Raw genomic sequence first — 144,179 nt, 5'->3', positions numbered from 1 at the left:
GTTGCTCCCAGGCAAAAGGAGAGGAAAAGAGTGAAAATCAGCAATTCATTTATTCAGGATTGGCAAAAGTGAGTGAGAGGAGTCCCACCTTAGTAGGTGAAGGTGAGGGTGTGAGGGTGGGAAGCTAGGGTGAGACCCTGATGCAACAAAAGAGAGATTATGAGAGAAAAGCAGGTACAGAAGCTATAAGGGTGGATCCAGCCATTGCTAGTGAGTCAATGATTGTGGATGATGCTGAAAAGGAAAGACAATTTCAACAACATTACAAAGCTATAAAAGATAACATTTCCTTGGACGCTGACACTTTTACTCACCCTGTGTCAGCCTATCAACTGTTGGCTGCTCAGGGCAATGTGGAGGCAGAACAGACTTTGAACTTAGTACACACTTCAGAATCTCTTCAAAGAGATAAAGCTGCTGTCAATAGGATGCCTTCTCAAGCTGGTGAGCCATCTGAAGAATTTGAAGTAAATTCTAATGATGATGACTTTGTTTCTTTGGATGGAAGCATGAACTTAGGGTGAGATGAAGGCCCAAGTTATGTTCCAAATTTACCTGAATGGGCATGGACAAAGGAATCTACACCAGGACAATTTGGTGTATCTTTAGTTAAGTAGGTTATGGCTATTCAAAAGGCCCTTCAGGAAACTTCAGATGCTTGTACCAAGGCTGTTCTTCAAGCTCACCTATACTCTCTACATCTCATGAAGATACAGCAATTAAGACAGAATCTGAGTGTGGATGAACTCAAAAAGGATATAGCTGACTTGAAGACCTACAATTTTGAGAAGCTGGATTCAGTCATGCCATATGGTACCATGCATGATCTATGACTGAGACTGAGGAGAGAATCAGATTCTGAAAAGAAGCTGGCAAAGCTGGAAGATAGAGTTCAAGTTATTGAGAATTCAGTCGCTACGCTTCTTCAAAATCAACATACTCAGACAAATCTTCTCATGCAACTGGCTAAAGCTCAAGGCCTAACTCCTCAACTTGCTGATAACAAAAAGGGGGAGAGAGAACCAATTGAGGGGAGATACTTCAAGTTCAAATCAGCAAAGTAATTGTACCTTCAATTATTGTCTCCAAGCCACCAGTTGCAGATGGTATAGATCTAATTAAAGCAGCAGTAGCAAATTTGAAAGTTGCTGAGAAAGGAAAGTTGAGTTTGATCAACTGGGATAAGATTGATGAGGAGATACAGAAAAAGTTTGAATTTGTCAAGGAGCCAGTTAAGTCAGCCATCCATCACTCTCAACTCAAGCAAATCAGTGTGAATGAGATGAGTATGAATTATCTGGAAAGAGGACAATCTTCATGCATCAAGTCTACAAAGGGTGAAATAATTCTTAAACCAAGGGCAAACTATCCAAAATCATCTTTGAAGAACCCCTTGGACACTGTGTTTGAGACACCCAAGCCTGATGAGAAGAAGCTTATGTCAAGATCAATTATCTTCTATAAAGATCCAGCTGATTCAGCTTCAAAAAGGAGAATTGCTAAGATATTCAGAAATAGAAAGGAAATTTGTGTGGTAGCTGGACATCCACAATTTGCTCAAGCAAAGAGAGAAGAAAAAGCCAGATTAAAGCAGGAAAAGAAGCAAGCTGCTCTAGATGCAAAGAAGACTAAACAAAAGAAAGAGCATATTGCTATCTTGGCCAAGCTACAGGCTGTGAATTCATCTCAACAAATTCCCTCTCAACCATCTGAAGCTGCTGAATCAAAGAAGAAAATTGAAGAACAGAAGAAATCTCCAAGAAAGAAAGAATTGGCTAGAAGAACAAAAAGGAAACTGGATATTATCGACAAAGGATTGGAAGATCAATTTCCTAAGGTACCCACACCAGCTACAACTCAAGCATCAAAGTCCTCTATGGTATTTGAAGATATAAGGGTGGTGGATCCCTATAGGAATATTCATGGTGAACCTATTGTGCCCAAGGATGAGCCAATAGAGTGGGATAAAATACCTGACTTTAGTTTACCAATCCTTAGCAAGCCAAAAAGAACAAAGTCAAGGGCAGTCAAGAAAGTGAAGCTGTCACCACTCAAATCCAAATCAGTAGTTAAAGCTCAACCAAAAGTCAACAAGGGAGACTACTTGTACTTATGTGACATCAAAGAATTTTCAGATCTAAACCTCTATCTGGATGAACTGGAGGAAGTGATGGGAATTGATGCATACAGGAACCTACCTGAAAGGTTAGTGTTCAAGTAAAAAGGAGGAAAGGAGATTATGTGGCCTCTTCACAGGATTATTCAAGAAAGCCAAGTTGTACTGATTAAAGTTTATTCATCCTTCAAGAAGAACTTTGGGTTCAATGTAACTGCAAGAAGACTAGTATTGAAGAAGATTGAAGAACAAAGGAGTATTAGAGCTAAAGATGCACTCCCAAAAACTCTAATCATCCCATACACAGGAGAAGAGTGCATCTAAGGCCCTACTGGTTGATGGAGTTCCTAGATGACAAAGGTGTGAGAAGATTCTTTAGGTTAGAAGACCAATTGAGTATCTCTAGCAATGAGACTCTCTTGGAAATGTAAGAAAAGCTAGATCTCTCAGAATCTGATGAACTGGAATTCCAGAGGCAACTCCAAAATCAGATTGATGAAAACAACAGAAAGCTTGGAAGAAGATCCAGACCTTCAAGAAACTAGAAAAATCTGCTCAGGCTAGAGGAGCATCTTGAAAATGACTGTGAGCCAAACCTTGTACATTTTTATTATTTGAAGCACTTTCAGTATTATCTGCTTATCTTTAAAGCTGTATATTAAGATGTTTTGTTATCATCAAGTATCTCTTAATTTATGGCTACAATTCCAGTAGACATAAATTGGGGGAGATTATTGTGCATATGTTGTCTACTTGATGATTTCATAAACAAAACATCTAAGTAGATTTTACTTAGTGAAATAATGTAGCACTCGATGGATAAGAATTATAGTCCCGACGGATAACTCATTATAGTCCCGACGGATGTTAACTTATTATCCATCGAGTGAGTAGCTTATGTAATAATAAGTCTGTAGCACAGTTCTGTATACATCTTTGTATAGATTCTGTAGTAGCCTATAAGTCATGTTGACTTTAACTAGATATGCAGAATAGGTTGATTAATTGTATATAAATGATGTCTTGTAATTTTGCATAAGTGAAATAAAGTCAAGTGCCAAAATAGCTACCGACGGATGATTAACAAAGCCATCGATGGATGCTCAAATGACTATCAATGGATGTTTAATATAGCAGTCAACGGATGATCAATGAAGCCATCAACAGATGTTCAGAAAGTCGACGGATGATCATATATCCAACGGATATTCATAAAGTCCAACGGATGATCATATAAAGAATTCAAACAACAGTTGAACAGTGAAAGCTGAGCACAGCCATCGAGATGTATACAAATCTACTGTGGAAGCCCATTAACTAGGTAATAGAGGACGAAAAGTAGTAAAGCTTAAGACTGATAGTTCTTATATTTATTTAGTCTTTTTGACTTTATAATCTTGGTAATATAAAAACCAAGAACGTAGCAAATAAAAAGATGAACTGAGATACAAAAAGAGAGAAATCTTTGTAAGCAAAATCTTTAGCATTTCCCTCTATTCTCAGTAGTTCGATTTGTAAGCAGTTGTGAGCATTCTTGCACACAGAGTCCTCTCGATATATAATATATATCTCTGGTGGAATTGTTTAAATCCACCAGAAAATTTTTAAAGACTCTTGTTTTTAATTACTTATGTTTTGATTCAATTAAGTTTCTATTCCGTATTGTGCTAATCAAAACACTTATATCTATATTCGAGTTGAACATTTTTATTTCTAGAAAAAGGTTTAAGAATTCCATTCAACCCCCCTTCTGTAATTCTTGCTATATTGTTAAGGGACTAACACTCCACCTTGACCATGACCTCCACCCATTCCAGAGTTTCCCGGGTCATTACCATCATCCTTTTTCTTCAATGTCTTTACAGATTTGCATTTGGACTTAATTACCTTCTCCCCCTTTTTGGCATCAGCAGGTAAAAGAAGAGAGACAAGCAATTCCACTGAGGATTGAATCTCATTGAGTTGATCTTGCTGAGAAGCTTGATTTTTCAAAGTTTCATCAATCTGAGACTGTTGCTTCTCTTGGGTTTTCTCAATATAGGAAATTTTGTCGAAGGTAGGTTTGAAAAACATCTTCTTGTCCAGCTTTGCAACTGTATCTTGCTGATTCAAGGATTCTTGAATCTTGTCCACCTTGGCCTGAGTTACAGATTGTTGACCTTGAAGGTGCCTTGTACTAAGTACAGTAACTCTTAGATGTGTCTTGAAATCATCATTGACTAGCATCTCATCAGCTTTTTCCAAGTGCTGAGCAAGAATCTTTTCAGAAGGAACAAAACTGACTGAGTTCCATTCTTTAGTCCACTCATATCCTCTAGGAGTTTCAATCCAAGGGACTGGTGCTTCCCCTATAACAAACTTCTTGACTATCGCAACTTTTGAAGGAGCTTGTAGAGGTGCATGTCCAGAAGGACCAGCTGTATCAGCATTTGTATTTTTAGCAGCATTACCAGTATCATCAACATTTGCAGCATCAGTACTTACAGAGTCAACATCTTCAGCATCCTCTGATAAAAGAATAGTATGAGAGGCTATGGAGGCTTCAACATCATCCTCTAAGTGCTGATCTCCAACTATGTTCTGATCAACAGCCATATTCTGATGCTCACTTAAAATCTGATCTTCAGCATCTAGATGCAGAGAAGGTGTTGTAGGCAATTCTGGATTAAAATCAGCATCAGGAATTGGTGTTGTTGGTGGAGTGACTTGAGTTGGTGGAGCTTCTAGATTCAAAACCTCAGGCACTTCCAAGTTATGTATGTCAATTTCATCACTTGGTCCCTGGGTATCATCATGAACTGGAGATTGATGAGTTGTGTGAAGGTCTGGATCAGCACTAGGAGAATTGTGAGCTTCAACAGGGTCTTGTGAGATCAGAGATTCCTAACCCCATTCCTTAGCTGCTGCTTCCATTCCTTTACCAGAATCTTCAAGCCTTTTTGTCAATATTTTGAATCTTTTAGCTTTTAAGGAGACTTTAGGAGCTGTATCATCAGAATTACGCTTTCTAAGCCTTTTTAAGGGCCTAGAACTCCCAATATCAACATCCTTCTGAGAAGAGACCTTTTCAGCTTCTCTAACAACAGGTTCTGATACAGGAACATATTCATCAGCATCTGATTCATCTCGCAGAATGAATCTCCTTCTCTTCTGTTATGTCTGAGGTACTTTCTTAGTCCTCTTAGGTTTGGAAGAGGAAGGCTGCACTGTAGGTTCTGAAGTTTGAGGTGGAGAAGTTTGAGGTGATTGAGTAGAGGTGGTAGGTGTTGATGGATGAGGTGTAGACGGTTGGGCATCAGGATATAGTGCAGTGTATTTAACGGGATCATAGGTTATTAAGGCTTGTTTGACAGGTAAAGGAATTAAGAGAGGTCTTAACACAGCCTTCTTATTATCAGTATATAATAAGTCAGTAAAAGCTCTTTTAGCTATTTTGAATGATGAAATTAATTCACAAGCATTTCGGGGCTTATTATCACAACAGAAACTATAGATAAGCTGATAGAATCTAGAAAAATAAATAGTAGATCTATCTTCATTCATTCTGTCCCCAATAAAACCTAAGATAGCACTTGCATAGTCAAAATCAGTTTGATTTATGAGAGCATACCCGATTTGTTGGCTGAATATGGGAATTGCATCAAAATTGGAACATTTGTTTGCAAAAGCCTTGGTTATGCAATCAAAGAAGAAACTCCATTCCCTCCTTATGAAAGATCTCTTCAACTGGCCCAACTTTGCCAATGTCCTCTCATATCCCAGATTGGCCATCATGTTTTGAAGAACTGGATCTTCAATAGTAGAATAAACACAGTTCTCAGGTAGCTGCAGTGCTTGTCGAACCGTAGACAATGTCAGAACATACTCATCCTCCCCTGATAAAAAAATAATACTTGGGGACCCTTGAGCACCACCATCACCATATACACCGCTTCTCCAAAACTCCAGGACTTGATTACCAGAGACTGCTTCGGGTTCGGTCAGAGCATACCCAATATCAGAACTAGCAAGAATGTCCTGAATGAAGTGAAGTTCAGATGGGGCTTCTGACTTGCTAAGAATAGCAGAGAAGTTATTAGGAACAAACGTAGCTCCATCAAAAATTATGTCCTTGGGTGCCATGAGAAATTCGTGAGAAAGAAAATTGCCTGTAAGGTGTTTGAGAAAATGTCTGATTGAAAAATCGTCAGTAGATGAGAGAGAATAAAAGTAAAAAAGAGAGCGATAAAATGTGAAAGTAAATAAAATATTTTACAATCTTTTCTTTCTTTTACTTATACACGGTAGAAAAAGTAACCAGTGAGACACCTGTCAGACATGCAGCAATAAACGATAATTAATGGGCACGGGTATTCAATAATAATTACTTATCACATGCAGTTTTTCAAGAAAAAACTATTCCACTTACCAAGTAATCCCATTAATCAAGAAAGTTCAGTTTTATTTTAAAATTTAAAACTGTTCCCACTTAAGAAATTATTATTACTGGTTTACCAATATTCTGTAAAAATATGACCAATGAGAGAATGACCAGAAATAAACCAAGTAAATAAATTCTGCCACGTCAGAATCAGAACTTGATTTGTATCAGAGCTAAAAAGGTCATCAGAATATGGTTAATATCAGGATTCATAATATTATCAGAATATGAAATGACTCAGAGACAAAATCTTGCAAAAATATAAAATTTCATTAATATATTGAGCAAATACATTTCATGAAATTTAAATTACATGCTTAAAATTACAAGATTGTCCTAAGCTACAAATCCTAACATCAACAGCTTTAGTCCTAAGCTAAGAAGCCAGACAAAGCTGACGGTGAAGAAAAACAGATAGATAAAAATTATTTCTTCTTCCTACTATCAACAAAAAGAATAGCAAGACGAATGATCCGTTCTTGCTGTCGGAGAGCTTCTCTCCTTTCCTCTTCCAGATGCTCAAGATGGCGAAGATAGTCCATGTAGAAGAATAAGAGGTCTGTGAGAACCTCTTGGGGAACTGAGTCCCAGATATCATCAGGAATGGCAGTGACATGCCACTCCTGCCTCCACTCAGTACAGCTCAACTCGATAGTGGAAGTGTCATAGTTCAGAACTAAGTTGAAACGAACCATGATTTGATGAGAAAAAAAATGAGTTTGAGAGAAAATGAGAAATGTGTTGGCTGGAATGAGGTGTTGGTTTATATAACCAATAGAATACCAAGAGACGCAAGGAAAATTGAATAGTTACAGGTAGAAATAATTCTACCTCGTCTCCCTAGGCTGATGAGAATAGTAATAGTCATTGGAAGCTTAAAAACAAGATTTAATGCGCACACGAAACAAGTAAAAATTACTGTGCATAGACGAGTACTACTAACCCAAATTATGTTGACTATTAATATCTCACCCAAACATATTCTGATTTTAAATAAGACTGTTTCATATTTTAACCACAAATAAGTCAAGTAAAGAATCATGATTTAATATCAGAACTTAGACTTATATCAGAACTTAACATTCATCAGAACATGATTCCTTAACTCGAAAGGTGAATGCCTATTTCTGTAATTCTTCACACAAATTCTGATTTCGTCTCTTCAGAACTTAATCATCAGAACTTTCATCATACTTGTCCTCAGAATTTATGCAACTTACACTTAACCTGTTCATCTGAAACAACATTTATCACCACAGTAAATTTCATCATTCATATGGAGTGTATGTGTGTGCAGTAAGCTAAATATCATATAAAGATTAAAGTCTGATTCACTTCAGTACATCTTAGAAATAAGGCATAACTGAGAACTTTGCTCAAAATCTGTCATGATTCTGAAGTCTACTTTAGAATGAGTTCATGCATGAATCCACCTCGACTGTTTTGTGCTCATTTTGTGCATCTTTTGAAATTTCATTTTATAGTGGCTTCTCAGTGTAAGTGAGTCACGACTGCTTATCATAATTTATGCTATAATCAGAGTATTTCTCCAGTAATCATAGAGTTTAAAAAGTCACCAAGAAAATATTTATTTTTCTTTTCTGATGCATATTACTTAATACCAGCAATGCACTTGGGTCTTCCCTTCCACATTTTTACTCTAGATCTCAAAGGAGTACCTGATTTTTATTTCTTTTTCTTTTCCTTTTCTTTTGATAAGTGAGGCTTATCAGCACTTAGTACATTCACCAGATTTACTAACATCAGAACTTAACAGATAAGAAGCATTATTCTAGTTTTTGACTTAGTAATAAGATAGACAAAGTAAACTTAACTAAGCTCAATATCAGAATTTGCTTGTGTTAAAAGATTTCCACATAAATAATTACTTCAAACATGGGATCTTTAGTTTATTAAACACTACTAGGTCAGTATCTAGCATGGTTATCCTCATTGGATTGAATAGTCACAGAAACATTCATCTCACTATCAGAGTTTAGAAATTCACATCAGACAACAATCAGTACTTAAGTAATTTTCAATTAAGCACAAAGATAGTAATATCTATAAATACTGATCATAAAGTCTGATGAAACAGAATCATAAACTAAGTAGACTTAGAGAAAGAACCTGAAACCATTCCAAGTTCATTTACCAATCTTGTATAAGTAGCTTCACACAGTGGTTTTGTGAAGATATCTGCTAGTTGTTGATCTGTTGGAACAAAGTGCAATTCCACTGTACCTTCATCCACATGTTCCGTTATGAACTGGTACCTAATGCTGATGTGTTTTGTCATTGAGTGTTGAACTGGATTACCTGTCATAGCAATAGCACTTTGATTATCACAGTAAATAGGGATTTTAAAATATGTTAACCCATAATCTAGTAACTGATTATTCATCCAAAGAATTTGTGCACAACAGCTTCCTGCAGCAATGTACTCTGCTTCTGCAGTTGATGTGGAAATTGACTTTTGTTTCTTGCTAAACCAAGAAACTAATCTGCCTCCAAGAAATTGGCAGCTTCCACTTGTGCTTTTCCTGTCAATTTTGCATCCTGCAAAATCTGCATCTGAGTAACCTATTAGTTTAAAATTGGATTCTCTGGGATACCACAATCCCAGATCAGCTGTTCCCTTAAGATACTTGAAAATTCTTTTCACAGCTGTTAAGCGAGGTTCTCTTGGATTTGCTTGAAATCTTGTATAAAGACATGTAGCATACATGATATCAGGTCTACTAGCAGTTAGATAGAGTAGTGAGCCAATCATACCGCTGTAATCAGTAATATCTACTGATATACCAGTATCCTTATCCAATTTTGTTGCAGTGGCCATAGGAGTGGATGCACTTGAACAATCTGGCATTCCAAATTTCTTCAGCAAATTTCTGGTGTACTTGGATTGACTAAAAAAATTGCCTTCTTCATTCTGCTTGACTTGAAGGCCCAAAAAATAGCTAAGTTCCCCCATCATACTCATTTAATATCTTGACTACATCAGTTTGGCAATCTTCTTGCAAAGTCTGTCATTTGTAGAACCAAAAATGATATCATCAACATATATCTGCACCAAAAGTAAGTCCTTTCCATGGTTAAGGTAGAACAGTGTTTTGTCAATAGTTCCTCTGTTAAATCCACTTTCCAGAAGAAACTGATCTAAAGTCTCATACCATGCTCTTGGAGCATGCTTAAGGCCATAAAGTGCTTTATCAAGCCTGTAGACATGATTTGGAAATTTGAAATCTATAAAGCCTGGAGGTTGTTCAACATATACTTCCTCTTCCAATTCTCCATTGAGAAAAGCACTTTTTATATCCATTTGAAAGACTGTAAATTTTTTGTGAGCAGCATAAGCCAAAAATATCCTTATGGCTTCCAATCTAGCAACTGGTGCAAATGTTTTATCATAATCAATTCCCTCCTGTTGTGAAAATCCTTTTGCAACCAGCCTTGCTTTATTCCTTTTAATTATGCCATCACTATCAGTTTTATTTCTGAACACCCACTTTGTACCAACAACAGATCTGTTCTTTGGTCTTGGCACAAGGGTCCAGACTTTATTTCTTTCAACTTTATTTAACACTTCCTGCAATGCTTGTACCCAATCAGCATCTTGAAGAGCTTCTTCCACTTTCTTTGGTTCAGTCTGAGAAAGAAAAGAATTATAGAGACATTCACTTGAAGTAGCTGTTCTATTTCTGACACCTGCGTCAGGATTTCCAATTATTAAATCAGGTGTATGTGATTCAGTCCACTTCCTTGCAGATGGAAGATTTTCTCTAGAACCGGATGCTCCCCCATGATCCATGTTGTCTTCGTCAACATTTTCTGATGCTCCCCCTGAAATTATGCTCTCTGAGTTGGATCCTTCAGAAATTGAGTTTCCAGAATTATCAGAACTTGGTTCATCAGAACTTGATGAATTAGAATTTGAAGAGCCAGTTGTAGGTTCTGATGCTTCTTGAGATGTGGTTGTATCTTCAGTATGCTCCCCCCTGCACAGGTGCATCTTCCTTTGGCGTAGTCACCACAGTTTCAATAACATCAGAGTTTGATCCATCAGAGTTTGCGGTATCAGGATTTAGACTGTCAGGATTTTCAGTATCAGAATTTAAGTGTTCGTTTTCAAATCTCAGCTGATCATGAACATTGAAATTTTCAAGTCCAGTAATCTTCTTGTCATCAAAGGAGACATTGATAGATTCCATAACCCTTATTCTTAAATTGTAGACTCTGAAGGCTTTTGTGGAAAGTGGATACCCAACAAAAATTCCTTCATCAGCTTTTAAATCAAATTTGGATACCCAACAAAACACTTGCATCCAAATACATGAAAATACTTCAGATTTGGCTTCTTTTTCTTCACCATCTCATATGGTGTCTTTCCATGTTTGTTAATGAGTGTTGCATTTTGAGTAAAACAAGCAGTCTGCACAGCTTCAGCCCAAAAATAGGTTGGTAGCTTTGCTTCATCAAGCATAGTTCTTGCAGCTTCAATAAGAGTTCTATTCTGTCTTTCAACAACACCATTTTGTTATGGAGTTCCAGGAGCAGAAAATTCCTACTTTATTCCATGGTCTTTGCAGAACTCTTCCATGATCAAATTCTTGAACTCAGTGCCATTATCACTTCTTATGATCTTCACAGAATCTTTGACCAATTTATCCAGTTGCTTGACATGATCAATCAAGATAGATGCATTTTCACTTTTTGTGTGCAAGAAATACACCCATGTGTATCTAGTGAACTCATCCACTATGACCATAGCATATTTCTTCTTTGTAATAGACATGACATTCACTGGACCAAATAGATCTACATGTAGTAGGTGATAAGGCTCAAGAATTGATGATTCAGTCTTGCTCTTGAATGAAGATTTTCTTTGCTTAGCCTTCTGACATGAATCACAGAGGCCATCAGGAGCAAATACTGATTTTGGTAGTCCTCTCACAAGATCTTTCTTGACTAGTTCATTTATATTGTTGAAATTTAAATGAGAGAGTTTCTTGTGCCAATTCCAGCTTTCTTCAATTGATGCTCTACTTAATAGACAGATTGCAGAACCATCGGTACTTGTTGAAAGCTTGGCTTCATAAATGTTACCATGCCTGTATCCTTTCAGAATAACTTTTCCTGTAGATTTGCTTACAACTTCATAGTGTTCTTCAAAGAAATCCACATGATAACCTCTGTCACAGATTTGACTAACACTCAACAGATTATGTTTAAGTCTTGAGACCAGAGCTACTTCTTTAATGATGACATTCCCAAGATTGATATTGCCATATCCCAGTGTTTTTCCAATGTTGCCATCTCCATAAGAAACACTTGGGCCAGCTTTCTCCACAAAGTCTGATAGCAGGGCTTTATTTCCAGTCATATGTCCTGAGCATCCATTGTCCAGAACTAGGATGTTTTTCCTGCTGCCCTGCAATCACAAAGACCACTAATGATTAGTTTTAAGGACCCATACTAGCTTGGATCCTTTGGCCTTATTAAGTTTGTTAACATTTGCAGCGGATTTAGCATCAGAGTTTATGTTAACATTTTTCTTATCAGCATCTACACTATCAGACTTTGTATCAGAACTTACACTAGAAGGAACAATGCTAACTTTCTTTAAAGAAGGTTTTATTTGATAATAATCATAGTACAAACTATGATATTCCTTACAAGTATAAATGGAATGCCATAAACTACCACAATGAAAACAAGGATTTTATGGCCTATATCTAACAAACTGACTCTTAACTCCTGACTTTGAAGGTAAGGAGTTTATGTTCTTATTCTTCCTGCAAAAAGAAGCCAGATGGTTAGAACTTCCACAGTTATGACATGTTTTTCTAGGAGCATTAGGAACGGGCTTATAATCATTGCTTTTATTCACACTTTCCTTTCCATTCCTATTTTTACTAGGTGACTTTACCTTGTTTACAGTCTTAACATCTTTCAGCTTATGCTTAAGCTGCTTCTTTGTCATTAAGCCTATGTTTACTTCAGTTGGCTTTTCCTGTTTTAGTTTGTCAGAAGTTAATTCCTCTTTAACTTCTGATTTCTCAGTTTCAGACTTTACAACTACAAACTTAACAGGTTTTACCTTTGGCTTTTGTTTAACAACTATAGGCTTAATTTCTACAGTTCTTTTATCATTCTTGTCATCTCCATAACCTAAGCCCTCTTTCCAGTTTCCACTACTTAACAAATTCTGAGTTGTTCTGCCAGAGTTAGTCCAAGTCCTGATAATCTCTCTTTCCTTTTCTAACTCAGTTTTTAGAGATTCATTCATTTTAAGTACTTCATCCCTAAAATAGAAAGCATCATCTCTATCTTTCTGAGTTTAATGGAACATGACTAACTCTTTTTCTAAATAATCATTCCTCTTTTTACAGGCAAGATTTTCAGAAATTAATCTTTAACATGTTAAAGTTTGATCTCTATAACTAATGAACATGGTTTTAAGATATCTTCTTAACTCATTAATGTCATCAATATGAAAGGCATAAGTAGTTTGAGGTACCCTTAACTCAGCAGCTTCAGAACTGCTATCAACATTTACCATCAAGGCATAGTTCACCTCACTTTCAGAATCTGAAGTGTCTCTCCAGCTTTTCTTCTTTATGACAAGAGCCTTGCCTTTGTCACTCTTCACTTTCTTGCAATCAGGAGATATGTGGCCTTTCTCACCACAGTTGTAGCATTTGACATTTGTGTAATCTCCTATGTCAGACTTCCCTCCTTTGCCTTCAGATTTTCTGAAACTCTTCTTATCAGAACTTGCACCTTTCCTGGAAAACTTCTTTCCCTTCCTGAACTTTCTGTATGCAATCCTTGTGATTCCTTTCACCATAAGAGCACAAAGCTTCATCATCTCTTCACCAGCATCCATCTCAGGCAAGTTTTCAGTTTCTGAGTCATCATCACTATAAGAACTTGATGACTCAGTATCAGACTTTGTGATGAGCACTTTTCCCTTGCCTTTCCTTGAGGTAGCTGCTTTGGGGGATTCTTCCTCAGCCTTAAGAGCAACTGTCCTTGACTTTCCTCCTTTCCTCTTGCTTCTTTGTTCCATCTCAAGTTCATGAGTCTTGAGCATCCCATAAATTTCATCAAGAGCTGTTTCTTCAAGATTATAGTTGTCTGTTATAATTGTGGCCATCAAATCCCAACTTTCCGGAAGAGCTAACAGAAATTTAAGGTTTGAATCTTCAAGATCATACTCCTTATCAACTAGTGACAAATCATTCAAGAGTTTGACAAATCTGTCATATAAATTAGTCAATGACTCATTAGGCTTTGAGTCAAAGTGTTCATACTCTTGAGTGAGTATAGTCTTCCTGTTCTTCTTAATCGAATCAGTTCCCTGGCATCTTGTCTCCAAGGCATCCCATATCTCCTTTGCAGTCTTGCAGTTAATTACCCTGTTTGACATTACATTATCAATGGCACTATGCAGCAAGTGTCGTACCTTAGCATCCTTAGCGATTGATGCGATATCTTCAGCAGTGTAATCACTCTTCTCCTTTGGTACAGATTTTGCTGCTTCACCTGCAACTACAACGGTAAGTTTGGTTGGCTTGTGAGGTCCTTCATTGATTCTGTCAAGATATTCTGGATCTGTAGCTTCCAAAAACATAGTCATCCTCACCTTCATTATGGGATATTCAGATGGTTTCAGTATGGGAACTCTAATAGCCTCATATCGACTATGGATTTGAGTCTTTGGAGGTTCTTCAGTTTTGGTGGGCTTGGTTGGAGTTTCTGCTTCAGACATGATTGTTTTTGGATCTTAAATTATTTGTGTGTTAACAGATAGGTTCTGATACCACTTGTTAGGTCACACACACTGTAGAAGGGGGGTTGAATACAGTGTATAGCACAATCAAATCGAATTCAAAGAACACAAGTAACAGAAAACAAACTTTATTAAACTCTGTTACAATGTAGAACTGTCCTCTCTCAGTGATGAGCAAAATATCACGAGAGCTGCTAGGGTTACAATGAATATTATTCTCGATAATGATAACACATATAGTGTAAACCCTATGTCTGTGTTTATATATTACGCAGTTACAAGATAATCGCTAATTGATATGGAATATAATTCTGCTTCCTAAAATATATCAATCAGATATCTTTTCTTCCAAGTATTCTATTCTTCATAGAATTCCTTCTTCATGCATATCTCTTCTTGCATTTGTCTTGATCTTCTTTCTTTTCAATCGGTCGCCTTCCTTATCTGAAAGTTTCCTTTAAGTCCTGATATTATCTCTTGATAAATATCTTCTGAACCTTAAGTACTGATAACTTAAGTTCTGTCTTCAGTATAAGTGTTAATATTCAGTTAAGTACTTATTTGTCCTGTTAAAGTAAGATCTGAAAACTAAACACAAATCATATTAGAATGACATTATCAAATATATCTAACATGCTCTTATTCAGTTTGCTTAACAAACTGGAGAATCTCTGTGTGAGGATTAGGATCGATATAAGGAGATGCTAAGGAAGTGCCCACACCATGGCATGCCTGATTGGATGATTATAATCTGTTTCTACAATGGATTGGGTGCTACTTCTAGACCTATGCTCGATGCAGCATCAGGAGGAGCTTTGTGGGCTAAGAGCTATAATGAAGCTTATGAATTGATTGAACTGATGGCTGCTAATGAATACCAGAATCCTTCCGAGAGACTGACTCAGGGAAAAGTAGCAGGAATTCTGGAGATGGATGCAGCAATTGCTATAGCTGCCCAACTTAAGGCTTTGACGATGAAGGTAGACACTTTGGCTAATTATGGAGTTAATCAAATCACTAGTGTCTGTGAGCTTTGTGTTGGTGCCCATGAGACTGATCGGTGTGCTATTTATAGTGAATAAGCTCAGTTCGTGAGCAACTTTCAGCGATCGCAACAACCTGTGTCAGGCACCTATCATCCTAACAACCGCAATCATCCTAATTTCAGATGGAACAACATTCAGAATACGGTTCAACATCCTTATCAGCAGTACCCAGCAAAGCAGTACAACCCCCTTGGTTTTCAACAACCGCAATATGCACCAAGACAGCAACTTCAGTAGCAACAAGCTAATGAAAAATCTGAATTAGAGGAGTTGAAGCTTATGTGCAAAAGCCAAGCTATTTCTATCAAGACCTTGGAAAATCAAATTGGAGAAATTGCTGATGCCTTGCTAAATCATCAACCTGGTATACTACTTAGTGACACTGAAGTACCAGGAAAGAGGAAAGCTAAGTAGCAAGTGAAGGCAATCACTTTGAGGTCTGGGAAGGTTGCAAATCCCGGCCAAACTCAAGTTTGGAATGAGGTAGCTGGGGATGAAGAAGAAGTGGAGCAGCAGGAAGCAGAAGTGGAACCAAGGAAGAATACTGTTGAGCTCACTCCTCCTGAGGGTAATACAGGGGAGAAATAGATCTATCCTCCACCGCCTTTTCCTAAGCGGCTGCCAAAGAAAAAGCTGGATAAGCAATTTGAGAAGTTTCTGGAGGTGTTCAAGAAAATTCATATCAACATACCCTTCGCTGAGGCTCTTGAGCAGATGCCTAGTTACGCAAAGTTTATGAAAGGTATTCTCTCTCGAAAAGTGAAGCTAGATGATTTAGAGATCATCCCTCTCACGAAGGAATGCAGTGATGTGCTGCAACAGAAGTTGCCTCCAAAGCTATAAGATCCAGGAAGCTTCACTATTCCGTGTACTATTGGAAAAGTGTCTTTCGACAGATGCTTATGTGACTTGGGAGCTAGCATCAATCTGATGCCCTTGTCAACCTTCAAGTAGTTGGACTTGCCTGATCCAAAACCGACTTATATGACTTTGTAGTTTGTAACACCCCCAAATTCGGGGTTAAGAATCTGGGTCGTCACATATCCATCCAATCCTTTGTCACATGTGTTAATCCCAATGATCCAACAAAACCACATCATAGACCCCAATCCTTCACATATACAAGTTATAATCTATACATAACCAATAACATCTGTTATTACACATCAAATACACTTTCCAGGATCTCACACTATTACTCATAACCTCTACATAAAGTTATGAATATTTCTAAGTCGAACAGGATCCTATCTGCATACTCTGGTCCACCTGAGCAAAGCTGCAAAGAGTTTGTGGGCAATCTACATATTCTCCACACAATTGCCTTCTCTCCAGCATACTGGCTATCTGTGGTGATATAATATAAAAGCAAGAGTGAGCACCATGGCTCATCAAGGTACATATATATTTATATGTATACATATATATATATATAACAATAAATGTACTTCATATTTTTCAAAGATTTCTGAAAACATATATGCTTGTCAAACTTGTAATATTCTCAAAATCAACTGTAACATTATATCCACTTTATACTTGTATCCATCTCTTTTTCAAACTTCAAGATTTTACTCGAACCAGAATTATAAATTGGATTTGATATTCACATCATGTATCTCATGATTTAAAACTCAGCCTTATCGGCCTTCTGTTGTAGATTGCACAATAATTTTCCTAAATGGAAGAAAGGGACTATACTGGAATAAACCACGTACCGGTGATCAGCCGAGTACGAAATTTTCTCTACTAGTAGAAGGAATACAAACCTAGCCACCTTTGGGCTTATCAAGACACTACACAGTGGTTTCCCATTGCCATGCAAGTCTGAAAGTCAATGGTCATATAAACCATATAACCGTACACTGCGCCACTCTGCGCCTGGTCACTGCCCTATACCTCTCTGTACCGGGCAAGCCACATTCCAGTCCCAAAACAATGCTAACTTTTGTTTTAAAAATCCTTTCTGATGGAATAGATCGCTTAGAGTTGATCTTTAATCAGATGCTTTGTTTTTCAACTTTTAATTCAATTGATCATTGGGAGTTGTCGGAGTTTTGACTTGAAATTATTTTAAAATCCCTAACTATAGTAAGGTGATACATATATTGACTTCTTGTTTTTCACTGAGCGAAGAAGCAAAAATCTTATGCTTCTAGACCAAGTTTCCCAAGGTTTTGATAAGTTTCAATTGATTGATCCCTTCATTGAGGTTTGAATAATTTAGAAAGTACCTTCGGGAACTACGTCTATTTTTAAATAATTTTTAGAAGTTCGGAAAAATATTTTTATTAAATATTTAGAGTATCAGAATATTTTTAGATAAGGTTTAATTAATTAATAAACCTTAAATAAATAGTTAAGACATGATTTAATACCCTATAAATACCTTTTAATAGTTAAATACTTTTTAAGTAAAGTGAAATGATTTATAATCTATTCAATGTATTTTTAAATACTTTCTGGATATTTAATAATCCTTTAAATATTATTTTACATAATAAATAATCAAATAAGGATATCCCTTAAATGAATATTCAAATACTTATTAAAGATATTGATTCAAATTAAATCTCAAACGTTCGCTCGATATATCTCACGCGAACTTACTTTGTTAATAAAATCGAAATATCTCAAATCTGGCTAATCCCCGAATTTAATTATTATTAAAAATATCTCCGACTCCCACTATAATGTATTATCTCCGAAATAAATTCCAACTTCTCATACTTGTATGAAATGAAATTATATTATAGGCGTATTGAAATCATGGACAAGCATATATCATTCGTTTATTTAAAACTGTAAAGCATGGCATCATAATCACAACAGTAATTAAAGCATGGATGTCATAAGATAAGATTTCGAAAACTTGCCTAATATCCAAGCTCTACCTTGATGTATCCCTCTCGGTCCTGGAACCTCTACCAAGACATAATATAACCTCGGTTAGTCGGGTTAACCAATGATCGACTTATTCTAAGTAGACTCACTCTACCTGATCTTAACTCTCTCGGGTTTATTTAACTTACGACATCTCACACCTCGTTACAGTCCATTTAAAATCTCGTTCGGCATACCTATGTGTTCTTCTTACAATCCTTAACAACTATCGTGTTTTGATCATCTCCAAATTATATTATTAATTTGGCCAAAACGGGCGGTCAAAGTAGTACTTCCATAGTTGACTTTTCACTGAATTACTATTACGCGACTTGCACGCTAGCATTTTTAATAAATCGAAAAAATTAAGATTTAAATGCGAAACCACCTCAAGGAATTCTTGAGTGTTTTTATAATTATCACAAAAGTTTCGATATGAAAATATGAATTTAAATAGGTAAAATCATTTCCAAAGTTCGGTCGACTATGGAGTTATACTATTCGCGCTAGTTTTACTAAAACGCTCATAACACACAAACCGTTAAATCAATCGACACGCCGTCTTTGCGTGCACGATCTAGATAACTTCTACTTTTTAATGAAAAACAAACTCTGTCCTTTTAAGAAAACAAATTTACCAGATTTAATCAAAACAGGGCAGTAGCTAGGCAGTGGCCACGCGTCGTGTAGCATTACCACGACTTTGGTTCCAACATTTTTATAAAATTGAAAAATTAATATTTTAATGAAATTCTTTTTGGGTCTTCTTACTTACTGTAATATCCAGTTACCATGATTTTTCCATAGTCAAATTATAATTTGTAGGGTTCCAAAATCATCACACAACTCCACAATCCGTAACTGTGTTCTCACAGAAATGCTTTTCACTAAATCGGCCATAACTCCTAAACCGTAAATCGCCTCGTTGTAATAACCCCAATTTTTGGGAAATTTTGAAACCCTTATGAATAGTGTTTTTGCTGAATGAGAAAACTTTTCATGCCACACTATGTAGGGGTTCTGATATGGATATTCTGAGATTTTATTAGTACTTTATATGGGATATAAGTGTATGTAAAGATCGTCAGAATCCAAATCCGAACACTTTGATTTTTCCCGGAAATCCAATAGATACGGAAAGAATTGAGTATAAGGTAGCAGGATAAAAAGGATTTAAATTAAAGGATTATAATAGAGGATCATAAAAAGGAATATAATGTATTGAGAAAGGTTAAGGGAACCTAAGTAATAAGATCCCGGGTATGATCCTTCAAATGATAAACGAAAACGAAAGTTAAGCGAACCGTATAACAGATCGGCGGTCATTAGGAAAACAATTAGGAAGTTAATCAAAGGGATTAGAGAGAGTGATGTCACCCAACCAATGAGAAGAGGACAAGGAGGGAAAGATGACATCACCACATGACATGGGCATGACATGGGAAGGAAGGAGATGTGGTGGCTTTCTAACCACAAAAAATCAAGGGCAACAAGGTAATTAACTAAATCAAACAACAAAAATCAACCAACCAAAAGCAAAACAAGGCAAAACACAAAAATCTCTCTTCTTCTTCTTCATACTCTCGGCTTCTTTTCTTAGAAATTGAAGATCCAAGCTCCACCACTTACTATTTAGCAAGGTAATTATCTAAGCTTCCCCATGGATAGTTACATACTTCCTATAAGTTTAAGCTTCTAATTCCAAGCCAATCTTTTTCTATAAATCATGGAAGAAGATGGTGAATAGTGTTTTTCAAGAAATAAAATTTGTGTTCTTGAAGTTTTGTTTAGATTAAGCTTGGATAAGGACTTTAAGGGTGACTCCAAGCCATTCTCTTGATTCTCCACTCTTCAAGGAAGGTATATCATCTCCAAACCCTAGATTCCTATGTATTATAAGATGATTTTGATTAGTAGGGTGATATTGTAGCTTGATGTTTGTGAGTTAGAGTTTGGGATTGAAATGGTATTGAATCGGATTGGTAAATCTTGTTGTTTTGGTTAAAAGAATGTAGTATAGTTAAATTCAAGCTTAGGCATAAGTATGAATGTTAAAATTGAATTGGTTGGGGTTGTTATGATGTGATAAGGATGGATGTTGGTTGTATGTTGGATTTGAGGTTGAATTGGATTGGTTTTGAATGGTTTTAAATTGGGAAATCGCGTAAACATAGCCGTCGTAACGTCCGATTTTCTTTAGACTGTTTTTGTGCATAACATTAGGACCCGAGAACCCCCTGCTAGATTATGAACATTGCCATTTCTAGATAGCTCGTGTTACGAGCTTCGTTTTGATATGTAGTTCGTTCGATTCCGATGCACGGTTTAGGAGAAACGGCCGTTTCAAGTAACGGCGTTTCGTGAACGAAACTTTTCCCCTCGCCTTACTTTGAAACATAGGTTAAAGACCAAAAAGGGTTAATTAATGTATGAAACATTATGGTAAGTGTGTTAGGCAGTTGGTAAGACACTCGCGAAGGAATCTGTAACACCCCCAAATCCGGGGTCGGGGATCCGGGTTGTCACGAGTTCCATTTCCCTTAATAACACCCACTCTTAATAATTACTCAACTACTCTGTACTGTGACCCCACAATAAACACACACACCATACGTTATAGTCTCAGAGATGAACATCCAAAAATGACCACAAGTCTTTTTATTCCATAATTATCTGCCAATACACCTTAAAAGGTTTTCTGAAAAAATTTATATTTCTTTGCCATTATTACAATTCATAATTATACATAAATCTGGTACATTAGAAGTTGAAAGCCTAGCCTATTGGTAGTTCCTACCTCAGCTACGGCGGCATCAATGCTTCTAGAAAACTGCGGAACGTCTCCTAATCGCTTGCGAATCGGGAGCTTGGTCCTGTTCATCCTTTCTATCTGTTGTTGTATGATGAAAGAAGAAAGCAAGGGTGAGCAGCAAGCCCACCAAAATAATATGTATAATGATTAATAGTATATGAGCCTTCTCTTAGTACTCATGAAAGTCTTGGTCAAAAGAAATGAACCAAGTTGATATCTTAATGCGATGAAGTCGCAAAATATTCAGTATATATATATATACATATATACTTTTCAAAATCTTGGAAGTCCTCTTCCATGCATAATATACACAAAGTCCCAGTGTATAACTGTATAAAAAAAATATCGTTGCAAGGTGATCTCATATATCTAACCTTGTCTCAACGTTTTTCTGAAAATCTTTGTCATACATAAGACAATTATTAATTAGATATAAGTTTAAAAGATGAAGTTACCAAATACTCCAATATACTTATATCTTTTCCAAATACTACTTGAACTACCACTGTTCAAGTTATAATTAATTTCAAAAGTTCATCACATAGATGAGACTATAAGACAAGATTAAATCTTTAAAATATTATCAAAATAAAATGAAGTTACGAGATACTTCATTTGATGTAAACATTATTTTGAAAATTTGACCCTGCCAACACCCAACAATCGCCCAACCGTAGCCTTTCTATCGAAGTGCTCTGGGTAGTGTTGCAGAAATTATCCAATTGGATGATGAACTCATTACGGGAGTTTGCCGCGCCAGGAAGACCACTTACGATGATCAGTCGTAGTAGTACAACCCCACCATTTTCTACATGTAGAGGAGAACCTGTTGGATTTACTTGTCAACCGAACACTGAACTCCTAAGGAATGGACCGCCTTAGCGGAACTTCCAGGCCATTTGGGCCAATATAATAAGGCTGGGTCGGCGCTACTCGGCCACTTACGCCACTCCTAGTTCAGATGAAATCCATGACTCTGAAACGTAAAGCTCGTCCCCACTTTCCCCAAGTAGAAACTTGTTGATACGGCTCCACCAAGAAGTCGTATCTATTTGGAAAGGAGAACTCACCGATATTTCCCAGGCGATGCCTGTTAATGGATTAACTTATTCCAAGAATTTTACTTCCCGAGTGTTGGGTAAGTAATCAATTCATTTATCAAAACAGCAACCTCGTTGCGAATATAAAACACACCACAGAGCCGGATCCCTCAGGTTTTGAGCGAGTATTTAAATCCCCTTAAAAGGAAGATCTTAAATATAAAAATGAGTTTTGGGATCCGCTCTATCTTTTAAAAATCATTTTGAAGACTCGAAAACACTTTATAGAGTGTTTGGAGTAAAGCTGATTTAATGAAGTAAATCAGTCCCCAGAATATTTAGAAAATAACTGAATATTATTATTTAAATAATATTCCCATAAAGAATAATCTTTATAAAATAATTGAAGTAGAAGTATTAAAACTTATACTTGAAATTAATAGCAAATAATCAAAGATATACTTATACGAAAGTAATATCTTTATTTGAATAATCAAAAGTAAGTTTGATTATCGACACCTTATTCTTTAATACAATAAAGAATATTATTAAGTAATAAGCGGAGTCATAATACCTCGAATGAATACTATAAATAATATTCATAAAATAAAGGAGTCATACATCCTCAAATGAATATCCAAGTAATATTCAATAATAATATAAACTGAGTCATAAGCCCTCGAATGAATACTCAAATTAATATTCAATTAAGTAAAATAAAGGTATCGAATAAACCTTATTCGATCCATAGTTTTAAAAACTATATCCATATATATATAAATATATATATATATATATATAAAAAAAATCACCATTTTTCCATAAGTTATTGCCTCAGTCTTTAGAGGTTAATCACTGTCATGACTGACTCTCAATCATAATTAGAACATCTTTTATCTTAAGTCCTAATTGCCCTGAATAATTTCGACCATTACTGGTTCGATCCATACTTTCTCGTGGTTTAACACGTGCCCCACTTGGCAACACTATAATTACGTCATATTTCCTTTATCCATATTTCTATTCTTGAGAATTTTGAATATTACCTTTCTCCTTGTAAAACCTCTAAGGTTATCCTTGAATCGTTCCTCCTGTATTCCCTAGATACAGGGCATATCAAAATACCATATACTAATACTAGAATCATTGTCTATATACTTTTGAAAAAAAAAATCTCCACTGATTCTTTAAAGGTTGTTATTACCTTAATCCTTACCAATTCATACTGTCAAATTTTATACTATCCCTATTAAGGGTGAAATTCCAACCTTTATGTATTCCCCTATGATTCATTTTAAGTTACCGATGTTCTATCCTTAATTCCACCTTTGAAAAGGTACATGCATCCATCCATGGATAAACCAAGTCATATATCCTTGATAGATTATCTTCTTCATCATTCCCACCTCGATAGTCTATACCTAACTTCATAATAGCATCCTTATTCAAATTGAGGTCAATCCATATGGCCTCCAAAAGATAACAATGGTCATCCGCTTTTCTTTCCTGATTTGGTAATGATAACATGGATGTTCTGGAAGATATTGGTCATGTTCAACATGAACTTCTTCTTAATAATTCCTTATTTACTTTTGTTGTTTATCTCAACAGTCACCTCAATGTTGGGATATCTTTCATACCTGGCGTCTCCCTTTCTGGGTATCATGCCACCGGTCTTACACTTCACATTCTTGAAGGTCACTTCCTTCATCCAATTTTTCCTAATTTCTTACTTCCTTGTCTCCTCAGTCTATCCGCGTCTCATTATTTATCCTTTGAACTATTTCAAGGTTTCCTCGAATCCTCCCAACTTAAAGGGGATAAAATGTACATAACTCGTATGCCTTCAACCATCAACTTTAACTCATGGTGAATCACCCTCATCCTGACGATTACATACTTTTCTATGTCTATTGCTACGAGTCTTTAGGGTTTCCTCATACCCAACTCCCTTATCATACCTCAAACTCTATTGCCTTTATATTCCTTTCCACTTCAGTTTCTTTTTATTTTCCTTTCTCTTATCATTATTTCATGAACTAACACAACATAAGTATTGATTTCAAACATCCCGTCATTCTGGATTCGTGCCCTTAGAACGAATCTTGACAACTTTTACAACTTAGATTCATAATTTATCATACTCGTCTGCCTTTGTTCTAGCTCCAAAGCTTTTACACTATCTCCTTATCTTTGGGAATTACTTTCCCGAAAACAATTGACTGAACTTAAATCAGTTTATTCTAACCTCTGGCTCCGTGCCTTTCTTGGTCTTTCATCAGCGGGTGGCCTCTCTCTTAGGAGGGTAAGTGACAAAAACAGTCCTTTGTGGTTCGTTAATCATTTAGAATCTCAAATGATTCCTCTATTTCCTTTAGCCAGGCTCTTGCCTCGGCTGGGTCAGCTTGTTCCATGGAACTCTGAGAGCTTAGCGACTTAAAGGTCCTGAAAGAATTTCTCACCGCGCTGTCTCCTCAGGGTGGTGGTTGGGGATAATAGTCTAAGTTCTTTTTAGACAGGTCCATGAATTGCCGTATAGGAGTACCGTCTCGGGTCTCCTTTCTCGACTTTCTGTTTCCTTAGTATGAAATGTTTCATCCTACTCCCCATAATTGGGGTCATCTTTTAATTTAAAATCCTCATTTTCCACTCCATTATGTCATGGGTTCCTTCTATCTTGATGGCGACCTCCCTGACTATCACATTCAGGGTTCACTCTAAATCTTATTCCTCAAACTATGGCTCTCATCTAAGTTCTCATCCTTACGCTCTTGAACTTTCGGAACCCAAATTCTATAGGAATACCTCATTATTCCCTTATCATCTTTCTCGATATTAATCTTTTATCTAATTGTTGGCTCCCTGCCTTCATTCATAACTTTTTCTGGCACAATATGATCTTTTCCAATAATTCGGGCTGTATTGCAATCTCAAACAGCTTTTCGGTACCGGCTCCGGTTACCTTCACTTCTATTTCCATTTTCTCAAAATCTCTTATAAACTCTCCAAAAGACATTATCATCTTGAGTCTCTCCCTTTTACTAAGGGCGTCAGCCACCATATTGGCTTTCCCCGAATGATAAAGAATCTCCCAATCATTATTCTTGATTAGCTCTAACTGCCTCCTCTGGCATATGTTGAGCTCTTTCTACGTGAAAATGTACTAGAGCACTTATGGCTTAGGTAATTCTCGCACTTCTCTCCATACAAGTAGTGCCTTCAATCTTTAGGGTAAAACTATTGCCACGAGCCTAAGCTCATGAGCGGGGATATCGAATTTCATATTACCTTAATTGTCTTGACATGTACGCGATTACCTTGCTGTGCTATATAAGAAGCACCCTAATTCCTTATGCGAAGCGTCACTTACAAATCACAAAATCTCCTTTTTCCCTCCGGCAACGCCAACATAGGGGCCGTCACCAACCTTTGCTTCAGTTCTTAAAAGCTGTTCTCGCATTTCTCTGCCTATTCGAACTTCTCAGTTTTATGAGTAAGCCGCGTTAAAGGGGCTACTATCTTTACAAACTTGAACGAACCTCTGGTAGTGACCGACCAATCCTACCTCTAGTAGTCGACCTAACCATGGTCATCAATTCATCAGTGGTCCTTTATCCAATCTTGTCAGGATCCTCCATGGGATCCTCCTCAACAACTTTCCCTTCTAGGACAACCTCTTCAACCGCTACATCCTCAATATCAACATCATCCGGTCCTGCGTTAGGATGCTCTATCGGATCCATAATCTGATCTCCAATGAGTAATAAAACATCATCGCGTTATCGCTCCTCAACCTCAGGGTTCGGAGTCCCGCTACTATATACGATAACGAACTACGCTTCTATCGCTATATTTATAAGGGTTCCCATAAGGGTTTTAACTGTCAGTACTACGTTAGGTAGTCCGACTATGAACTTGGCAAGAGTTCTTATTATCTTAGTGAACTTATTATCTTAACGTCCCATCATCTCTGAGGTTTATAACGCTTAGCTCTGATACCATTTCTGTAACACCCCCAAATCCGGGGTCGGGGATCCGGGTTGTCACGAGTTCCATTTCCCTTAATAACACCCACTCTTAATAATTACTCAACTACTCTGTACTGTGACCCTACAATAAACACACACACCATACGTTATAGTCTCAGAGATGAACATCCAAAAATGACCACAAGTCTTTTTATTCCACAATTATCTGCCAATACACCTTAAAAGGTTTTCTGAAAAAATTTACATTTCTTTGCCATTATTACAATTCATAATTATACATAAATCTGGTACATTAGAAGTTGAAAGCCTAGCCTATTGGTAGTTCCTACCTCAGCTACGGCGGCATCAATGCTTCTAGAAAACTGCGGAACGTCTCCTAATCGCTTGCAAATCGGGAGCTTGGTCCTGTTCATCCTTTCTATCTGTTGTTGTGTGATGAAAGAAGAAAGCAAGGGTGAGCAGCAAGCCCACCAAAATAATATGTATAATGATTAATAGTATATGAGCCTTCTCTTAGTACTCATGAAAGTCTTGGTCAAAAGAAATGAACCAAGTTGATATCTTAATGCGATGAAGTCGCAAAATATTCAGTATATATATATATATATACATATATACTTTTCAAAATCTTGGAAGTCCTCTTCCATGCATAATATACACAAAGTCCCAGTGTATAACTGTATAAAAAAAAATATCGTTGCAAGGTGATCTCATATATCTAACCTTGTCTCAACGTTTTTCTGAAAATCTTTGTCATACATAAGACAATTATTAATTAGATATAAGTTTAAAAGATGAAGTTACCAAATACTCCAATATACTTATATCTTTTCCAAATACTACTTGAACTACCACTGTTCAAGTTATAATTAATTTCAAAAGTTCATCACATAGATGAGACTATAAGACAAGATTAAATCTTTAAAATATTATCAAAATAAAATGAAGTTACGAGATACTTCATTTGATGTAAACATCATTTTGAAAACTTGACCCTGCCAATACCCAACAATCGCCCAATCGTAGCCTTTCTATCGAAGTGCTCTGGGTAGTGTTGCAGAAATTATCCAATTGGATGATGAACTCATTACGGGAGTTTGCCGCGCCAGGAAGACCACTTACGATGATCAGTCGTAGTAGTACAACCCCACCATTTTCTACATGTAGAGGAGAACCTGTCGGATTTACTTGTCAACCGAACACTGAACTCCTAAGGAATGGACCGCCTTAGCGGAACTTCCAGGCCATTTGGGCCAATATAATAAGGCTGGGCCGGCGCTACTCGGCCACTTACGCCACTCCTAGTTCAGATGAAATCCATGACTCTGAAACGTAAAGCTTGTCCCCACTTTGCCCAAGTAGAAACTTGTTGATACGGCTCCACCAAGAAGTCGTATCTATTTGGAAAGGAGAACTCACCGATATTTCCCAGGCGATGCCTGTTAATGGATTAACTTGTTCCAAGAATTTTACTTCCCGAGTGTTGGGTAAGTAATCAATTCATTTATCAAAACAGCAACCTCGTTGCGAATATAAAACACACCACAGAGCCGGATCCCTCAGGTTTTGAGCGAGTATTTAAATCCCCTTAAAAGGAAGATCTTAAATATAAAAATGAGTTTTGGGATCCGCTCTATCTTTTAAAAATCATTTTGAAGACTCGAAAACACTTTATAGAGTGTTTGGAGTAAAGCTGATTTAATGAAGTAAATCAGTCCCCAGAATATTTAGAAAATAACTGAATATTATTATTTAAATAATATTCCCATAAAGAATAATCTTTATAAAATAATTGAAGTAGAAGTATTAAAACTTATACTTGAAATTAATAGCAAATAATCAAAGATATACTTATACGAAAGTAATATCTTTATTTGAATAATCAAAAGTAAGTTTGATTATCGACACCTTATTCTTTAATACAATAAAGAATATTATTAAGTAATAAGCGGAGTCATAATACCTCGAATGAATACTATAAATAATATTCATAAAATAAAGGAGTCATACATCCTCAAATGAATATCCAAGTAATATTCAATAATAATATAAACTGAGTCATAAGCCCTCGAATGAATACTCAAATTAATATTCAATTAAGTAAAATAAAGGTATCGAATAAACCTTATTCGATCCATAGTTTTAAAAACTATATCCATATATATATAAATATATATATATATATAATATACTCGGGAACATCGACTCCCGGTTTAGAAATATGTTCACCTTTTATCCCCTATACTAAGGGTATACGCAACTACTTGCTTATTTCTAGCATAGGTATTATGCAACTATAAGCATTGAAATCAACAGATAGATAACCAGATTACAAAACAGACATGCATATATACCATATCAGCATGCTCCAATATATCGCAAAATTTGCTAATAACAATCATGCACTATCACAAGATAATGCATATACATATATTTACATCACAACAACAGTATATCGGGTAGAAAACTTGCCTGAGCGACTGGGGGGTTACGAAGGGCTCGGGACGAGTCTGGTAACCTATAAACAACAAGTAAGTTGGAATTAAACCAAAGTCACTTGTAAATCTATACTCTAACCAACTCAGACTCTAACGCTCGTTTTGCGCTTACTGATTCTCTTAAGTCACTTGAGTACCCTCGGCTCCACCATTTTTAATAATTTAACCTTTACGAGTTTTAAGGCGATTCCTTCGCGAGTGTCTTACCAACTGCCTAACACTCTTACCATAATTGTTTCATACATTAATTAACCCTTTTTGGTCTTTAACCTATGTTTCAAAGTAAGGCGAGGGGAAAAGTTTCGTTCGCGAAACGCCGTTACTTGAAACGGTCGTTTCTCCTAAACCATGCATCGGAATCGAACGAACTACATATCAAAACGAAGCTCGTAATATGAACTATCTAAACATGGCAATGGTCAAAATCTAGCAGGGGGTTCTCGGGTCCTAATGTTATGCACAAAAACAGTCTAAAGAAAATCGGACGTTACGACGGCTATGTTTACGCGATTTCCCAAATTTAAACCAATTCCAACAACCACAATTTCAACTCCAATTCACAACCCAATCAAACCTCCATCTAAACTACATTACAACAGTCCCAAATCAACTCAATATTACCAATTTATTCATCTCAACCAAGTCAAAAAAATGTGACCAAGAACTTCAAATCTAACAAGCATCACTCCTAACTCCAAAATCAACAAAACCACTTACTAAACAAAGCTCTATCATGAGTACACACTCATTACACTAACCCATCATCTAACATTATGAAATCCAAACCAACAAAACTTAATACTAAGGGTTTGAGAAGTTATACCTTCCTTGGAGAGTGGAGAATCAAGAGAATGGCTTGGAATCACCTTTAAAGTCCTTATCCAAGCTTAATCTAAACAAAACTTCAAGAACACAAATTTTAGTTCTTGAAAACACTATTCACCATCTTCTTTCATGATTTATAGAAAAAGATTGGCTTGGAATTAGAAGCTTAAACTTATAGGAAGTATGTAACTATCCATGGGGAAGCTTAGATAATTACCTTGCTAAATAGTAAGTGGAGGAGCTTGGACTTTCATTTTTAAGAAAAGCACCCGAGAGCATGAAGAAGAAGAAGAGAGATTTTTGTGTTTTGGCTTGATTTGCTTTTGGTTGGTTGATTTTTGTTGTTTGTTTTAGTGAATTACCTAGTTGCCCTTGGTTTTGTGTGGTTAAAAAGTCACCACACCTCCTTCCTTCCCATGTCATGCTTGTGTCACCTTGCACATGTCATAATGCTCCCACTTGTCCACACCTTGTGGTTTGATGATGTCACAATCCCTGGCTTCTTGTACAAGCTTGTCTCTTGGTCACTTATTTGTTTTACGGTTCGCTTATCTTTCGTTCTCGTTTATCGTTTGAGGGATCATACCTGGGATCTTATTACTTAGGTTCCCTTAACCTTTCTCAATATATTGTATTCCTTCTATGATCCTCTCTTATAATCCTTTAATTTAAATCCTTTTTATCCTGTTACCTTTTTCTCAATTCTTTCCGTATCTAGTGGATTTCCGGGAAAAATCAAAGTGTTCGGAATTGGATTCTGACGATCTTTACATACACTTATATACCATATAGAGTACTAATAATATCCCATAAGATCAATAACAGAACCCCTACATAGCGCGGCATGAAAAGTTTTCTCGTTCAGCAAAAACACTATTCATAAGGGTTTCAAAATTTCTCAAAAATTGGGGTTATTACAGAATCGCTTTAAAACTCGTAAAGGTTAAATTATTAAAAATGGTGGAGCCGAGGGTACTCGAGTGACTTAAGCGAGTCAGTAAGCGCAAAACAAGCGTTAGAGTCTAAGTTAGTTAAAGTATAGATTTACAAGTGAATTTGGTTTAATTCCAACTTACTTGTTGCTTATAGGTTACCAGACTCGTCCAGAGCCATTCGTAACCCCCAAGTCGCTCAGGCAAGTTTTCTATCCGTTATAACTGTTGTTGTGATGTATTGGTGTATATGCATGATCTTGCGTTAAATGCATATTTGTTATAGCAAATTCTTGCGATATATTGTAGCATGTTATATGGTATATATGCATGCCTGTTTCGTATTCTGGCTATATATATCTGTTGATTCAGTTGATAATACCTATGCTAGAGGATAGCGGTAATTTGCATATACCCTTAGTATAGGGACCCAAAGGTGAAAATATTTTCTAAAACCGGGAGTCGAGGATCCCGAGTAGATTTTGTATATATGGATATATATATATACTTATATATATATATATATGGTCATAGTTTTCAAAACTATTAATCGAATAAGGTTTATTCGATAACTTTAACCTTATTTTATTATTGAATATTATTTTGAATATTATTCGAAGGCTTATGACTCCTTTATATTAAATGAATATTATTTTGAATATTCATTCGAGGGCTTATGACTCTTTTATATTATTTATTGAATATTATTTGAATATTCATTCGAGGGCTTATGACTCCTTTATATTAAATGAATATTAATTTGAATATTCATTCGAGGGCTTATGACTCAGTTTATATTATTTAATGAATATTATTTGAATATTCATTTGAGGATCTATGACTCCGATTATTTGCTGAGTTATATTCTTTATTTTATTAAAGAATAAGGTGTCAATAATCAAACTTATTTTCGATTATTCAAATAGAGATAGTACTTTCATATAAGTATATCTTTGGTTATTTAATACTCGTTTCAAGTATAAGTTTTAATACTTCTACTTCAATTATTTTTATAAAGATTATTCTTTATGGGAATATTATTTAAATAATAATATTCAGACATTTTCTAAATATTCTGGGGACTGATTTACTTCATTAAATCAGCTTTACTCCAAACACTCTTTAAAGTGTTTTCGAGTCTTCAAAATGATTTTTAAAAGTTAGAGCGGATCCCAAAACTCATTTTTATATTTAAGATCTTCCATTTTAAGGGGACTTGAATACTCGCTCAAAAATCTAAGGGATCCGGCTCTATGGTGTATTTTATATTCGCAACAAGGTTGCAGTTTTGGTTAATAAATTGATTACTTACCCAAGGTTCGGGAAGTAAGTCCATCTATTGAGTCGGCATAAGCAACATGGGCTCAGTGGGCGTCCATGATAGTGTAAGTGGCTCAGTGGGAGTCCATCAAATGCATAAATGGCTGAGTGGCAGTCCAGCATAAGGTCCTATTGCGACCAGGGTGATGACCAGTGGGGAATTCGTCCATCTACTAGTAGAAAAGGTTACTTATGGGTATCTTTGCCTGATCAGCAAGATATCTGGTTTATGCCAAAATTCTTTTCCTTTCCAAATTTATTGGATATTGCAAGTCTGTTCATACTTTACATGACAGAGGTTTTCAGGAAATGTATGGGAGATATATATGAATATATATATATATATATCAGAACTTAATGAAGTATATCATAACTTCATTTCCTTTAATAATATTTCAAAGATTTAATCTATTCAAATCTTGTCTTGTAGTCTCATCTATGTGATGAACTTTTGAACCTGATTATAACTTGAACGGTGGTAGTTCAAGTAGTATTGGGAAAGTTATAAGTATATTGGGGTATCTTGTAACTTCGTCTTTTAAACTTATATCTAATTAATAATTGTCTTATGAATGACAAAGATTTTCAGAAAAATGTTGAGACAAGGTTAGATATATGAGATCACCTTGCAACGATATTTTTATACAGTTATACACTGGGACTTTGTGTATATTATGCATGGAAGAGGACTTCCAATATTTTGAAAAGTATATATGTATATATATATACTGAATATTTTGCGACTTAATCGCATTAAGATATCAACTTGGTTCATTTCTTTTGACCAAGACTTTCATGAGTATTATGAGTAGGCTCATATATTGTTAATCATTATACATATTATTTTGGTGGGCTTGCTGCTCACCCTTGCTTTCTTCTTTCATCACACAACATCAGATAGATAAGATGAACAGGACCAAGCTCCCGATTCGCAAGCGATTAGGAGACGTTCCGCAGTTTTCTAGAAGCGTTGATGCCGCCATGGCTGAGGTAGGAGCTACCAATAGGCTAGGCTTTCAACTTTTGATGTACCAGATTTATGTATATTTATGAATTGTAATAATGGCAAAGAAAATGTAAATTTATTCAGAAAACCTTTTAAGGTGTATGGACAGATAATTGTGGAATAAAATGACTTGTGGTTATTTTTGGATGTTCATCTCTGAGACTATAATGTGTGGTGTGTGTTTATTATGGGGTCACAGTACAGAGTAGTTGAGTAATTATTAAGATTGGGTGTTATTAAGGGAAATGGAACTCGTGACAACCCGGATCCCCGACCCCGGATTTGGGGGTGTTACACTCATGATGTTCTTTGTATGTACCGAAACTAAAAAAAATATCTAGATTTTCATGTCTACAAGTTCACACTTTACAGATTATTTCATGGCCGAATTCTCTGCACAAACCAGAACATGTGCAACAAGTCCACTACTGAACAACCACAACAAGATCTTGCCATTTCCACTACTTGTAACCAACATCAACACATATAATCTTCAAGATTCACTCATCTACTTATTATTTACATCATTTAGTGTAACATCCAAGAACCACATCTCATAATCTTTAAAACTTAACAAGATTTAAACATATAAACCTTAAGCATTCACAATTTCTTAAATCTTGAAACCATATAACAATAATCCTTAAAATCCAACCATAAAATATTTAAGGGTGAAGAGTTATATCTTCTTGGATCCTTAGAACACCTAGGAGGAGTGTATTAACCTTGTAGAAGATTGATCTATCCCTAACAAGCCTTAGACTAACAAGAGAAATCAAGAAAACGAGTTAGTAAAATTCGGAGTTACTATTCAGCATCTCCTTCAAACATTTTTATAAAATTGAAAAAATATTATTTAAGTCTGAAATTTGGTATGAAGCTTACCTAAGATATGGAGCAGCTAAGGTTAAAATTTCATAATATTTGAGTGGGTAGATCTTAAGTTATGAATTTTTATTTCTTGGGGGTTCTTGAAAATTTAGAAATGGAGAAGGATGGAGAAAATGGCTTTCTTTCGCTTGGCTCTTGAAAGTATGTTAGGTTATAAGTATACATATGTGGATATATGTATAAGGGATGCACTTGGACAAAGAAATAATATAAGTATGGCTTGTGATTGTGTGTTGAATGAGAGAAATATGGAGGTATGGTGCATGTACTCCTTGTCTCCCCATTTACTATTCACAACATTATTCTAGTTTGATTGACTAACTGCTAGTTACACTTCTAACTACTAGTTGGGTGTAGGATTGTGCATGTCCAACTTGCATGGCTTCCAATTACTTCCTGTAAGTCATATGTCATAGCCTATTTGTATATTCGAGGATTCAACTCAACTCAAATAAGAATGTAATAAGTAAATAGTGGATCTACCGTCAGAGAGATCTCGCAAAGTAATATCTGTCAAAGGATTCAGAGACAAGGTTCATCTACAGACTTGAGGAGTTAATTCACTGGAAGAAGTTCAAGAATTTGATCATGCCTCAGTGATATAAATCAAGATCGTGGATTTAATCAAGTGACAGAGATCTCGTCAGGGTATCAATAAATTACAAGGAAGTTAGTCTGAAGAAAATCAAGAGTATCAAAGTCAAGACATGAAGAAACATCACGGAAGTTAGTCACTCATGAACCAGACAGTACATCGAGTGTCAACGTTGAAGTGGTGGAGTTGATTCATAATTTTCAGTGATTTTCAGAAGATTTGCAGAAGAATGGTTGCTGCTCAAGACTAGAATTAATTCTCTATTAATTAATTAAGTCATCTAATTTAATTAAGAAAATAAATTATATCTGCGAAGAATAATTTATTTATTAATTGAATTAATTGATTAATTAATTCTAATTTAATTCTAGGAATTTTAGGAATTTTCAGAAGTTTAATTGGATTAAATTCAAGCATTAAATCAGCAAGACAATTGAAAATGAACTAGCATGACAATCAGGATTGTCATACCGATTGTCATGCTAGGCCATATTCAATTGTTACACCGAAAGTTACATCAGGAGGATGATTGTCTTGCTAGTTCATTCTGATTGTCATGCTAGTTCATTCAGATTGTCTTGCTAGTTCATTCAATTGTCCTACCGAAAGTCTTGCAAGCTTAAAGGATTGTCATTCCAATTCAATTGATTCAGCTGATTGATTAAATAGAAGCAGAGAAGCAGCATATCATTTTAATCTCAATCAAAATACAAGAACAAAAGTGCAGCCGCCTCTGAAACATATTATTCTTCATCTGCTTTATTCAAGATCATAATTTCTAGATTGTAATGTTAAATCTAATCCACTAGAAATCTTTATCTTGTTCTTGTGTATCAATCTAGCGGATTAAAATCCCTAGAACTTAATCTCAAATCGCGTTTAGCATTTGATTCTAATTATTGCAAAAATAGAAAAAGTTCATGTCGAATTTATTCTAGATTTGTGATAATTGATTTGAGATTAATACCTTGTAATCGATACAGTTGTTGTAACACATTTCAAGTTTAATAATATTTTTATTTAACTTGAATTTTGTTTCACATTTTTTATTCCGCATTTTATTCGATTATTTGGTAACGTTTGTATTCAACCCCCCTTCTACAAACAAATTGGGACCCAACAATTGGTATCAGAGCCTTCTGATTAACGAACAAATCAAGATCCTAGACTTTTGTGATTTTTCAACTCCTTGAATTTTTATTTATTCAAAAATTCATAATGACTTCACATAAAGTTGGAATCGTTAAAATTCCACAATTTGATAAAGAGAATTATATCATGTGGAAGAAGAAGATGCTATTATTTTTACAAGTTGCAAATCCCAAATATTCAAACTTGTTAAAGAAGGGTATAAAAACTCCGATGGTTATTGAACCGGAGGTAATAATAGATGGTGTGGTGACTACTGAAGCTAGAACCTATCCAAAAGAGCCTGAAGATTTTACTCCTGCTGAGAAGGAAGAAGCCTCCTTGGATGCCAGCCTTCAATTAATATTAATTGATTCCCTTGATCCCTTGATGAACAGACATGTGATGAACTGTAAAAATTCCAAACACATGTGGGAAACTATTGAGGTGATTAATGAAGGCACAGAGGAAGTTAGGGAGAACAAGTTGGAAATCCTAACCTCTGAATATGAACATTTCAAATCAAATCCAGGAGAAGGAATTACTGAAGTGTTTGAGAGGTACAATGCGTTGATCAACAACCTGAACATCAATGGAAAGTATTATTCAATCAGGGAGGTCAACAAAAAGTTCCTTTTAACACTACCAGCTCATCTTGAACATAGAATCACTGCCATTAGAGAAGCTAGAGATCTGAGTGAGATTTCTTTGGACAGGCTCTATGGAGTGTTAAAAACCTATGAGTTGGAGCAGATTCAACAGAAGGAAGTCTACGGGAAGGATAGAATGGTCAGCACATCTACTGCACTTGTAGCTGAAGGTCAACAACAACAGCAATCTCAACAATTGGAGAGAATGGTACAGTTTTCCAAGGCTGAGGAAAATGAGTTAGTAGCAGAATATGATCCTCCTACTACAAATCAATCAAGTGATGATTTTTATTCCTTGGAAGAGCTGGAGCAATTGGAGGATGAGTCAATGGCCCAAATTGTCAAGAGATTCTCCCATGTCAGATTCAAGAGGAATCCCAAGCTGAAGTACAAGTCCAACTACAACAAATTCCAGAAAGGTGGATCTTCATCCTCTAACACCAGCAGTGGTGGATACAAAACAGGGATGGTTGATCGGAGCACCATTAGATGCTATAACTGCAATGAGTTGGGACACTTTGCCACAGAATGTAGAAAGCCAAAGCAAGTAAGAAAGAACTCTGAAAGGGCTTATCTGGCAAAGGGAAGAAGCTGGGATGATACTGACAGTGAAGATGAAGATGAAGGAAATCTTGCTCTTATGGCTATTGATGGAAAAGCTTCATCGTCAAGAATAGAGGTAAAACTTTCTGATGCTGAAATGGTTTATCATCTAAGAGGTAACTTAGATTGTGCACGTCGTGATAATGAACTGTTAAGTTTACAGATCACAGACCTTGAGAAAGAGGTCAATGAATTAAGACTTGTGCACATTAATCAAGACAAATTAAAAGAACAGGTATCTTTTCTAGAGAATAGAGTTGACTGTTATAGAAAACTCGAAACTATTCTCAAAGACAAGATCACCGGTCTTGAGACTAAGGTTAGAGCCTACTTCAATTCTTGTTCGAAGGCTAAAGAGTTCTATAGTAAGCAAGCTGTTAATCAAACATCTGGAATAGGTTATGATTACAATATTGCTATTGGAGAATTAGGCATAAACTCCCCTCCTCATGTATGTGCTAAAGGGAGGGAAGTACCACATGTGCTTAAGGGTGTTGATGAACCCCTCTATAAAGCATCAATTGCTGAACCATTTGATGCGACCTCTTCTGTTATTCAAGAAGAAATACGTGCTGAGGATCATGCTTATGAGAAGATTGTTTCCAAGTCAAGTGAGTCGAAAGTTCCAGTCAAAGTTGTGAAAGCAACTGAGACTAACTCAGACACACATGAGTTGGATAACAATAATGCCATGTCTACCATGCATAAATTGCCTGATGTTAATCACTCTCATAAAGCATGTGGTGTTGCTAATTGTATGTCTTGTGCTTTTAATATGATGTATGCTTATTTTAATGGTAAGTATGTGTCTAATGATAAGACTACTCCTCGTCAGCATGTGAATAACAAGAAGCATGATAGGTCTAAGACTGCTAGTCCTTCTAAGGCTAGAAAGGAGACATTTGTGCCTAAGCTTAAACAGAAATTTGTTAAGGCTATTTACAAGGTCAAATGTTCAGTCATTAAGGATGTTGAGATCGTTGAAATTAAAAATGTTGTTTTGCCTGACAAAGGACAATTCTACAAGTATGCCGGGCCCAACCAAGTTTGGGTTCCGAAGAAGGTCTAATCCATTTGAAGTGCAGGGCAGTATACAGGTGTAACCGGTAGTGTGGATTCTTGACAAGTGGATCATCAAGACATATGACCGGAGATAGAGCCCTGCTATCAAGTGTGGATTGAGAAAGCTGGCCCCCTGATTACCTTTGGAGATAACAGCAAAGGTTTATCTGAGGGATATGGCTGTTTGCAAGCTGGGAATGTTATCATTGTAATTTTGTATATTGTGCTAGGTTATTATCAGGAAGCAGTATCTAACATATAGCACTAGTGACGAGACTTGAGAATATTACAACATATCAGACACCTGCTGCACATTACACTTGGAATTGTACTCTAGTAAGATGTGTACAAGTGTACTCCTGGTTGGTAAGTCAAAAGAGGAAGTCAATGCACCACAGTTCATGGACTTTGCAGCTGCAGATCTATTGGACTATGCAATTTCTTCTTCACAATCTCACTTCAGGTTGGTATGAACTAGTATACTGCTCAAGCAATCGTCAAGGACATGGTATGGCACTCTAACAGAAGTTATAATTTTATATGAATAAGTAGAGTCGTCATATTAATAACTATCTTATCACTAAGCACAATCATATTGTTTTATATGTGCAGTGGTATATTGTTTATGCAACATAACAATTAGTATCTAAAGTACTTGACAAGTATCGGTCAATGATATCTTGTTAACATTATGTTGCAGATATTTGTAAGCTTTTGATATGAATGAGAATTACTTAGACTTTACCCTAAGTGATCAATGTTTTATCAAAAACTCATTCATATTGAAAAACAAAATCAAACTTCTTTCTACATTAGTGATTTCTTATGTCATGTAAAATCTTTTGAAATCACTATTGTAAATCATTTTCTCTCTATTACCATATGTTCTATGATACAGGTTCAGTCTCCAATGACTTTCTTTCATTGACAGTCATGAGGTTGAAAACCCACAACGTCTATCCCAGACTGTAAAGACAAACACAAAAACAGAACCAACCAACACTCTCTTACCACTAAATGTAGTATGAATGAGCGTGAGGGAGATAGTGCCTAGTGCACCACATAAGGAAGGTTCTGTAGTCAACCCAGTAGCTCTGTCTCCTACATAGATGAGTAGTATTTAAACCGAGACAACTGCTAGCCCCCATACATCTTCTCAAAAAGATGTAATGGCTGAAAAGGCACAAAAACAGTTACTAGATTCATTCTCTCAACAGGGTGAGTCTATTGAATTTTGCCTGTCGGCCAAGGTATCCGATGTAGTGTCACCACTTCAAACATAATCAATTCTTGATGCACAAGGAGAGGTTACACACACAAAGGATGAGTTGACGGAAACAAGAGTTTCGACCATTTTAAGGTCAGATTCGATTGTTCAAGGTTCGTTAGTGGACCAATTGCCTTTATAGGTGTTAGGAGAGGATACTGATCCAAAAGCCATATGTCAGTGGTCAGTGTCTACCTCCCCAGGCTTAAATCCCCTGGATGCATCTGCGGATAGTGGATCTGACATAGGTGCAGATCGGCAACTTGTTGACAATGATTCAGATATAACCTGATGAGTCACAAGGAAATGTCTTCACAGACATTAGAAGGGAACCTTGATCTTTATGCTAAAATCGTTGGATCATTGTTTACCTTCCCAGAATTCAAATCTGGAACCCTAAAAGGGAAACTAGCAACTTGTAGATTATGACTCAGATTTATCTGACGAGTTTAACAAGGATGGGGATTTGTGAACTCCCATTGCACCACCTGTGACCTCCTTAAAGGATGGCTAAGGTGATTTTCCTTGCAGGTACAGCTGATTTTTGGAGCTATGAGAGGAGTGATACACTTGTGAAATTGAGTGTAAACACGAGTGGAGAGAAGAGTGAAACACATGTGAGGTACACTAAAACACAATCACACACTCACAGTGAGGAAGAAAAAGAAACTACTTGTTATTTCTTTTCCAACCAAGTAAAATATGAGAACTCCTTCAGACGACGGCATACATTCCTTCTTTCAGGGGGAGATAAAAGCTTAAGTAATAGTTTGGAGGATTCCTCAACTAAGGGGGAGAAATAGCAGGGAGTAAGAAAAAGATCCTACATGTACACTACACCACACCATTGTTGTTTCTAACTACGGATCCTATTGTACGGGAGAGGTGGTAAACACAAGGTGATTTCCTAGTAAGGGAAGAAGCAGTTAGGGGAGTACCATTGGTTTTTATCTGCGGATCCTATTGTACGGGAGAGGTGGTAAAACGAAGGTGATCTTCTTTAATCAGTTGATTCTCATAGGGGGAGAAGCAAGAGATATGGGCTTCTCAACAGGAAATGTGGTTGTACAAATGAAGATGGAACTACTTGAAGATATGTTCAGTCTAGAGGAACATCTACTTGGAATCTGGAAAATATTAAATCTCATCCAGAAATTTTCTGCTATTTACTTTGCATGTATGTTTATATCTTTTTCTTATTTGTTAGTTGAGTTATCCTCTAGGTATTTGTGTGTTATTGTCTAACAAACAAATAGGGGGAGATTGTAAGTCATATGTCATAGCCTATTTGTATATTCGAGGATTCAACTCAACTCAAATAAGAATGTAATAAGTAAATAGTGGATCTACCGTCAGAGAGATCTCGCAAAGTAATATCTGTCAAAGGATTCAGAGACAAGGTTCATCTACAGACTTGAGGAGTTAATTCACTGGAAGAAGTTCAAGAATTTGATCATGCCTCAGTGATATAAATCAAGATCGTGGATTTAATCAAGTGACAGAGATCTCGTCAGGGTATCAATAAATTACAAGGAAGTTAGTCTGAAGAAAATCAAGAGTATCAAAGTCAAGACATGAAGAAACATCACGGAAGTTAGTCACTCATGAACCAGACAGTACATCGAGTGTCAACGTTGAAGTGGTGGAGTTGATTCATAATTTTCAGTGATTTTCAGAAGATTTGCAGAAGAATGGTTGCTGCTCAAGACTAGAATTAATTCTCTATTAATTAATTAAGTCATCTAATTTAATTAAGAAAATAAATTATATCTGCGAAGAATAATTTATTTATTAATTGAATTAATTGATTAATTAATTCTGATTTAATTCTAGGAATTTTAGGAATTTTCAGAAGTTTAATTGGATTAAATTCAAGCATTAAATCAGCAAGACAATTGAAAATGAACTAGCATGACAATCAGGATTGTCATACCGATTGTCATGCTAGGCCATATTCAATTGTTACACCGAAAGTTACATCAGGAGGATGATTGTCTTGCTAGTTCATTCTGATTGTCATGCTAGTTCATTCAGATTGTCTTGCTAGTTCATTCAATTGTCCTACCGAAAGTCTTGCAAGCTTAAAGGATTGTCATTCCAATTCAATTGATTCAGCTGATTGATTAAATAGAAGCAGAGAAGCAGCATATCATTTTAATCTCAATCAAAATACAAGAACAAAAGTGCAGCCGCCTCTGAAACATATTATTCTTCATCTGCTTTATTCAAGATCATAATTTCTAGATTGTAATGTTAAATCTAATCCACTAGAAATCTTTATCTTGTTCTTGTGTATCAATCTAGCGGATTAAAATCCCTAGAACTTAATCTCAAATCGCGTTTAGCATTTGATTCTAATTATTGCAAAAATAGAAAAAGTTCATTTCGAATTTATTCTAGATTTGTGATAATTGATTTGAGATTAATACCTTGTAATCGATACAGTTGTTGTAACACATTTCAAGTTTAATAATATTTTTATTTAACTTGAATTTTGTTTCACATTTTTTATTCCGCATTTTATTCGATTATTTGGTAACGTTTGTATTCAACCCCCCTTCTACAAACAAATTGGGACCCAACACTTCCTCATTTAATTATCGTTCATGCACTTGTCATTTTATTCCGATAGTTTTCCCGTAGAACGTTTCGTTTCGCAAGGATTTCGTTTATCGTCTATAATCCTTTAATCAATTCCATTCCTTTCTCTTGAACTTAATAACATCTTGATAAGATGTTTATTTAACGTAGTATTCCTGATTCTACACCATTCTTTACGGATTCTAAAATATGTAGTATGGGTGGGAATCTTTGAATTTCGACAGCTTTTGCATTCACTTATTTGGCTCGTTAAACCAGAATACGTTCTCGGATTCTCAAGATTCCACTATTCATTTATGGTGAACTCAAAATTTTTGCATAATCACATCCAATTATTATTCACTGAAGTTTTAAAATATTACAAAATTTAGGGTTCTTACATAGTTGGCCGATCGTTTTATTACATATTCTCGAGGTATTGTGGAGGATGTCTTGGTCAAGGTTAATAAAGTCATCTTCCCTGCTAATTTTGTAACTCTTGATTTCGAGGAGGATAAGAAGATTCCCATAATTTTGGGAAGACCTTTCTTGGCGACTGGCCGTACCTTGATAGATGTGCAGAAGGGCGAGCTTACAATGCGAGCGCTGGATCAGGATGTAACTTTTAATATGTTCAATGCTATGAAATTTCCTATGGAAAATGAGGAGTGCTTAAAGGGGGAGTTGGTCGATTCTATGGTTGTATCAGAACTTGATCAATTGCTAAGGTTTTGTTAGTCCCTTAACAATTCCACAAGAATTATAGAAGGGGGGTTGAATGGAATTCTTGAAACTTTTTCTTAAATAAAATTATTCTAACCTAAATATATATATATATATATCAGTATGAATTGATTTGCAAAGTGTGGAATAATAACTTCAAATGAATCAAAACACAAGTAATTAAAACACAAGTCTTTAAAAACTTTCTGGTGGATTTGAATTTATCCACCAGAGATATATAATAAATATCAAGAGAACTCTGTGTAGCAAAAAGCTCACAGCTGCTTACAAATGTTGAACAACTAAGAGTGCAGAGAAATGCTAAGAATACAGCTTACAAATGTTTCTTTCTTGGTTCCTTAGTTAGTCATTCTATTTGCTGCTTCTTGGTTTATATATATCACCAAGATTACAAAGTAATAAGACAAGATAATAAAATAAAAACTATCAAGTCTAATACTATGTTACTTCATTACTCTATTCCAGCATCTTTGAATATCTTCATAATAGCATGAAAATGGCAATGCTTCTTTGTTCTCGAAAACCCAGTTGAATAGGCTACCACATTCCATTTGCATACACTCGACGCATGTGAATGTGTTGTCACTATCAATGGATATTTGAATTGATTATCCGTTTATTACATGATCATCCATCGATGGCTTTATTGATCATCCGTCGACAGCTTTGTTTATCATCCGTCGACAGCTATATTGATCATCCGTCGATGGCTTTATTGATCATCTGTTGGTAGCTATTTGGCACTTGACTTCAGTTCATTTATGCAGAATTACAAGACATCATTTATGTACAATTAATCAACCTATTCTGCATATCTAGTTAAAGTTAATCATGACTTATATGCTACTACAGAATCTATACAAAGGTGTATGCAGAAATGTGCTACAGACATATTGTTACATAATCTACTCACTCGATGGATAATAAATTATCATTCGTCGGGACTATATAGAGTCATCCTTCGGGACTATAATCCATATCCGTCGAGTGCTACATTTTTCACTAAGTAAAATCTACCAAGGTCTTTTGTTAATGAAATCATCAAGTACACAACATATTCACAACAATCTCCCCCAATTTATGTCTACTAGAATCGTAGCCATAAATTAAGAGAAACTTGATGATAACAAAACACCCTAAAAATACAACTTTGAAAGAAAGTAGATAATACTGTAAAGTGCTTCAATCAACAAAATGTACAAAGATTAGCTCACAGTCATTTTCAAGGTGCTCCTCTAGCCTGAGCAGATTTATCTAGTTCCTTGAAGGTCTGGATCTCTTTCCAAGTTTTCTGTTATTTTCTTCTATCTGATTTTGGAGCTGTCTGTGGAATTTCAGTTCATCAGATTCTGAGAGATTTAGCTTTTCTTGCATCTCCAAGAGAGTCTCATTGCTAGAGATTCTCAATTGGTCTTCTAATCTGAAAAATCTTCTCACTCATTTGTCATCCATGAACTCCATCAGCCAGTAGGGCCTTAGATGCACTCTTCTTCCTGTGTAAGAGATAACTAGAATCTTTGGGAGTGCATCTTTAGCTCTAAAACTCCTCAGTTCTTCAATCTTCTTTAGAACCAATCTTCTTGCAGTTACATTGAACCCAAATTTCTTCTTGAAAGATGAATAAACCTTAATCAGTACAGCTTTGCTTTCTTGAAGGATCCTGTGAAGTGGCCATTGAATCTCCTTTCCTCCATTGTACTTGAAAACTAACCTTTCAGGTAGGTTTCTGTATGCATCAATCCCTCTCACTTCTTCTAGTTCATCTAGATAGAGATTTAGATCAGAGAATTCCTTGATGTCACATAAGTACATGTAATCTCCCTTATTGACTTTTGATTGAGCTTTGACTAGAGATTTGGATTTGAGAGGTGACAGCTTCACTTTCTTGACTGCTCTTGACTTTGTTCTTTTTGGCTTGCTAAGGATTGGAAAATTGAAGTCATGAATTGGTAAGCTATCCCAGTCTATTGGTTCATCCTTAGGCACAATAGGTTCACCATGAATGTTCCTGTAAGGATCCACCACCTTGATGTCTTCAAATACCATAATGGGTTTTGATGCTTGAGTTGTAGTTGAAGTGGATTCCTTAGAAAACTGATCCTCCAATTCCTTATCAACAAAATCCAGTTTCCTTTTGGTTCTTTTGGCCAGTTCCTTGTATCTTGGAGACTTCTTCTGTTCTAATTCAACTTGCTTCTTTGGATCTTGAGATTTAGTGATTCCAGATGGCTGAGAAGGAATCTGTTGAGTTGGTTTCATAGCTTTTAGCTTGGCCAAGATAGCAGCTTGCTCTTTCTTTTGTTTAGCCTTTTTGGCATCTAGAATAGCTTGCTTCTTTTCCTGCTTCAATCTTGCCTTTTCTTCTCTCTTTGCTTGAGCAAATTGAGGATGTCCAGCTACCACACAAATTTCTTTCCCATTTCTGAAAACTTTAGCAATTCTTCTCTTTAAAGCTGAATCAGCTGGATCCTTGTAGAAGGCAATTGACCTTGACAGAAGCTTCTTCTCATCAGGTTTAGGTGTCTCATACACTGTATCCAAAGGGTTCTTTAATGATGATTTTGGATAGTTCACCCTTGGCTTCAGAATAATTTCAGTTTTTAGAGATTTGATACAGGATGGTTGTCCTCTTTCCAGATAGTTCATGCTCATTTCATTCACAGAGATCTGTTTGACTTCAGAGTGATGAATGGGTGACTTTACTGGCTCATTTACTAGCCCAAACTTCCTTTGTATGTCCTCATCAATTTTCTCCCAGTTGATTGGCTTCAACTGCTCCTCTTCAGCTGCTCTTAAGTTGGCTGCTGCTGCATTGATCAGATCAATACTATCTATTACTGGTGGCTTGGGGAAAGTAATTCTGGGCACAATTACTTGACTGATTTGAATTTGAAGCTGATCCCCCTTACTTGGTCCTTTCTCCCCCTTTTTGTTATCAGCAAGTTGAGTAGAGGAGGAGGTTTGAGTAGCCACCAGTTTCTGAAGTAAATCTGTCTGTTGGGCTTGATGAAGATGAATGGTTGTTAGAGATGCTTCCATAGCTGACATTCTTGTATCCAAAGCATATATCTTTGTTGCAAGATCAGAATTTTTCCTTAGTTGCCTCTTGATGTCAAGCATTGTAGCTTCTGGAAGCTTAGAATCCATTTTGTCTGAAATGGCCTTCTTCATCTCATTAATATCACCCTTGATGGTGTTAACATCTCTAGCATGTTGGAAGCCTTGAATCTGTTGTAGTTGCAGAGAAGCAAGATGTGCTTGAAGGAGCTTCTTGGTATTGACATTTGTAGTGGTTCAAATGGCAGAATTTGTCTGATTGATTAATTAAATCAAGGTTGTCTTGAAGTAGTGCTCATCACAGTGCTTTGAAAATGCCCATGATGGCATTCCTGATCTAGAACTTGAACCTACTTCTCCCCCTATGTCCAATGCATCTTCTTCACTATCTCCACCTTCATCACCAAAGAAATTTGTTGAACAACCAGTCTCATAATCCATATCACCAGCTGTAGAAGGCGAACCTGTGATGGCATCCTTAGCTCTTAGCATTGACTGAGTGGTATGCACCAAATTGAGCATCCATTCTACATTGTCATTGCCCTGTTCATCTAGAAGTTGATAAGCTGGAACAGGGTGAGTAAATGCCTCAGCATCAAGGGAGGTGGAATCTATAACAGCTTGAGGTTGCTGAGATAGTGCCTCCCTGTCTGCATCTTGGACATTCATTAACTCACTAGAAATGACATCCATCCTTATAGCTCTTATACCTGCATTTCTCTCGTGTTTTCTCTTTTATTGCATCAGGGTCTCACCCTGGCTCCCCACCCTCACACCCTCACATTCACCATCTAAGGTGGAACTCCTCTCACTTTCTTTTGCATATTTTCACTCTTTTGCTCTCCTTTTTCCTGGGAGCAACCCAGACTCTCACTCATAGCACTCTCTGCCCTCAATCCTAAGAGTGACTGTACAACCACTAATTCTTCTGCACTAGAAATGAATGAAGTTTGAAGCTGTACAGAGACACTCGACGGATGAGTAATATCCATCGGGTTAGTGATTTTACTAACCGACGGATAACTGCTGTTAAACTTATCCATCGGGATACAGTCACTACTCGACGGATGAACAATATCCATCGAGAGAGTAGAAATGAATGAACTTGGAATAGAAACTATGTGGACTCTGTGCTGATTGATGATATTTTGGGCACAGATGATTCAAAAGTTCCTGAAAGAATTGGCAAGTGAGCCAACAAATCATCTAAAAGATGATGCTCACTTGCATTAGATTTTGGCTTCCCCAACAAAGTTAAAGAAGGGGAATCAGGAATTGATGTGTTAATCATATCCACATCCAGAGAATTTATGGGAGAATTTGGTGTGTGAGGTGTTTCTATTACTAGAGATTTTGGTTGTGACTCCACATTTATTGGAGCCACATCAAGCTGAATTTGAGAAGGTGTAGTGATTGTGTCTTTAGCACAAGTTTGCACAGTGTGTGTACCCTGTGCATCCCCAAGGATTTTGGATTTCTTCTTTTTGGCATAAGTTTGGGTGAGCTTGTGTCCCTTACCCTCTTGGCCTGTGCTCTTGGTTGAGAGCTTTGTTCAATAGTTATATCCTTTTGGGAGGATGCAACTAGAAATGAGCTTTTATCCTTTTTAAGCACTATAGTTTGTTGGGAAACTGCAGTATGGCTAGGTTGGGAACCACTCAACTCTCCATCCTTATCCTTAGGGTTTATTTTATGTTCAGCCTTTCCCTCACCTACCTTGCCCACCTTCACACTCCCCTCTTTGGTTTTGGTAGATTTTGCAACTGGCATCTTTTGAGAGATACCAGAGGCGGCTTTCTTTGATTTGGTTTTTGAAATTTTTGTTGGTTTGGTAGCTTGGGTAGGCAACTGTTGGGTCAGTGACACAGTTGCCATAGCTACACTAGAACTCAAAGAAACTAGTGAGGTTAGAATAGTAGTAGGGATAGATGAACTTACCTCACTTACCTGAGGTGCATCCATTACAGGGAAATGGAAAAGTGGCACTTCTCTGTGATGATTTGCCCTGTTCAAATCTGCAATAATTCTTCTCTCTTGAACCCAACAATCTAATTTGTTGTTGCATAATTTCCTCAGAGAGGTGGTTAGCTAACATCATAAAAACTCTAGCATAATAAACACTTTTGCCCCTCTTATTTAACTCCCCTAACTTAAAACCTAACTCAAACAGAACAAGGTCACTAAAATTAAAGTACTTATCTGTAACTAGCATGTAGAGCATGTTAAGCATGGAAATGTTAACAGAATCAAAATTACTGATTTTACCAGAAAAGACCTTGGTCACTATATCACACATGAAACTCAATTCCTTCCTAAGACCCAATCTCCTAATGTCACTCAACTTAGAAGTAGAAAGAGCATAGTTCATGGAATTAAGCATATTAACTATATCAGTTTCTGTGTGTGGTGAGGTCACATTATTGTCAGGAATTTTGAAACATGCTTTAATAACATCACTATTAATACAGAATTCCTTACCTTTAATGGTGAGTGTGATGTCTTATCTATTGAGTTGTATGTTGTCGTGGTCCACATTTCTTCAACAACTTCATAAAAGATGGTGGGTGATTCCAGCATGGCATAGCTAAGCTTGCAGTTCTTCACAAAATCCATCATTTTATGGTAGTCACTAAATTGTTGAATCCCATTGTTTACTAAGGCCGTGAAGTTGTTCTTCTCATAAATAAACCCAGTTTGAGACATAATCTTGACAACAGGCGCCATTGTTAGAGTATGAGAGCTTGCAGAGAGAGAGTAAGTGCTTTGAAAGAGAAAGGAATTGAAGCAGATGATTTGAGAATGATGAAAGAAAAGTAATGGAAATGAATTTGCCTTTTAAACTATCTCAAAAATAACTGTAAAAAATAATAAAGTAAAATAAAGTAGCCAATTAAAATTGCCTAAAATAGTCGTTTAAAAATAAAATGTAAAAATTCCATCAATTATCTGTCGTGTTATGCTTACAAACTGTAAGTATACTCGATGGATAATGTTCAGGAAAAACGGCTAAGATTAAGACAATTCGACGGATGAGGATAAACTGTTATCCGTCGAGTAATAAAGTATTCCAAAAAAATAATTGATTTTTATTAGCAATTAGTATTCCGACGGATGATCAAACTCGATGGATAACGATCATCCGTCGAGATGTAACTTTTGACTTAGCCAAAATTTCATCCAACTCCATTGGCAGTTTTGCAATTGATGATGTTGTCAAATATATCACCATCAACTCCATTGAACAGGATATTCATGGCCTTTTTATCCTTCCTGACTTGTTCAATATCAGGATCAGACCATTCATGCTTTGGCTTGAGGACAGATGGCTCATTTCCGGTTGCAGCTCTCATTGGTACATGAGGGCCTCTTTCTATGCAATCCACATAGGCCTCATCTTGAGAAAGTAAATGAAGATGCATCTTTACCTTCCAATGATAGTAATTATCTTTATCCAGAAAAGGAATCTTGACTCCAACATCCTTCTTGTTCATCTTGCTGTGTTGTTGTGATCTTTAAACTCTTTGTTCTTCAAGAGCTTGCTCTGATACCAATTGTTAGTCCCATAACAATTCCACAAGAATTACAGAAGGGGGGTTGAATGGAATTCTTGAAACTTTTTCTTAAATAAAATTGTTCTAACTTAAATATATATATATATATATCACTGTGAATTGATTTGCAGAGTGCGGAATAATAACTTCAAATGAATCAAAACACAAGTAATTAAAACACAAGTCTTTAAAAACTTTCTGGTGGATTTGAATGTATCCCCCAGAGATATATAATATATATCGAGAGAACTCTGTGTAGCAAAAAGCTCACAACTGTTTACAAATGTTGAACAACTAAGAGTGCAGAGAAATGCTAAGAATACAACTTACAAATGTTTCTCTCTTGGTTGCTTAGTTAGTCATTCTATTTGCTGCTTCTTGGTTTATATATATGACCAAGATTACAAAGTAATAAGACAAGATAATAAAACAAAAACTATCAAGTCTAATACTATGCTACTTCATTACTCTATTCCAACATCTTTGAATATCTTCATAATAGCATGGAAATGGCAATGCTTTTTTTTTCTCGAAAAACCAGTTGAATAGGCTACCACATTCCATTTGCATACAATCGATGCATGTGATTGTGTTGTCACTGTCAACAGATGTTTAAATTGATTATCCGTTGATTACATGATCATCCGTTGATGGCTTTGTTGATCATCCGTCAACAGCTTTGTTGATCATCCGTCGACGGCTATATTGATCATCCGTCGATGGCTTTGTTGATCATCCGTTGGTAGCTATTTGTCACTTGACTTCATTTCATTTATGCAGAATTACAAGACATGATTTATGTTCAATTAATCAACATATTCTGCATATCTAGTTAAATTCAATCATGACTTATATGCTACTACAGAATCTATACAATGGTGTATGCAGAAATGTGCTACAGACTTATTATTACATAAGCTATTCACTCGATGGATAATAAATTATCATCCGTCGGGACTATATAGAGTCCTCCGTCGGGACTATAATCCATATCCGTCGTGTGCTAAATTTTTCACTAAGTAAAATCTATATCAATGTGTATTGTTAATAAAATCATCAAGTACACAACATATTCACAACAGGTCTGATGCCTTAGAGAAGGCCTTGTTGGGGAATTCAGATAGTGAAGATGACGAAGGTGAAGAGCAATTGCAATATCTGAATGCTTCTCCCTGGAAGAGAAAGATTGATTTGCCTTTTGAATCTCTTGAAATGGAGTAATTTAACAAATCTCCAAAACGCCTCAAGCCATCTGTTGAGGAATCTCCTACTCTTGAGCTGAAACCACTACCTAAACATTTGAGGTATACTCTTTTAGGTGATGCATCTACCTTGCCTGTTATTATTGCATCTGACCTTTCAGGAAGTGATAAGGAAAAACTCTTGAGGATTCTAAGAGAGTTCAAATCGGCAATTGGTTGGACTATAGCAGATATTAAGGGAATTATCCCTTCTTATTGCATGCATAAAATCCTGCTAGAGGAAGGTAGCAAGCCTACAGTTGAGCAGCAAAGAAGACTTAATCTGATTATGAAGGAAGTAGTGAAGAAGGAAATTCTTAAGTGGCTGGATGCAGGGGTTATCTATCCCATTTCTGACAGTTATTGGGTGAGTCCAGTTCAGTGTGTACCGAAGAAATGAGGTATCATAGTAGTTGCTAATGAGAAGAATGAGCTCATCTCTACTCGAACAGTCACAGGATGGAGAGTTTGTATGGACTAAAGGAAGCTGAACAAGGCCACTAGAAAGGATCACTTCCCTTTGCCTTTCATTGACCAGATGCTCGACAGGTTGGCTGGTCACGAGTACTACTGTCTTCTCGATGGCTATTCGGGTTATAATCAATTTTGTATTGCTCCAGAAGATCAGGAGAAGACTACATTCACTTGTTCCTTTGGTACTTTCACCTTCAGATGAGTTTCTTTTGGTCTGTGTGGTGCACCAGCCACGTTTCAAAGATGTATGATGGCCATATTTTCTAATATGATTGGTCAGAATATGGAGGTGTTCATGGATGACTTCTCTGTATTTGGCGATTCTTTTGATGAATGCTTGCAGAATCTTAGAAACATTCTCAAGAGGTGTGTTGAGACCAATCTGGTTCTCAATTAGGAAAAATGTCACTTTATGGTGTGACGGGGCATTATTCTTGGGCACAAGGTTTCTAGTAAGGGTCCTGAGGTGGACAAAACCAAGGTGGGGGACATTGAAAATCTTCCTCCACCTATTTCTGTGAAGGGAATTCACAGTTTTCTTGGTCATGCGGCTTTCTATAGGCGTTTCATCAAGGACTTCTCTAAGATTTCAAAGCCATTGTGCAGTTTTCTAGAGAAAAATGTCCCTTTCAAGTTTGATGATGAGTGCCTTGCCGCTTTTGAGACGTTGAAAAAGAGTTTAATCACGGCACCTGTTATAACAGCACCTGACGGGAATGAACTTTTTGAGATGATGTGCGATGCAAGTGACTATACAGTTAGAGCAGTTCTTGGGCAGAGAAAGAACAATATATTTCATGTGGTCTACTACGCTAGTAAGCCCCTGAATGGTGCTCAACCGAAATATACTACTACGGAGAAAGAACTTTTGGCTATTGTCTATGGTTTTGAGAAATTTTGATCTTATCTACTCGGGACTAAAGTGACAGTTTTCACTGATCATACTGCAATTTGATATCTCATCTCGAAGAAGGACTCGAAGCCTAGATTGATCAAATGGGTTCTTTTGCTTCAAGAATTTGAGTTAGAGATCAAGGACAGAAAGGGGACTGAGAATCAAGTCGCTGATCATCTCTCGCGTTTAGAAGATCCAAGTGCTACTTCACTGGACAAGACTTTAATCAATGAGTCTTTTCCTGATGAGCAGCTTTTCGCAGTGCAAGACGAGAAATCGTGGTTTGCAGACATTGTGAACTACCTTGTGAGTAATATCATGCCTCCCGACTTGTCGCACGCTCAAAGGAAGAAGTTTATGCATAAAGTGAAGTGGTATATGTGGGATGAGCCGTTTCTTTTTCGACAAGGAGCTGACCAAATCATCAGGAGATGTATTCCTTACAGCGAAACAGGGGGGGGGGATCTTGCGAGATTGCCACTCAACGGCTTATGGAGGACATTATGGTGGAGAAAAGACAGCAGCAAATATTCTTCATGCAAGGTTCTTTTGGCCGACCTTGTTTAAAGATGTTCATCAGTTTATTTTAAAATGTGATCGATGTCAACATGTGGGTAATATGTCCAAGAGGGATGAGATGCCTCTTAATGTGCTTCTCGAGGTTGAAGTCTTCGATATTTGGGGAATTGACTTCATGCGCCCATTTGTCTCATCTTGTAACAATCAGTATATCTTATTGGCGGTTGATTATGTGTCGAAATAGGTTGAAGTTAAGGCGTTGCCAATGAACGATGCGAAAGTAGTGCTTAATTTTCTTCACAAACATATATTCACAAGATTTGGAACTCCAAGGGTCATAATCAGTGATGAGGGGTCGTATTTTTGCATTCACAAGTTCACTGCTATGATGCAAAGGTATAATGTGAATCATCACATTGCTATGGCTTATCATCCTTAGACAAATCGTCAAGCTGAGGTATCTAACAGAGAGATCAAGCGCATTTTAGACAAATTTGTGTGTCCATCAAGGAAAGATTGGTCTTTGAAGTTTGATGAAGCTATTTGGGCATATAGAACAGCATACAAGACTCCATTGGGAATGTCTCCATTTCAGTTGGTGTATGGTATGGGTTGTCATCTGCCTGTAGAGCTCGATCATAAGGCGTATTGGGCTTTGAAGAAGTTGAATCTTGACTTGGATGCAGCTGTAAAGAAGAGGATGCTTCAATTGAAGGAACTCGACGAGTTTCGACTTCAAGCTTATGAGAACAACAAAATGTATAAGGAGAAAGTCAAGAGGTGGCATGATAGGGGTCTAGTGCTTAAATCATTTGTGTCGGGGCAACAAGTTCTTTTATTTAACTCTCGTCTCCGTCTTTTCCTGGAAAGTTGAAGTCAAGGTGGTCAGGGCCCTTCATAATCAAAACTGTTTTTCCACATGGAGCGGTGGAAATTTTTGAGAATGATCTGGGCCAAGCATTTAAGGTCAATGGTAAGAGGTTGAAGCATTACTATGGTGACACGGCAAACCGCGAGCTGGTTAATGCCGTTTTATTTTTCGTTTGATCTCAAGATTCTACGTCGAGCTAACGACATGAAACAAGCGCTTCTTGGGAGGCAACCCAAGTTTGTTGTACATTAGTAGGTAGAGGAAGCAAGAAGAAAGGAGAAAAATACAAAAAAATCAGAAAAAGAAAAAAAATCAGGGCCAACTTCAGAAGCTGAGCGCGCCCGCGCTGATCTAGCGCGCGCCCGCATTGTTTTTCCAGAAACCAAGTGTGCCCGCGCTGATCTACCACGCGGCCGTGCTGATCTAGCGCGCGGCAGCGTCGATATGGCAGAAGGTGAGCGCGCCCACTCTGTTTTAGCGCGCGGCCGCGCTGGGATCCCGAATCAGAAAAAAATAGCAGTTTGTGAAGAGAAAATCGGGTTTATTACTACAAAATCAATTTCTACCCGAATTTTACTCTTCCACGTCCCAAATTTCCCTCTCCAAATCAAACCCATTATTCCAACGATTCCCATAATCAATTCCCACTTCTATTCCAGATCTAATTCGCTTATCACCACCTATATATACATACACTTATACACAAACTTCTCCACCACTTCAAAAATTCTCTAACATAATTCTCTCTTAAACACTTATCTTTTATTCTCTCTTATTCAATCCCAATGGCACCCAAGAGATAAAGAACTCAAGTAAGCAGCAGCAACACTGATTCTTCGAGTGCAGGTGGTGTGAGGCCAAGGTTTTCTTCTCCCGAGGCTGAAGCAGAGTATACGAGGTTTCTCTCGAAGCCTATAGCAAAGAAGCGAGGTTTTCTGCCATCAGGGAAAGATGGTAAGTTGTTGGAGATGATCTTGGAGATGGGTTGGTTTCCTTTTTGCGAGGCATCCGCTGCTTTACCCATGAGTGTTGTTTGAGAGTTCTATGCTAATATAAAAGCGGAGAAGAATGGTTTCACTGTGGTTAAAGGGATGACAGTGGAGTATAGTGCTGATGCGATAAGGAGGGTGATTGAGCAGCCCGCGAGGAAGCCTGGTCTGGACACCTGGAACGATAAGACTCCAGAGGACATCAACTTGGATCTGATTGTTTCTACTTTGTGTGTGCCAGAAACTCACTGGAAGTTCAAGAAGGGCACAACTGATTACTCCACGTTCCCTGCGTTGTGCATGAACAGGTTTGCACGTGCTTGGAATTCGTTTATCTGTGCTAACATTATGCCATCTTCTCATGTGCATGAGATTATGGTGGAGCGTGCTCATATGTTGTGGGGTATTCTTCAAGGCAACTATGTGGATTTAGGGATGGTTATTTACCAGGGTATTTTGAGGTTCTTGAGAGGAGGTACTACGGGTTCGATACCCTATACGTCCGTTGTGATGAAGTTGTGCAGTTGGTGTTCATTGGCCAGCGTATGAGCAGTTGCAGCTTCCCAGTGCTCCTATCGACAGTTCTACATTATTGAGCATGACTGAGTGGTATGGTGGCAAGCCCGATCCCAAGGGGCTTGGTTATTCTTATGATCATCTGCCAGGAGGACGCCCAACTCCTCAGTCATATGCTGGTGGTAAGTAGCAGGCTAGCAAGGCAGCTTGGAGAGCTGAGTTGGATGCAGAAGCTGGTCCATCGCAGCAGCAGGAGCAGGAAGAATCAGGAGCAGATGTTGGAGCTGGTTTGAGTTCGACGCAATATAGGCGTCTAGCAAGGAGGATGAATGTGATGCATGACATCCATATTCGGTTTGCACGTAATCTCACCCAGGCACTAGGGACTGCATTCAGAGCCACATGTGTTGACATTCAGTGGCTAGTATTTGGTGAGAATTCCGTGTATCCACCTCTAGACACGCCTGACACACCACCCCTTGAGGGTGATGATCCTGATTTGGAGTAGGTATGCCTTATTCCTTACTATTACCTTCACTGAGGACAGTGAATATTTTAAGTTTGGGGGTAGTAATTGAAGGAATATGTTTTGTGTGAGTCGCATATAGTTAATATTTTCATGATAGTTTAGTGCATATAGTTGCATATTTTCCATGTAGTAGTTTTTTTATTTTTGGTAGTTTTTATGATAGTTGTTCATGTAGTTTCATGCATTTGCATAATTACATGATCCCTTAGATGATTTTTCCGATTGATTTGTGATATTGATGCTAGTGTAGTGATGTATTTAGTAATGTTAAATCTTATTGAATTGATTTGCATGCCAGAGATAATTGTATTTCACTAAGTCTTATAGGTTGCTTGAGTGCTAGATCATGGTCATAGTTTGTTTGTTTGTCGAGGTTTAATCACTTGTTTATATTTAGAATTTAGGATATTCTCTTAATAATAAATCAACATGGATATTTAAAAATTTGGAAAAAATTAGATTTCATTGCTAGTTTTGTGGCTAGGCGTCAAATAGCTAGTAGCCGACTCATATTTATATGAATACTCTAGGGTTGAGCGAGATGGAGCGAAACGCACTCATTCAGAAATCTGTGAAAAGAAAAGAAAAAAAAATATTTAAGTGTTATGTATAATTGATCACGAGTGGGCTCTTTAGTACTCGAGTTATTAAGTTCTTAGGGGACTTTGTGCCTAGTGACCTAAGGCTTTTATAGTCTGGGATCCGCTAACCTAATGCTCGCTACATGGGTACAATTGTATAAGTCTTTTATGGACCTCACTCATTGCATGATTAAATAAGCATATTTATGTTGTTTTGTTGTGAATAAGAGCGTGAATCCATGTAAAACTCTGATATAAGAATTGAAGTGTTATAAGTTATTTTGAGTCTAGCTTTTATTTTATTTATAAACTTGCGATTGCTTCGATGAGTAATGAGTCATTATTATTCATCTAGTTACAATAGTATATCTGTAAGCATTTGCACACATGCACATCTTTGGCGTGTGAGTTGATTTGTATGGTTTGATTGATCTTTATGTGAATAACTGTATTTGTTGAGATGTTGCTTGTTGATTGGTTTAGTTATTCTATGGGAATCGTTGCATTCATTTATTTGCATTCATGTATTTTTATTTCTTATTCTTTGAGTCTGTTTATACTTGAGGATAAGCATCGATTCAAGTTTGGGGGTATATTGAATGGCATTTATGACACTTTATTACGCTCCGTAAAGCTTTGAATTGGTGTATTTGTACTCAAGTTGTTGGTGTTTTAATGTGTTTTCTAGTGTTTTTGTATTTTCAGGCATTATCCAGGTAATCAGGTGAATTAGCATGGTTTTAGTGCTAATTGGGTGTTAGGATGGTCTTAGAATAAAAGCTCTTGGAAAACCACTCAAATCAGCAAGGAAAAGAAGAAGTCAGAAGTTTATCTAGAGAGTCAGCGCCTGCGCTGTGATAGCACGTGGCCGCGTCCAAAGATCAGAAGTTTAGCGCGCCCGCTGTTGAACCGCGCGGCCGCGCCAGATCGAGAAAGAAATTTTGTTTCTATTCTGATTTTGATCCTGAAGACTTCTACTCTGCATGGGACTGTTATATATACATAAATAAGCTCCTTTTTTATAAAGAGACATACCAGAGCACAAGGAAAAGGAGTAAAGAAGACCGTTTTAGCATAATTCACTCAAGGCTAAGAAGAACTTGTTTTAACTTGTGATTCTTTGTTTAAGTTGTAACGTTGGATGCTAGTTTTCTTATTCTTGAACCTATACTCTTGTTTCATACTTTGTTTATTAATTGTTTATAAAGACTACATTTATTATACCATGCTTTCATTGGAACCCACGCTGATGATGAGTCCAATCATGGGCTAATCGTTATCGTGGGGTTCTAGCGGTTTATTTATGGATTTCTTTAGTTTATTTGTTTCGATGCCTTGGTGTGTGGTGATTATATGATAACCTAGTATTGGTTTTGCTTATTCGTCTTATGAGCGTCGCAAACTTATAAGATAGCGTGTTAATTCTTAATGAAGCGAAAGTGAATTTAAGGGTTTAGAACTTGCCATGCTAGCATAGGTTCATGTATTTGATATGCATGATTCATAGGTAATTTAAATCATCTTACTTGCTCTATGTAATCACGATAGATAACTTGTGCATTAAACTGTTATGTTGTCAAATTCTATAGACATATAGGGTCTCAATATAATTGGTGTCTATTCAGCTTCTATCTCTTTTGTGGATGTCTGGTAGTATGGTACTCGTACAACGAAAGTTGGCATTTATCAGTGTTATCTGATTAGTGTCATCACCATTACATGCTAAGGTTAATAACGAAAAGGCTATTGAATGAAGTACTTAATGAAGTTAGAATCCCATGTTTATCATATATATTAACTCAACCATTCTTATTCTCTTAGTTATAATTGTTAGCTTAAGTTTAGTTAAAAACAATCTCAATTTGTTAATCGTCGTAGCATTGGATAATAATCACACCATTGTTGCATAGATACATTGACTGAAATTACAAAACTGATTCTCTGTGGGAACGAACTAGAAGATATTTTATATTACTTGCGAATGCGTATACTTGTGTGTATTTTAGCGCATATTTAGTGACTAACAGCCATTATCGGTGATTATCAATAAACTAGACTTGACACAAGTTCGCACGTATATCCTGCTGATCAGCCAGGATACAGTGCAGATCTACACCTCTATATATAGATCCATTCGGTTACTCAGGCTCTACGGCCCAACACAAGGATCCGGTTAATTCCCGGTCCTTAGGATCAAGTGTATACCTGATCCGAATCGACCATCCAGTCCAAAGATGAGCAACCAGAACAATCGGTATGCTTTGATGTATCCCAACATCGGAATATATCAGGATATATATATATATATATATATATATATATTATTGGAATATGAATAGGGTATTCAAGGAATCAAGAGAAATCAGGAATCGAAATGAAATATGAACAAAGGAATAGTAATTGTGTATCAGTGTATGTGAACAGGAATTATCAGTGTTTAACTGCGATGAGAATCTGAAAGTAATTCACTATTTTGAATTTAGAATAGGGGAAAAACTTGTTTGTCACGTGATCTACTGCAAGTATACCACCACTCTTTAACACTGGCTCGGTCGGCCTTGTTGGCTTCGTATCTATCATAGAAAGATACTTATTTAGTCAACTCGTACGTCAATCGCGTCTCGAACCGACTTCATGTAGCCCTTATCGTCTACCTGTACGTTTACAATTGACTCGTATAATAATTACTAACAAATAAAACTCAATTAACCACATAATTCACATAGCACATAAGTCACATAAGCCTTTTTAGGTTTGAAAATAATTTTTAGAATCAAAAGCAACTCGTTATTCGCATTACTAAACAGTATCTGGCTCGTTTCCTAATTTTCAGAATTTATTGGACTCGTCTCTATAATTAATAGGGTTTGTAAATGAATAAATATCGAAAGCAGACTCGTTTCCAAAAGAAATTAAGGTCCGAAACTATTTTTAATAAAAACAGATCATTTTTCTGAGTCAAAGGGCTTTCGTTTCGTTTAAATCGGATAAACGGTTCAATTATTGTTCAATAAATAGGGATAAATCAATTCATTATTCAATAGATTTAATTATTCAAAATAATTGAACCTCAAAAATATTTTTAAATAATTATTTAGGAAAAATCAGAATTAAGAATGATTTTTCCATAATTTTTAAAATTAAAATGAATTTATTATGATTTATTCAAAATAATTTGATTAATTATCAAAATAATTAATCATTTTTAAATAATTAATAAATAATAAAGAAATAAAGAAATAATTAATCTCAAATTTTAGAAAAATATTTCAGAATTATTTAAAAATAAATCAATTAGTTAAATTAATTAATCAATTTATTAAATAATAAAACTGATTTTATAATTAATAAAAATAAAAGAAAAAATAAAAATCAAAAAACATTTTTCAGAAATTGAACTTCTGACAAAATGGATCAAAGATGGGTCAATAAACAGGTTGAAAACGGGTTGGGAAGAACATGTTGGGTCACCAAGAACACCGTTTGGTGTTATTTTGAGGGGTTTTCATTCCAAATCAACTATATCAATCATCATACATAAACCCTAGAAATCGACTACAAATCATCATACAAAACTATATCAATCATCAAATCATTCATATAACCTCATAATCAAAAAGTCCTAATTCGAAGATAAACCCTAGAAATCAAAATTGAAAAATAACGAATCAAAACATGAAATTGATACTAGAAATCGAAAGAACAGATCGAGAGGATCAATTTGAGTACTCACATCGATCGATTTGGTGCCGAAAATTGACCAAACTCATGGTTTGATTGCACGACCCGAATCCGAATTCCTGACCCGATTTCAGAGAATTAATTTGATTTTTCTGATTTTTAATAATTAATTATAAATAATTAAATAAAAATTAGGCTATTTATAGTAGTAAAAATAATACCCTTAATTAAAATTAAGGCCCTAATTATACATCTAATAAAATTAATTGGCCCCTAATTTTATAATTTTTTAGTATTAATTTCTAATTTTTAAATATTTAATATATACAATATATATGCCAAAAATTCACAAAAATTGTGAATAATTCAAAAATTCAAATAAATGGAATATTTGAAAGTCCCATAATTTAATAAAAATAAAAATGTGATTTTTGTGGGGTTTTGACACCCGAAGGAGCCCGGAAAAGTCATTTTTCGCGAAACGGGAAAATTTATAAAATAACTGGATGTTCAGAATAAAGCGATTGTAACACCCCTAAATTCGGGGTTAGGAATCTGGGTCGTCACATATCCATCCAATCATTTTTCACATATGTTAATCCCCATGATCCAACAAAACCACATCATAGACCCCAATCCTTCACACATACAAGTTATAATCTTAGAAACAATACATAACCAATATCATCTGTTATTACACATCAAATACACTTTCCAGGATCTCACACTATTACTCATAACCTCTACATGAAGTTATGAATATTTCTAACTCGAATAGCATCCTATCTGCATACTCTGGTCCACCTGAGCAAAGCTGCAAAGAGTTTGTGGGCAATCTACGTATTCTCCACGCAATTGCCTTCTCTCCAGCGTACTGGCTATCTGTGGTGATATAATATATAAAAGCAAGAGTGAGCACTATTGCTCAACAAGGTACATATATATTTATATGTATACATATATATATAATAATAAATGTACTTCATATTTTTCAAAGATTTCTGAAAACATATATGCTTGTCAAACTTGTAATATTCTCAAAATCAATTGTAACATTATATCCACTTTATACTTCTATCCATCTCTTTTTCAAACTTCAAGATTTTACTCGAACCAGAATTATAAACTGGATTTGATATTCACATCATGTATCTCATGATTTAAAACTCAGCCTTATCGGACTTCTGTTGTAGATTGCACAACAATTTCCAAAATGAAAGAAAGGAACTATAGTGGAATAAACCACGTACCGGTGATCAGCCGAGTACAAAATTTTCTCTACTAGTAGAAGGAATACAAACCTAATTCTCAAGACACTACACGGTGGTTACCCATTACCATGCAAGTCTGAAATTCAATGGTCACATAGACCATATAACCGTACACTGTGCCACTTCGCGACTGGTCACTGCCCTATACCTCTTTGTGTCGGGCAGGCCACATTCCAGTCCCAAAACATTGCTAACTTTTGTTTTAAAAATCCTTTTTGACGGAATAGATCGCTTCGAGTTGATCTTTAATCAGATTATTTGTTTTTCAACTTTTAATTCAATTGATCATTGGGAGTTGTCGGAGTTTTGAATTGAAATCATTTTCAAATCCCTAACTATAGTAGGGTGATACATATATTGACTTCTTGTTTTTCACTGAGCGAAGAAGCAAAACTCTTATGCTTCTAGACCAAGTTCCCCAAGGTTTTGATAAGTTTCAATTGATTGATCCCTTCATTGAGGTTTCAATAATTTAGAAAGTACCTTCGGGAACTAATGCTATTTTTAAATAATTTATAGAAGTCTAAAAAAATATTTTTATTAAATATTTAGAGTATCAGAATATTTTTAGATAAGGTTTAATTAGTTAATAAACCTTAAATAAATAGTTAAGACGGGATTTAATACCCTATAAATACTTCTACTTTTTAATCAAAAACAAACTCTGTCCTTCTTAGAAAACAAATTTCCCATATTTAATCAAAACAGGGCAGTAGCTAGGCAGCGGCTACGCGTCGTGTAGCAGTACCGCGCGACTTTGGTTCCAATATTTTTATAAAATTGGAAAATTATTATTTTAATGAAATTATTTTTGGGTCTTCTCCCTTACTGTAATATCCAGTTTCCATGATTTTTTCATAGTCAAATTATAATTTGTAGGGTTTCAAAATCATCACACAACACCACAATCCGTAACTGTGTTCTCACATAAATGCTTTTTACTAAATCGGCCATAACTCCTAACCCGTAAATCGCCTCGCGACGTTCTTTATATGTACCGAAACTAAAAAACAATATCTAGATTTTCATGTCTAGTAGTTCACAATTTACAGATTATTTCATGGCCGAATTCTCTGCACAAACCAGAACATGTGCAACAAGTCCACTACTTAACAACCACAACAAGATCTTGTCATTTCCACTACTTGTAACCAACATCAACACATATAATCTTCAAGATTCACTCATCTACTCATTCTTTACATCATCTAGTATAATATCCAAGAACCACATCTCATAATCTTTAAAACTTAATAAGATTTAAACATATAAACCTTAAGCATTCACAATCTCTTAAATCTTGAAACCATAAAACAATAATCCTTAAAATCCAACCATAAAATCTTTAAGGATGAAGAGTTATAACTTCTTGGATCCTTAGAACACCTAGGAGGAGTGTATTAACCTTGTAGAAGATTGATCTATCCCTAACAATCCATAGATTAACAAGAGAAATCAAGAAAATGAGTTAGTAAAATTCGGAGTTACTATTCAGCATCTCCTTCAAACATTTTTATAAAATTGAAAAAATAATATTTAAGTCTGAAATTTGGTATTAAGCTTACCTATGTTATGGAGCAGCTACGGTTAAAGTTTCATGATATTTGAGTGGGTAAATCTTAAGTTATGAATTTTTATTTCTTGGGGATTCTTGGAAATTCGGAAATGGAGAATGATGGAGAGAATGGCTTTCTTTTGCTTGGCTCTTGAAAGTGTTTTAGGTTATAAGTATACATATGTGGATATATGTATAAGAGCTGCACTTGGACAAAGAAATAATAGAAGTATGGCTTGTGATTGTGTGTTGAATGAGAGTAATATGGCGGTATGGTGCATGTACTCCTTGTCTCCCCTTTACTATTCACAACATTATTCTAGTTTGATTGACTAACTACTAGTTACACTTCTAACTACTAGTTCGGTGTAGGATTGTGCATGGCCAACTTGCATGGCTTCCAATTACTTCCTCATTTAATTATCGTTCATGCACTTGTCATTTTATTCCGATAGTTTTCCCGTAGAACGTTTCGTTGCGCAAGGATTTCGTTTATCGTCTATAATCCTTTAATCACTTTCATTCCTTTCTCTTGAACTTAATAACATCTTGATGAGATATTTATTTAACGTCTACACCATTCTTTACGGATTCTAAAACACGTAGTATGGGTGGGAATCTTCGAATTTCGACGGCTTTTGCATTCACTTATTTCGCTCGTTAAACCAGAATACGTTCTCGGATTCTCAAGATTCCACTATTCATTTATGGTGAACTCAAAATTTTTACATAATCACATCCAATTATTATGCACTGAAGTTTTAAAATTTTACAAAATTTAGGGTTCTTACAGCCTCCCCCCTTAAAAGGATTCCATCCCGGAATCAGTCCAAAAATAGATGGGGGTACTTTTCTTGCATGTGCTTTCTAGCTCCCATGTCGACTCTTTAATATATAATTTTTTTCCATAAACTCTCATGCACTCGACCACTTGGCCTTGGAGCATTTGCTTCTGGCGATCTATGATTTGTATCGGTTGTTCCTCATAAATTAAGTCTGGCTGAAGTTTATCTGCTCAAATTCGATCATACGTCTGAAGTCGTTGTTTTAATTCCTTATCATAGACACGTGGAATAGGGTTTGGGTTAGTGCTAACTCGTAAGCTAGGTTCTCTATTCTTCTTAAGATCTCAAACAATCTAACAATCCTTAGACTCAACTTTCCTATTCTTCCAACTCTCATCAGTCCTTGCCAGGGAACCACCTTCCACAATGCTAGGTCTCCTACTTCGTATTCTCAGCATATTTTTTTTTTGTCTATCTTGGGCTGCCACCGACAAGCCTAGCTTGATAAAATCTCTAGTTCTTTTGATCTGTTGAATCAACTTGGTCCAAGTATTCTTCGTTTGCCAACCTATTTTTTTTAACACAAGGAAGAACAACTCTTTCTCCCGTACAATGCTTCATAAAGATATATTCTCATGTTTGCATGAAATTCGTTATCGTCCCTAACTTTAATAACTAATGCTAGTCATTCCAACTTCCTCTAAAATCCATAGCATGGACTATTAGCGCGTCCTTTATTGCTTGAATGGTTCTTTTACCCTTTGGTTCCTCTACAGCACTGTTACTCACGATTAATCCTTCGTTTCTTAGTTTTTACCTATTCGGATATACACTCTCTGTCGATTGATCTATATACCAAAATCTGATCATATTTTAATGCACTTGTCTTTTATCACACACTTAGCGTCAGATTTAACACCTCTTCTTATAGACATGTAAAACACCTCATGGTCTCGTCACCGTTTTGAAGGAAGCACCATCTTGCATGTACTGATCAATGCGCTTTAGAATAATTGAACGTTCGATGACCTTTGAATTAGTTTCCAATGTTGGTCGACCTGCGTCAAACGATTCTAACATACTATGCTTAATATGTCGCGTCTTTATCATTGTCGTATTTCGTGTCCTCTCTAGCATCTTGGACGTATTCACATGCATTGGGAGTTGCTATCAGTCGCTTCTAAGGGTTTGGATGACCTTCTCCGTCCTCCATTGTACTTCTGCCTCACTTTCTTCAACTTTCCACTACATCCCATCGTCAGGGTATCGGTGTCTCTTTCTTATGCTTGCATAATAAGTGCACTACACAAAACTTCCTGTTGGCGATACTTTTCCTCACTCTACCTGTCGATCCGTGTTTCTTAAGCAGTGCACGCTCGATCTTATCCATAAAATAACTAGAAATTAATCCAATTATGGAATCAACTTTGGGTTCTTATTTGGTACAAACACTATTGGGGTTCCTTGTCGCTAATCGTTTCTTTCGTCTTCATAACAAATTGTCAAGGGAAGATCTCGCGTTTATGATACGATAATAAGCAGGCTTATTTAACCTATAAATTATAACCCCAAATAGTACCATGGACCGACTGGGTCCTTGGTAATGCTTACTCCAAAGTTACCGAAATAAATCCTTGCACTTATTAAAATCTTTGCTGGTTTCATTTTGTCCACTAATTCTTCGATCTTCTACCTTAATCCTCTGGCGTGTTGAGTATTCTCTTGCTCAGCTAGCAGCGTTCTTTTTCTTATTTAATCATGGTCAATATTCTCTTAAGTTTCAATATGACATTAATTCTTCATGTTACAAGATAAGTTTCCACTCCTCGTTATTCCTTCTTGTCATGACCTTCGCTTCTTTGTCAATCTTGATCGACTCTTGCTTTCCATTAATTCTACTAGTTACTTTTCTGTTATCATAATTTCAACTTCATCCCTTTCAACTCTTCTTACCAGTTGTCCTGAATTTGTTTGCATCTCAAGTCCCTTCTCTTACTTACAGGGTCGGCCACCACACTGGCTCTCCCTCAGTTACGGAGAACTTCGTAATCTTATTCCTTGATTAATCTTGATTATATATTTTACCTCGTGTCTTATGATACTATATATATATTCTAAAAATAATCACAGTCCTCCTCATAAGTTAAAATCTTTATTTCTTGTAACACGAGCTTTATCGCGATTATTCTAGGTCATTCTTAGGATGCCTCATCATGATTCGCACAAAAGTCTTCCCTCATCGTCAATTATTCCTAACATCGATATGTTACTCATCTTTCCAATATACCATAAAAATTTATTACCTCAAGGTCTCACAGGCTTGATCATTCTCTAATTCATTAACCACTAACATCGTCGCAACCTTGCAAGGGTGTAACCCTAATCACGGCAGCATTTTCCTTAACGTTCCTTTACCATCATACTAAAGGTTCTTATCGTAGATTCTAAACATGTTATTCCCACTCTAAAATAATTTACTCATCACGGTACTCCGGCCACGTAATTATAGTATTGAGTTTTCAATCTCACGTCAGAACAACAGTTCACATCTATACTTCCTGTTATCCACAAGGTAATCAGCCTTGAAAAAATGATTCCCAAGATATCAATATCATCTAGACATTCTTATTAAGATTTCATCCTGCTTTCTTGCATGAAAAATGTTTATGAATTCACTTACACAATTAAATTGAAGGGTGAACTAGTGGAACAATACCCAGTCCACCTCAAGAAACATTAACAACTAGCTAAACAAAATGGCTAGCTCAATTAATTTTGGATATACAATAACTGAGTAGAACGATTAGCTAGACTTTTCCTTACATCATTTAAAATTTCAACTAGTCATAACAATTGGCAAGTTTTTCAAGAAATTATATGCAACTAGCCAATTCAGTCTGTGAGTCAAAAATCTCAACACCATAGCCATTGAAGAAGTTATGGCTACCAGGATAATCGAGTTGAGAATACAGAGTCATTGAGTTCTGGAGCGAGAGTAACTATAGACTCTGAATAGAGCGTTCTTGGCATCGGAATAATCGATAGCCATTCATCAAATATTTCATACCAAAAAAAAACGTTCCAGCCAAAGGTGTCTCTGTAAACAGCATAGCATTTAATAGAATTGAACTTTGAATACCAACATCAATTTGATAGTTTCATTACGATTACAACGTTCGATATACAACCCCCTTTTGGAATAGGGGAAAAGAATTCACGAGAAATCTATGAACACTTGATCATCTATGAGCATAACAATTTGTTACTTATTTATGAACTCGAGGGAAGAGTCCAAGTATGAAAGAAAGTAATCGATATCCAGCAAGATTTATTCATTAATTTGATAGAAAATAATTCATCAAACATTACTCGGATAATCGAAAAAATATGGATAAGCTTTAGCCAGACAAGATAATCATAAGATTTGAGAATGAAGCATATTGATCGAATAAAAGACCTTTAGATAAGTTCCAGTTTAGAGAAAAATATCAACGGTTCGTTATCCTACGAATCCAAAGTAGGAATCAACAATGTTACTTGATATAGCTTATCATGGTGACATGATGATGGATAGTTTGAAGGGAATCGCGTGATAGCAAGTGGACAACATGATTGGTCATTGATTATCCTTAACCGTCATCATTACCCACCTGGGGATGATCTCACATCCCCATCTTCGTAATTCCATATACCAATATTCGCGTCTCTAAGCATTTTTTTTAAAGTCTCTTAATAACTTGCTTTTTCGCAAATACATTCTTCATTCCTCTTTAGTTACTCGCAAAATGTTGTGCCCACGCGCCTGATTTGATACGTTAGCAAAGGACGACATCCTATCGAGAATATACACGTAGCTTCTAGTGAGAACCCACTCTTGGAATCCTGCGTCAGACTCCCTGGTCTTCTCCTCCAGTAGTTCGGAGCTAGCTGCGTTGATTGCAGGACATGAAATTTTCAGAAGTTATACTGTCGATTCTCACTTTCTGTGCTGAACCATAATGGATTAACGGATGAAATGATTTCGTATTATCGCATAGCGTGCTCGTATTGAGATACGCTAAACTCTTCCTCATAGGACATAGATTCCTCAATGGTATAGCGAATACTCGTCTTGGTACAATCGTTGTTCATCGCGTATTGGGCCCTTCTTGTCGGAACAATACTTTCAACCAATCCAGGTAATTTAATAACCTTAATAGTAAAAAGAATTAAGCATCTTGATTCTCGCCTGATATGTCTCCTCAAGGGCAATCTATAAAGAGCTATGAGTAGCAAGACTCGTGTTATCCAATCAACCTATGGTATTGGAGGTATCGTCTTCATTCCGCTTTCATCGGAGACCCAGCTCCACTTCTATATCAATATTACTAAAAATCCTGTACAATTTTCTCCTTTCCTCATCCTGTCGATCTCAAATTATTACAACAGTCTCCGTGTAACACTTCACATAAATACTTCAATATAACTCTTGGTAGTCCATCAACAAACTCTATCGGCTCAACCGATAAACTCTCTTTTACACATAACTCTTAGCATTCTTGTCTCTGAGTACTACAACTCATTCTCTTCCTTTAATGCTGGCTTTTCAATCGACTGCAAATAACTCAACCGATACTTCTACTCTTAAGGCTAATGTTCCCTTGGGGTACTACCATCACGACTACTCCTTAGTAATCCGATTACGAACTCGATGAGAATTCTCATTAATTCATTTTGATCCTTACGTCTACCCGATTTTACTCCTATCGTTTCCAAGATTTATAACCTAAAGCTCTGATACCACTTCTGTAACACCCCCAAATCCGGGGTTAGGAATCTGGGTCGTCACATATCCATCCAATCCTTTGTCACATGTGTTAATCCCCATGATCCAACAAAACCACATCATAGACCCCAATCCTTCACACATACAAGTTATAATCTTAGAAATAATGCATAACCAATAACATTTGTTATTACACATCAAATACACTTTCCAGGATCTCACACTATTACTCATAACCTCTACATGAAGTTATGAATATTTCTAACTCGAACAACATCCTATCTGCATACTCTGGTCCACCTGAGCAAAGCTGCAAAGAGTTTGTGGGCAATCTACGTATTCTCCATGCAATTGCCTTCTCTCCAGCGTACTGGCTATCAGTGGTGATATAATATATAAAAGCAAGAGAGAGCACTATGGCTCAGCAAGGTACATATATATTTATATGTATACATATATATATATAACAATAAATGTACTTCATATTTTTCAAAGATTTCTGAAAACATATATGCTTCTCAAACTTGTAATATTCTCAAAATCAACTGTAACATTACATCCACTTTATACTTGTATCCATCTCTTTTTCAAACTTCAAGATTGTAATCGAACCAGAATTATAAACTGGATTTGATATTCACATCATGTATCTCATGATTTAAAACTCAGCCTTATCGACCTTCTATTGTAGATTGCACAACAATTTTCTAAAATGGAAGAAAGGGACTATACTGGAATAAACCACGTAGCGGTGATCAACCGAGTACGAAATTTTCTCTACTAGTAGAAGGAATACAAACCTAGCCGCCTTTGGGCTTATCAAGACACTACACGGTGGTTGCCCATTGCCATGCAAGTCTGAAAGTCAATGGTCACATAGACCATATAACCGTACACTGCGCCACTCCGTGCCTGGTCATTGCCCTATACCTCTCTGTGCCGGGCAGGCCACATTCCAGTCCCAAAACAATGCTAACTTTTGTTTTAAAAATCATTTTTGACGGAATAGATCGCTTAGAGTTGATCTTTAATCAGATGATTTGTTTTTCAACTTTTAATTCAATTGATCCTTGGGAGTTGTCAGAGTTTTGACTTGAAATCATTTTCAAATCCCTAACTATAGTAGGGTGATACATATATTGACTTCTTGTTTTTCACTGAGCGAAGAAGCAAAACTCTTATGCTTCTAGACCAAGTTCCCCAAGGTTTTGATAAGTTTCAATTGATTGATCCCTTCATTGAGGTTTGAATAATTTAGAAAGTACCTTTGGGAACTACGTTTATTTTTAAATAATTTTTAGAAGTCCGGAAAAATATTTTTATTAAATATTTAGAGTATCAGAATATTTTTAGATAAGGTTTAATTAATTAAAAACCTTAAATAAATAGTTAAGACAGGATTTAATACCCTATAAATACCTTTTAATAGTTAAATACTTTTTAAGTAAAGTGAAATGATTTATAATCTATTCAATGTATTTTTATATACTTTCTGGATATTTAATAATCCTTTAAATATTTTTTTTACATAATAAATAATCAAATAAGGATATCCCTTAAATGAATAATCAAATACTTATTAAAAATATTAATTCAAATTAAATCTCAAACGTTCGCTCGATATATCTCACGCGAACTTACTTTGTTAATAAAATCGAAATATCTCAAATCTAGCTAATCCTCGAATTAAATCATTATTAAAAATATCTCCGACTCCCACTATAATGTATTATCTAGGAAATAAATTCCAACTTCTCATACTTGTATGGAATGAAATTATATTTCATAAACAAACGCACATTATAGGCGTATTGAAATCATAGACAAGCATATATCATTCGTTTATTTAAAACTGTAAAGCATAGCATCATAATCACAACAATAATTAGAGCATGGATATCATAAGATAAGATTTCGAAAACTTGCCTGATGTCCAAGCTCTACCTTGATGTATCCCTCTCAGTCCTGGAACCTCTACCAAGACATAATATAACCTCGGTTAGTCGGGTTAACCAATGATCGACTTATTCTAAGTAGACTCACTCTACCTGATCTTCACTCTCTCGAGTTCATTTAACTTACGACATCTCACACCTCGTTACTGTCCATTTAAAATCTCGTTCGACACACCTATGTGTTTTTCTTACAATCCTTAACAACTCTCGTGTTTTGATCATCTCCATATTATATTATTAACTTGGCCAAAACGGGCGGTCAAAGTAGTACTTCCATTGTTGACTTTTCACTAAATTACTATTACGCGACTTGCACGCTAGCATTTTTAATAAATCGAAAAAATTAAGATTTAAATGTGAAACCACCTCAAGGACTTCTTGAGTGTTTTTTGATAATTATCACAAAAGTTGCGATTTGAAAATATGAATTTAAATAGGTGAAAATATTTCCAAAGTTCGGTCGACTATGGAGTTCTACTATTCGCGCTAGTTTTACTAAAACGCTCATAACACACAAACCGTTAAATCAATAGACACGCCGTCTTTTCGTGCACGATCTAGATAACTTCTAATTTTTAATCAAAAACAAACTTTGTCCTTTTTAGAAAATAAAATTCCCTGATTCAATCAAAACAGAGCAGTAGCTAGGCAGTGGCTACGCGTCGTGTAGCATTACCGCGCGACTTTGGTTCCAATATTTTTATAAAATTGGAAAATTAATATTTTAATGAAATTCTTTTTGGTTCTTCTTTACTACTGTAATATCCAGTTACCATGATTTTTCCATAGTCAAATTATAATTTGTAGGGTTCCAAAATCATCACACAACTCCACAATCCGTAATTGTATTCTCACAGAAATGCTTTTCAGTAAATTGGCCATAACTCCTAAACCGTAAATCGCATTACGATGTTCTTTATATGTACAGAAACTAAAAAACAATATCTAGATTTTCATGTCTAGTGGTTCACACTTTACATATTATTTCATGGCCGAATTCTCTGCACAAACCAGAACATGTGCAACAAGTCCACTACTTAACAACCACAACAAGATCTTGCCATTTCCACTACTTGTAACCAACATCAACACATATAATCTTCAATATTCACTCATCTACTCATTTCTTACATCATCTAGTGTAACATCCAAGAACCAAATCTCATAATCTTTAAAACTTAACAAGATTTAAAACATATAAACCTTAAGCATTCACAATCTCTTAAATCTTGAAACCATATAATAATAATCCTTAAAATCCAACCATAAAATCTTTGAGGGTGAAGAGTTATACCTTCTTGGATCCTTAGAACACCTAGGAGGAGTGTATTAACCTTGTAGAAGATTGATCTATTTCTAACAAGACTTAGACTAACAAGAAAAATCAAGAAAATGAGTTAGTAAAATTCGGAGTTACTATTCAGCATCTCCTTCAAACATTTTTATAAAATTGAAAAACAATTATTTTAGTCTGAAATTTGGTATAAATCTTACCTATGATATTGAGCAGCTACGGTTAAAATTTCAAGATATTTGAGTGGGTAGATCTTAAGTTATGAATTTTTAATTCTTGGGGGTTTTTGGAAATTCGGAAATGGAGAAGGATGGAGAGAATGGCTTTCTTTTGCTTGGCTCTTGAAAGTGTGTTAGGTTATAAGTATACATATGTGGATATATATATAAGAGCTGCACTTGGACAAAGAAATAATAGAAGTATGGCTTATGATTGTGTGTTGAATGAGAGAAATATGGAGGTATGGTGCATGTACTCCTTGTCTCCCCCTTTACTATTCACAACATTATTCTAGTTTGATTGACTAACTACTAGTTACACTTCTAACTACTAGTTGGGTGTAGGATTATGCATGGTCAACTTGCATGGCTTCCAATTACTTCCGCATTTAATTATCGTTCATGCACTTGTCATTTTATTCCGATAGTTTTCCCGTAAAACGTTTCGTTTCACAAGGATTTCGTTTATCATCTATAATCCTTTAATCACTTCCATTCCTTTCTCTTGAACTTAATAACATCTTGATGAGATGTTTATTTAACGTAGTATTCCCGTTTCTACACCATTCTTTACGGATTCTAAAACACGTAGTATGGGTGGGAATCTTCGAATTTCGACGGCTTTTGCATTCACTTATTTCGCTCGTTAAACCGGAATACGTTCTCGGATTCTCAAGATTCCATTATTCATTTATGGTGAACTCAAAATTTTTGCATAATCACATCCAATTATTATTCACTGAAGTTTTAAAATATTACAAAATTTAGGGTTCTTACAGCGATGGTACAAGTGATAAGTGGCATTTCTATCCACTTCGAACGCTTCATAAAGGCTCGAATTGGTAATTTGTACTCAAGTTATTTGTGTTTTTGATGTGTTTTCATAGTGTTTTGCATTTCAGGGCATATTCTAAAGAAAGAATGGATTTTACATTGTTTCTATGCTGAAAGGGTGTTAGGATGGAGCCTCAGTCGATTGCGTACAAGAAACCAGCACGAGAAGGTCAAGAAAGCAGAAAAATCCAATTTTTCCAGAAGCTCAGGGCAGCCACGCTACTCTTGGGAGCGGCCATGCCCATTTTCCAGAACTTCAAGGCGGCCGCGTTGGATCCTGAGGGCGGCCGCGCTGCATCGAATTTTAAGAATCCTGATTCTATTGGCAGATTGATTTGTTGGACTCTTAATCCGTGGGGATGGTATTTAAAGACTTTTAGAAGACGTTTTTCATATACGAGAGCAAGGAGAGAGTAGCAAGAAGACCTAATAGCACAATACAACGAAGGAGAAGAAGATCTTGTTTTTACTTGTGATTCTTTGCTTAAGTTGTAATATTGCATGCTAGTTTTTGTTGTTGTTTGAACCTAATACTCTTGTTAACGTATTTTCTTATATGCATTTAGTTACTTTCAGACCTAGTTTATCTTAGTTTATTTACCATGCTTTTATTGGAACCCATGGTGACGATGAGTTCGGTTATGAACTAATTATTATCGTAGGGTTCTAACGGATTTACTTATGGATTTCTATAGTTAATTGTTTTGATACCTAAGTGTGTGGTGATTGTATGATATCCTAGTATTGGTTGTGCATATTCGTCTTATGAGCGTCGCGAACTTATAAGATAGTTTGTTAATCTCTATTGAAGTGACAGTGAATATAGAGATTTAGAACTTGCCATGCTAGCATAGGTTCATGTATTTATTATGCATGATTCGTAGGTAATTTTAACCATCTTACTTGCCCTATGTAGTCACGATAGATAACTTGTGCATTAAACATTTATGTTGTCAAATTCTATAGACATATAGGGTCTCAACATAATTGGTCTCTATTCAGCTTCTATCTCTTTTGTGGATGTCTGGTAGTAGGGTATTTGTGCAATGAAAGTTGGTGTTTACTAGTTTCGTGTTATCTGATTAATTGTCATCACCATTGCATGATAAGGTTAAGAACAATGACTTTGAATGAAGTATTTAATGAAGTTAGAATCTTATGTTTGTCTCATATAGTTCATTCAATCACTTTTATTCTTAGTTAATTGCATGTTAGTTTAATCTTTTATATAAACATCTCAACTTGTTATTGTCTTAGCATTGATCGATTGCCATACTATTGTTGCATAGATGCATAATCTTAAGTTAACTAAAAAGAGTCTTTATGGGTACGAATCTAATTTATATCTTAAACTACTTGCGAACGCGTATACTTGCGTGTAATTTTAGCGCGTGTTTTCGCCCTAACAAGTTTTTGGCGCCGCTGCCGGGGACTTCGGTGTTTAATTTGCGCGTGTAATTTAGTTAATGTGCTTGACATCAGCGATCGTTACAGTTCACTGACTCGGATATTTTACTTACTTGTTTATTTTATTGGTGTTTCAGGTACTCTAGAGTGCATGTATGCGAACGCGTTCTTAATCTCGTAAAAAAGCACTGGAAGAAGTTGAAGTAGTTGAAGAAGTTGCGAAAGTTGAAGAAGAAATTGTTATTGCAATGGGAGATCAAGCAGCGATCCTGTAACATCCTCCTAATTCGGGGTATAGATTTGGGGCATTACTAATAATAACTACTCACTAATCTTGCACAAGCGGAATATATTTGAAATAATTACCCCGAACTACTACTACTCAGGATCTTTTAAGGTTAAGATTTGAAAACAAGAACCACATACTAACTTTATTACAAACCAAATAAAAATAATCCGTCTCAAGAACTCTCTTTATTACAAAACTTTATTCTATCTACATGCTTACCACACAACTTTTATTCAAACCATAATAGTACTTATCCTGTTACACCTGATCTGATAACTCAAAGCTCTCTTCAGGAATAGGGACGAACACCCTTGGTATAAGAGGGTCCCGCTGCTTGACTCGCTTCTTGACTATGCGGGTTCTGATGGGTTTCATTCTCTACCTTAACTGTAAGACAATAGGAATAACAATAAAAGAGGATGAGCCAAAATTGCTCAACAAGCCTGCAACAATATAGATAGTATAAAGAGAGAGAAATAAGTGAACCAATAAGCTACTGGTTGTAACAACCATCTGTATCTGTATCGAATAGTAATTTGCCAATACTGGCGAGTGCCAAATAAACAAGACTGGAAACAAGAACCAACATATGCACTATAACCCGCTGATCAGTCAGGATACAGTGCGAATCTATACCCAACTGTATAGATCCAACCAACATAGGGAGTACTCAGGCAGCTATGGCCTATTAATTAAAGGTCTGAGTAAAACCCAGCCTGTATCGTAACCATCCAGTCCGAAGTTTAGCATCCGGAACAATCGGAATGCTTTTGATGTATCCCAACATCAGGATATATCATAGTATATGTAACAAGGGTAAAAATATTGGAATATGAATAGAGGATTCAATAAATTGGGAGAAATCAAGAATCGAAATGAAATAGAAACAATAATCAATAGATATGTATCAGTGCATATGAACAAGAATTATCAAAGTGTAATTGATATGTAAAATGGAATATAATTCACTATTCTGAATTTAGAATAGGGGAAAAACTTGCCTCGCGCGTACTTAACCTGATTCAACTCATCGCCTTCTGTCCCTAGCTTACTCTGCCTTGCTAACACTGAACCAATCATGGAAAGATAGTTGTTTAGATAACTTACTATATACGTGTATCTGGAATTGATATCACGTAACCTTATCAGTCTACCCATGCGTTTCTATCTGATTCGCATATATACACATATATTGATATAGCACATAGGTTCACATAATCACATAAAGCACATAGCACATAAAGCATATAATCAATTTTTTTTTTAGACTTATAATTATTTTTAGAATTGATTCTAGACTCATACCTGCACTAACTAGCCTTATCTGATTTTATTATAATTTTTTTTTTCGGGATTATTTGGTTAAATTATACCCCTATTAGGGCCTACGAACTATTAATTATCACCAAACCATACTCTTTTGGAGGAAATTATAACTCACAATTATTTTTATTGGATTCGTTTCATTTTTCTGAGTCTAGGGGTCTTCGTTTCGCTCAAATCGGATTAATGGTTGAATTATTATGAATTAAACAAGATTTAATTAATTAATAAATAATTATAATTAAATAATCCTTAATTATATTTTTACATAATTAATTAATAATTATTGTATTCTAAAATAATTAACCCCTAATTATTAGAATTAATTATAATTTATTAAAATTATTTACAAATTATTATCACTTACTCAATTAGATCGATTATTTACAAATAACTAATCGATACAAATAACTGATACGATACTTATCGAATAAATAAATATTATTCGAATCATAATTCAACGAGCAACTACTCGTATAAATACGAGCTACTCGCGAATTCTCGAATAACTATCGAACTGATATTATTATTATTATAACTTATACAATTCGTTAATTAATTATCGATATTTAATTATTCGATACGAATAATTAGTACGATATTCTTCGAATAAATATCGCTCGATTAATAATTCTAACTTAACGAATCACTACTCGTATGAATACAAGTTACTCGTAATATTAACTAATTATCGGATTATTAATCATACTATTTAATCCTTATTTATTAATTAATTACCTAATTATTAATTAATTACCTAATTATTAATTAATTACCTAATTAGTAATTAATTAGATAACTAATAAATAATTAGATAAATAATTACATAATTAAATAATTAAATTCGAATTTCAAAATAAATAACATAATTCAGAAATTGTTATTAATAATTTTCCAAATTTAAATTAGATTTTTAGAATTTACAATTAAATTTTTGAATTTATAGAAATAAAAGTAATTAAGTAAAATTACAGAAACAGGTTTTAGGATTCTGTTTTTAAAGTTTAGAAGATCAAAACCGGGTCAACAATTTCTGGAAAACGGGTTGGAACCCGGGTTTTTGGGTCAAGATGAACAACCCCGCCGGCAACGACACTGGTGGTTTTCCGGCAATTCAATCCGGCCAAATCAGCGATGAAACGACGAATTCAGTTGAGGGTTTTCATTCCCCAGCCCTCCAGGAACACAATCCCACCGTCCTCTTCTATCCCCATCGCATGGATCGTCTTCTCCAGCTAGAACCGCCATAAATACCGGCGAGCTTCAATCCAGAATCCGGCGAAGTCGTTTTTGACGAATACAACACCAAACAACGTGATTTTTATGCCAAAACGAAGCTATAGACTTCTACAATTACTTCCTAACATCAATCACGAGCAAAAACATATATAAATCTAAAAAAAACGAAATCAAAAATAGTTAAACTCAAGAACTCGGCATATCAATTCAGGGGTTGTAAAATCATAATAAAAATACCTGATTACTCCTAAGACTACAATGAAACTAACTACATAATCCAAACAATCAAATGATTCTTCAAAATCAAAAACCGAAATTCATGCCAAGAACATAAGAATCGATTTTGAGATTAAACAAACCTCAGTTGTTGATATTAGTATCAATAGATTCGTCTCTTCACAAGGATTGTATTGGTTACTCGAGCGTTTTCAGTGGATTAGTAAATCTCCCAAAATCACTGTTTGATCTTCTCCCTTCTTCAAGAACACAAACTTCACCCACCCTTTCTAATTTTTTATTAAACTGATTTTTTTATAATTAATTAACTAAAAATTATTATTAATTCAGCTATTTATACTATGTAAAATAATACCCCTAAATAAAATTAAGGGGCTAATTACACATCTAATAAAATTATTTGGCCCCAATTTTTATAATTTTTGGGTATTAATTATGAATTTTTAAATATCCAATAAATACTAAATTAATGTCAAAAATTCCCAAAAATTGTGAATATTACAAAAATGCAAAGAAAAATAATGTATGATAATTTCATGATCATATAAAAATAAAAATGTGATTTTTGTGGGGCTTTTGGTACCCGAAGGGGTCCGGAAAAGTCGTTTTTCGCGAAAAAGGTAAATTTGTAAAACGTTTAGGGGTTCAGAATAGCGATATGGGATAGGGCATTTTTGGCAAAATAGGGCCAATGATTTTGTTTGAAATACGGGCTTTTAAAACATAGTTTTGAGCTGTACAGGTTTTGATATACTATATATATAACTGATGATAAAATGCTCAATAAATATCCAAAACACGTTTGGATCAAAACAGCCAACACATAGCACATATCAGTTAGGGTTTAACGACTTAACACATTTAACCACATAATAATACACATAATTTATCATTATTATAATATAATACAAGCGTAATTCCTCGGTCGTTACATTCTCCCCCCTTAACAAGATTCTGTCCTCAGAATCACATTATGCAAATAACTGAGGATACCTTTCTAACATTTCACTCTCCAGCTCCCAGGTTGATTCCTAAACCACTGGGTTTCTCCATAAAACTCTCACTAATGACACAGACTTATTTCTTAATATCCTCTCTTGCCTATCTAAAATTCTTATTGGTTGCTCTACATATGACAAATCTGCCTGAAGTTCTACTGGTTCATATTCTATTACATGCCTTGTATCAGGATTATACTTCTTAAGCATAGATACATGAAATACGTTGTGAATGTGCTGCATATGGGGTGGTAGAGCTAACTCGTACGCAACCTTCCCAATTTTCTTCAAAATCTCAAATGGTCCAACGTATCGTGGCTTCAATTTCCCTTTATTGCCAAATCTGGTCAATCCTTTCCATGGCGATATTTTGAGCAATACGCGTTCTCCTTCCTGATAGTCCACATCCTTCCTTGCTTGGTCTGCATATCTGCTTTGCCTATTTTGTGCTGTCTCGATTCGTTTTCGAATGAGTTTAATCCTTTCTTTTGTCTGCTGAATTAATTCTGAACCCAAAATCTTGCGTTCTCCAACTTCATCCCAATGCACTGGTGATCTGCATTTCCTTCCATATAATGCTTCATACGGTGGCATTCCAATACTGGCGTGATAGCTGTTATTATAAGAAAATTCCATTAGGGGTAAATGTTCATCCCAACTACCTTCAAAATCGATCGCACAAACTCGTAACATGTCTTCAATCATTTGAATTGTCCTTTCACTTTGACCGTCAGTTTGCGGATGATAGGCTGTACTCATATTCAACTTCGTTCCTAGATATTATTGGAATTGTCTCCAAAATCTTGAATTGAAACGAGGATCTCGATCCGATACAATTGATACTGGTACTCCATGACGCATCACAATTTCTTTAAGATATAAATGCACTAGCTTGTCCAATGAAAATCTCTCATTAATTGGAAGAAAATGTGCTGATTTCGTCAATCGATCAATAATAACCCAAATTGCATCGTGATTGGCTTTCGTCCTTGGAAGTCCCACTACGAAATCCATTGCTAGATGTTCCCATTTCCATTCTGGAATGTCTAATGGTTGCAATAACCCACTAGGACGTTGATGCTCTGCTTTAACTCGTTGGCATGTGTAGCATTTACTCACCCATTCTGCTATCTCCTTCTTCATATTCGGCCACCAAAAGTTTTCCTTCAAATCGCGATACATTTTCGTGCTTCCTGGATGAATGGAATACTTCGAATTGTGCGCATCTCGCATAATTTCTTCTTTTAATTCTACCACGTTAGGGATCCAGATTCTTGACGTAAAACGTAAAATTCCTTCATTATCTTTCTGAGTTATAATCTCTTCTCCTGTTAAGTTGTCGTCTTGACTCATCACTTTATCTTGACAATGGCGAATCTTTTCTAGCAACCCTGGTTGAAAAGTCATAGCGTAAATAGTTCCTGCAGATTCATGAGGAATACGAATCTCAATTTCCAATTTATCGAATTCTTTAACCAATTCTTCACATGAAGTTAACTGATTCAATCTTTCTTTTCTGCTTAGTGCATCTGCTACAACATTTGCTTTTCCTGGATGATAACTGATTGTAACATCATAATCTTTAATCAATTCCAGCCATCGACGTTGTCGCATGTTCAGTTCCTTTTGCGTGAAGATATACTTCAGACTTTTATGATCCGTATAGATTTCGCATTTTTCACCGTACAGATAATGTCTCCAAAGCTTCAATGCAAATACAATTGCTGCCAATTCCAGATCATGCATAGGATATTTCTGCTCATGAGGTTTAAGTTGTCGCGACGCATATGCAATGACGTTACCATGTTGCATCAACACACATCCTAAACCACAATATGAAGCGTCACTGTAAATAACAAAATTTCCTTGCTCGTCTGGCAGTACTAATACTGGTGCAGTCACCAACTGATTCTTCAACTCTTGAAAACTTTCTTCACATTTACTATTCCATTCGAACTTTTCACTTTGTCGAGTTAATTTGGTCAACGGTATTGCTATCTTCGCAAAATCTTTGACAAATCTTCGATAATATCCTGCCAAACCTAAGAAACTTCGAACCTCTGTCGGCGTCTTTGGTCTTTCCCAATTCAGCACAGCTTCAATCTTTGCTGGATCAACTTGAATGCCTTCTCTGCTGATAATATGCCCTAGAAACTGCACTTCTTTCAACCAAAATTCATATTTTGAAAATTTTGCATAAAGCTGCTCCTTTCGTAATATCTCCAATGTCGTTCTTAAATGCGCTGCATGCTCTTCTCCCGTCTTTGAGTAGATCAAAATGTCATCAATAAATACAATGATAAACTTATCCAAATACTTCTTGAATATTCGATTCATCAAATCCATAAACGCTGCAGGTGCATTCGTTAATCCAAAAGCCATCAGAAGAAATTCATAGTGTCCGTACCTCGTTCTAAATGCTGTCTTTAGAATATCTCCGGCCTTGATCTTTAACTGATGATAACCTGATCGTAAGTCGATTTTCGAAAACCATGCTGCTCCTTTTAATTGATCAAATAAATCATCGATGCGAGGTAAAGGATATTTATTCTTGATAGTTAACTTGTTCAGCTCACGATAATCAATACACAGTCGCATACTGCCATCCTTCTTTTTCACGAACAATACTGGCGCGCCCCATGGGGATACACTTGGCCTTATAATTCCTTTGTCAAGAAGTTCTTGCAACTGCTTTGCTAATTCCCTCATTTTAACAGGTGCCATCCTATATGGAGCTTTCGAAATTGGTTCGGTCCCTGGTGTCAAGTCAATAGTGAACTCGATTTCTCGATCTGGTGGAAGTCCTGGTAATTCGTCTGGAAAAACATCAAGAAATTCACAAACTAATGGAATATCTTTAATCTGTGGATTTCCCTTATCAGCATCACGTACATAGGCTAAATAAGCTTGACATCCTTGGCGTAGCAATCTTCTCGTTTGCATTATTGATAGGAATTTCTGCTTTTGTTTCTCACCTTTAAATATTACCGTTTCATTTTCTTCAGTTTGCAATTTCACTCTCTTATTCGCACAGTCAATTTGAGCATTATTACTCGATAGCCAATCCATTCCTAGAATAACATCAAACTCCCCTAACCCAAAAGGTATCAAATCAACTGAAAAATGACATCTTCCTATCTCAATATCACAACTCGGGCATACTCGATCTACTGCAACCTGATCATTATTCGCTAATTTTATGACTAACACTTCATCTAACCACTGTACCTCACAATTTATTTTAGAGATAAAAGCTTCAGAAATAAAAGATCTAGTAGCTCCTGAATCAATCAATACCAAAGCATTTACGGAATTTACAGGAAGTGTACCTGCAACCACATTCGGACTCTGTACCGCTTCCTTCATTGACATGTTAATAGTCCTTGCCTTGGGCTGATATTGCTGTGGTAGTGGAGGTGGAGGTAATGCTAAAACTCTTGGAATACTAGCAGCCATTGCAATTCCTCTGCAGTCCCTGGCGATATGTCCTTTTCTCCCACATTGAAAACAAGTAACTTCTGCTTTTCCCATCGGACATTCTCCAGAATAGTGTCCCCTTTGCTTGCATTTGAAACACGTGACATTTGGCTTGTTGCAAATTCCCGTATGCTTTCTACCACACGTTCTGCAATCAGGTACAGGCGGTCAAATAAGCCTTTGCTGAGTTGGGGCAGGTAGTCGATTACCCATCCTCTGGTTGTTTTGTTCTGGCCTCCTAAAGTTTACTTTTCCTCGAGCTTGAAATCCCGGCCTTTTGTTGAAACAATTCTGAAAATTCCCTGGTCCTTTCTCTTTCTGAGCTGCTTCGCTTTCTCCTTCAATAATCATAGCCTTCTGAACAATAGCTGTATAAGTTGTCAATTCAAACGCAGCTACCCTGCTACGAATCCATGGTTTTAGTCCTTGCTGAAATCTCTTGGCCCGCTTCTCATCCGTATCCACCTGCTCTGGGACAAACCTTGCCAATTCCGTAAACTTGGTCTCATAATCCGCAACCGATAAGTTGTCTTGTTTCAGCTCCAGGAACTTGATCTCCATCTGGTTTTTCATAAAACGAGGAAAATATTTCTCCAAGAAAAGATCAGTGACTCTATCCCAGGTCACCACACCTTCTTCTTCCAAAGCTTTCTTCGATTCCCACCAGTAATTAGCTTCGCCTTTCAGGAAATAGCTAGAAAAATCCGTCTTCTGCTCTTCCTCAACCTTTACCAACGAAAAAGCCTTTTCCATCTCTTTCAGCCAAGCTCTCGCTTTTGTAGGATCCGTGGAACCCATAAATTCCGGTGGCTTCACCGACTGAAATTGCTTGAAAGTGGTCGTAGGTGCTGCTGGTAGTACTTGATGTCCTGGATGAGCGGCTTGATGTAACATCTGTTGCTGGAACTGCTGCTGTTGCTGCTGCATTTGTTGTTGCATCATCAACATTTGCTGTTGCATGAGATTAAACATCTGATCCATCTGTTTATTATTGTTTTGGCCCTCGGTGTTCCCATTTGATGAATCGGGTTGTGTTTTTCTTTTAGGTGCCATCTTTCTGGTAAATAAACAACGGTCTTCTTTAATAACAGTATATTAAACATATATTAAAACAGTCGATTTGAGAAAATAAAACAGCTTATTAAATAACTGAATAGATAAAACAGTATGATGTGTGTTTTTTTTTTACATAAGGATACAACATGATCGTAAATAAAACTACATTTATAAATATGCAATGGTACTGAAATAAATATAAATGCTTAAATAACTGGAAATAAAATAAAGAAACGTGCAAAAGATTATCTCGTATATATACATGTAGAACACCAGCTACAGGTGTCAGTGCTTGATACAAAAACCTATGATATAACAGTCGTACTGCTACTACTACTATCGGTCAAAGTCAGTAGCTACACTCATACACACTAGTCATACAATACTATGCTGCCTCTATCTACAAAATATACATAATACCACACTCATTGATCTGCTGGTCTCAAAATCCTGGTGGTATGTGGCTCAACTCCTCCTGCAATGCCTCTAGCACTGCCTCGGTAAGTCCCAATGCTCTGCGATATGTTGTCTCCGCACTAAGATCCTGCTGTCTCAACTCAGTAAGCTACTGCGAACTAACCCGGTGAATATGATGTAGCCTCTCTCTCAGTATATAATCCGGTCGTAATGCTCTGACAGAACCATCCGTCTGTGTCTCATACAACCCAAGGATCTCCCTACACTGGTTCTGCCATCTAATCCTCTCCTCCCTCTCTGCCTGAAAGCGCTGGTAAGTCACGGTATGATGCTCCCGAAGATCAGTGCTGGAACCTCGAGAAGGTAATGGTCCATCCACCACAATATCATCCATAAACTCTGGCTGAGGAAACTGATAAACTCCTGGAACAGGTGCATAAATGGCTAATGGGGCAGGAAATAAAACAGGCTGCTCCATCGGCGCATACATTGGCGGCTCTGCCTCTAGCTCCATATGTGGCAGCTCTGGATTCTCGACTGGCGGCATAGGAATCTGAGGCTCTAAATCCTCCCACTGCGGAAGATCAATCATGTCAGGAATATCGAACCTCGGGAACTCTAGTGGTGGAAAATCTGGTATCTCTGGCTCAAAATATGGAAAATAATCTACAACATCTGGTACCTCTGGGGGAAGTGGTATCTCTGGTGCTGGCTCAGGTGGCAATGGAGGTAAGATCTTCTCTGACACTGGGGCTACTATCGGTGCATCCTCTGGATCTGTCTCGGTCCTCTCCGTAGATGATGATAAAGAAGCCATCTAATATACATAAAAAAAAATAACACAAAACAATCAAATCACAATCCTAAACTCATAACTTCTAATCATATAGACAAACAATCCTAACATTCTTACTCACATCCTATCTCATTTTCCTATCTTATCTTAGCCCTAACGTTCTTGTTTTCAAAGGTCAAACCTAAGCTCTGATGCCAACTATAACATCCTCCAAATCCGGGGTATAGATTTGGGGCATTACTAATAATAACTACTCACTAATCTTGCACAAGCGGAATATATTTGAAATAATTACCCCGAACTACTACTACTCAGGATCTTTTAAGGTTAAGATTTGAAAACAAGAACCACATACTAACTTTATTACAAACCAAATAAAAATAATCCGTCTCAAGAACTCTCTTTATTACAAAACTTTATTCTATCTACATGCTTACCACACAACTTTTATTCAAACCATAATAGTACTTATCCTGTTACACCTGATCTGATAACTCAAAGCTCTCTTCAGGAATAGGGACGAACACCCTTGGTATAAGAGGGTCCCGCTGCTTGACTCGCTTCTTGACTATGCGGGTTCTGATGGGTTTCATTCTCTACCTTAACTGTAAGACAATAGGAATAACAATAAAAGAGGATGAGCCAAAATTGCTCAACAAGCCTGCAACAATATAGATAGTATAAAGAGAGAGAAATAAGTGAACCAATAAGCTACTGGTTGTAACAACCATCTGTATCTGTATCGAATAGTAATTTGCCAATACTGGCGAGTGCCAAATAAACAAGACTGGAAACAAGAACCAACATATGCACTATAACCCGCTGATCAGTCAGGATACAGTGCGAATCTATACCCAACTGTATAGATCCAACCAACATAGGGAGTACTCAGGCAGCTATGGCCTATTAATTAAAGGTCTGAGTAAAACCCAGCCTGTATCGTAACCATCCAGTCCGAAGTTTAGCATCCGGAACAATCGGAATGCTTTTGATGTATCCCAACATCAGGATATATCATAATATATGTAACAAGGGTAAAAATATTGGAATATGAATAGAGGATTCAATAAATTGGGAGAAATCAAGAATCGAAATGAAATAGAAACAAGAATCAATAGATATGTATCAGTGCATATGAACAAGAATTATCAAAGTGTAATTGATATGTAAAATGGAATATAATTCAGTATTCTGAATTTAGAATAGGGGAAAAACTTGCCTCGCGCGTACTTAACCTGATTCAACTCACCGCCTTCTGTCCCTAGCTTACTCTGCCTTGCTAACACTGAACCAATCATGGAAAGATAGTTGTTTAGATAACTTACTATATACGTGTATCTGGAATTGATATCACGTAACCTTATCAGTCTACCCATGCGTTTCTATCTGATTCGCATATATACACATATATTGATATAGCACATAGGTTCACATAATCACATAAAGCACATAGCACATAAAGCATATAATCAATTTTTTTTTTTAGACTTATAATTATTTTTAGAATTGATTCTAGACTCATACCTGCACTAACTAGCCTTATCTGATTTTATTATAATTTTTTTTTCGGGATTATTTGGTTAAATTATACCCCTATTAGGGCCTACGAACTATTAATTATCACCAAACCATACTCTTTTGGAGGAAATTATAACTCACAATTATTTTTATTGGATTCGTTTCATTTTTCTGAGTCTAGGGGTCTTCGTTTCGCTCAAATCGGATTAACGGTTGAATTATTATGAATTAAACAAGATTTAATTAATTAATAATTAATTATAATTAAATAATCCTTAATTATATTTTTACATAATTAATTAATAATTATTGTATTCTAAAATAATTAACCCCTAATTATTAGAATTAATTATAATTTATTAAAATTATTTATAAATTATTATCACTTACTCAATTAGATCGATTATTTACAAATAACTAATCGATACAAATAACTGATACGATACTTATCGAATAAATAAATATTATTCGAATCATAATTCAACGAGCAACTACTCGTATAAATACGAGCTACTCGCGAATTCTCGAATAACTATCGAACTGATATTATTATTATTATAACTTATACAATTCGTTAATTAATTATCGATATTTAATTATTCGATACGAATAATTAGTACGATATTCTTCGAATAAATATCGCTCGATTAATAATTCTAACTTAACGAATCACTACTCGTATGAATACAAGTTACTCGTAATATTAACTAATTATCGGATTATTAATCATACTATTTAATCCTTATTTATTAATTAATTACCTAATTATTAATTAATTACCTAATTAGTAATTAATTAGATAACTAATAAATAATTAGATAAATAATTACATAATTAAATAATTAAATTCGAATTTCAAAATAAATAACATAATTCGGAAATTGTTATTAATAATTTTCCAAATTTAAATTAGATTTTTAGAATTTACAATTAAATTTTTGAATTTATAGAAATAAAAGTAATTAAGTAAAATTACAGAAACAGGTTTTAGGATTCTGTTTTTAAAGTTTAGAAGATCAAAACCGGGTCAACAATTTCTGGAAAACGGGTTGGAACCCGGGTTTTTTGGTCAAGATGAACAACCCCGCCGGCAACGACACTGGTGGTTTTCCGGCAATTCAATCCGGCCAAATCAGCGATGAAACGACGAATTCAGTTGAGGGTTTTCATTCCCCAGCCCTCCAGGAACACAATCCCACCGTCCTCTTCTATCCCCATCGTGTGGATCGTCTTCTCCGGCTAGAACCGCAATAAATACCGGCGAGCTTCAATCCAGAATCCGGCGAAGTCGTTTTTGACGAATACAACACCAAACAACGTGATTTTTATGCCAAAACGAAGCTATAGACTTCTACAATTACTTCCTAACATCAATCACGAGCAAAAACATATATAAATCTAAAAAAAACGAAATCAAAAATAGTTAAACTCAAGAACTCGGCATATCGATTCAGGGGTTGTAAAATCATAATAAAAATACCTGATTACTACTAAGACTACAACGAAACTAACTACATAATCCAAACAATCAAATGATTCTTCAAAATCAAAAACCGAAATTCATGCCAAGAACATAAAAATCGATTTTGAGATTAAACAAACCTTAGTTGTTGATATTAGTATCAATAGATTCGTCTCTTCACAAGGATTGTATTGGTTACTCGAGCGTTTTCAGTGGATTAGTAAATCTCCCAAAATCACTGTTTGATCTTCTCCCTTCTTCAAGAACACAAACTTCACCCACACTTTCTAATTTTTTATTAAACTGATTTTTTTATAATTAATTAACTAAAAATTATTATTAATTCAGCTATTTATACTATGTAAAATAATACCCCTAAATAAAATTAAGGGGCTAATTACACATCTAATAAAAATATTTGGCCCCAATTTTTATAATTTTTGGGTATTAATTATGAATTTTTAAATATCCAATAAATACTAAATTAATGTCAAAAATTCCCAAAAATTGTGAATATTACAAAAATGCAAAGAAAAATAATGTATGATAATTTCATGATCATATAAAAATAAAAATATGATTTTTGTGGGGCTTTTGGTACCCGAAGGGGTCCGGAAAAGTCGTTTTTCGCGAAAAAGGTAAATTTGTAAAACGTTTAGGGGTTCAGAATAGCGATATGGGATAGGGCATTTTTGGCAAAATAGGGCCAATGATTTTGTTTGAAATACGGGCTTTTAAAACATAGTTTTGAGCTGTACAGGTTTTGATATACTATATATATAACTGATGATAAAATGCTCAATAAATATCCAAAACACGTTTGGATCAAAACAGCCAACACATAGCACATATCAGTTAGGGTTTAACGACTTAACACATTTAACCACATAATAATACACATAATTTATCATTATTATAATATAATACAAGCGTAATTCCTCGGTCGTTACAGATCCTGAAGGCTTTAATGGATTACTCTTAACCAAAGATCAATGACATTCAGTCTAGCATTGTCAGACCAGCCATCGCGGATAATACTTTTGAAATCAAAGCTAGCACGATTCAGATGGTGCAGAATTCAGTCCAGTTTGGGGGTTCTCTAACGGAAGATCCCAACATGCACATTAGAGATTTCATCAAGATCTACGATACTTTCTAATTCAACAATGTTTCTGAATATGTTGTTAAGTTGAGGCTTTTCCCGTTCTCTCTGAGGGATAAAGCTAAGTGTTGGTTGCATTCTCTACCAGCAGGTTCTATCACTACTTGGGAAGATCTTGCTCAGAACTTTCTTACTAAATTCTTCCCTATGGCAAAGACAGCTGCAATCAGGAACGCTCTTACTCAATTTGTGCAGCAATTGGAAGAAACTTTGTGTGAGGCTTGGGAGCATTACAAGGAAATGCTCAGAAAGTGTCTCATCATGGAATGTCTGACTGGATGATTATCAACTGCTTTTATAATGGTTTGGGAGCACAGTCTAGACCCATGCTCGATACATCATCAGGTGGAGCCTTATGGGATAAGAGCTACGTAAAGCTTATGAGTTGATTGAACTGATGGCTGCTAATGAATATCAGAACCTAACTCAGAGTCTACCTCAAGGCAAGGTAGCAAGAATTCTGGAAGTGGATGCAGCTACTGCTATAGCTGCTCAGCTTAAGGCTTTAACGATGAAGGTGGATTCTCTGGCTAATTATGGAGTTAATCAGATCACAAGTGTTCGTGAGCTTTGTGCAGGTGCGCATGAAACTGAGCAGTGTGCTATTTCTAGTGAATCAGCTCAGTTTGTAAGCAACTTTCAGAGGTCGCAGCAACCAGTTCCAGCCACTTATCATCCCAACAACCGTAATCATCCTAACTTCAGCTGGACCAACAATCAGAATACGGTGCAATAGCCTTATCAGCAGTATACAGCAAAACAATTTAACCCTCCTGGTTCTCAACAACCGCAATATGCACCAAGACAACAACTCCAACTTCAACAACGACCGCATGGAAGTACAAGTCAATCTAATAAAAAACATAAATTGGAGGAGTTGAGGCTCATATGCAAGAGCCAAGCGGTTTCTATCAAGACTCTAGAGAATCAAATTGGACAGATTGCCAATGTTTCGTTGAATCGACAACCTGGTACACTCCCTAGTGACACAGAAGTTCCAGGAAAGAGGGAAGCAAAAAAGCAGGTCAAGGCAATTATATTGAGGTGTGGGAAGGTTGTGAACCCCGAAATATCTCAAGTTCCAAAAGCTGAAGTTTTGGCTGAAGCAGATGTGTAGAAGGAAGCAGAAGTGGAATCAAGGAAGAAAAATGTGGAACATACTCCTCCTGAGGGTAATATAGGGGAGAAATAGGTCTATCCTCCACCTCCTTTTCCTAATGAGGCTGCAGAAGCAAAAGTTGGATAAGTAATTTTCTAAGTTTCTGGAGGTGTTCAAGAAACTTCATATCATCATACCTTTCGCTGAAGCTCATGAACAGATACCTAGCTATGCGAAGTTTATGAAAGGTATTCTCTCTCGGAAAGTGAAGCTCAATGACTTAGAGACTGTTGCTCTTATGGAGGAATGCAATATTGTGCTGCAACAGAAATTGCCTCCCAAGCTTAAAGATCCTGGAAGCTTCACTATTCCTTGCACCATCGAAAACCTGTCATTCAATAAGTGTTTATGTGATTTGGGAGCTAGCATCAATCTGATGACTATGTCTATCTTCAAGAAGTTGGGTCTACCTGATCCAAAACTCACTTATATGTCTTTACATTTGGTCGATCGTTCTATTACATATCCACGAGGCATTGTGGAGGAAGTCTTGGTCAAAGTGGACAAACTCATCTTTCCTGCTAACTTTATAATTCTTGATTTCGAGGAGGATAAAAAGATTCCCATAATCTTGGAAAGACCATTCTTGACTACTGGCCGAACCTTGATTGATGTGCAGAAATGTGAACTCACTATGCGAGTACTGGATCAGGATGTGACCTTTAATATTTTCAATGCCATGAAATTTCCTACTGATAAAGAGGAGTGCTTAAAAGTGGAATTGGTTTCTATGGTTACTTCACAGCTTGATCAAATGCTAATGTCTAATGCCTTAGAGAAAGCCTTGATGGGGGATTCAGATAGTGAAGATGATGAAGGTGATTGTAACGCCCTCCAAACCCGGGGTATAAGACTGGGGGTTACTAGCTAATCTCCAAACCTGTGCAATCAGATTAACAAATAATAAATAAATGAATCTAAACCACTTTAACACTAACATGATCTTTTTAGGTTGAAGTATGAAAACAAGAACCACTAACTATTTTTATTACAAACCAAATTCAAAATCTCACAAACTCTCTTTATTATAAACCATTTTCTAATCAGTTTTAAACTAAGTTCATCTTTTATTCAAAAACACACACACATTAACTATCTACATTCCACCTGTTCAGGCAACCCAAAGTTTTCTTCCTGGATTGGGATCAACACCTTGGATATGAGAGGATCCCGAGGCTTGACCCGCTTCTTTACCACTCGAGTCCTGATGGGTTTCATATTCCTTCTTAACTGAAAACAATAAGGTGAATAACAACAAAAAGGGTGAGCCAAAAATTGCTTAACAAGTCTGCAAAATATAAACAGTGTTAAAGCAGTTTAAATAAAATCGTAACCCGGGTATACCTACAAAGATATAACCCCGCGAGAATAGAAAGAAGGCCATTATTGGCGAATACAAACGAACTAAACTGGACACAAGTTCACATCTATACCCTGCTGATCAGCCAGAATACAGTGCAGATCTACATCTCACTATATAGACCCCGTCGGGCACCCGGGCACTACGGCCCATCTCAAGGATCCGATTATGTCCCGGTCCTTAGGATTAAGTAAACTTAATTCCCAAAGTATCATTATCCAGTCCCTAGAATAACAACCGGAACAATTGGTATACTTTGACATATTCTAATCACCAGAATATATCAATAATTGTGAGTAACAATTGGAATATGAATAATAAAGTCAAATGAAAAGGATAAGGAAGAATCGAAATGAAATATGAACAAGAGAATCCAAAAGAGTGCAAGCGTGATAAGAATCTGAAGAAATATCACTATTTTGAAAATAGAATATGGGAGAAACTTGCCTTCTGCGCGACTCACTGCAATTAAATCACCTTCGTCTATCACCTACTCAACCTGCCTTGCTGGCTTAGCTTCTGTTAGCACAAATAGACTGGTCAAGTTAGTTCATACTTCAATTGCATCTTGAATCAACTTTATATCGTTCCTATTATCTACCCATGCGCTTATGACTGACTCATATATTATATATTAGCAAGTAAAACTCTATTAATCAAATAATACACATAAGCACCTAAGCACATAATCATTTTTATAATTAAAATAATTTTTAGAATTAAAATCGACTCGCTGATCGCTTCACTGATCATCATCTGCCTTGCTTCCCATTTTTCCGGAATTTTCCGGACTCTTCTCGGCACGTACTTCGACTAATAATCAAACAAATAACAAATTTAACTAATTTATAGAAGAGATTAGGCTTTATTATCATTTTTAATGAAAAGAATTCATTTTTCTGAGTCAAAGGGCTTTCGTTTCGCTCAAATCGGACTAACGGTCTAATTAATATCAATTAAACACTGATAATTCAATTTATTATTCAATATAAATAATTAATCATTTTTAAATAATTAATAAATAATAAATAACTAATAAATAATTAATAAATGATTATTTAATAATTTAAAATAATTAATCCATAATTATTAGGATTAATTACAATTTATTACAAATATTTACAATATATTATTATTTACTCGATTAGATCGATTATTTACAAATAAATAATCGATATAACTAGCTGTTACGTTAATTAACGAATAATCAGTTATTATTCGGATCATAATCCAACTCACCGATCAACAACTCGTATTAATACGAGTTATTCACTTTTCTTGACTAATTATTGAAATATTACGGTTATTATTACAAATTTTATGATTTAATCGATTATCTGTATTTAATTATTCGTTACGAATAATTATTCTGATATTCTTCGATTAATTAAATATCGCGCGAATAATAATCTATTTATCATTCAATTACTCGTATGAATACAAGTTACTCGTATTATTTAACTAATTATAGAATCTTTAATCATAATATCCGATTAATTTTAATCCTTATTTATTAATTAATTACTTAATTATTAATTAATAGATAAATAAATAAATTATTAAATAAATCAATAAATAATCAATTTCGAGTTTCTAAATTAATAGAATAATTTAGAAATTAATTATAGAAATTTTCAGAATCTAAAACTAATTTTTAATAGATTTTTAAAATTATAAAAACTGATTTTTAATTTTATAAAATATAATTAAATAATAAAACTCCAGAAACAGGAACAGGAAACTGATTTAGGGCTTTTCAGGATCAAACCCGGGTCGTTTCCCGGGTCGAAACCGGGTCAACTCGGGTCGACGAAGAACAGCCCGGAAAATCCGACGCCGGCGGCCGATTCCGGCGAAACAACGGCGAACTCCGATTGCAGCGAAAACACTACCGTTTTGATCATTTTTCTGCCCAGATCAACTCCTCCCTGCAACAGTCGTCCCTCCGCCCCGCTCCTGGCGTCCCGTCGTCCTGTCCCGATGAACTCCGGCGGATTTCCAATCTTTTTTCGTCGAGTTCATCGGAGAATCACTCCCCCCCTCAAAATCGAAACCATACTCTACAATACCTATATCAAATCGAAGCTACGAACTTCTACAATCAAACCCCCCAATCAACAACAATCAACATCATCTATAATTAATCAAAAATGAATCCAAAAATTACTAAAAACCAAGAGTTCGTTTATAACCTTCCAGGGGTTATACAAAACATATGATTATACGAAATCATTCCTAAGACTCAGGGGAAGCTATACGAACCATCAAAACAATCAAACAATTCAAGAATAAAAAACGCCTAATTCGACTATAAACCCTAAAAATACGAATTGAAAATCGAAGATATAAAACATTAAATTGATAGTAAAATCAGATAGTAGAGCTCAAGAGCTTTCGATTGACTACTTACATGTCTGATTTGGAGGTCGGAATCACGATCAAATCTCTGATTGAAGTCAAGAACACCAAACCCTAATTTCTGGAAAATTGGGGAAATTGCAGAATTTTTCTGATTTTTTAATTAATTAATTAATAATAATTAGAGCATTTATAGCTGAAAAATTAATACTCCTAAATAAAATTAAGGGGCTAATTACACATCTAATAAAAATATTTGGCCCTAATTTTTATAATTTTTGAGTATTAAATCTTAATTTATAATTATTTTATATATACAATATATATGCCAAAATTTCCCAAAAATTATGAATAATGCAAAAATACAAAGAAATGGTATAAATAAAAGTCCTATAATTTTATAAAAATAAAAATATAATTTTTGTGGGGTTTTTAACACCCAATGGGGCCCGGAAAAGTCATTTTTTGCAAAACGAGAAAATTTATAAAATGTCTGGATGTTCAGAATAATGTGATGGTAAAAGCCGTTTGATGAAAAATAAGGCCCATTATTTTATTTGAAATATTGGCTTTAAAATCATGGTTTGGGTCGTAAAACGTTTGAAATGAAACTTATGAATGCAAAATAAAATATCTTAAAAATACCGGAATGACACAGAATACACGTAACACGTAGCAATTTGGGTTTGATAGATAATTACACATAATAACACATTAATACACATAATTTATTATAAATATGATATAATACAGACGTAAATTTCCCAGTCATTACAGTGATGAATAGTTGCAGTATTTGAATGTTTCTCCTTGGAAACGAAGGCTGGATATGCCTTTTGAATCTCTTGATTGTCAGAACTCAAAAATGTTGAGGGGCGTCTCAAGCCATCAATATTTCTTCTTTCAATTCTGCCATGTTAGGGATCCAGATTCTCGATGCAAAGCATAAAATTCCTTCATTATCCTTCTGAGTTGTGATTTCTTCTCTCGTTAAGTCGTCATCCTGACTCATCAATTCTTCTTGACAGCGGCGAATCTTCTCTAGCAACTCTAGTTGAAAAGTCATAGCGTAGATAGCTTCTGTAGATTCATTGGGTACACGAATTTTGATTTCCAACTTATCAAATTCCTTGGCTAATTCTTCGCATGAAGTTATCAAATTCAATCTTTCTCGCCTGCTCAGCGCATCTGCCACAACATTTGCTTTCCCTGGATGATAACTGATCGTAACATCGTAATCTTTAATCAATTCCAGCCATCGATGTTGTCTCATGTTCAGTTCCTTTTGCGTAAAGATATACTTCAAACTTTTATGATCTGTGTAGATTTCGCATTTTTCACCGTAGAGATAGTGTCTCCAAAGTTTCAACGCAAATACGATCGCTACTAATTCTAGGTCATGCGTAGGATATTTCTGTTCATGAGGTTTGAGTTGTCCCGAAGCATATGCAATGACGTTACCGTGCTGCATCAATACACATCCTAATCCGTGATACGAAGCATCGCTGAAAATGATGAAATTCCTATACTCGTCTGGTAATACGAGTACCGGTGCAGTTACCAACCGAGTCTTCAGTTCTTGGAAACTTTCTTCACATTTGTCACCCCATACAAACTTTTCACTTTTTCGAGTTAACTTGCTCAACGGCGTTGCTATTTTCACAAAATCTTTGACAAATCTTCTATAGTATCCTGCCAATCCCAAGAAACTTCGAACTTCTGTCGGTGTCTTTGGTCTTTTCCAATTTAACACAGCTTCAATCTTTGCTGGATCGACTTGGATGCCTTCCCTACTGATGATGTGCCCTAGAAATTGTACTTCCTTTAACCAGAATTCACATTTCGAGAATTTCGCGTACAGTTGCTCTTTCCTCAAAATTTCTAAAGCTATTCTCAAGTGCTCAGCATGCTCTTCTTTCGAATTTGAGTAAATCAAGATGTCTTCAATAAATACGATCACGAATTTATCCAAATATTTCTTGAATACTCTGTTCATCAGATCCATGAATGCTGCTGGCGCGTTAGTTAAACCGAATGCCATTACTAGAAACTTGTAATGTCCATATCTCGTACGAAACGCAGTCTTAGGAATATCTTCAGATTTAGTCTTTAATTGATGGTAGCCTGATTGCAAATCTATCTTCGAAAACCATGCGGCTCCTTTTAGCTGATCGAACAAATCGTCGATTCTCGGTAAATGATACTTATTCTTAATAGTGAGCTTATTCAATTCCCGATAGTCAATGCATAGTCGCTACTACCATCTTTCTTCTTCACGAACAATACCGGTGCACCCCATGGGGATACACTAGGTCGTATGATGCCTCAGTCTAGAAGATCTTGCAATTGCCTTGATAATTCCTTCATCTCGACTGGAACCATTCGATATGGAGCTTTCAAAACTGGTTCTGTACCTGGTGCTAGATCAATCGTGAATTCAATTTCTCGATCTGGCGGTAACCCTGGAAGCTCGTCTGAAAAGACGTCCGGAAACTCACATACAACTGGAATGTCTTCTAGTTTAGGACTTCCTTTTTCAGTATCTAACACGTAAGCTATGTACATCTCACATACTTGTCAAAGCAATCGTTTAGTCTGCATCACTGTCAGAAATTTCTTCCACTATTTTTCACCCTTGAATATTATTATTGCATTTTCCGCAATTCGTAATTTTACTTTCTTATTCGCGCAATCGATCTGAGCATTATGACAAGCTAACCAATCCATTCCCAAAATGACATCAAACTCTCCTAGCTTTAAAGGAATCAAATCTACAGAAAAATGATGTCCAGCTATTTCTATATCGCACGCAGGACATACTCGATCTACTGGAACTTGGTCGTCATTCGCTAATTTTATAATTAACGTCTCGCCCAACCATTCAATTTCGCAGTGTAATTTATCAAGAAATTCTTCAAAAATAAATGAACGGGTAGCTCCAGAATTAATTAATACTTTTGAATATACGAAATTCACCAAAAGCGTACCTGCAATTACACTCGGACTTTGCACTGCTTCTTTCATTGTCATGTTAAAAGTTCTTGCTCTGGGTTGATTAAGCGGAGGTGGCAGAGGTAATGCCAATACTTTAGGAATACTGGTTGTCATTGCTGGTCCTTTACAATTCCTAGTAATATGCCCTTTCTTTCCATATTGGTAGCAAGTAATTTATGTTGTCTTTCTCGTTGGACATTCGTTAGAATAGTGCCCTTTCTGCTTGCATTTGAAACATGTCACATCTGCTTTGATACATACGCTGGTGTGCTTGCGTCCACAAGTTCTGCAGTATGGCACTGGGACTCTGACAATTCCCTGCTGTTTAGGGGCTTGGAAACGATTACCTATTTTATGGGTACCTTGTCCTATCCTTTTGAAATTTAAATTTGTCCGGGCTTGAAATCCCGGCTTCCTGCTAGAGCGGTCTTGGAAACTTTCCTGTCCTCTATCCCTTTGAGATCTTTAACTTTCTCCTTCGATAATCAAGGCTTTCTGGACTATGGCGGTATATGTTATTAATTCAAAAACTGCAACTTATCCACGGATCCACGGTCGTAATCCTTCTTGAAACCTTTGAACTCGTTTCTCTTCAGTATCCACTTGTTCTGGGACGAACCTAGCCAATTCAGTAAATTTGGCTTCATACTCCGTCACGGACATACTTCCCTGCTTCAGTTCCAAAAACTTTATCTGCATTTGATTTCTCACATAGCGAGGAAAATGTTTTTCTAAAAACAATTCTTTAAACATATCCCATGCAATAACATCTTCACCCTCTAAAGCTTTTTTAGATTCCCACCAATAATTTGCTTCTCCTTTCAATAAATAACTAGCAAAGTCAGTATTCTGGTCTTCACCTATCTTCACTAGTGCAAACGCTTTCTCTATTTCCTTTAACCAGGTGGTAGCTTTAATAGGATCGGCTGACCCATCAAATTATGGAGGTTTAACCGACTGAAACTGCTTAAAAGTAACAACATAAAATGCTGGTGGTATCTGGGGCTCAGGACGAGGTGGCTATTATAACATTTGTTGTTGAATCTGTTGTTGTTGATGTCGCATCTGTTGTTGCATCATTACCATCTGTTGTTGCATCAGATGAAACATTTGGTTCATGGTCTCATTAGTCTGTCCTTCGGAATTGCTGTTAGAAGTCTCAGTCCTAGTCTTTCTTTTTGGTGCCATCTTCTGATAATAAAACAAGTGATATTTCTTTAACAGTTTAATAAATAATTAACAGTAGGTAAGAAAACAATTTATCCTGTATTACCAACATGATTTAAATAAAGAAAACAGTTGCTGAATATAAAAACTGGAAATGTAAACAGTTAAATAAAATGGTTATTTTTTTCTCTTTTTTTTCGACAGAGTTTAAAATATGAAAAGCTGTGAAACAATAAAGTGAAGGTAAATGCTGTAAAACTGTAAGGACTGAAATTTAAATAAAAGAAATTTGAAAAAGTTCATTTTATATATATGACACCAGCCTCAGGTGTAAATGCTTGATACAAAAAGTCTCGCTCTACTGGTTATCACCGCGGCTACAAGTCACACTAACTACTATCAGTCAAACTACTACTACAGGTTAAACTACTAATACACACATACACACTACTCACTATGTTATACTATGCTGCCTCTATATACATCTTTGAAGTCGCTGTCTCAAAACCCAGGCGGAATACGCCTCAGCTCATCCCTAAGTGCCTGGACCAAAGTCTGTGCCAAGCGGAATATCCTGTAGAACTCTACGAAAGAAGGCGATCCCTCAAAGGTCAAATCATCTAGCTCCAAGTGGCACTCATCAAAACCGACTGCAACCTCTGTCTCATATAGTAATCTGGCTATAGGGCAGCTAACGGTCCCCTGTCCCTCTGGTCAAATAAATGCATAATCACTCAGCACTGTGCTCTCCAATACTCCACATCCTCTCTCATAACCCTGTACTCATGGTATGGTACCATATGCGGCTGTGCAACCTGACCCACTAACTCCTGTGACGGAACCCTCGGTATACCTGCACCCTTCTGTGGAAACCCTAACTGTAGATCCACATCATGCTCTCCCATCCCCTCAACTGAAATCATCTGAAATACGTCTGGCTCTAGGGCATGCACTGGTATAGGAGGTAACACTGGTGGTGGTGGTACCTCTGGCTCAATCCCCTGTATAAACTGATACTCAACTGGAAAAGGAACCATCGGCTCAAAGAACTCAAATGGATCAAACATCTCTATAGGGTCCTGGGCTATCCCCTGTACTGGTGGTACCGGCTCCTGTGGTAATGGTGGTGGAGGTGGTAGAGGAGGAAACATGTACTCAGATACTGGAGATATAAATGGTGTTGCTGGCCCGGTGATTGTCCTCTCAGAAGATGCAGAATAACCTAAAGATGCCATCTAATAATATACCAAAGAAAAGAAAAGTCACTAAACAGTCCTAAGATTTATACTTTCCTATTCTAATCTGACCTAAATCCTAACACTACTCTTCATATTTGACTATTCCTATCCTATGTGATCTCCCTAATGTTCTTGTTTTCAGGGACCAAACCTACTGCTCTAATGCCAAACCTGTAACACCCTCCAGACCCGGGGTATAAGTCTGGGGGTTACTAGCTAATCTCCAAACCTGTGCAATCTGATTAATAAATAATAAAAAAATGAATCTAAACCCCTTTAACACTAACCAAGATCTTTTTAGGTTGAAGTATGAAAACAAGAACCACTAACTACTTTTATTACAAACTAAATTTAAAATCTCACAAACTCTCTTTATTACAAACCATTTTCTAATCAGTTTTAAACTAAGTTCATCTTTTATTCAAAAATACACACACATTAACTATCTACACTCCACCTGTTCGGGAAACTCAAAGCTTTTTTCCTGGATTGGGATCAACACCTTGGGTATGAGAGGATCACGAGGCTTGACCCGCTTCTTTACCACTCGAGTCCTGATGGGTTTCATATTCCTTCTTAACTGAAAACAATAAGGTGAATAACAACAAAAAGGGTGAGCCAAAAATTGCTCAACAAGTCCGCAAAATATAAACAGTGTTAAAGCAGTTTAAATGAAACCGTAACCCGGGTATATCTGCAAAGATATAACCCCGCGAAAATAGAAAGAAGGCCATTATTGGCGAATACAAACGAACTAAACTGGACACAAGTTCGCATTTATACCCTGCTGATCAGCCAGGATACAGTGCAGATCTATATCTCACTATATAGTTCCCGTCGGGCACCCAGGCACTACGGCCCATCTCAAGGATCCGGTTATATCCCGGTCCTTAGGATTAAGTAAACTTAATCCCCAAAGTATCATTATCTAGTCCCTGGAATAGCAACCGGAACCATCGGTATGCTTTGACATATTCTACTCACCAGAATATATCAATAATTGTGAGTAACAATTGGAATATGAACAATAAAGTCAAATGAAAAGGATAAGCAAGAATCGAAATGAAATATTGTAACACCCCCAAATCCGGGGTCGGGGATCCGGGTTGTCACGAGTTCCATTTCCCTTAATAATACTTAATCTTAATAATCAACCAACTACTGCGTACTGTGACCCCACAATATACACACACACACCACAACTTATAGTCTCAGAGATGAATATCAAAAATAACACAAGTCATTTTATTCCACAATTATAAGCCATTACATCTCAAAAGGGTTCTTAATAAATTTACATTTCTTTGCCATTATTACACTTCATATAGATACATAAGTCTGGTTCATGAATAGTTGAAAGCCTAGCCTATTGGTAGTTCCTACCTCAGCTACGGCGGCATCAACGCTTCCAGAAAACTGCGGAACATTTCCTAACTGCTTGCGAATTGGAAGCTTGGTCCTGTTCATCCTTTTCTATCTGTTGTTGTGTGATGAAAGAAGAAAGCAAGGGTGAGCAACAAGCCCACCAAACTAATATGTATAATGATTAACAATATATGAGCATTCTCATAGTACTCATGAAAGTCTTGGTCAAAAGAAATGAACCAACATGATATCTTAACGCGACCAAGTCGCAAAATATTCAGTATATAAGTATATATACTTTTCAAAATCTTAGAATCCTCTTCCATGCATAATCTACATAGGGTTTTAGTTTATAACTGTATAAAAATATTGTTGCAAGGTGATCTCATATATCTAACCTTGTCTCAACGTTTTTCTGAAAATCTTTGTCATGCATAAGATAATCATTAACTAGATATAAGTTGAAAAGATGAAGTTACAATATACCCCAATATACTTATATCTTTTCCAAATACTACTTGAACTACCACCGTTCAAGTTATAACCAGTTTCAAAAGTTCATCACATAGATGAGACTACAAGATAAGACTTGCATAGATTCGATCTTTGAAATATCATTCAAAAGAACTGAAGTTACGAGATACTTCATTAAGTCCCGATATATATATCCATATATATCTCTCATACATTTCCTGAAAACCTCTGTAATGTAAAGTATGAACAGAGTTGCAATATCCAATGAATTTGGAAAGAAAGAATTTTGGCATAAACTCGATATCTTGCTGATCAGGCAAAGATACCAATAAGTAACCTTTTCTACTGTAGATGGATGAATTCCTCGTCGGTCATCACCCTGGCCGCATTAGGACCTCGCGCTAGACCGTTACCGGCCACTCACGCATGGATGGACTGTCACCCACCCTCTTACACCTTCATAGACCGTACCCCGGCATGTCACTTATGCCGACTCAATTAGATGGACTTACTTCCCGAACATTGGGCAAGTAATCAAATTGTTTTCTCAAAACAGCAACCTCGTTGCGAATATAAAATACACCACAGAGCCGGATCCCTCAGATTTTTGAGGGAGTATTCAAGTCCCCTTCGAAAGGAAGATCTTAAATTTGAAAACGAGTTTTGGGATCCGCTCTAACTTTTAAAATCATTTTAAAGACTCGAAAACATTTTTAAGAATGTTTGGAGTAATGCTGATTTAATAAAATAAATCAGTCCCGATATGTTAGAAAATATCTGAATATTATTATTTAAATAATATTCCCATAAGGATAATCCTTATAAAAATAATTGAAGTAAAAGTCTTAAAACTTATACTTGAAATGAATAATAAATAACCAAAGATATACTTATACGAAAGTATGATCTTTATTTGAATAATCGAAAATAAGTTTGATTATCGAAACATTATTCTTTAATAAAATAAAGAATATTATTTAATAAATAAGCGGAGTCATAAGTCCTCAAATGAATATTCAAAATAATATTCATTAAATAAAATAAACGGAGTCTTAAGTCCTCAAATGAATATTCAAAATGATATTCATTAAATAAAGTAAGCGGAATCATAAGTCCTCGAATGAATATTCAGAATAATATTCATTAAATAAAATAAAGTTATCGAATAAACCTTATTCGATTAATAGTTTTGAAAACTATATCAATATATATATATATATTATACTCGGGAACATCGACTCCCGGTTTAGAAAAAGGTTCACTTTTGGGTCCCCTATACTAAGGGTATACGCAACTACTGCTTATCTCTAGCATCGGTATTATGCAACTTATAAGCAATTGAATCAACAATTAGATATCAAGATTACGAAACAGACATGCATATATACCATATCACATGCTCCAATATATCGCAAGATTTGCTATTAACAATCATGCACTTATCACAAGATAATGCATATACATATATTTACATCACAACAACAGTATAACGGGTAGAAAACTTGCTTGAGCGACTGGGGGTGGTAAAAGTCCTGAGATGAGTCTGGTAACCTATAAACATCATATAAGTTGGAATTAAACCAAATTCGCTTAAGAATCTATACTTTAACTAATTAGACTCTAACGCTCGCTTTGCGCTTAATGATTCTCTTAAGTCGCTCGAGTACCCTCGGCTCCACCATTTTTAATAAATTAACCATTAAGAGTTTTAAGGCGATTCTTTCACGAGCACCTTACCAATTTCCTAATCCACTTTACATAAATTTTTCATACTCCAATTAGTCATTTAAGGTCTTTAACCAATGTTTCAAAGTAAGGCGAGGGGTAATGGTTCGGTCGCGAAGTGCCGTTACTTAAAACAGTCGTTTCTCCTAAACCGTACATCGGATTCAAACGAACCACATATCAAAACGAAGCTCGTAACATGAACTATCTAATCATGAAAATTATCAAAACCTAACAGTGAGTTCTCGGGTCCTGATGTTAAGAACAAAAACAGTCTAAAGTAAATCGGGCATTACGACGGCTATGTTTACGCGATTACCAAATTTTATCCTACTCCAAATCAACTACAAATCAACCACAATTCAACCATACAACCAAACTCCATCCATAAATTACTAAAACAGCCCCAACACCTCAAGTTCTCCAATTTACATTATTCTCAAACATGAACTAAAACTATTCTTAGGTTCATTAACTAATAACCAAGATTTACAATTCCAAAAACATAACAAAACCAACTAATCTCTACATATTCAATCACCATGCTTCTCATGAACTATACTACTCATAATAAGCTCTTAATATTCAATAACAATGCTAGGTTAAGAGATTATACCATCATTGGTGAGTAAGAGTAACTAAGGAGCTTGGAATCACCCTTGAAAGTCCTTACCAAAGCTTAATCTAACCAAAAACACAAGATCAAACAATTTAAATTTCTTGAAAACACTATTCACTCTCTTCTTAAATGATTTATTGAAAGAGATTGTGAAGTAATTTGGAGCTTAAACTCCTAGGATAGCCATAACTAATCATAAGGAACCTTGGATAATTACCTTGCAATTTAACAATGGTTGGATCTTGGATTTTGAAATTTTCCTCTTTGAAAAACAAGAAAAGCCGAGAGCTTCTCTTGAATAATGAGAGTCAACTTTGTTTTTGTGTTTTTTGATTTGTTTGGCTTGGTTGATCCACTTTTGTTTTGATTTATTACCTTTTGACCAAGGTGAATTTTTGTGTGGTTTATAATCAACCAACCTTCCTTCCTTTTTGGTCATGCTTAGGTCATCATTCTTATGTCATCTTCCCATGCTTTTCCTCTTCTTATTGGTTTGATGACATCATCCTCACTAACCTCTTTGATTAGCTCCTAATTACTTGGCTAATGACCGCTGATCTGTTATACGATTCGCTTAACTTTCGTTTTCGTTTATCGTTTGAGGGATCATACCCGGGATCTTATTACTTGGGTTCCCTTAACCTTTCTCAATACATTATATTCCTTTTATAATCCTTTCTTATAATCCTTGAATTTAAATCCTTTTTATCCTGTTCCCTTATACTCAATTCTTTCGGTATCTGGTGGATTTTCGGGAAAAATCAAAGTGTTCGAATTTGGATTCTGACGATCTTTACATACACTTATATCTCATATAAAGTACTAATAAGATCTCAGAATAATAATAGAAGAACCCCTACATAGTGTGGCATGGAAAGTTTTCTTATTCAGCATAATCATCAAAACACTATTCATAAGGATTACTAAAAGTTCAAAAATTTTGGGGTTATTACAGTCTCCCCTCCTTAAAAGGATTCCGTCCCGGAATAAGGAAAAAATGAATAGGGATACTTTCTTAGCATTGCACTTTCTAACTCTCAAGTCAATCTTCCCACATTATGGTTCTACCATCAAACTCTGACTAGTTTGATAGCCCTTCTCCTAAGCACTTGTTCCTTTTCAATCTATAACCCTTCCTGGTTGCTCCATATAGGTTACGTCGGGTTGCATGTCTATGCGCTCATATGCCCCTATTTGTCTGGCATCCGAATTATAGTTCCTTAATATTGATACGTGGAACACGTTATGAACTTGCTACATGTTCGGGGGTAGGGCTAGCTCATATGCTAACTTCCCAATACGTCTTAATACCTCAAAGGGTCCAACAATTCGTGGGCTTAGCTTTCCTTTCTTTCCGAACCTCATCCATCCTTTCCAAGGGATATCTTTAACATTACTAGGTCCCCTATTTCCTATTCCTTGTCCTTTCATGTCAAATCAACATACTTTTTATGTCCACCTTGGGCTACTACCAGCCGTCCTCTGATTAGATCTATTATATCCTTGGTCCTTTGGACCACTACTGGTCTGAGCATCTTGCGCTCTGTAACATCATCCTATCATAAGGGAGATCGACATTGTGTTCCCTCAAGGATCTCATAAGGCGATATCTCAGTACTGACATATGATCTATTGTCGTAAGAAAACTCAATCCGTGTTAAGTGACCATTTCAAATTCTTTCAAGTCTATTGCACAGACTCTCATCATAGCTTCTAGCATTATAGCTTTTGCTTCTCAATACCCATTCTTTTCCAGTTCATAGACATTACTATCTTCCTTACATAATACTATACCGGTTACACTTTTGCTCGTTAGCATTCTATAACCTTTTAATAATTGCGTCAACCTTAGTATCACGAACGCGTTAGATTCGGAATACCACCGCACTGATACTACTCCTTTCTAGCTGCTTCTATCTTTGAAAGCTTGATCCATCGTATAAAAGTAAAAGAATTTATTGAGAGATCACTATGATCATGAACACTTGTTATATCGCATAGTTAGTACAGAAGGTGGCCAGCCTTTAGTACTTGACAAGAAATTAAACAACATGTGGTATCCTACTAGGCTTCTATCACACAGATAGATAGTCATTCGGCAATACTTCCCCTTCTGGAAGGGTTGTTCTTCTCAGCTTACATGAAATGAAAAGAAGAGAAAAGAGCGAACTGAAGAGAATTGTATATACGTAAAAACTTTATTGCCATAAATATCTGGCTTGGAATCTACCTCTGAACTATAGAGGTTTGTCATAGGAGAACAAAACATATACGTATATATATCAACATCGAGTATTATAACATCTTATTTCACATGCCTAAATATTTTTGCTATTCCGTCCATCATTCTATGGACCCATGCTCTTCCTCGAGCTTGTACACAATCACCTTTGAAACTCCCTCGACATCGAAAATTGAATCTGGGATCTCATTCTAGACATCATCGTTACTAGAATTCTATGCTTGCACTGCAACCTTCCTCGTATAGTAATACGACTCTTTATTGATAAGAAGGAATAAGTATTCAATAGGTAGATAATCGACTTAATTAGTCTATCAATGATAACTTATACATCACCACAACCCGATTAGTGGTACTTAATCTCAACATCCATTCCAATACAACTCTCACGGTTGTAATTAATCGGCTCATTACCCGCAGAATCATTCCTGCACTACTAGGGTCCACCGTTGACCTACTGTAGTCATTCATTTTCCATGAAGTCTTAATAGCTAACCATACAGAGTCCATATATCTCGTATCGAATTCTTCTAAGGAGGTAACATGATCACCGTTCATGATTCATGAAGAACACTCCTCAACTTGACGTACATATGACATGAAGCAGATAAAATTGCAGAAGAGTTTCAATGAAGGCAACAATAGCAGGTTAATACCATTCTTAATCATATGTCTTTATTGGGAGACATGCATCTCAAAGGTTCATTTAGTCATTCCGTAACATGGTCCTGGCTTATCTTAAGATAGTTACTTCTAAGATAGATAGCCCGCTCATGGCGATTATACGAATTGAACCTTTACCAAACTACTATTACAGTTGGGTATTACACAGTCATCAGAAGGAATGGCAATCTTCCAAACCATAATACAACCTTCACGGCTTTAACCATTATTACTGTATTCCTCTGGCACGAGCGCCGATAATTGTCCTCTTACACTTAAAGTGTTGGCCACCTCTTTGGCCTTTCCTGATAGTAAAATTTCCTTACAATCAATGTCTTTTAAATGACCTTCAACTAAATTTTCTACCTCATTTCCAATCACTGCTTGTGTGAAAATGCTCTTCATTACGCCTTGGTAAAAAAATATATCATCACTTTTCCATAAGTTATTGCCTCGGTCTTTTAGAGGTTAACATTGTCACGATTGACTCTTGATCATACTTAGGACGTCTCTTATTTTGGGTCCTTCTTGATTTCACCAATCTCGACCCTTATTGGGTCAATCTATACTTTCTTATGGTTCAACATGTGCCCCACCTGGCATTATTATAATTACGTCACATTTCCTTTATCAAAATTTCTATTCTTGAGAACTTTGAATATTACCTTTCTCCTTGTAAAACCTCTAAGGTTATCCTTAAATCCTTCATCAGGTACACCCTAGGCACAGGGCATATCAAGATACCATTTACTAATACCAGAATCATTGTCTATATACTTCTGAAAAATTTCTCCACTGATCCTTAAAGGTTGTTGTTACCTTAATCCTTTCCAATTTATACTGTCAAAACTCATACTATCCTTATTAAGGGTGAAATGCCAACCTTTATGCATTCCCCTAGGATTCATTCTAAGTTACAGATGTTCTATCCTTAATTCCACCTTTAAAAAGGTACATGCATCCTTCCATGGATTAATCAAGTCATATATCCCTGATAAGGGTGTCTTATTCAATCATTCCCACCCAGATAGTCTATACCAATTTCACAATAGCATCCTTATTCAAACTGAGGTCAACACATATGGCCTTCAAAAGATAACAATGGTTACCCACTTTTCTTTCCTAATTTGGTAATGACAACAGGGATGTCCTGGAAGATATTGGTCGTGTTCAACGTGAACTTCTTCTTAATAATTCCTCATTTACTTTTGTTGTTTATCTCAACAGTCATCTCAAGGTTGGGATGTCTTTCATACCTGGCGTCTTCCTTTCTGGGTATCATGCCACCGGTCTTACACTTCACATTCTTGAAGGTCATTTCCTTCATCCGATTTTCCTAATTTCCTACTTTCTTGTCTCCTCAGTCTATCCGCGTCTCATTATTTATCCTTCGAACTATCTCAAGGTTTCCTCGAATTCTCCCAACTTAAAGGGGGTACAATATGTACATCTCTTATGCCTTCAACCATCAACTTTAACTCATGGTGAATCACCCACATCATGACGATTACATACTGTTCTATTTCTATTGCTACGATTCTTTAGGGTTTCCTCATACCCAACTTCCTTATCATTCCTCAAACTCTATTTCCTTTATTTTCCTTTCCACTTCAGTTTCTTTTTTATTTTCCTTTCTCTTATCGTTATTTCATGAACCAACCCAACATAAGCATTGATTTCAAACATCCCGTCATTCTGGATTCGTGTCCTCAGAACGAATCTTGACAACTTTTACAATTTAGATTCATAATTCATCATACTCGTCTGCCTTTGTTCTGGCTCTAAAGCTTTTACAGTATCTCCATAACCTTGGGAATTACTTTCCCGAAAACAATTGACTGGACTTTAATCAGTTTATTCTAACCTCTGGCTTCGTGCCTTTCTTGGTCTTTCACCAGCGGGTGACCTCTCTCTTAGGAAGGTAAGTGACAAAAACAGTCTTTTGCGCTTTATCAATCATTTAGAATATAAAATCATTCCTCTATTTCCTTTGGCCAGGCTCTTGCCTCGGCTAGGTCAGCTTGTTCCTTGGAACTCTGAGAGCTCAGTGACTTAAGGGTCCTGAAAGAATTTCACACCACATTGTTTCCTCAAGGTGGTGGTTAGGGGTAAAAGTATAAGTTTTGTTTTAGGCAGGTCCATGGATTGCCCAATAGGAGTACCATCCTGGTTCTTCCTATCTTGCTCGACTTCTGTTTTCTCAGTCTAAATATTTCTTCCTACTCCCCATAATTGGGGTCATCTTTTAATTTAAAATCCTCATTTTCCACTTCATTATATTCTGGGTTCCTTATATCTTAATTACGACCTCCCTGATTATCACATTCAAGGTTTTCCCCTAATCTTATTCCTCGTGGGGGCATAATGCCTGGAAAAATTTTGAGAATCTCTGGATATTTGTCTTACTTACTTTGCTTAAATCTTTCCCTCCTTCAGTCCTTGCATGATTGCAAATTATAAATTCTCAAGTTCTATAAACTTCATAACACTTTCTTAAGTGTTCACAGTGCAATTAACAATATGAACTTATCACAAACAACTGATCTAAACTGAAATTAACGAATATATACTTAACCATTTGTTCGAGGGTACAACAACTAAACACATTAAAGAGAATTACATCATTTGAGCTGATCGCTTCTATCCCAAAAGTACTACCATAGATAATCATCTAGTCATTAAAACTAATCATTCATAACTTAGGCTAATCCTCCAAAAGCGGTGCTGCATGAAATCCTTGTCAGATTGCTCAGACTCTGCACACTAATATGGATCAAGAAATACGGGCACGCACGACATCCCTAACCTGCTCCATTAAAGCGGTGATGAGGTCTAAGATAGTTGCAAGTAGAGCTCGATCAATCTGACCCTCAAGATGGCCTCTAGCTGTAACACGGGTGGTAACCTCAATCATTTTCATGCTATAAGCTAGTCCTGCCGGAAGTACCCCGCCCTCAATCCTCGGTGCAGTAAGTCGATCCAACAGATCACTCCTAACATTACGGGCCTCAGACAGGCCACCCAAAGTCATATAATAATCAGTGATAAGAGAATCCTGAGTGGTAGCATTGTTAGGAATATGTGTATTAGTTTGATGATAAGTTAAGCAAAACACTTAAGTAGAAATCTAGTGTTTGTAGCCTCAACGGATAAGACCATCTCGGCTATCCGTTGAAGGAGTAGCCTTACTTAGCAATAAGTTTGGTATTGTAGCACATTTCACTCTCTGGTTTCAAGCTATAATTCTTAGATGTTGTTAGGAAATAATCAGTCATGTTGACTACTAATGGGTGTACAAATAGGAGGGCTAATTGTAAATATTTCATGCCTTGTAATTTTGTATAAGTGAAGAAGTGTCAACGGATATTGAAGACCTTCAACGGATAAGAAACAAAGCTTCAACGGATGTCTCTAATGCTTCAACGGATAAATATCCATCAACGGATAAGTGCTTCAACGGATAAAGCTTCAACTGCTAGAGCATCAACGGATAAAGCCATCAACGGATGAAAGCTTCAACGGATGCTCAGTCTCATAGCAGTTGATAGTGACAGTTAACAAAGCTGACAGAGGCACATGGATTGACAGAGATGTGGTAGCCTATTTCAGGAACAGCAGAAAAAGCATCCGTTTTTAGTCTGGTTCAAAATGGGAAGTCAACAGATAATTCCATATTACACTAGATAAAAATGGAATAGAAACAAGTGGAGAACTATTTTCTTATTGTACTTTATCTTTGTCTTCACTTGTAAACTTGGTGATATATATAAACCAAGTAGTAGCTAGTAATTAGATGTGAATTTTCCCTGAGCTGTTTAGAAATATCAAGAGAGAAAATCATCTAGTTTATACTAGGAAGCAGCTGTGATTTAATTTTGAATCACAGATTTTCTGAAATAACATCATCTCTGGTGGAACAACAAATCCACCAGAAAAGTTTTTAAGTTCTTTGTGTTCATTACATTTGTGTTTGAATATATATCTGTCTGCATCAGCTCCAAGCAATTCACACACATTTGATCACTCAAACACTTAGCCTTACAAACTGCTCAAAACTTGAAAAAGTTTTGAGATTTACATTCAACCCCCCTTCTGTAAATCTCATTGTTAGTCCACTGGGAATAACAATTGGTATCAGAGCAAGCTCTTAACATATAAAGAGTTTAAAGATCTATTCTGCTAACATCATGAGTGCACAGAAGAACTCTCATGTTACCATCATGAATAGGAAGGATATTGGTGTAAAGATTCCAGTCCTGGAAAAGGATAATTATCATCACTGGAAAGTGAAGATGCATTTACATCTTCTTTCTCAAGATGAAAGCTACATCAACTGTATTGAAAATGGTCCTCATATCCCTCACAAGGTAGCCACAGCTGCTACTGCAACAGTTGCTGTTGGACAGTCTATTCCCAAGCCAAGAGCATAATGGACTATTGAAGACATGGAAGAAATCCGCAAGGATAAGAGAGCCATGAACATTTTGTTTAATGGCTTAGATCAAGATATGTTTGACAATGTCATCAATTGCCAAACTGCAAAGGAAGTTTGGGACACTGTACAAATCATCTGTGAAGGTACTGAGCAGGTTTCAGAAACTGTTGAATGGATTGAAGCTGTATGGTAGAGTGTACCAAGTCAAGGATTCCAACTTAAAATTTCTTAGGTCTCTGCCAAAGGAATGGAAGCCCGTGACTGTCTCTTTGAGAAACTCTCAAGATTATAAGAACTTCACACTTGAAAGATTATATGGAATTTTAAAGACTTATGAACTTGAAATGGAGCAGGATGAGCTGTTGGAAAAGGGAAAGAGAAAAGGAGGAACAGTTGCTCTTGTAGCTGACTGTGAGAAGATGGAAGCCAGGAATGAGGAGAAGACAATGCCAAGTCTCAAAGTTGGCACAAGCAAATCAGAATCAAGCAAGGGTAAAGAGCAAGTTGCTGAGGATGAAGACAATTCCAGTCAGGATGAATCTGATGATATTGAAGAACATTTGGCCTTTCTGTCCAGGAGGTTTGCAAAGATGAAGTTCAGGAAAAATACAAAGTTCACTAAGCCAAACAAAAACATGGTGGACAAATCAAAGTTCAAATGTTACAACTGTGGCATTAGTGGACACTTTGCAAGTGAGTGTAGGAAGCCAAATTCTGAGAAAAAGAAATTTGAGCAAGTTGATTACAAAAAGAAGTATTTTGATTTGCTCAAACAAAAGGAAAGAGCATTCCTCACTCAAGATGATTGGGCAGCAGATGGGGTAAATGAAGATGATGATGTGGAATATGTCAACCTAGCCCTGATGGCTAATTCTGATGAAAATGAAACTAGTTCATCAAGCAACCAGGGACAAAGAAGGAATCTATGGTACTTGGACAGTGGTTATTCAAGACACATGACAGGAGATTTCACCCTTCTCACAGAGTTTAAGGAGAGAGCTGGCCCTAGCATAACCTTTGGAGATGACAACAAAGGATTCACTATGGGATATGGCTTGATTTCAAAAGAAAATGTCATCATTGATGAAGTTGCATTGGTTGATGGTCTCAAACACAATTTATTGAGCATCAGTCAACTATGTGACAGAGGGAATACTGTTTCCTTCAATTCTGAAGCCTGTATTGTCACAAGTAAAAAGGACAATAAAGTGGTTCTAACTGGAGTTAGAAAAGGGAATGTGTACTTAGCTGATTTCAACTCTACAGATGCAGAATCCATTACTTGTCTACTCAGCAAAGCAAGTCCAGTTGAAAGTTGGCTATGGCACAAGAAGCTGTCCCATTTGAATTTCAAGACAATGAATGATCTAGTCAAAAAGGACTTAGTTAGAGGAATGCCTCTAGTGGAATTTACAAGGGATGGACTGTGTGATGCTTGTCAGAAAGGAAAGCAAAAGAAAGTATCATTCAGTAAGAAGCTTGAATCTGCAATTGATGAACCACTGCAGCTTCTACGCATGGATCTTTTTGGACCAGTCAATGTATTGTCAATTTCAAGGAAAAGATACTGCCTAGTGATTGTAGATGATTTCTCAAAGTTTTCATGGGTTTATTTTCTTGGATCAAAGGATGAAGCTAGTGAAATCATCATCAATCATATCAAGAAAGTCAACAATCATCCTGATTTCAAAGTAAGGAATATTAGGAGTGACAATGGAACTGAGTTCAAGAATTCAACCATGAAGATGTTCTGTGAAGAAAATGGGATCATGCATGAGTTCTCAGCTCCAAGAACTCCACAACAAAATGGTGTGGTGGAAAGGAAGAACAGATCACTAATTGAAGCTGCAAGGACAATGCTTGAGGAGTCAAAACTCCCAACTTATTTTTGGGCTGAGGCTGTTAACTGTGCATGTTACACTCAGAATATTTCTCTAATCAATCAAGCAAAATGCATGACTCCCTATCAATTATTCAAGAGAAGAAAACCAACTTTAAACTTTCTACTTGTCTTTGGTTACAAATGCTACATCTTAAGGAATCAATCTGATCACAAAGGAAAGTTTGATGCAAAGGCTGATGAAGGAATATTTGTTGGTTATTCTGCTGGAAAATCATATAGGGTCTACAATCTAAGAACCAACATTGTCATGGAATCTGTACATGTTGTGTTTGATGATAAAAAGATTGATGGACTAAAAGATGAGGGACATCATGAAGGACTCAAATTTGACAATATTGAGATATATTGTGATGATAGTGAAGATGAGAATGATGAAGAAGGCATCTCAAGAAGAAACCAGAGTCTGCCTTTGGATAATGCACAGAATGCTGCATCCGTTGAAAGTCATAATTCAGCTTCCGTTGAAAGAAGCAATGCAGCATCCGTTGAAAGACAAAGTGCATCATCCGTTGAAGTTCATAACGAAGCATCCGTTGATCACAGTCTGTCAACGGATAATCAATTCACCTCATCAGTTGATAGAACTCCCAATTCCTTTCAAAGGATCAGCAACTCAGGGGGAGTTTCAACAAATCAACATTCTATCTCACATCATGACAATACTGAGGCAACCTCATCAAGGGCTAATCTACCACCTCAAAGGAAATGGACCAAGAATCACCCTTTTGAACTGATCATTGGTGATGCTACATCAAAAGTACAAACTAGAAGGGCTACTCAAGATGAATGTCTGTATAGTAGCTTTCTATCACAGGAGGAACCTAAGCGAGTGGAAGAAGCTCTTTTGGATCCAGATTGGATTTTAGCAATGCAAGAGGAGCTAAACCAATTTGAGAGGAACAAAGTATGGAAGCTGGTACCCAAGCCAAAGAACAAGAGTTCTATTGACACAAAATGGGTATTCAGAAACAAGATGGATGAAAATGGCATTGTCATAAGGAATAAAGCCAGATTGGTTGCTAAAGGCTACTCTCAACAAGAGGGAATAGATTTTGATGAAACATTTGCTCCAGTTGCCAGACTTGAAGCCATCAGAATCTTTCTAGCCTATACAGCTAATGCCAATTTCAAAGTTTATCAGATGGATGTCAAGAGTGCATTTCTAAATGGAGAATTGGAAGAAGAAGTTTATGTAAGCCAACCTCCAGGTTTTGAAGTTCCAAATTTTCCAGACCATGTGTATTATTTGTTGAAAGCACTCTATGGACTAAAGCAAGCACCTAGAGCCTGGTATGAGACTTTATCAAAGTTCCTTCTAGATAATCACTTCACAAGAGGCACTGTTGACAAAACTCTCTTCTTTAGAAATGTTAATGGCTCTAAGATACTTGTACAAATTTATGTAGATGATATTATATTTGGATCTACAGATGATAAACTTTGTAAAAAGTTTGCTAAATTAATGCAAAGTAAATATGAAATGAGCATGATGGGAGAGCTAACTTACTTTCTTGGTTTACAAGTTAAACAAGTTAGCGGTGGAATTTTCATTAGTCAAACTAAATATATTTATGATCTTTTAAAGAAGTTTGACTTAATGGATTGTTCACCTGCAAAAACTCCCATGGCCACTGCCACTAAGCTTGAATTAAACAAGGCTGAAAAGTCTGTGGATATTACAAGTTATAGAGGCATGGTTGGCTCACTTTTATATTTAACTGCTAGTAGACCTGATATTATGTTTTCTACTTGTCTCTGTGCTAGATTTCAAGCTGACCCTAAAGAATCTCACTTAGTGGCTATTAAAAGAATTTTCAGATATCTCAAGGGGACTCCAAATCTAGGAATTTGGTACCCTAGAGAGTCTGGTTTTGATCTAATTGGCTACTCAGATGCAGATTATGCAGGTTGCAAAATAGACAGGAAAAGCACAACAGGCACCTGTCAATTTCTAGGGAACAAGCTTGTATCATGGTTCAGCAAGAAGCAGAATTCTGTTTCCACATCAACAGCTGAAGCTGAGTACATTGCAGCTGGTAGTTGCTGTGCACAAATACTATGGATGAGAAACCAGTTATTTGACTATGGTATAACTGTTGACAAAATTCCAATATTTTGTGACAACACAAGTGCCATTGCCATTACTGAAAATCCAGTGCAGCACTCAAGAACCAAGCACATTGATATCAAGTACCACTTCATTAGGGAACATGTCATGAAAGGTACAGTGGAACTTCATTTTTTCCAAGTGAAAAGCAGATTGCAGACATATTTACCAAGCCACTTGATGAATCAACATTCACAAGATTAGTAAGTGAGTTAGGTATGCTTAACTATTCATAATCTATGTCATCTATATAATCTGTCTTGTAGCCTGAAATGAATTTGCTGTAAGAACAAAGTTGGCTTTAATCAAGACTTATCCTGTCAACGGATATTCCCTATCCGTTGAAAGCCAAAATTGTTCTATCAACGGATATTCGTCATCCGTTGAAAGATAAATACATTTCTGGTAATTTTATCCTTCAACGGATAAAATGGTGTTGTTCATCAACGGATAACTATTTACCTTATCCGTTGATGTGTCACGTCAGTGAGTCACAGCCGTTGATTCTTTTACTCAACCGTTGATACAGATATACAGTGTTGTATGTATTTGTATTTACGGTAGTTTTCAGAATTTCTACAGTTTTATTTATTCCTGAACGGCTGTCACTTACTTAAAAGTATCATTTAATTATTTTATTTATGTTTTAATTCAAGAAAGTATAAAAGCCCAATTGAATTCTTATTTTCACTTTACGCTTTCTTGCAATTATCATTCTCTTTCTCTCTAAATTCTCAAGTTTTTCTCTGCAACCTCTACTCATAACAATGGCACCAGTAGTCAAAATTATGTCTCAAACAGGATTTGTTTATGAAAAGAATAATTTCATAGCCTTGGTTGAAATGAATGAAGCCCATTCTGATTATCACAAGATGATGGACTTCATCAAGAACTGCAAACTAAGCTATACAATGCTGGAAGCCCCAACCATCTACTGTGAGGTGATTGAGGAGATTTGGACAACTGCAGAGTTCAACTCCACAGATATGACTATTGCCTTCTCTCTCAAAGGTAAGGACTATTGCATTAATTGTGATGATATACAATCTTGCTTTAAGTTGCCTGAGAATAATGCCATGACACCACATACTGATAAAGATGTCTCTACAATGCTAGATTCCATAGGCTATGCTTTTGATTCTGCTAGTTTAGGTAGTATTAGAAGGAAAGGCCTTAGGAAAGAATGGAGTTTTCTTGGAGATGCCTTTATTAAGGTTTTCTCTGGGAAGATTAGCAATTTTGATGCTATCACTTCATCTCTTGTTAATATGCTCTATATGCTAGTTTCTGATAGGTACTTTAATTTTAGCAACTGTGTTATGCTAGAATTAGGTTCCAGATTATGTAACAAAGCTAATAGACCACATAACATCTACTATGATAGATTCTTTATGTTATTGGCTAACCATGTTGCTGAAGGTTTGGTTATATCCAATGAGAATAATAAACTCAAATGCTGGGCACAAGAGAAAAGGGTCCTTGCAGACCTTTTGAGAATGAACCTCAACAGCCAGGTGCCATTGGTATACTTGCCAATCATGAATGCACCACAGGTAAGTGAGGTAAATGTTTCTATAACTCCTACTATTTCCAACCCCAATGTTTCTTTGCCTTCTAGTATGGCTATGGAACCTGTGTCTTTGTCCAAACAGGCTCCTACCAAAGCCACCAAATCTAAAGTTTCCAAAGTCAAGTCAAAGAAACCTACCTCTGTTGTTTCTCAAAAGACAACAGTTTTAACAACTACCATAAACCCTGAAGGGAGTGAACAGGGTGTGAGTGGTGAGGGGAGGGATGAACATCAAAAAGCCCCCCAGGATAAGGTAGGAGAGGTAAGTGGTACCCAAACCAGCCAAGCCACAGTCTCTCAAAAGACTGTGGTGGTTCAAAAGGAATCCAACACATCCCTAGTTGCATCCTCCCAAAAGGTTGTAACTATTGAAAATAGTCCCCAACCAGGGACACAGAACAAAAGAGGGAGGGACACTGAAGCCACACATTCACCATATAAAGCCTTTTCAAGGAAGAAGAAGGCCAAGACCCTAGTTTCCACACAAGGGACACACACAGCACAGATACATCCACCTGTATCTGTGCCTTCTCAAATTCAGCTTGATGTGATTCCAGCAAATGTGGAATCACAACCCCATTCTCTCAATATAGAAACACACCATTCATCAAACTCTCCAACACCCTCTCTGGATGTGGATATGATATTCACATCAATTCCTGATTCTCCCTCATTAAAACTCAGGGAGGAGCCCCACTCAAAACCTGGTGATCATCATCTTTTAGATGATTTGTTGGATCATCAGCCAATTCTTTCAGATGTAGTTGCAGAATCTGTGTCACCACGCTTAAAATCAATCCATACAGATTCAACAATTATGTCACTTTCTATCTCCACATCATTTCCTTCTTCAACGGATATCTCTCATCCGTTGACAAGTGGTTGTTCTTCAACGGATAAGCTTAACAACAGTTATCCGTTGATACCATCAGTTTCTACTTCAACGGATACTCCCTATCCGTTGATGGCCTCTACACACTTAACAGAAACAATTCCAACTGTAGAGGACATGGCAACTGTACAATCACTTTTAGGCTTGAGGGAAGGGAGTGATTTTTTGAGTGAGAGGCTGGGTTGCTCCCAGGAAAAAGGAGAGGTTGAGAGTCACCAAATGCATGTTATTTCTTCCAGCATGGCAAAAGTAAGTGAGAGGAGTGCCACCTTAGAAGGTGAAGGTGAGGGTGTGAGGGTGTGTGTGAGCCAGGGGGAGCCCCTGATGCAAGAACAGAGAGAAATTGAGAGAAAGGCAGGTACAAAAGCTATAAGGGTGGATCCAGCCATTGCTAGTGAGTTAATGAAAGTGGATGATGCAGATAAGGAAAGACAATTTCAGCAACATTACAAAGTTGTCATTGATAACATTTCCTTGGATGCTGACACTTTTACTCACCCTGTTTCAGCCTTTCAATTTTTCGCTGCTCAGGGCAATGTGGAGGCAGAACAGACACTACACATTGTACACACTTCAGAATCTCTTCTCAAAGACAAAGCTGCTGTTAACAGGCTGCCTTCTCAAGCTGGTGAGCCATCTGAAGAATTTGGAGTAAATTCTAATGATGATGACTCTAATTCTTTAAATGAGAGCATGAACTTAGGGGGAGTAGAAGGCCCAAGTTCTGCTCCTGCTCTTCCTGAATGGGCACTAGCCAAATCACCAACACCAGGAGAATTTGGTGTCACTTTGGTCAGACAAGTCATGACAATTCAGAAGGCCTTTCAGGAGACTCAAGATGCTGGTACCAAGGCAGTTCTTCAAGCTCATCTGGAACCTCTGCATCTCTTGCAGTTGCAGCATTACCAGCAAAATCTAAGTGTGGATGAGCTCAAGCAGGACATTGCTGATCTGAAATCCTACAATGCTGAGAAATTGGATTCAGTTATACCCTATGGTACTATGCAAGATTTGTTGGGGAGACTGAGGAAAGCATCTGATGCTGACAAGAGGCTGGCCAGATTGGAAGATAGGGTTCAAATCATTGAAGACTCTATGGTCACCATTCTTCAGAATCAACAAACTCAAACAAATCTACTCATGCAGCTGGCAAAAGCACAAGGCTTGACCCCTACCCTTGATGATAACAAAAAGGGGGAGAATAAAGGGGAAGGGGAAGGAGAGCCATCTACAACAGTTCAGATTTCTCAAGTGCTAGTTCCTGTCATCACAACTTCTCCACCAATTCAATTCAAAGGAAAGCTAGATGGAATTGATCTAATCCAGATAGCAGCAGCTGAATTGCAAGTCAAAGATCAAAGGAAGAAGATTGATGAAAAGATGCAACTAATATTTGGTTCTACAACTTCTCAATCACAATCTGTGAAGCATAGCACAAAAGTGGAATCAATTATTATGGAACTCAAGCCAGTAGGGAGGCATAAGGATGGAGAAACTTCTTCCAAAGATCTGCAACCTATGGTTCTCAAGCCCAACAACAGCTTCAACAAGGACTCTACAAAGAACCCTCTAAGCCTTGCTCAAATGAAAGGAGTGGATTTTCCTCTTCCAAAGCCTGATGAAGACAAGCTTTTGGGTAGAAGTATCATAAAGCTCAAAGAGAACATGGATGAGGCTGTAAGGAGGAACATGGCTGTTATCTTTAGAGAGGGAAAGAGCATCTATGTGATGCAAGGACATCCCAAATTCTCAATAGCCAAGAGGGAAGAAACCAAGAGGTTGAAGGAAGAAGCCAAACAGCTAAAGGCTAACAAAAGAGCACAAGCAAAGCTTGAAAAATAGCTAAAGTTAAGTCAGGATGAAGAACAGAAAGAAATTGAAGACAAAGGTGAAGATAGAGCTATGGGGGACATGGTTGGTACTGAGATGGAGGAAAGAAGTAAGGAAGAATGGCAGAAAGGGAATATAAAGAAGGTCAATGCAAAGAGAAAGATGGTAGATGAGACTGAAGAAAACCAATTAATATCCAAACCACTACCCTCTATTCTTGAACCCATTGTGCCTGACCCCTTCATAAACATTCATGGTGAACCAATCATTCCTAAGGAGGAACCAATTGATTGGGACACCATCAAATTGCCCACCTTCCTAACCTCTTTTACACCATCAAAGAAGCAGAAAAGAAGAATCAAATCAACACCCTCTAAAGCCTCAATCAAATTCACACAGAAGCCTAAGCCTAAACCTCAAACCTCTAAAGATGATTATGTTCACATCTGTGACATAAAAGAATTTTCAGACATTGAACTCTATCTGGATGAGCTGGAGGATGTAAGGGGAATAGCTGCCTACAGACAGCTACCAGAAAGACTAGTGTTCAAATACAAAGGAGCTGGGGAAAGAACATGGCCTCTTCACAAAATTCTGAATGAAGGCTACTATACCTTGATTAGAGTCTACTCAGCCATACAAAAGGATTCTGGCTTTACCAGGACTGCCAGGACTGAGATTCTCAACAAGATTGCCAACATAAGGAAAACTTGGAGGGAGCCCAATGCCTTGCCTAGAACTTTACTCATTCAAGAGAGAGGTATTACAATTCACAAATCACCTCATTGGTTGATGGAGTTCAGAGACAACAAAGGAGTCAGAAGATTTTTCAGAATTGAAGATCAGCTAAAGATTGTCAGTAATGAAACTCTCAAGGATATGCAGTCTAAGTTAGATATCAATGAAGAAGATGAAGCTGAATTCTACAGACAACTTCAACTTCAAATAGAGGAGAATGACAGGAGGCTAGGAAAGAAAACCAGGGATCAAAGGAAAAGAAAGTAATTTGCTCAGGCTAAAGGAGCACCCTTGGAAACAATGTATTTCTTCAATTTCATCTCAGCATATACACTTTTGTAGCACTTTTGAATTTCTGCTTTGTTACAGTTTATATATTTGTTAAGTGTTTTCTTATCATCAAGCTAAACCCAAATTTATGCCTACAGTTCTAGTAGACATAAATAGGGGGAGACTGTTAGGAATATGTGTATTAGTTTGATGATAAGTTAAGCAAAACACTTAAGTAGAAATCTAGTGTTTGTAGCCTCAACGAATAAGACCATCTCGGCTATCCGTTGAAGGAGTAGCCTTACTTAGCAATAAGTTTGGTATTGTAGCACATTTCACTCTCTGGTTTCAAGCTGTAATTCTTAGATGTTGTTAGGAAATAATCAGTCATGTTGACTACTAATGGATGTACAAATAGGAGGGCTAATTGTAAATATTTCATGCCTTGTAATTTTGTATAAGTGAAGAAGTGTCAACGGATATTGAAGACCTTCAACGGATAAGAAACAAAGCTTCAACGGATGTCTCTAATGCTTCAACGGATAAATATCCATCAACGGATAAGTGCTTCAACGGATAAAGCTTCAACTGCTAGAGCATCAACGGATAAAGCCATCAACGGATGAAAGCTTCAACGGATGCTCAGTCTCATAGCAGTTGATAGTGACAGTTAACAAAGCTGACAGAGGCACATGGATTGACAGAGATGTGGTAGCCTATTTCAGGAACAGCAGAAAAAGCAGCCATTTTTAGTCTGGTTCAAAATGGAAAGTCAACAGATAATTCCATATTACACTGGATAAAAATGGAATAGAAACAAGTGGAGAACTATTTTCTTATTGTACTTTATCTTTGTCTTCACTTGTAAACTTGGTGATATATATAAACCAAGTAGTAGCTAGTAATTAGATGTGAATTTTACCTGAGCTGTTTAGAAATATCAAGAGAGAAAATCATCTAGTTTGTACTAGGAAGCAGCTGTGATTTAATTTTGAATCACAGATTTTCTGAAATAACATCATCTCTGGTGGAACAATAAATCCACCAGAAAAGTTTTTAAGTTCTTTGTGTTCATTACATTTGTGTTTGAATATATATCTGTCTGCATCAGCTCCAAGCAATTCACACACATTTGATGACTCAAACACTTAGCCTTACAAACTGCTCAAAACTTGAAAAAGTTTTGAGATTTACATTCAACCCCCCTTCTGTAAATCTCATTGTTAGTCCACTGGGAATAACAAGCATCTAGCAGTCCATGAGGTGCAAGTGGTGCAGACCTAGGAGATCCAAATGGATAACCAAGCACGGTATCGGGTGACAATGGTGCAGGAGACAAAGGTGGCATTTCCTCAGTAGGTGTTGGGCTCTATATAGGGGAGGGAACAGGAATTGGTGGAACCTCATGGATGTCTACAGGAACCTCTGGGAGAGGATCTGATACTGGTATAATTGGTGATGTGGAAGGCCCCACTCCTTCTGCCCTCCTTATCCTCTGTGCCCTTGGTAACTCTTCATCTTCTAGTGCCACCCTCGCGACCATTCTAGCTCTGGTAGTCGCCCTGACTATGGTCATCAATTCCTCAGCGGTCCTCTCTTTATTCTCGTCAGGATCCTCCACGAGATCCTCCTCAGCAATAATCTCTTCTGGGATAACATCCTCAACCGCAACATTCTCAATATGAATCTCATCCGGTCCCTCATTAGGTTACTCTATCGGATTCACAATTTGATCTCCAACATGTAATAAAATATCCTCATGCTGACGCTCCTGAACCTCAGGGTTCGGTGCCCCGCTGCCCTATACGAGAACGAACTATGTTACTACCATGATATTTATAAGGGTTCACATAAGGGTTTTAACTGTCAGTACTACATTAGGTAGCCCGACTATAAACTTGGCAAGAGTTCTTATTATCTTAGTGAACTTATTATCATAACGCCACATCATCTCTGAGGTTTATAACGCTTAGCTCTGATACCATTTCTGTAACACCCCCAAATCCGAGGTCGGGGATCCGGGTTGTCACGAGTTCCATTTCCCTTAATAATACTTAATCTTAATAATCAACCAACTACTGCGTACTGTGACCCCACAATATACACACACACACCACAAGTTATAGTCTCAGAGATGAATACCAAAAATAACACAAGTCATTTTATTCCACAATTATAAGCCATTACATCTCAAAAGGGTTCTGAATAAATTTACATTTCTTTGCCATTATTACAATTCATATAGATACATAAGTCTGGTTCATCAATAGTTGAAAGCCTAGCCTATTGGTAGTTCCTACCTCAGCTACGGCGGCATCAACGCTTCCAGAAAACTGGGGAATATTTCCTAACCGCTTGCGAATTGGAAGCTTGGTCCTGTTCATCCTTTTCTATCTATTGTTGTGTGATGAAAGAAGAAAGCAAGGGTGAGCAACAAGCCCACCAAAATAATATGTATAATGATTAACAATATATGAGCATTCTCATAGTACTCATGAAAGTCTTGGTCAAAAGAAATGAACCAAGCTGATATCTTAACGCGACCAAGTCGCAAAATATTCAGTATATAAGTATATATACTTTTCAAAATCTTAGAATCCTCTTCCATGCATAATATACATAGAGTTCCAGTTTATTACTGTATAAAAATATCATTGCAAGGTGATCTCATATATCTAACCTTGTCTCAATGTTTTTCTGAAAATCTTTGTCATGCATAAGATAATCATTAACTAGATATAAGTTGAAAAGATGAAGTAACAATATACCCCAATATACTTATATATTTTCCAAATACTACTTGAACTACCATCGTTCAAGTTATAACCAGTTTCAAAAGTTCATCACATAGATGAGACTACAAGATAAGACTTGCATAGATTCGATCTTTGAAATATCATTCAAAAGAAATGAAGTTACGAGATACTTCATTAAGTCCCGATATATATATTTATATATCTCTCATATATTTCCTGAAAACCTCTATCATGTAAAGTATGAACAGAGTTGCAATATCCAATGAATTTGGAAAGAAAGAATTTTGGCATAAACCCGATATCTTGCTGATCAGGCAAAGATACCAATAAGTAACCTTTTCTACTGTAGATGGATGAATTCCTCGTCGGTCATGACCCTGGCCGCATTAGGACCTCGCTCTAGACCGTTACTCGGCCACTCACGCATGGATGGACTGTCACCCAGCCTCTTACACCTTCATAGACCGTACCCCGGCCTGTCGCTTATGCCGACTCAATTAGATGGACTTACTTCCAGAATGTTGGGCAAGTAATCAAATTGCTTTCTCAAAACAGCAACCTCGTTGCGAATATAAAATACACCACAGAGCCGGATCCCTCGGATTTTTGAGCGAGTATTCAAGTCCCCTTCGAAAGGAAGATCTTAAATTTGAAAACGAGTTTTGGGATCCGCTCTAACTTTTAAAATTATTTTAAAGACTCAAAAACATTTTTAAGAATGTTTGGAGTAATGCTGATTTAATAAAATAAATCAGTCCCGATATGTTAGAAAATATCTGAATATTATTATTTAAATAATATTCCCATAAGGATAATCCTTATAAAAATAATTGAAGTAAAAGTTTTAAAACTTATACTTGAAATGAATAATAAATAACCGAAGATATACTTATACGAAAGTATGATCTTTATTTGAATAATCGAAAATAAGTTTGATTATCGAAACATTATTCTTTAATAAAATAAAGAAAATTATTTAATAAATAAGCGGAGTCATAAGTCCTCAAATAAATATTCAAAATAATATTCATTAAATAAAATAAAAGGAGTCTTAAGTCCTTGAATGAATATTCAAAATGATATACATTAAATAAAGTAAGCGGAATCATAAGTCCTCGAATGAATATTCACAGTAATATTCATTAAATAAAATAAAGTTATCGAATAAACCTTATTCGATTAATAGTTTTGAAAACTATATCAATATATATATATATATTATACTCCGGAACATCGACTCCCGGTTTAGAAAAATGTTCACCTTTGGGTCCCCTATACTAAGGGTATACGCAACTACCGCTTATCTCTAGCATAGGTATTATGCAACTTATAAGCAATTGAATCAATAATTAGATATCAAGATTACGATACAGACATGCATATATACCATATCACATGCTCCAATATATCGCAAAATTTGCTAATAACAATCATGCACTTATCACAAGATAATGCATATACATATATTTACATCACAACAACAGTATAACGGGTAGAAAACTTGCTTGAGCGACTGGGGGTGGTAAAAGTCCTGGGATGAGTCTGGTAACCTATAAACATCATATAAGTTGGAATTAAACCAAAGTCGCTTAAGAATCTATACTTTAACCAATTAGACTCTAACGCTCGCTTTGCGCTTAATGATTCTCTTAAGTCGCTCGAGTACCCTCGGCTCCACCATTTTTTATAAATTAACCATTAAGAGTTTTAAGGCGATTCTTTCACGAGCACCTTACCAACTGCCTAATCCACTTTCCATAAATTTTTCATACTATAATTAGTCATTTAAGGTCTTTAACCAATGTTTCAAAGTAAGGCGAGGGGTAATGATTCGGTCGCGAAGCGCCGTTACTTAAAACGGTCGTTTATCCTAAACCGTACATCGGATTCAAACGAACCACATATCAAAACGAAGCTCGTAACATGAACTATCTAATCATGGCAATGGTCAACAGTGAGTTCTCGGGTCCTGATGTTAAGAACAAAAACAGTCTAAAGTAAATCGGTTATTACGACGGCTATGTTTACGCGATTACCAAATTTATCCTACTCCAAATCAACCACAAATCAACCACAATTCAACAATACAACCAAACTCCATCCATACATTACTACAACAGCCCCAACACCTCAAGTTCTCCAATTTACATTATTCTCAAACATGACCTAAAACTATTCTTAAGTTCATTAACTAATAACTAAGATTTACAATTCCAAAAGCATCACAAAACCAACTAATCTCTACATATTCAATCACCATGCTTCTCATGAACTATAATACTCATAATAAGCTCTTAATATTCAATAACAATGCTAGGTTAAGAGATTATACCTTCCTTGGTGAGTAAGAGTAACTAAGGAGCTTGGAATCACCCTTGAAAGTCCTTACCAAAGCTTAATCTAACCAAAAACACAAGATCAAACAATTTAATTTTCTTGAAAACACTATTCACTCTCTTCTTAAATGATTTATTGAAAGATATTGTGAAGGAATTTGGAGCTTAAACTCCTAGGATAGCCATAACTAATCATAAGGAACCTTGGATAATTACCTTGCAATTTAACAATGGTTGGATCTTGGATTTTGAAATTTTCCTCTTTGAAAAACAAGAAAAGCCGAGAGCTTCTCTTGAATAATCAGAGTCAACTTTGTTTTTGTGTTTTTTGATTTGTTTGGCTTGGTTGATCCACTTTTGTTTTGATTTATTACCTTTTAACCATGGTGAATTTTGTGTGGTTTATAATCAACCAACCTTCCTTCCTTTTTGGTCATGCTTAGGTCATCATTCTTATGTCATTTTCCCATGCTTGTCCTCTTCTTACTGGTTTGATGACATCATCCTCACTAACCTCTTTGATTAGCTCCTAATTACTTGGCTAATGACCGCTGATCTGTTATACGGTTCGCTTAACTTTCGCTTTCGTTTATCATTTGAGGGATCATACCCGGGATCTTATTACTTGAGTTCCCTTAACCTTTCTCAATAAATTATATTCCTTTTATGATCCTTTCTTATAATCCTTGAATTTAAATCCTTTTTATCCTGTTCCCTTATACTCAATTCTTTCGGTATTTGGTGGATTTTCGGGAAAAATCAAAGTGTTCGAATTTGGATTCTGACGATCTTTACATACATTTATATCCCATATAAAGTACTAATAAGATCTCAGAATAACAATAGAAGAACCCCTACATAGTGTGGCATGGAAAGTTTTCTTATTCAGCATAATCATCAAAACACTATTCATAAGGGTTACTAAAAGTTCAAAAATTTTGGGGTTATTACAAATATGAATAAGAGAATCCAAAAGAGTGCAAGCGTGATAAGAATCTGAAGAAATATCACTATTCTGAAAATAGAATAGAGGAGAAACTTGCCTTCTGCGCGACTCACTGCAATTAAATCACCTTCGTCCATCACCAACTCAACCTGCCTTGCTGGCTTAGCTTCTGTTAGCACAAATAGACTGGTTAAGTTAGTTCGTACTTCAATTACATCTTGAATCGACTTCACATCGTTCCTATTGTCTACCCATGCGCTTATGACTGACTCGTATATTATATATTAGCAAGTAAGACTCGATTAATCACATAATACACATAAGTAGCTAAGCACATAATCATTTTTATAATTAAAATAATTTTTAGAATTAAAATCAACTCACTGATCGCTTCACTGATCATCATCTCCCTTGCTTCCCATTTTTCCAGAATTTTTCGGACTCTTCTCGGCACGCACTTCGACTGATAATCAAACAAATAACAAAGTCAACTAATTTCAAGAAGAGATTATGCTTTATTATCATTTTTAATGAAAAGAATTCGTTTTTCTGAGTCAAAAGGGCTTTCGTTTCGCTCAAATCGGACTAACGGTCTAATTAATATCAATTAAATACTGATAATTCAATTTATTATTCAATATAAATAATTATTGCAAAATTTTAAACCCTAAAATAATTTTTAAATAATTATTTAGGAAAAATCGGAGTCAAAAATAATTTTTCTATAATTTTTGGAATTAAAATGAATATGTTATGATTTATTGAAAATTATTTGATTAATTTTTAATAGATTTTTAAAATTATAAAAACTGATTTTTAATTTTATAAAATATAATTAAATAATAAAAATCCAGAAACAAGAACAGGAAACAGATTTGGGGCTTTTCCGGATCAAACCCGGGTCGTTTCCCAGGTCGAAACCGGGTCGACTCGGGTAGACGAAGAACAACCCGGAAAATCCGATGCCGGTGGCCGATTCCGGCGAAACAACGGCGAGCTCCGATTGCAGCGAAAACACTACCGTTTCGATTGTTTTTCTGCCCAGATCAACTCCTCCCTGCAACAGCCGTCCCTCCGCCCCGCTCCTGGCGTCCCGTCGTCCTGTCCCGATGAACTTCAGCGGATTTCCAAGCTTTTTCCGTCGAGTTCATCAGAAAATCACTCCCCCCTCAAAATCGAAACTATTCTCTACAATACCTATATCAAATCGAAGCTACGAACTTCTACAATCAAACCCCCCAATCAACAACAATCAACATCATCTATAATTAATCAAAAATGAATCCAAAAATTACTAAAAACCAAGAGTTCGTTTATAACCTTCCAAGGGTTATACAAATTATATGATTATACGAAATCATTCCTAAGACTCAGGGGAAGCTATACGAACCATCAAAACAATCAAACAATTCCAGATTAAAAAATGCCTAATTCGACTATAAACCCTAAAAATACGAATTGAAAATCGAAGATATAAAACATGAAATTGATATGAAAATCAGATAGTAGAGCTCAAGAGCTTTCGATTGACTACTTACATGTCTGATTTGGAGGTTGGAATCACGATCAAATATGTGATTGAAGTCAACCCTAATTTCTGGAAAATTGGGGAAATTACAGAATTTTTATGATTTTTTAATTAATTAATTAATAATAATTAGGGTATTTATAGCTGAAAAATTAATACTCCTAAATAAAATTAAGGGGCTAATTACACATCTAATAAAAATATTTGGCCCTAATTTTTATAATTTTTGAGTATTAAAACTTAATTTGTAATTATTTTATATATACAATATATATGCCAAAATTTCCCAAAAATTGTGAATAATGCAAAAATACAAAGAAATGGTATAAATATAAGTCCTATAATTTTATAAAAATAAAAATGTTATTTTTGTGGGGTTTTTAACACCCAATGGGGCCCAAAAAAGTCATTTTTCGCAAAACGAGAAAATTTATAAAATGTCTGGATGTTCAGAATAATACGATGGTAAAAGCCGTTTGATGAAAAATAAGGCCCATTATTTTATTTGAAATATTAGCTTTAAAATCATGGTTTGGGTCGTAAAACGTTTGAAATGAAACTTATGAATGCAAAATAAAATATCTGAAAAATATCTTAAAAATACCGGAATGGCACAAAATACACATAACACGTAGCAATTTGGGTTTGACAGATAATTACACATAATAACACATTAATACACATAATTTATTATAAATATGATATAATACAGACGTAAATTTTCCAGACATTACAGTGATGAATAGTTGCAGTATTTGAATGCTTCTCCTTGGAAACGAAGGCTGGATATGCCTTTTGAATCTATTGGATTGTCAGAACTCAAAACTGTTGAGGGGCGTCTCAAGCCATCTATTGAGAAAGCTCCTACACTCGAGCTTAAACCTTTGCCTGAACACTTGAGGTATGCATTTTTAGGTGATGCATCTACTTTGCCTATTATTATTGCATCTGACCTTTCAAGTAGTGATGAGGAAAAGCTTTTGAGAATTTTGAGAGAGTTAAAGTCGGAAATTGGATGGACTATAGCGGATATTAAGGGAATCAACCCTTCTTATTGCATGCACAAAATCTGCTAGAGGAAGGAAGCAAGCTGACTGTTGAGCAACAGAGAAGGCTAAATCTGATCATGAAGGAGGTTACGAAGAAGGAAATTCTCAAGTGGCTAGATGCAGGGATCATCTATCCTATTTCTGACAGTTCTTGGGTAAGCCCAGTTCAGTGTGTGCCGAAGAAAAAAGGAATCACCGTGGTTGCTAATGAAAAGAATGAGCTCATCCTAACTCGATCAGTCACGGGGTGGAGAGTGTGCATGGATTATCGAAAGCTGAATAAAGCCACTAGGAAGGATCACTTTCCTCTTCCTTTCATTGATTAGATGTTCGACAGGTTGGCTGGGCACGAATACTATTGTCTTCTGGACGGCTATTCGGGCTATAATCAGATATGCATTGCTCCAGAAGATCAGGAAAAGACTACCTTCACTTGTCCGTTTGGTACTTTTGCCTTCAGAAAAGTTTTTTTGGGTTATGTGGTGCACCTGCCATATTTCAGAGATGCATGATGGCCATCTTCTCTGACATGATTGGTCAGAATGTCGATGTGTTTATGGACCATTTTTCTGTGTTCGGGGATTCTTTCGACGAGTGCTTGCAAATCTTGGCGCAGTTCTTAAAAGGTGTGTTGAGACCAATCTGGTTCTCAACTGGGAGAAATGTCACTTTATGGTGCAACAGTGCATCATTCCTGGGCACAAGGTCTCTAGTAAAGGTCTTGAGGTGGACAAAGCCAAGGTGGGGGTCATTGAAAACATTCCTCCACCAATTACTGTTAAGGGAATCCGCAGTTTTCTTGGTCGTGCGGGTTTCTATCGGCGGTTCATCAAGGATTTCCCTAAAATCTCTAAACCATTGTGCAATCTATTAGATAAAGATGTCCCTTTCAAGTTTGATGATGAGTGTCTAGCTGCTTTTGAGAGCTTAAAGAAGAGCTTGATCATGACACCTATCATAACTACACCTGATTGGAATGAGCCTTTTGAAATGATGTGCGATACAAGTGACTATGCAGTTGGAGTGGTTCTTAGGCAAAGGAAGAACAATGTATTTCATATGGTCTATTATGCTAGTAAGACCCTCAATGGTTCTCAACTAAACTACACCACAACTGAGAAAGAGCAATTGGCTATTGTCTATGGTTTTGAGAAGTTTAGATCTTATTTGCTTGGGATGAAGGTGACAGTCTTCACTGATCACGCTGCTATTCGCTATCTCATCTCGAAAAAGGATTCGAAGCCTAGATTGATTAGATGGGTTATTTTACTACAAGAGTTTGAACTGGAGATCAAGGATAGAAAAGATACTGAGAATCAAGTTATTGATCATCTCTCTCGTTTAGAAGATCCAGGTACAGCTTCACACGACAAAATATTGATATAAGAGTCTGTTCCCGATGAGCAGTTATTTGGGGTGCATGAAGAAGAACCGTGGTTCACAGACATTGAACTACCTTGTGAGCAATATTATGCCCCCAGACTTAACTTATGCTCAAAGGAAGAAGTTTCTTCATGAAGTGGTACATGTGGGATGAGCCATTTTTGTTTTGGCAACGAGCTAACCAAATCATCAGGAGATGTATTCCGTACAGCGAGACGGAGGGTATCTTGCGATATTGCCATTCAATTGTTTATGGAGGCCACTATGATGGAGAAAAGACAAAAGATCGTATCCTTCAAGCAGGATTCTTCTGTCCTACATTGTTTAAGTATGCGCATCAGTTCGTTTTAAAGTGTGATCACTGCCACGCGTGTTGGTAATATGTCAAAGAAGGATGAGATGCCTCTTAAGGTGCTTCTCGAGGTTGAGGTCTTCGATGTTTGGGGAATTAACTTCATGGGGCCATTTGTCTCATCGTGCAACAATGAGTATATCTTGTTGGCAATAGACTATGTCTCAAAATGCAATGTAAGTTAAAGCTTTTCCAAAAAATGATGTGAAGGTAGTGCTCAATTTTCTTCACAAGCAGATATTCACAGGATTTGGGACTCCAAGAGTCATAATCAGTGACGAGGGATCGCATTTCTATAATCGCAAGTTCACTGCTATAATGCAGAGATATAATATGAATCATCACATTGCTACAGCCTACCATCCTCAGACTAATAGTCAAGCTGAGGTATCTAACAAAGGGATCAAGCGATTTTGGGAGAAAGTTGTATGTCCATCGAGAAAGGATTGGTCTTTGAAGCTAGATGAAGCTGTTTGGGCATATCGAACAACATTCAAGACTCCACTAGGCATGTCACTGTTTCAATTGGTTTATGGTAAAGGATGTCATTTGCCTGTGGAGCTAGAGCACAAGGCATATTGGGATTTGAAGAAACTGAACCTTGATCTGACTATAGCTAGTAAGAAAATGATGCTTCAATTGAATGAACTTGACGAGTTCCGACTTCAAGCGTATGAGAACAACAAAATGTACAAGGAGAAAGTCAAGAGGTGGCACGATAGGGTAAAGTAAGTTTCAGAAAGAAACTTCACAAAGCTCTTGAAACTGTTAGGAGCTTGATTTGCATCAGTAAAATCAAGATAATTGGTGCCCTCCTTTGGGATGAAAGGTGTAACTGTGTTTGATGCCACTGGAATAGTTTGAATTTGAGTGGGTAAGAAAAATTAGAGAGAAAGAGCTTTAAATGAGATAAGCAGTTTGGATTTGGAAAAAGTAGGTCGCTTAGAGATCTCGATGGCGTAAAGAGGTGTATATCGAGATGTTTGGGTATTTATAGTAAAAGGTAAATGACTTATCGAGAACTAAAAATAGACGTTTGGGATTTTCTTATTGAGAAGTCATATTGAGAGAATAGATACATATCGATATGTTATTTTCCTGACTTTTATCGAGAACTAAAAAATGACTTGTCGAGATGTCAAATAAATATCCAGTTTGTCCTGAATGGACTGAATTATTTCCAATTTTAATTTGAATAAATCAAAAAAAGTTATAATGATTTTTATCAAAAGTATTTTACCAAAATAATTTATTAAGTTAAATTATCTCAGTTCTAAGTTGTGGATAAGTCTAAGAATTAAACTTGTAGAGAACTCTGTGAGTTAACACTTATAAAGAACTCTACAATGACTTATCGATAAGTCATGATAAAGCTTGTCGAGAAGTCCTTCGAGAAGTCAGAAAAATGACTTATCGAGAACTTACTCGAGAAGTCTTAAAATGGCTTGTCGAGAAGTCAATTAGATTTATCGAGAGCTCATTTCTCTATATACTTTTGATCTTTTTGATTTTGCCTTGTGATAATTTTACATATTGAAAATGTAAATCTACATTTAGACAGTTTTCTTAGATTTGAAAAATTCCAAGCTAAATTTTGAATTTTGAAAAAGAAATGTACAGAGACTTCTGAAATATTTATAACTCATATTTCAGTTAATTTCCAATTAAATCAAATTAATTTTTATTTATTAGAAATCAATCTACTGCAAAATATTAGTTGAGTTCTTACCTTTAGGATGAAGAGTTTAGCATTCCAATTTCACTTACAAGTCTAGTGAAAGTTGCTTCATCCAAAGATTTAGTAAAAATATCAACTAACTATTTTTCTGTTGGAACAAAAATGAGCTCAATGGTACCATTTGCATCATGTTCTCTAATAAAATGGTACATTACATCAATGTACTTTGTTCTAGAATGATTAACTGGATTAGCCACAATAGATATAGCATTAATATTGTCACACATAATTGGAATTTGTGTAACACTAGGCCATGATCCATTAGCTAATTTCTAATCCAAAGCACTTGAGCACAGCAACTTCCAGTAGCTATGTATTCAGCCTCAGCTGTGGAAGTTGACACGAATTGTTGTTTCTTGCTATACTAGGATACAACTTTGTCCAAGAAACTGACAGCTTCCACTAGTACTCTTTCTGTCAACCCTGCATTCAGCAAAATCTGCATCTGTGTTTCCAACAGCTTCAAACCCTGTTCCCTTAGGATACCATAATCCCAAGTTTGGAGTCCCCTTTAGGTATCTAAAAATTCTCTTCACAGCCATCAAATGTGATTCCTTTCGATTGGCTTGAAATCTTGCACAAAAACATGTTACAAACATAATGTTTGGTCTACTAGCAGTTAAACACAGCAAAGATCCAATCATCCCTCTGTAACCTAAAATGTCTACACTTTTTTCTTTCTTATCTTCATCCAACTTAGTAGCTATAGACATAGGTGTAGATGCAGGTGAACAATCAACCATACCAAACTTCTTCAATAAATCTTTAACATACTTGGTTTGGCTGATGAAGATTCCATCACTTCTTTGACTGACTTGAATTCCAAGAAAGTAACTTAACTCTCCCATCATACTCATTTCATATTCACTCTGCATGAGTTTTGAGAATCTTTGACATAGTTTTCATTAGTAGAACCAAAATAATATCTACATAAATCTGAACTAGGATTATATCACCACCATGTTTCTTGTAGAAGAGAGTCTTATTAATACTTCCTCTAGTGAATCCATGCTTATGTAAAAATTCTGAAAATATGTCATACCATGCTCTAGGTGCTTGCTTTAATCCATATAGAGCCTTGATTAGTTTATACACAAAGTTAGGAAATTCTGGATTTTCAAAGCCAGGTGGCTGTTTCACATAAACATTTCTTCTAACTCACCATTAAGGAATGCACTTTTTACATTCATTTAATACACCTTGAAATTTGAGTGTGCGGCAAATGCAAGAAAGATACTTATTGCTTTAAGTCTTGTAACTGGAGCAAAAGTTTCATCATAATCAGTTCCTTCCTCCTGTGAGTAGCCTTTTGCAACTAACCTTGCTTTGTTTCTGGTGACAATTCCATTTTCATCCATTTTGTTCCTGAACACCCACTTTGTTCCAATTACACTTTTGTTCTTTGGTGCAGGAACCAACTCCCAAACTTTTTTTCTTCCAAACTGATTTAGCTCCTCTTGCATAGCAGATATCCAATCAGGATCAAGTAGTGCTTCTTCAGTTTTCTTAGGCTCAATTTGTGAAAGAAAGCATGCATGTAAACCTTCAGTGGCAGTTGCACTTCTATTCCTCACTCTGGCATTAGGATCACCAATAATTGCTGTTATTGTATGACTTATATCCCATTTCCTGGTGTGAGTTTGTTAACTTCCATTTTCTGTATTTTCTTCATCATTGGAAAGACTTGCAGAACTTTCTCCTCTTTCTCCCCTTGAGTTTGTGCTATCAAATTCAGGTGTTTGAGATGAGCTTCCATTCTCATGATTCACTTGTTCAGTTGATTCTTCATCCATTCCGTGATTTGTGTTGACTTTAGCTTCATCCTCAGAGTCACTATCAATATTGAGATTTTTAAATTTGAAGGGCCTCAGCTTCATTTTCATCAAGGCATTCCAAGCCTGTACACTTGTCATCATCAAAAGTCATATTTGTACTTTCCATAATTTTCTTTTGTTCAAGCACATAGACTTTGTAGGCAGTTCTTTTCAATGACTATCCCAGAAAAATTGCTTCAAAAACCTTAGAGTCAAATTTTCCCACATATTCAAAGTTGTCTTTCAAAATATAACATTTGCTTCCAAACACATGAAGATGCTTCACAGTAGGCTTTCTTTTAGATAAGATTGAGTAGGGTGATTTTCCAAGATTCTTGTTAATGAGATATCTATTTTGAGTATAGCATGCAGTGTCGATAGCTTCTTCCCAAAAACTTATTGGCAGTTTGGCATTTTACAACACTATTCTAGCAGCCTCTACTAGAGTTCTATTTTTTCTCTCAACTACCCCATTTTGCTGAGGTGTTCTAGCAGCTGAGAACTCTTGAATAATACCCTTGTCTTTGCAGAATTCTGTTAAAGTTGCATTTCTGAATTATGTGCCATTGTCACTTATTAATCTCTTCACACATTCCTGATCTTCAGCCTGCTTCTCAATCTTCTTGATGTGTTCAATTATGATGTATGGAGTTTCATCCTTAGAATGCATAAATTCTATCCATGTGTATCTTGAGTAGTCATCCACCATCACAAGTGCATATTTCTTCCTTGAAATTGATAAGACATTTACTGGTCCAAATAAGTCCATGTGAATAAGTTACAAATGTTCACTTATAGAATTCACAGTTTTACTCTTGTGACTTGATTTCTTTATTTTTCCTTTTTGACAAGCCCTACCGACCTCATTTTGAGCAAACTTCAGATTTGGCATGTCTTTCACTAACTCCTTTTTGACTAGAGTAATGATTGCTTTGTAATTCAAGTGAGGGAGCTTTTTATGCCACAACTTGCTTTGTTCTTCATATGCCTTGGTGTAGAAGCAACAAATTCCATCCTCATTTGCTGAGTCCGGGTATGCAACAAATAACCTTCCTTTCTTTGTTCCTTTCAAAGCAGTTTCACCAGTCTTTTTGCTGATGATTAGGCATTCTCTTTTGTCAAATACAACATTAAATCCTCTATTTGTAAATTGGTTGACACTCACAAGATTCACCTCAAGACCAGCTACCAGTGCTACATCTTCAATGACATCATTTCCTGAAATTATCTTGCCATATCCCATTGTGAAACCTTTATTGTTGTCTCCAAAAGTCACTAATGGGCCAGCCATCTCCTCAAATTGTGATAGCAAGGCCATATCACCTGTATGTCTTGAGCATTCACTTTCTATGATCCATATGACCTTCTTCACTTTGCACTGCACACAATGAGGATTAAGCGTGTTTAACAACCCAAGCAGTATGGGTAATTTCTTCTTGTTAACAGATTTGGTAGAAGTAGAATTTAATGATTTAGAAAGAATAGAATTCAATGATTGATGTGCATTTTCCTTTTTAGACGAGGTCTCAATATTGACTTCCTAAAGATCTATTCTCAGCTTGTGGCAACTTTTCATTACTTTCATGTTACAAGGTATGCAATCAAACTTGTCACAGAATGAGTAGGGATCATTAGCCTTAGCTTCATTGTACTTGCATGCTCCTACTTCTAGCTTGCTAACAACCTTTTTGCAAAGGTGAGTTAGATGGTCAACAGAGCCACACTTTTGACACTGTTTCTTGGGAGCATCTGCAACAAATGCATAGTTATTGCTTTTTTTTTATTTCGACCTTCCCATTTCTATTTTTATTCTTATTTCCTGTATTCTCAATTTTAACTTACTTGATTAATTTCTTGGAAGTTTGATTTACCATGGGCTTCTTCTCATCTTTAAGAGTTGGAGTTATTTTTGTGCAATTCTTCTCATTATCCTCATCAGCAAGCTCTTGCTTTATCACCAACTCAACTTCACTAATTTGCTTCAAATGCCTTGAACAGAGGTGCATCCACTTTTCTCAGCATAACTGGGACATTTTCATTTATAATCATTTTGCCTCTGTCACCTTTAACCTTTTTGTTGCTATTCAATGCATCATAATCCAAGCCAATAGTTATGTTTGCACATGGCTTGTTCTTCTCATGATACTGACCAACTAGCTGAGATGCATTCCTGAATGACTTCATTTTCACCTCATTCTTCTCTATCTTTTTTCTTAACACGGCTTCTATTTCACTAGCACACTTGAGATTGTTCTGTAGATATTCATTTTATTGCTTGACTGTCTCAAACTCCACAAGCAGTAGCTCAAACTTTTTTTTCTCACTCTCAAGCTTCTCATTAGCTTTTGATAACCTACTGACCTCCTCAGTAATTGTTACCATGCTAGTATGGATTTGGAACATTTCTATGCTTATCTTTTTAACAGTCTCCTTATATTGACTTTCTTTTAAATCAATAGTGGTAAGAGTTGGTACCAGTGTTTTTTGATGAAGATGACTCTCCTTGCTCCAAGGCCATTAGTGCATAGTTTCCTACTTCTTCATCATCATCATTATCTGAATCATCCCAACTCTTTCCTTCTACAATATAAGCTTTACCCTGTTACTTTCTTAGAAGAGCCTCATATTTTTCCTCCAATTCAAGATAGACCTTGTCCTTTTTCACCTTCTTAGGCTTCCTCCATTCTGCAGCAAAATGGCCCAATTCATCACAATTGAAGCACCTTATATTTGATCTGTTGACAGATCCTGTTTTGTAGCCATTTTTTCTTCTAGAGTTGTACTATGCCTTTGTCTTCCACTTAATGTCATTGTTGAATGTTTGTCCCTTATTTTTGAAGAACTTTGGCTTCTTTACTCTAATGTTAGAGAATTTCCTTGCTAAGTAAGCCATGGACTGATCTAACTCATCAAGTTCATCCAAGGTATAGAATTCATCATCTTCAAGTTCAAGAATAACTTGCTTCTGCTGTTCCTTATTCTTTTGCTCACTACTTGAAACAACTGGAGTTTGGATTTCTAGTTCATCATCAGATGAATGGCTGTTATTAACAACTAGTGCACTTGCTCGATCAACAATGTGCCCTTGACCAGCTCTTAAAGATTTTCTTTGGATCATTTCCAGTTAATAGGTTTTCAGATTCCCATATAAAACCTGCAGTGTCATTCTGCTCAAGTCTCTCCCTTTTCTTATAGCTGAAATCTTCTATTCTAGATGGTCAAGAAGGGTGAGTAAAAACTTCAAGTTAACTTTCTCAACTTCATAGTATTTTTCATGAAGCTGCAAGTCATTAATCAGCTTGTAGAATCTTTCAAAGATATAAGTTATACTTTCTTTAGGTTTAGCCATTAAACCCTCATATTGAGACACCGGTATTCTTCTTTGGTTGGATCTAACTTCCTTTATACCTTTACACAGAATCTCTATTTTCTCCCATATTTGTTTGGATGTGTCATAGTTGACAATGTTATTTTACATGACATTGTCAAGTGACTCTATCAGAATTAATTGTAGACCATTATCAAGAGAAACTTTTTCCTTCTCAATGTCTGTGTATTTTGACGGATATTTAGGACCATAGTAAGCTGGGATGACCATGTCTTCTTCTGTAGACTCTTCAATCCTTTCCATAGGATTAAAAGGTCCATTCCTCAGAATCTGGATGTACAAGGGGTTGGCCATCCTTAAAAATAGCATCATCTTCGTTTTCCATAATGTGTAGTTAGTCTTATCAAAGGCTGGTATCTTTATACTACTAATCTTCTGTGTATTCATTCTTCGAAGATCTATAATCTGTTTGCTTTCATATTTTGCTCTGATATCACTTGTTAGGTAATGAATACAACACAAAGGGGGGTGAATGTGTTTTGGATGATTTTAAGGCTTTTTGAATGTTTATTACTTGGTTAACAAAGAATAATAGAAATGTAGTAATATTATGTTAGCTGAAATAAAACAGTGCACACAATATTTCAAAACTCACTTAATTTTATATTAAAATCAAGCTAGTGTCTTGTTACAAATCTTGGGTTCTTTGTAAGTAAAGAACTCGGCTTCTTCCTTGAGAGAGTACAAGAAGAACTAGATCCGTTTCATATAATTTTGAAAGCAAATTACCAGCGTTTACTTTATAGATTAGTAAACACAGGTTTACACAACATACAATAGAATGTACTAAACCCTATTTTAAGTTATCTCTAAAACTTTCCATTTCTGGCTTAGTGTGTCTTTGCAAATCGTGTAGGTCTGTGACTTTCCTTTGTCAGTTAATCTTGACCTTTGATCTTGCACTCTTTAAGCTGCTTTTTTAGAATTTTCAATCTAACTGATTAGATCGTTTGTTGATTGATAATCTTGAATATTTAACTTGTCTGCATTCTGTACTTGAGGTTCATATCGAGATCTCCAGTTTGTTCTATAGAGAACTGACATCTCGATAAGTATAATGGCTTATCGAGATCTCTTAGTTCTCTAGAAGTGTTTTGACTTGTCGAGGTCTCTGAGTTCTCTATTAGTGAACTTGGCTTGTCGAGGTCTCCAAATTTCTGCATGTATAAATGACTTGTCGATATCTCTGAGATCTCTATATGCATTTTGACTTGTCGATATCTTCGAGATCTCCAATGAGAAAATTAACTTGTCGATATCTCCAATCTTCACATCTTCATTTTAACTTGTCGATATCTTTGAGTTCTCTAATGCATAAATGACTTGTCGATATCTCAGAGATCTCTATATACATTTTGACTTATCGATATCTCTGAGATCTCTAATGATAATTTGACTTGTCGATATCTCCAATCTTCATTTCTTCATTTGGCTTGTCGACATTTCTGAGACTTCTCTATAACTATTTTGGACTTCTCGATAAGTCATTCTGGAGTTCTTGAATGACTTCTCTATATGACTTAATCTGTGACTTGTAGATATCTTGACTTAGAATATTTTTCCTAAAATAGATTTATTCAACTCCAAGCTTCTTCACAATTTCTCTGAGGCATGATCTTATTGATCTTCTTCCAGAGTTTATTCTTAGGCTTGAGACTGTTTATAGAAAAATACTCCAGTTTGATCTTTGACATTTTTACAGACTCAAGTAATATAATAAAAAATACAAATTTAGATTATCATACAACTAATTCTTAGGGCTGTCAATCTGACTTAGTCTTGTTATGATACATGCATGTCTTGCACAATAGTTTCCAGTGTCATGATTATTCTTAGATTATCCCTCACACAGTTTTTGGGGATTGTGAAGTATTTGAACTTTCTGCTTTGAGGACAGATGTAGGCCACCCCTTTGCTTGGATATATATATAGGCTTCAGGAAAAGCAGCTATCTGAGCGTGCTTGAGTTTATTAAGCAATTGGGTGTCCTCTGGAGTAACTAGATTAACTCTATCAATTATTACATCCAGCTCAGATACTCTCATGGATTAAAGATTTGAGAGAGACACCTGTAGACACCTGTCCAAACCACAATCATTGACATTAGCCACTATCCTTTCTCCAAGAAGTTTCCAACCTTTACAATCACCGCTCTCAGAAAGTTGATGTTATTGACCAAAACTCTCTTATAAGTGATGTAGTTGTTGTGAAGAGAGACTATTAGCACAGTTAGTAGCCCATTGAACTCCTTGTCTTGACAGGGTCCTTCTGCAGCTTTTTGGAGTCTGTCTTTACCAATATCTTGAGAAATTTTGACTTGTGTAGAACTTTGGCCATATTGGGATGTAGATTTTCCAACTTCTTTTGATTTGTTGAATTCTAGCTTCTATCTTCCCCTTAGTCTTGGTAGCAGGCAGGAGTAGAGGAGTTGGAATTTATGGCCTAACAGCTTCAGGTAATGCAGGTAGTGGAATCTGCAAGGCACCCATAATAGCTCTCAAAGAGACAGAATTCTGCATTTGGAGATGTTTGTGGGAGTTTACTAGGGACGTTATGTCATTTTTTGATTCTGCACTAAAGAAGTGAGAGCAGTGACCTATGTTGTAAGAGAATCATTAGAGGCTTTAATATTGAAGACTTGTTGCTGTAGAGACTGGATTTGTAGATCTGTTGAGGTGGAAATTGGTTGTTGTGAGCTTGATGAGAGAGGAGCACCAAAAGTGGCTTGAATAGATTCATTGATTCCCCCCATCAATAATGTTGAGGGTTCATATATGGCTTGGTAGAGTTGGTCCAACTTGACTCTTGTGTCATTGTTACTTCTGATTTGATTTTGGACAATCTCATGAAGAGCCAGAAATGATTGCTTTAAATTTTTGATGCTTTGCTCCATACTAGTCACATCAAACCTGGCCATTTGATCAACAAATTTGTTGAATTTATTTTTGATCTCTACCTGAGATGGCAGAAGTTGATCTACTTTATCTTTCACCAATCTTCTGATTCTGTCTTAATGACTATCCAGTTTCTGTTGCAATGCTTTACCAATAAGGTGAAAAGCTTTGAGATGTGCCTTATAGACCTTTATAACAGCATCATATACTGCTTGTGGACTGAGATTCTTGGTATTGCTTCCTAAGATGGTTACATATTCTTCTCTGAATCTAGACAAGACCTCATCCTACTTAAACTTAAATCCTTATCTAGCCAAGCATCCACATTCCCATCCTGCTCAGCTTCATCAACAATCTTGTGTTGTTGTTCTTTAACATCTGCTTTATATGAAAGCAAGATAGCCTGATAATCCTGATTGGACATGTCAATTGTGAGTAGCTGTTGGGTAATGTTTGCAAGGCCAGCTAGTTGGTCTACAAGGAGATCATTCATTGTTACTGGCTGAGATTGAGCATCCTGCAACCATTATGAGATAAGGTGAGAAGGTTGTTGAGTGGAGTTGGAGATAGATGGGATGTTTGTTTGGTTAGAGGTGGAGGGTTGTGAGGTGGTAGGTAACCATATGATTGAAATCACAGTTGAACTTATAGAAGAAACTATGATTGTGACAGTGTGTTGTTTACCAGTAATGGGAACCTCCATTTGAATTAGAGGGGATTTGACCAGGTTACTGTCATGTACCATGGCCTCAAACCCTTGTTCTTCTTGCAAAGAACTGGCACTTAAATGTGCTAGACTTGTCTCCCCAATAGTTGGATCATTGATAATTTTACTCCCAGCTTCTATTGAAACAACAATTTCAACCAAGGTTTTGAGGGGAGTTGTCCCTACATGAGAAACCTCCAATTGAATTAGAGAGGATTTAAATAGTTCCCCCTCAGGAGTACTACCCTCAAACCTTTCAATATATGAAGATTGATTTACACATGAAGGTGCATATAGTACTACCACATGGTCTTCAGTAAAATAGATGAAAATCCTATGTTTGTGTTGGTGTCATCAAATCTACCCCAGAATGTAGCCTCCCCCCAACTGAATGTGGTTCCTGGGTGGTGAGCACAGTCTCTTGAACTGTGTCACTTGATTTTGACAACACTTGAGAAGTGGACTCAAGTGTTTCATTATAGGTAGAAGAAATTTGAAAGATGAGATTAGTGATTTGTGAATTAAGTGTTGGCAGCTCCCCATGAATAGATGAGGGAGCTTCAAATGATATGCTCTCAGTGTGTGTGCCATCCTTATTCCTTCTTTCATAAACTTGAGTATGTTCAGGTTATGGTGCAGCCTCTTTACAAGGTGCACTTGGGAGAGTGCTTTGTTCAATAGAGGCACCCTGTTGAGAGGATGCCTCTAGAGTCTGTTTTAATCCCTCTTTTACAACTACATCCTTTTAGGAAGATGCAGAGGTGTCCAATTGAGTGGTCAACTCATCTTTCTTGGTCTTATTTGGTTTTTTGACCAGGTGAGACTCAGGTTCAGTTTGTTCCTCACCACTTTCAGTAATTGCTGTTAAGTGTGCATTCTTTCTCTTCTTTTTACTCACCTCACCCTTTTGAGAGGATGAGGTGATTGGTTTCCTAGCTTATAATGGTAAAAAAGGAAGGGTCTCAGTTGTGGAAGGCCCCTGTTGGTGTTTTTGTGTTTGTACTTCCACAGGAACAGGAGTCATAACTGTTTAGATATTATATTTGATCTCATGTCAGGCATAGGGTAAGGGTAAGTCCCGAATCTTTCTAACATGAAGTTAGTGATTCTCAGACTTACAGGTACCTTATTCTTTATAATAAGTGAGCCAAGCAGTATTTTGGACACCTGTTTATAATTTCGTATTTTGTTCTATCCATACCATTAAGTAAATGTATGTCTTGAACTTTATAATTTAAAGTAGACATAATAAACCTAGGAAAGAAAATTTTCTTACCTCTTATGTCCAAGGGCATTGTAAGCCTTGTGCTGAGTTCTTCCAGGATCAATAGCCCCATACTAAGGTTCATGTTATGAGCCATGGAGAACACCAGCTTTTGAACCACACTTGAAATATTGTCATACCCTGTCTTCCTGCAGGTGAAGGCGCTCACAATTTAATCAAACAGGTATGACCATTCCCTCCTTAGATGCTTCTTGTTCAAGCTGGCAAGGTTAATCCGTTCACATGTAGTTTATGAAGTCCATAAACTCAGCTAGGTCCTGTTGTGTAGGTACCTCCACCATTCTATCAGTAAGGATTCCCAGAGCCAAGTTGACATCATTCTCAGTAAACTCCACCTATTGGCATTGGTTTAAGTAGTTAACCACCATGGAAACAGCTTAATTCTCATGCACCACTTCCCTAACCACGGCTGAGTTCCAGAAATCATTGAGAACATCCATGTACAAAATAGGATTAGCAGTCAAAGCACCTAAATATGTCTCAGATAAAAACATGGAAAAGCTCTTGAAACTGTCAGGAGCTTGGTTAGCATCTGTGAAAGCTAGGTAATTGGTACCATCCTTGAGGATAACAGCTCTAATAGTGTTTGATTCCATTTGAAGTGTTTGAATTTGAGTGGGTAAGAGATTTAAAAGAGAAAGAGATTGAAATGAGAGAGAATAGTTGAGGTTTGCAAAAACTAGGTCATTGAGATCTCGAAAGCGTAAAGAGGGGTTATGTCGAGATGTCCGAGTATCTATAGAAAAAGGTAAATGACTTGTCGAGAAGTAGAAATAAACGATTGGGATTTGCTTATCAAGAAGTCACATGAGAGAATAGATACATATTGATCTGTCATTTTCCTGACTCTTATCGAGAACTAGATAGTGACTTATCGAGATGTCAAATAAATACCCAGTTTGTCCTGAATGGACTGAATTTTTCCAATTTTTATTTGAATAAATCAAAATAAAATTAGAATGATTTTATATCAAAATATTTTACTAAAAAAATTTATTAAATTAAATTAAATTATTTAAGTTCTAAATTATCGAGAAGTCCAAAATGTATACTTATAGAGAACTCTATGAATTAACATATATCAAGATCTCTACAAGACTTATCGAGAAGTCATAAAAAGGCTTGTCGAGAAGTCATTCGAGAAGTGTGGAAAAAGATTTATAGAGAACTCCATCGAGAAGTCTCAAAATAACTTGTCGAGAAGTCAGTTAGAGTTATCGAGAACTTAGTTATCTATATACTTTTGTTCTTTTTGATTTTGTCTTATATTAATTTTGCATATTGAATATGTAAATTAACAATTAGAAAGTTTTTTTAGAATTTGAAAATTTCGAAGTTGAGTTTTGAATTTGAAAAATAAATATGAAGAGAATTCTGAAATATTTATAGATCATATTCCAGTTAATTTCCAATTAAATCAAATTAATTTTAATTTATTAAAAATTAATCTGCTGCAACATATTAGCTGAGTTCTTCCCTTTAGGATGAAGAATTTAATATTCCAATTTCAACAACAAGTCTAGTGAAAGTTGCTTCATCCAAAGGTTTAGTGAAAATGTCAGTTAATTATTTTTCTGTTAGAATAAAAATAAGTTTAATAGTACCATTTGCAGCATGTTCTCTAATAAAATGGTACCTTACATCAATGTGCTTTGTTATAGAATGATTAACTGGATTAACAACAATAGATATAGTACTAGTATTGTCACGCATAATTGGAATTTTGTGTAACACTAGACCATAGTCCATTAGTTGATTTCTAATCCAAAGCACTTGAGCACAGCAACTTCCAACAGCTATGTATTGAGCCTCATCTATGAAAGTTGACGCAGATTGTTATTTCTTACTGTACCAGGATACAAGTATTTGTCCAAGAAATTGACAGCTTCCACTAGTGCTCTTTCTGTCAACCCTGCATCCAGCAAAATCTGCATCTGTGTATCCAACAGCTTCAAATCCAGTTCCCTTAGTATACCATAATCCCAAGTTTGGTGTTCCCTTTAAGTAACTGAAAATTCTCTTTACAGCCATCAAATGTGATTCCTTTGGATTGGCTTGAAATCTTATACACAAACATGTTGCAACATAATGTCTGGTCTACTAGCAGTCAAATACAACAAAGATCCAATCATTCTTTTATAACATGAAATGTCTACACTTTTTCCTTTGTTATCTTCATCCAACTTTGTAGTTGTAGACATAGGTATTGATGCAGGTGAACAGTCAACCATTCCAAATATTTTCAAGAAATCCTTAACATACTTGGTTTGGCTGATGAAGATTCCATCACTTCTTTGATTTACTTGAGGTCCAAGAAAGTAACTTAATTTCCCCATCATGCTCATTTCATATTCACTTAGCCTGAGTCTTGAGAATCTTTGACATGATTTTTCATTTATAGAACCAAAATGATATCATCCACATAGATTTGAACTAGGATCATATCACCACCATGCTGCTTGTAGAATAGAGTCTTGTCAATTGTTCCTCTAGTGAATCCATGTTTAAGCAAAATTTCTGACAATGTGTCATCCCAAACTCTAGGTGCTTGCTTTAATCCATAGAGAGCCTTGAGTAGTTGGTAGAAAAAATCTGGAAATTCTGGATCTTCAAAGCCAGGTGATTGTTGCACATAAACCTCTTCTTCCAACTCACTATTAAGGAATGCACTCTTTACATCCATTTGATACACTCTAAAATTTGAGTGTGCAGCAAATGCAAAAAAGATCCTTATTGCTTCAAGCCATGCAAATGGAGCAAAAGTTTCATCATAATCAATTCCTTCTTCCTGTGAGTAGCCTTTTACAACCAACCTTGCTTTTTTCTAGTTACAATTCCATTTTCATCCGTTTTGTTCCTGTACACCCACTTTGTTCCAATTATACTTCAGTTCTTTGGTGCAGGAACCAACTTCCAAACTTTGTTTTTTTCAAACTGATTTAGCTCTTCTTGCATAGCAGATATCCAGTCAGGATCAAGTAGAGCTTCCTCAGTTTTTTAGGCTCAATAGATGAAAGAAAGCATGCATGCAGACATTCATTAACAGTTGCACTTCTAGTCCTCACACCAGCATTTGGATCACCAATAATTGCATCTCCTGTGTGACTCCTATCCCACTTTCTGGTATGATTTTGTTGACTTGAATTCTCTGTATTTTCTTTACCATTGGCATGACTTGCAGAACTTTCTTCTCTTTCTCCCCCCGAGTTTGTGCTATCAAATTCAGGTATATGAGATGAGTTTCATTCTCATGATTTACTTGCTCAGTTAAATCTTCATTCATTTTGTTGTTTGTGCTGATCTCAGCTTCATCTTCAAAATCACCATCAATGTTTAAATTATCAAACTTAAAGGCTTCAGCTTCATTTTCATCAAGGGACTCCAAACCTAGACACTTGTCATCATCAAAAGTCACATTTGTGCTTTCCATAATTTTCTTTTGTTCAAGCACATAAACTATGTAGGCAGTTCTTTCTAATGAATATCCCAGAAAAATTGCTTCGAAAACTTTAGAGTCAAATTTTCCCACATATTTAGAGTTATTTTTTAAATCAAAACACTTGCTTCCAAACACATGCAAATGCTTCACAGTAGGCTTCCTTTTTGATAAAATTGATTAGGGTGACTTGCAAAGATTTTTATTGATAAGTTATCTATTTTGATTATAGCATGCAATATTGATAGCTTCTTCCCAAAAACTTGTAGCAAATTGGCATCTTGCAGCATTGTTC

General features: G+C 36.2%; 1 non-coding gene across 1 annotated transcript; it reads right to left on the bottom strand.

Moving 5' to 3' along the window:
* Positions 1–87,326: 87,326 nt before the first annotated feature.
* On the bottom strand, positions 87,327–87,432 carry LOC141683091 (small nucleolar RNA R71). The gene has a single exon (XR_012560109.1). It is a non-coding gene; the product is annotated as a small nucleolar RNA R71 (small nucleolar RNA).
* Between the last annotated feature and the right edge of the window lie 56,747 nt (positions 87,433–144,179).

The sequence above is a fragment of the Apium graveolens genome, chromosome 1, assembly GCF_009905375.1.
Source record: "Apium graveolens cultivar Ventura chromosome 1, ASM990537v1, whole genome shotgun sequence".
In the NCBI taxonomy this organism is placed as follows: Eukaryota; Viridiplantae; Streptophyta; class Magnoliopsida; order Apiales; family Apiaceae; genus Apium; species Apium graveolens.
Note: the sequence above shows the minus strand (reverse complement) of the source record. Positions and strands in the feature narration are given on the sequence as shown.